Genomic DNA, 120,611 nt, shown 5'->3' with positions numbered 1-120,611 from the left:
TTTCTACTCTTGCCTATGTATGTCATTGTACCATTAAAAGCCATCTATGGTGATACTTTGGGGGCAGAAGGAGCTTCCAAGTGGCCAAACATCCTAACATCAAAATCCTTTCTGAAATCTCAGAGACCAAAAATATTAAGATTTGGGGAAAAAAAAGAAAGAAACTCCTCATTGACAGTGACAAAATAAATTCAACAACAAGACCTTTTAATTTCTTCCAGAAAAATAACTCTCATTTAAAGTCTCAGAATTATTTTAAAATAATTTTTTTGGGGGGGGGCTCATACAGCTCTTATCACAATCCATACATCCATTCATTGTGTCAAGCACATTTGTACATTTGTTGCCATCATCATTCTCAAAACATTTGCTTGCTACTTGGGCCCTCGGTATCAGCTGCCCACTCTTCCTCCCTTACAAACCCTTGGTACTTTATAAATTATTACTATTTTTTTCATGTCTAACACTGACCAATGTCTCCCTTCATCCACTTTTCTGTTGTCTGTCTCAGAATTCTTAAAGAAGGTTATTTTGTGCTTTTCCAAAGTAATTTCTTCAGGAATTTGTTTTCACAACCAAGATATGTCTGCAGGGAGCTTTCTACTGATTGTTCTTTTGCATTCACCGAAAATGCCTTCCTTGGCTTTTTTGTAAACTTCCATATATGACCAGCAGAGGGCACCCTGAGAGCAGCCAATAGCCTGTGTAGCTGCCCTGAGAGTGGCCATTTTGCCACATGTCCTTCTTGTTGATGGAGAGGAGGAACTAGAGGCACTCCCGGTTTATGGTGTATCGGATGATGAACTGCGCTTGCAATAGTTTGGGGGAATACGTCTTATCACAGGTAACATGTACTAGATACGATGTTGCATCATGTGATTTGCTGATGTTATTGTTCTCAGGCCAAACCCAAAGACAAATATAGGATCTATAAAAATATTAATAATAGAATGCAACAATAATGAAATTTTTAAGAGTTTAATGTTAAAACCTATTTACCTTGAAGACATCAGAATAAGGCCCTGTCGTATAATGAGGACTACCTGTTGATTCTGCCAGGAGTGGAGTTGAAAGGAACCTCAAACCAGCTTTCAGTTACTTGGGCACACTGCATGTGGCAAGGTGGTGAGAAAGGGAATGGTCAGCCTCAAGGAGGCTGAAGAAATGTAGCTTGATGAATTAGGACTTCGACGTCTTCCTTTCTAACTAAAACCTGAAAACCACTGCTGGATGGATCAAAGGAAGCTGGTTTGCTTGATATTTTGAATATTTAGTATTGTGCTGCAAATTAAAGTGACCTCGTGTGTTAACATAGGCACCCCTCCCCCTGCTGCCTTTTTACTAGTCCCGCCCTATATATTAAATATAGGAGCTCTGATGACGTAGAGGGTTACGGTTGTGCTGTTAACCGCACGGTTGAGTGTTTGATTCTACCGGCCGCTCCTCAGAAGGAAGAAGAGGTGCTGTACTCCCATCAAGAGGAGGGCAGTTCTACCCTGTCCTGTAGTGTTGTAGTCAATTCAATGGCAATGCTTTTTTTAAAAAAAAATCATTTTATGGGGGGCTCGTACAATTCTTATCACCATCCATATAAACATCCATCGTGTCAAGCACATTTGTACTTTTGTTGCCATCATCATTCTCAAAACAATTGCCTTCCACTTGAGCCTAGTATCAGCTCCTCATTTTCCCCTCCCTCCCTCATGAACCCTTCATAATTCATAAATTATTATAATGTTGTCATATCTTACACTGTCTGACGTCACCCCTCGTCCACTTCTCTGTTGTCCATCTCCCAGGGAGGAGGTTATATGTAAATACTTATAATTGGTTCCTCCTTTCCACCTCACATTCCCTCCACCCTCCAGGCATTGCCACTCTCACCACTGTCCTGGATTCCCTGTGTTTCCATTTGCTATCTGTATCTTCTGGTTTAGCCAGATTTGTAAGGTAGAATTGGGATCATGATAGTGGTGGTGGTGGTGGGCAGGAGGAAGCATTTTTTTTCAGAAGTAGCGTTTATTTATTTTAAAAAAATCATTTTATTGGGGCTCATACAACTCTTATCACAATCCATATATATATCAATTGTGTAATGCACACTTATACATTTGTTGCCCTCATCATTCTCAAAATTCACCTTCCACTTGGGTTCCTGGGATCAGCTCCTCTTTTCTTTTTTTCCCTCCCTCTCCCTTGCAGTTTCCCACTCCCTCATGAGCCCTTAATAATTTATAAATTACTGTTTTATCTTCTCTTACACTGCCTGGCATGTCCCCTCACCCACCTTCCCATTGCCCATCCCCCAGAGAGGAGGTTATATGTAGATCCCAGAGATCAGTTCCCCCTTCCCTCCCACTATCGCTACTCCCACCATTGGTCCTGAGGGGTTCATCTGTCCTAGATTCCCTGTGTTTCTAGATCCCATCTGTACCGCTGTGCATCCTCTGATCTAACCAGGTTTGCAAGGTAGAATTGGGATCATGATAGTTAGGGGGAGGAAGCATTTAAGAATTAGAGGAAGGTTGTGAGTTTCATTATTGCTACACTGAACCCTGAGTGACTCATCTCCTCCCCACTACCCCTCTGCAAAGGATGTCCACTTGTCTACAAATGAGCATTGGGTCCCCCATCACATGCTCCCCTCATTCACGATGATATGATTTTCCACCTTCCCCCCATCTTTGGTGCTTGAAACCTGGTCCCCTTGGCCCTCCATGATCACACATGTTGATGTGCTGCTTCCATGTGGGCTTTGTTGCTTCTGGGCTAGATGGCCGCTTGTTTACTTTCAAGCCTTTAAGTCCCCAGACGCTATATCTCTCAAAAGCCGGGCACCATCAGCCTTCTTCACCACACTTACTTATGCACATTCATCTTCAGCATTTATGTGGGGAAGGTGATCACACAATGATGGTTTTTGTTCTTTGGTGTCTGCTACTTGATCCCTTCAACACCTCGTGTTCACATAGGCTTGTGTATTTTGCTGCTTTTGAGCTAGATGGCCAATTGTTTGCCTTCAAGCCTTTAAGACCCTAGATGCTATATCTTTTGATAGCCGGGCACCATCAGCTTTCTTCACCATGTTTGCTTATGCACACATCTGTCTTCAGCGATCATGTCGGGAAGGTGGGTATCATGAAATGACCGTTTAGCTGAGCAAGGTGCTCTTGTATTGAGGGAATGCGTGCAAGGAGGCCCAATGTCCACCTGCTACCCTACTATTAAACCTATAAATATATGCACCTAGGTCTATTTCCCCCATTATCATAAATATATTTACATATGTACATGTCTGTATTTAGGCTTCTCTATATGCCCTATGCCTTCTACTCCTTTCCTCTATTTCCTTACACTTTCCTCCTGTCCCACTACCATGTTCAGCCTTCATTCTGGTTTCAGTAATTCAGTTACCTTGCCCTTGGTTACTGCCTACCAGTCCTCCCATCCCCTCCCTCCACTGGTTTTGAATGACTTGTTGTTCCCTTGGCCAACACGTACTCCCTTCCCCTACCTCCCACGCTCTCATGTCCCTCCGGAACAGTTGGTCCGGTTATTTGCTCTCACATTGTTTGTCCAGCCTATCTTATCTAGGCGGACCTGCAGATATAGTAATATGTGCATAAAAATGCAGACGGCTTTGACAGCACCAAAGTGGCACATAAGAACATGGCTTCTACGGCAGCAACACCGACAAGTTCTCAAACAAAAAAGCCACTGACATACAAAATTTAAAAGAAGAGGAAAAAAAGAAAAAAGCAAACAAAAAGACAGCAAAACAAAACAAAAACCTGTTAGTAGTTCAAGGTCTGTTTGTTGACTTTTAGGAGTGTTTTCCAGATGAGTCTGATGTCACGTCCTGGCCCCAAAGTCCATCCTTTATACTCTATCAGGACCTCCTTGCTCTGCTTCCCTCGCTGCTCCATTGCACACCCCCAGTGTTTTGCCTCAGTGTGGTGGGGTCAGCTCAGTTGCACATCCCCCACTGTGTCTCTGGTGCTGTCCAGTGTAGGGACGAGTCAGTGCGTGATGTTGCATCTCGCTTTGGGGCTGGCTATATGGTCCTCTCTGTACATTGGGCCCTCTGAGCCAGGCTATCGTCCTCTGAGCTTGGTGGGCCCAGCTGTGCTTCACTCTGTTCTTCTTCCTTCTTTTTCTTCAGCTTCCTTCTGGGTGTGGTGTGGTGAGTCAGTTCCTTTCCCACACCAGACGATCTATTTTCATTTTCTGTGGTACTCCCTTCAATGGTGGGGGTCGGGCTAATTCTGGTTGGGGCCGGCGTATGGTCCAGTCTCTTTGTGTATTCTTCTGCGCTTTACGTTGCCTTCCTGGTTTGGCGGTCATGGTGGGGTCCATATGCATGTTCCAGTTCTGTGGGGACACAACCAATACTCTCCCCCTGGGTGGGTCAGTGCCCCGTTCTCCCCGTGCCATCAACTTCATTTCTCCCAACCCCGCTGGTAGGAAGCATTTAAGAACTAGAGGAAAGTTATATGTTTCATTGTTGCTACCCTGCACCCTGACTGGCTCATCTCCTCTCCACAACCCTTCAGTAAGGGGATGTCCAGTTGCCTACCGATGGGCTTTGAGTCTACACTCTGCACTCCCCCTCATTCACAATGATATTATTTTTTGTTCTTTGATACCTGATACCGGATCCCTTCGACATCTTGTGGTCACACAGGCTAGTGTGTTTCTTCCATGTGGGCTTTGTTGCTTCTGAGCTAGATGGCTACTTGTTTATCTTCAAGCCTTTAAGACCCCAGATGCTATATCTTTTGATAGCTGGCCACCATCAGTTTTCTTCACCACATTGGCAATGCATTTTTTTTTTAATGGGAAAATGGCAAAGACATGTCACCAATTTCAATATCATTAGTTTATTCTCAGCATGATCACTTCAATTTGCAAAGCTCGGTCGATTTGTATTCTCTGTGAATTGATATGTGCTTTGGCACACATTTTGGGGAATGGGCTTTCTGAAGTGTTAGCTTGTTTCAGGAGCACTGCCATGGTCACGTTTGGAAAGCAGAGGGTGCCCATCCAGCTGTCCTCTCTGTAACTAGATACTGAAGCTCACGGAAAGGAAAGCATATGTCTCCAGGGTGAAGCCAGGTAATCCTAAGCCATTCCTGGACTAGGAAAGATCATCTGTGCTGTCTGGGCCTCACCTCCACCCTGCTGGAGACTGTCATCCTAAGACCCGAGCCTTGTTTCACAATGTGTGATCCTGGACCGGCCACATCCACATTCACCTGTGCTTGTGCTTGTTAGGAATGCAGAATCTCAGACTACACATGCTGACTCAGAATCTGCATTAAAAAAACAGAGTTTCATACTTTATTTTCTTTAAAAAAATCATTTTAATGGGTGCTCATACAACTCGTCACAATCCGTACATACATCCATTGTGTCAAGCACATTTATACATTCATTGCCCCCATCATTCTTAAAACATTTCCTTTCAATGTAAGCCCTTGGTATCAGCTCCTCATTTTCCCCTTCCCTACCCGCTCCCCAGTCCCTCATGAATCCTTGATAATTTATAAATTATTATTTTGTCATGTCTTACACTGTCCGAGGTCTCCCTTCACCCACTTTTCTGTTGTCCATCTCCCAGGGAGGAGGTTCTATGTAGATCCTTATAATCGGTTCCCCCTTCTCTACCCACCCTCCCTCCACCCTACTAGTATCGCCCCTCTCACCACAGGTCCTGAAGGGGTCATCTGTCCTGGATTCCCTATGTTTCCAGTTCCTATCTGCACCAGTGTACATTGTCTGGTCTAGCCGGAATTGTAAGGTAGAATTGGGATCATGATAGTGGGGAAGAGGAAGCATTTAGGAATGAGAAGAAAGTTGTATGCTTCATCGTTGCTACACTGCACCCTGACTGACTAATCTCCTCCCTGCGACCCTTCTGTGAGGGAATGTCCCATTACCTACAGATGAGCTTTGAGTTCCCAATCTGCACTCCCCCTCATTTACAATGATATGATTTTTTGTTCTTTGATGCCTGATAGCTGATTCTTTCGACACCTCGTGGTCACACAGGCTGGTGTGCTTCTTCCATGTGGGCTTTGTTGCGTTTGAGCTAGATGGCTGCTTGTTGATCTTCAAGCTTCTGCATTTGGCCAGGGCCTGCGGTAACTGGAGAAGCAAACTTGTGCTGTTGTTTCAGACCCCATTTTGAATAGCTAATGTACTTGTGTGACTCCGGGTTGACTAGAGAAATGAATTTATAGACACTCAGATATGTATAAGAAAGCTTTACATCCAAGTGCAATTGAATACGGAGAGAACAACCCAGTCCAGATAAAGTCCATAAGTCCAATATTAGCCCATATGTCCAATACCAATCTATAAAGTCCTCTTCAGACTCATGCAACACATGCAATGATCCCAAATGCAGGAAGATCACAGGCCAGTGGGTGGAAGGTTTTATGGATCCAGTGGCAGTGTAAGCATCTCAGTGCTGGCAGGGGTCTCCACGTGGCTCCTCTGGCTCCCAAGCTCTAGCATAGCTCCACATGTCTTGTCAACGGAAATGTCTCACAGGGAATAAGCATGTGTCCCACCTCCAATGAGCTATTTATCTCCTTAGTGCCTCCAAATGAGGTTATTAAGCTGTGACCTGATTGTCAGGCTAAACTTCACCCCTTCGCTCTTAACTCTCAAATTGACAGCAGATTATATAACTACGCAGTTCTTAACCTGAGATTCACAGAATTTAGACTGGGAAAGAATACATCTTGGCTTTCTCTGACCCCCTACTAAAATGTCATACATTGCTCAATTTGAATGTAGACAAGAACACATTAATATTATATGTTAATAAAATCACTATGCCTATGACTTTATTACTCTGATAAAAGTCACAGATATTTTAATTTTTCAGGAAAGTTCTTTTTATCCCGCCCAGTACACTACCAGGGGCTGTCAAGTCAGTTCCAATTCATGGCGTTTCATAATAGAACTGTGTTCCACTGGGCTTCATTCTATCGGTGGACTTGAATTGCCAGCCTTTCCATTATTCCAGATACTGAGACACATAAAAACGTAGTTTTTGCTATTTAATATGTTCATAAATGCACATATTTTCATTATAGCCCATAATGTAACTTGCTGTGATAATTGGCTAACTGGCTTTATAATTATATGCATTAAAGTACCCTGAGAAGGAGGCTAACTATCTCCAACCTGACAAATGAATCCACGGTACCAGAAAGAGTCAGTCCATTTTGCCCCCTTAGCAGGAACACTTTCGGTCCCTACAGAACTAGAGCTGAGGCCGGGGTCACCTGCGGCCGCAGCAAAGGCCTCGCCCTTTACCCTGACAGCTAGTCCACGAAAAGGCAGGTAGCCGTGTGAAGACCTCCTTGGAAGCAGAGTGAGCAAAACTATAAAAAGGAAATACCTAGAAACAATCTGAAGGGTATACAGCAAATGAAATATTTATTCTAGAAAATCTCCTAAAACTCAGTAATAGCAGTGAGCATGGCATTTGAGCTGTTATTTCCTACTGCCCCGAAACTCAGCTTTATAAAGAGTTGTAACCAAGAAGATGGGGGCGGGGGCTCCTACTCCCCTCCACTTCCAAGGAAAGGTGACTGCCTCCCACCAGGAGAGGAAAGCTGCCAACATTTCCCCCCTCTGAGCTGGGGAAATGAAATTCCTGATGAGTGCAACTGACAGGCTGGGCCTCTCTACTGCCACCTAGCCCTGGCCCATGGAACAGACACGACATGAGTCTGGCAGGCTGAGCATCCTGGATTCCCAACTACCCTCGCCCCAGCCTGCTTGTGGGAAGAAGTTCCATGCTAACGAGGGAGACAGAAGCTGAGGAGAGCAGAGGCTGTCATCCAAGGCCCAGCGCAGCGGCTCAAAGATTTTCCCAAGTGCCCAGGCAAAGAGGTAATCCATAAAAAAAAAAAAAAGAACTGACTTTATTTGAAACAAAGTGCCAGAAACTTCCAGCATAATGGCAGTCTTGAATCCAACACCCCAATCCCACTGCCCGTCACATCGCTTCTGACTCACAGTGACACTATAGGACAGAGCAGACCTGTCTCACAGGGTTTCCAAGGTGTCCAATCTTTACAGAAGCAGATTGCTGTATTTTCCCCCATGTAGAGCAGCTGGTGGGTTTGAATCACTAACCTTTTAGTCCCTCACTAACCCACCACGGTGCAACCATTGCACCGTCAGCATTCCTTCTTGAAAACAAAACTGCTCTTATTTAAGATCAGCAAATTGTGCAGTAGGCCACCTAGTCCACTAGAGAGCACTAGGGAAAGAGACAGCCAAGAATAGTTCTTCTGGAATCAGAACAAGCCCCGAGACTGGCCTCCATAACTATTGCTTTGACTGCCCCAGAGCATTGTGAAAATCAACAATACAGCAATCCACCAGTACATCCTGGGGTCTAATTGGGATGGATTGGAAAGAAAGGCTTCGCAACCTAGTTCTAAGAATCAGCCAATGAAAACCCTGATTCCAATGGTCCAATCCACAACTGGCCATGCTGACGATGCAGGACCCTACCGTGCGCTTTTATATCGTACATGGGGTACATGCTGACTCAATGGCAGCAAACAATGGGTGTCATACCAGGGTAAGCAGACTACTCAAAAGGAAGATTGGAAGAGGGTCAAAGAAATCCCAGCTAAAACTCCTTTCATCAAACATGGTTGGTGCACATGCGCAAGCCTGTTCTTTCTATGCTTCTTACTGTGGGGGAAATAGACGTCACTAAAATAGTCTAGCCAAGTCACTACACAAATAAACAAGCAAACCACCCAAACAAGCCCTGGACTGTTTATTTTCAACAAAAAGCCAAAGACATGAAATTAAAAGTTTTCACACACACACACACACACACACACACACACCTTTAATTCTAGCCCTAATGTAAGAACAATTCTTCTTGTGACATGGCCCTGCCCGATGCTCACCCTCTTGAAGAGATTACAGAAGATAAGGGTGCTACAGCAAAATGTGGTGAAGAAAGCAGATGGTGTCTGGCCTGGCAAAAAGAATAGCATCTGGGATTTTAGAGGCTTTTATTCAAACAAGCAGCCATCTAAGTGAGGTGTCAACTAAGTCCACATGTGTCAGGGTTAATCTGCCCCTAACACATCATCACAGGTCCGGTAGGCGCAATTGCACAGTGATAATAAGTAAAGATTATAGGAAAGTCATAGAGATCATGAGAGATAGAAGAGAGACTGAAATAATGGATTCAGACACATTTCATGGTAGCAATGCTCACCTCAGCCTCACTTGGTGGTTCATGTGGAGTGCACGTGCGCACGAAAGAGAGAGAGAGAGAGAGAGAGAGAGAGAGAGAGAGAGAGAGAGAGAGAGAGAGAACGCTTTATTGCTAACCAAGGTTTTTATATTCTCTGGGGATATGTAAGCCCCCTAATTACAGGTGAGAACATATGTCACAGGAAAGGGTTGTGCTATAGGTAATACAGAAATTGGAGGGGGTGATCAAGGGGTATAATAGGAAGAGGAGGGATTGGGGGTATACATACGACAAGATGGGCGGATCCTAGATTCAGGATGGTGGCCTAACTTTGGATGTCACTGAGCAGGTTTGACCTGTTCTCGGACTCACTATAGAAACCGTTATCAGTAGGGTGCAAACCCCACCTAGTACCAGACTAATGGTCGCAAGCCTTTAGGGAGAAATAGCCCATTGTCCTTAACAATGGGGAGTGGGCCCTATTTGTGGTGGGACCAGACAACTGACTGCCTTCATGGAGGTAACTTGGCAATTGCTTACCATTAGCTGCAAGCAGTGTCCTAACTTTAACATGACTTGGGAGAAATCTTTGTTTCCCACACATATGGAAGAAGCACACCAGCCTCTGTGGTCCAAGGATTAGAAATAATAAAATCCAAATCTCAAGGAGGAAATGGCATCAGAGTTTAAATTGTGAACACCTAGCTTGCAGATGGCTACGGATGACATTGGAAGCTAAATAACCATTTGTAGGGTCCCCATGGGGATTAAGTCTCCAGTGTGTCACCACTGACCATAATCAAGGGATGTGAACAACTTTGCTATCAGACCGAGAATATTGGAAACTCAGTTATGGTAGATGTAATTATGTTTAAAATGTAATACCTTAGCATTTGACCTCCCTTTTGATCCATGTAAAATTTGTTCTCATTTTTAATATTTCGTGCTTTTTCTCAATCAAGGGTTTTCCCCTCTGGTTTGTTTTAATATTGTTGTTGGTATTTTTCTTTCTTTTTAATATATTTGCTGTTTTTTATTAATGTTTTCATGTATATGAAGTCTAGGATATGCAAATATGTAGAGACAGTACCTAGTGCAATGGCTTATTGGGAGTATGAACTAGGGTGAGGAGGTTGGAGGAAAACGGGAGGCATGTAATAAATAAAGGAAGGAAGAGAATGTTCTAGAATGGATTGTAGTGATGGTTGCTCGCTCTCCTCAGTGCCATCGAGTCAATGCTGACTCATAGTGACCCCATAGAGCAGTCCCTGTGAGTTTCTAAAACCGTAACTATTAAAGGAGAGTAGAAATTCCCGTCTTTTTCCTGAGGCGTAGCTGGTGGTCTTGAACTGCTATTCTTGAGGATCACAACCCAACTTGTAATTACCGAGCCACCAGGGCTGTAGTGATGTTTCTACAGCTCTTCTAAATATGATTGAACGATGGAAGTATATATGAATTATATCCCAATAGAATTATTTTTTAAGCTGTTGAGCAACTATCAAGGGGGCAAATATTGATCTCTTTCCAGCTAGAAACAAGAAGAATGATGAAAATCTACAGGCACCTGTAGTCTATTGGAAATGATCCAATAGACGAGCATGCATCAGTCTCCATAACTCCAAGGCCAGAAGAACTAGATGGGCAACTGCACTACCAACTGTTCTGAAAAGGGTCATGTTATAAGGTCCTGAGTACAGTGGGAGTAAAGAGACTGGTGGAACCCTCAACACAAAGACCCTTAGTCACCCTCAGGCTGGGAACGGAAGTCACCTCTACGTTAGAGAAATTGGCCATTTAAGATGAAAAGTCCAGCATTTACCCAAGTTCAGAGGCTTAGGAAAGAAGGAAGGATGGGAACAGGAAGCGCAGGGAGGAAATCTGAAAGGAGTGATGCATTGGGATTGAAATGGATGAGGTGAAACCAAATGTATATGGATCTGCTTTGTCAACTTTGACCTAAGTCACACACAATTTTAAAAAATAAATAAAGTAAATATTACAGTCAAAAAAGAAAGGGAAAACGTGACCCTCAAACAGAGGAGGGGAAACCAGACAGCAGATGTTGTCTGAGAAAGGGACTATATACTAACAGTTCAAAATAGATCACATTGTCTTAATCTTAGCGCTAAGATTAAGACAAACACCACAAAGTGGCTTGAACGAACATAAATCAATTTTCTCATAGTTCTGGCAGCTGGAGGCCTAAAATCAAGACGTCAGCAGGGCCACTTACCGCTTAAGACACTAGGGAAGAACGTGCCTCCTCTAGAGTCTGATGGTGACAAGTGTGCTTGGTGTTCCTTGACTTTGGGAAGCACAACTTCAGTCTCAGTCTTTGTCTTCACAGGGCATTCTCCCTGTACATAGCTGTGTCCAAATTTCCCATTCTTAAAAAGGCACCAGTCATTGGCCGTAGGGACCACTCTAACCCAATATAGCTTCATCATTAATTTATTACATCTTGCAAAGACCCTACTTTGTAGTGAGGTCCCTTTCACAGGTACTGGGAATTAGAACTTCACCATATCTTTTTCAATCCACAACACAAACCCAACCCCAGGAAACCATCAATCTATTTTCTATATACTGCATTTCAAAACCCCTTATAACAGGTGGATCTACTACCACTAAGGCACGAAAGAAGATGTCGGTTTTATTGCATCCTCAGCGGTATTCAAACAGGTTAAAGTTTGATTATCAATTTATGTGTGTACTTTGTTTTTTCTTCTCTATGAAGTTAAAAATGACTCTATGCATTTGCATATGAGTTATATATCCTTTCTTTGAATTGGTGAATTAGGTTCTAAATTTGGGGACCCCTTTGATGAAAACAGTTAATCTGCTTACCTATTCAAAAGGTGGGTGGTTAGAATCCACCCAGAAGTGCCAAGGAAGAAATGTCTGGCAATCTATTTCTGAAGAATCAGGCAGTAAATGCCCCATAGAGCACAGTTCTATTCTGGCACATGAGGGGTTACTATGAGTTGGAGTTGAATTGCTGGAAATGAGGCTTTTTGTTTGCTTGTTTGGTGTCTATGTCCAGATTAGATCTTACCTGATTTAATGTCGGTTCTGTTTTCAGTGCTCCCAGTTCTTCTGCATTCTAGATCCTCCTCCTCTTGCTGCCAATATTCACAAGGTTTTCTAAAGGGACAGTTAATAAGGGGAAGACACTCAAGGAGGTAGATTGACACAGTGACTGCCACAATGGCCTCAAACGACAATTGTGAGGATGGTGCAGGAGTGGGCAGTGTTTCATGCTGTTGTGCATAGAGTTGCTACAAGTTGGGACAGACGTGACAGCATTTAGCAACAACAACCGTCTGCTTTCTCCTACTTCCACCAGCACTAGAGATGAGAAGAGGGCACTCAGTGTAGTTGGCTATTGAATTTTGCTCACTGCTTCCTTACAGTGCCCAAATCTTCTGTCCCATTACCACTTTATGAGCACACATTCTACAATTAGCAAAATTAAATCATCTCTCTAACTTGAGGTTTTAAAATTGTAGTTCAGGGGCCAATTTTGGCCCACTTAAAAATAAAACTCACAGCCACTGAATCGATTCCAATATATAGAGCCCTATAGGTCAGAGTAGAACTGCCTATTGAGTTTCTGAGACTACAAATATTTATGGGAGCAGACAGGCTCATTGTTACCCTGTGAATCAGCTGGTGGATGTGAACTGCTATCCCTGTGGTAAACAGCCATAACCCACTATGGCACGAGGGCTCCTATGCACCTAATTTATTTATACTGTGTTGATGTTGGTTTTGAATTTATTGTTTTATATTCTGGCTCTGCGATTTCTTTTTTTTCAAATTAATTAATTAAATTTTTATTGGGGGCTCATACAGCCCTTATCACAATCCATCCATCCATCCATTGTGTCAAGCACATTTGTAAATGTGCTGCCATCATCATTTTCAAAGCATTTTCTTTCTACTTGAGCCCTTAGTATCATCTCCTCATTTTTCTCTCCTTTCCCCACCCTCCTTCCCTTACGAGACCTTTATAATTTATAAATTATTATTATTTTTCTTTTTAAAAACCATTTTATTGGGGCTAAATTATTAATATTTTTCATGTCTTACATTGACCAATGTCTCCCTTCATCCACTTTTCTGTTGTCTATCCCCCTGGGGGGAGGTTATATATAGATCCTTGTGATCAGTTCCCCCTTTCTTCCCCCACATTCCCCTTACCTTCCTGGTATCACTATTCTCAATATTGGCCCTGTCCTAGATTTCCTGTGTTTCCAGCCTGTATCTGTACTTGTGTACATGCTCTGGTCTAGCTGGATTTGTAAGGTAGAATTGGGGTCATGATACTGGTGGGGCGGGGGGTTGGGCGTGGTATGGAAGAAGTATTAAAGAACTAGAGGAAAGTTGTATGTTTCAACAGAGCTATACTTAACTCTGACTGGGTCGTCTCTTCCTTGTGCCCCTTCTGTAAGGGGGTGTCCAACTGTCTACAGATGGGCTTTGGGTCTCCACTCCATCCTCCCCCTCATTCGCATCTATATGACTGCTTATTCTGGGTCTTTGATACCTGATCCCATGGACACCTCATAATCACATAGGCTGATTTGCTTCTTCCATGTAGACTTTGTGGTTCTCAGCTAGATGGAAACTTGTTTATCTTCAAGCCTTTAAGATCTCAGACACTGTATATTTTGATAGCCGGGCACTACCAGCTTTCTTCACCACATTTGGTTATGCATCCATTTAGTCTTCAGCGATTGGTCGGGAAGGTGAGCATCATGGAATGCCAGGTTATTAGAACAAAGTGTTCTTGCATTGTGAGAGTACTTGAGTAGAGGCCCAATGTCCATCTGCTACCTTAAAACTAAACCTATAAATATATGTACATAGATCTATTTCTCTGTCATTATAAATAAATATATTTACATATGTACAAACCTGTATTTAGACCTCTATAAATGCCCTTTGCCTCCCAATTCTTTCCTCTATTTTCTTTTACTTTCCTCTTGTCTACTATAATGTTTGATCTTCATTTGGGTTTCAGTAATTTCCTTCAGTTACATTGCCCTTGATCAAGCCCTACTAGGCATTCTACACCCTTCTCTTCATGGATTTTGGATCACTTGTTGTTCCCTTGTCCCTCGGTTTAACACCCACTTCCTTTTCTCTGCCTTCCCCTCTCCCATGTCCCCCCAGAACCATCGTTGTTTTCTCCTCTGGATTGTTTATCCCACCTATCTTATCTAGATAGACATGCAGAGGCAATAATAAGCACAAAAACAAAACAAAGCAACAAAAGAACAAAAATAACAACGAAAAAAGAAAAACCTATGGAGTGTGTTCTGGTCGAGTCTGATGGGCTGCCATACCCTTGCCCTAAAGTCTATTTTTGGTATTCCCGGGTATTTTGGTATTGCTTTGCTCCCCCTGCTGCTCTGTTGCACACCCTTGGCATTTTCCCCTGGTGTGGTGGGGTCAGATTGGGTATAATTCCCACATTGTGCCTACAATGTTGTCCCTCAGAGTGGTATGGGTCAGTGAAGGATGTCTTGTCTTGTGGTGGGGCTGGCCCTAAGGTCCTCTCTGTGCATTGGCTGCTCTGAGCAGGAATATCATCCTCGGGGCTTGGTGGGCCAGGATTTATTCCACTCTCTCTCCTTCACTCTTCATTGCTGCTGTGTGCTCTGAACAGATGTGCCCCTCTCCCTGAGCTGAGCTGTAACTTCAGTGCTGTCCTCTGAAGGGAATTCTTTTGTGGGGAGGGATGTGTGTGTCCACATAGTTGGGATTGGGGCCAGCCCTGCATGGCTCTGCTATTTCTATCACATTAATTTAAAAATTGGGAAATTTAAATTAGAAATCACTTGAAAAAAACCACAATATTCTGAGTGAGCCTTATTTCCACATTTGTTGTGGTTTTCACTGTTTTCATTTAAATCATCATTGTATATACATTGTTGTTATTACCCACCACCACCACGTCCATTCCCATTAAAAAAGAGTGTACAGCAAAGAGCAAGAAATGGTAAGTCCATCTTAATTGGTAAGTCCATATTTATTGAAACCACATGGTAAGGTTAAGAATGGATCAAACTGATACTTTTCCAAGGGACTCAATCCTTGCTTTTCACATAGTATCACACAATGGATGTATATATGGATTGTTATAAGAGTTGTAAGAGCCTCCAATAAAATGATTTTTAAAACTTGACAAGGGTATGAATGCAATGAAGTATGCTCACCTTTCCGACACAATCACTGAAGACAGAGTGGGTGCATAAGCAAATGTGGTGCAGAAAGCTGATGGTGCCCGGCTATCAAAAGATATAGTGTCTGGGGTCTTAAAGGCTTGAAGGCAAACGAGTGGCGATCTATCGGAGAACAACAAAGCTCACATGGAACTCTCTTTCTCTGATCCTCTGTCTTCCTGCCTGCTGGAACTCTTGATATATAAATACTTCTTGATATATGAGGGGGTTCTCCCTTTGTTAGTCTGGGTAGACTAGAGAAACAAATCCACAGAAACTCATATGTATATAAGAGAGCATTTCATATAAAGGGTAAGTGTACATTAAGAAAGTGTCCCAACACAGTGCTGGCCTAGCCCATAAGTCCAACATTAGCCCATATGTCCAACACCACGCTACAAAGTCCACCTCAATTTCACAAAACACATGCAATGACGCTGACTACAGGAGGAAAGTCAAATCAGTGAACTTGTAAGTATCTCAGCACTGGCAGGGATCTCTACACGGGTGCTCCAGCATCCAGGGCTGCATCAGGGTAGGTCCATGTGGCTTCTCCTTAGGGATATCTCTCAGGAAGTGAGCCTTGCAAGCTGAAGCAGGGAACTGGCTGAGGTAGCTGCACCCTGGTCCAACCATCAGAGAACAAGAGAACCGAGAACTAGAAAGGCGAGGCTTACCAAGCCATTTATCTCTCCACCCTTCAATAATCCCCCATGTATTTACTGGCCAAGTTGGCACAATAAACCTTAACTATCACATCCCCAAACTGGAAAAAACTCAGCTGGGCGGAGCTTTTGTAGTACACATATTTCCTGCTAGGTGAGAATTAAGCAACTCGCTCTGAGTTAGTGTACCCAGTGGCATTGCCTGGGAAGGTTCTCTTTGGCCAGAATGAAGTTTTTAGTAAAAGCATTTTCACTTGAATCTTGCTTTTTGTGATGGCCAGTTTAAGAGAATAGCGTGTGGCTGTAAAATTTTGTTTCCTGCTGGTGAAAAATGCTGCAGAAACTGTTGGGATGTTGAGCACAGCTTACCAGGACAGCCCTATGGGGGAAAATCAAGTGTACAAGTATTTTTCTCATTTCAGAAAAGGTGAAATGTCAACTGATGACACACCTCATTGTGGATGAACAGATGAAAATGTTGACAAAATTCATGCACTTGTGCTTGAAGACTAACAATAGACCATTGTAGAGATGGGAAAGTTATCTGCACTATCTTGGAGCTCATTTCAGTGAATTTTAATGGAAGATTTTGGAATGAGAATGGTCACTATGAAATTTGTGCCTCAGGTTCTGACTGACCAGGAAAAAGAGTATGGAGTGAAAACATGCCATGCTTTGAAAGAACAGCTCTAAAGTGACCCAGACATTTTTCCCCCAGCTCTAAAGTGACACGAGACATTCTTACAACCCGGAAAGCAAGCATCAATCAAGCCAGTGAAAGACACTATCATCACCTGGCCCCCAAAAATCTCATCAAGTGAAATCAAAGATTAAGATGACGTTCATTTGTTTTTTTGATGTGAGGTGAGGGGGCTAGTGCATTTGGGATTCCTTCCACTAGATCAGATTGTTAATCAAGCTTTCTATTTAGAGGTTCTGAAAAGATTGCGTAATAGGGTGCAACAAAAAGGCTTCATTTGTGGCAGACTGGGCGCTGGTTTTGCCACCATGACAGTGTACCTGCTCACACAGCCATATCAGTGAGCCAATTTTTGGCAAAAAAAAAACATGCCTCTCTGTCCCACACACCTTACTCACTGACTCGTTCCATGTGACTTCTTTTTGTTTCCACGAATGAAGAGGGACATGGAAGGAAAGCGATGTAGTGACATAGAAGAGGTGAAGAAAAAAATGAGGGCAGAGCTGTCAACCATCTAAACAGAAGAGTTTGAAAAATGTTTCCAAGCATGGAATCGCAGATTTGACAAATGTATTAAGTGTGATGGAGAGTACTTTGAAGGTGATCAGGATGTTTTGTAAAGTAAAAAACACAATTAAATACATAACTTTGAAAAAACGTTCCTTTTGGGGGTGGATTATACTCTCATAAAACCCTTTGTTACATATATGAGTATCACTGACTTTGTTTCTCTAGACAGTTTGGCTTAACATGGAAATGGAATTAAAAGCTAATTAACATAGCCTAAAAGGGCTATTTTCCTGAGAATCCTTACTTGCCAAATGGACACACATAATGTTCCTTCTCACCCATAACCTTTAAAAATTCTAAGAATGTTTTTATTTGGGGAGGTGGGTAATGAGTGTTGCACAGGGCTTTCTTATACGTAAATTGGAAATCTCCTAATAACTTTTTTCTCTTGTGGAAAAATCTCCACTTCTCCTGATTATTCATAATCAATTAGAGGTAAATCAAACTCACCGCTGTTGTATCAATTCTGCTTCACAGCAGCCAAATGTGTAACCTACAACAGCTCACTGGCTCCTAGTTAGAGGTAAGATCCCTATTTATAGAGTTGACTATGGAGTAGGGTCTGGGGAGCCAGGTCTCTGACTTCCATTGTCCCAATGCAACACTCTGGTCAATCCAGGAAGCCCGACTGCTTCCACATTCAGGGTCTGTTGTGACAGCGCATAGATTGGGGCCTTATGTATGATTGATTGACTCAATGAATATGCATGATTGACTGACTCAGGTCCTCTTTCTTCCTAAAGTTAGTTGCCAGGTGGCTTATATAGCCTCCATTCATTTGAACTAGTTAAATGTGACCTGGCTGCTTTTGAAAAAGAGATACCTTTGTTGTTTAAGGGCCTTGATTCCAAGGAAAATGGAAGAAGGTGAGTATATTTGTTTGTGGAAGTGAAGATTATAGTGACTTCAAAAAGTTTGTAGAAAATAAAATTAAAATATAATGGGAGTTTCTCGTGAACTTTTTGAAGCCCCCTTGTACGTACGTGTGTTGAAGAAATACAGATTAAGACGCTTTGCCATTTCATGTTATTTGCCTGCCATGAATGTGGGCATTTGAGCTATGCTTCTAGTTCTGGAGGCTCAGTTCTTAATCTGAGTTCTTTGCCTCCACATTCTACAGAGTTGTTAAATGTGTGGCAAGCAAATTTTTGTTGTCCCTACAGGGGACAACATGGGAGACACAGTGTGGGAATTGCGCACGATCTTATCCCACCACACTGAGGCAAAACACTAAGGGCGTGCAACAGAACAGCAAGGGGAACAGAGCAACAAAGACCCCAGGGAATACCAAAAATTGACTTTGGGGTCAGGGTGTGCCATTCCATCAGACTCCACCAGAAAACACTCTTAAAGGCCAACAAACAGTCCTTGAATTAACTGCAGGCTTTTCTTTGTTGCTTTGTCATTGGCTTTTTGTTGTTGTTTTGTTTTCTTGTGTTACTTGGTGTTGCTCTGTCTTGTTTTTTGCATGTTATTATCTCCGAAGGTCTGTCTAAATAAGATAGACTGGATGAACAATCTGGAGGAGAAAACAAGAGGACCAACATTTCCGGGGGGACATGGGAGAGAGAGAGGTGGGGGGAAAGGAAGTGGTGTTAACAAACCCAGGGACAAGGGAACAACAAGCGATCCAAATCAGTGTTGAGGAGGGTGTAGGAAGTCTGGTAGGGTGTGATCAAGGGTAATGTAACCAAGAAGAATTACTGAAACCCAAATGAAGGCTGAGCATGATAGTGGGACAAGAGGAAAGTAAAAGGAAATGGAGGAAAGAACTAAGAAGCAAAGGACAGTTATAGAGGTCTAAATAAAGGGCTGTATATATGTAAATATAGTTATATATGAGGATGGGGAAATAGATCTATGTGCATATATTTATAAGTTTAGCATTAAAGTAGCAGATGGATTTTGGGCCTCCACTCAAGTACTCCCTCAATGCAAGAATACTTTGTTCTATTAAACTGGCATTCCATGATGTTCATCTTCCCGACAGGATCGCTGAAGACGACTGGGTGCATAAGCAAATGTTGTGAAGGAAGCTGATGGAGCCCAGCTATAAAAAGATATAGCTGGTGTCTTAAATACTTGAAGGTAAACAAGCAGCCATCTAGCTGAGAAACAACAAAGGCCACATGGAAGAAGCACACCAGTCTGTGTGATCACGAGGTGTCAAAGGGATCAGGCATCAGGCATCAAAGAACAAGAAATCATATCATTGTGAAAAAGGGGGAATGAGGAGTGGGGACCCAAAGCCCACCTGTAGGCAACTGAACACCCTACAGAAGGGTCACGGGGAGAAGAAGAGCAAGTCAGGGTGCAGAGTAGCAATGATGAAACATACAAATTTCCTATAGTTCCTAAATGCTTCCTCCCCACCCACTATCATGACCCCTATTCTAAGTTACAAATCTGGCTAGACCAGAGGATGTACACTGTTACAGATAGGAACTGGAAACACAGGGAATCCAGAACAGATGAACCCTTCAGGACCAGTGGTGAGAGTGGTGATACCTGGAGGGTGGAGAGAGGGTGGGTGGAAAGGGGGAACCGATTACAAGGATCTACATATAACCTCATCCCTGGGGGATGGACAACAGAAAAGTGAGTGAAGGGAGACATCAGACAGTATAAGTAAGATATGACAAAATAATAATAATTTATAAATTATCAAGGGTTTATGAGGGGGGAAGGGAGGGGAAAAATGAGGAGGTGGTATCAAGGGCTCAAGTAGAAAGCAAATGTTTTGAGAATGGTGATTGCAACAAATGTACAAATGTGTTTGACACAATGGATGTATGTATGGATTGTGATAAGAGTTGTATGAGCCCCCAATAAAATGATTAAATTTTAAAAAGTTAACTACAATATACTAGCAATGTGAAAATGAAATTAAGAAAGAGTGCTATTCATACAGACGCATTAATAATAAAATCTATAGAAATTAATTTAATGAAAAAAATAGAAAATGTATAATCTAAAATCTACACACATCATTGAGAACATTTTTTTTAACAATTTCTTGGGGCTCATACAATTCTTTTCACAGTTCATACATATACATACATCAATTGCATAAAGCACATCTGTACAGTCTTTGCCCTAATCATTTTTTTCTCTTTTCTTCTTTTACATTTTATTAGGGACTCATACAACTCTTACCACAATCCATACATATACATACATCAATTGTATAAAGCACATCCATACATTCCCTGCCCCAATCATTCTCAAGGCATTTGCTCTCCACTTAAGCCCCTTGCATCAGGTCCTATTTTTCCCCCCCCTCCCTCCCCATTCCCCCCTCCCTCATATGCCCTTGGTAATTTATACATCGTTATTTTGTCATATCTTGCCCTATCCGGAGTCTCCCTTCCCCCTTTCTCTGCTGTCCCTCTCCCAGGGAAGAGGTCACATGTGGATCCTTGTAATCAGTTCCCCCTTTCCAACCCACTCACCCTCCACTCTCCGAGCATCGTCCCTCACACCCTTGGTCCTGAAGGTATCATCCACCCTGGATTCCCTGTACCTCCAACCCTCATATGCACCAGTGTACAGCCTCTGTCCTATCCAGCCCTGCAAGGTAGAATTCGGATCATGGTAGTTGGGGGGAGGAAGCATCCAGGATCTGGGGGAAAGCTGTGTTCTTCATCGGTACTACCTCACACCCTAATTAACCCATCTCCTCTCCTAAATGCCTCTATGAGGGGATCTCCATTGGCCGACACTTGGGCCTTGGGTCTCCACTCTGCACTTCCCCCTTCATTTAATATGATATATATATATATATATATACATATACACATATATACACATACATACACACACTTATATCTTTTTTTTTTTGCATGATGCCTTATACCTGGTCCCTTGGGCACCTCGTGATCGCACTGGCCGGTGTGCTTCTTCCATGTGGGCTTATTTGCTTCTGAGCTAGATGGCCGCTTGTTCACCTTCAAGCCTTTAAGACCCCAGACACTATCTCTTTTGATAGCCGGGCACCATCAGCTTTCTTCACCACATTTGCTTATGCACCCATTTGTCTTCAGCGATCCTATCATGGAGGTGTGCAGTCAATGATAAGATTTTTTGTTCTTTGATGCCTGGTAACTGATCCTTTTGGGACCACTCGATCACACAGGCTGGTGTGTTCTTCCATGTGGACTTTGTTGCTTCTGAGCTAGATGGCCGCTTGTTTATCTTCAAGCCTTTAAGACCCCAGTCACTATCTCTTTTGATAGCCGGGCACCATCAGCTTTCTTCACCACATTTACTTGTTCACCCACTTTGGCTCTAGCCGTTGTGTTGGGAGAGTGAGCATCATAGAGTTCCAATTTAATAAAAGAAGGTATTCATGCATTGAGGGAGTGTTTGAGTAGAGGCCCAAGGTCCTTCCGCCACCTTAATACTTGACCTATAAATATAGACACATAGATCTATTTCCCCATCCTCCTATATATATTTGCATGTACATGTCTTTGTCTAGACCTCCATGAATGCCCTTTGACTCCTAGCTCTTTCCTCCATCTCCCTTGACTTTCCTCCTGCCCTATTACCATGCTTCATCGCCACCTGGGCTAGAGTATACCTCTTCTCTAAGCAACCTTACCCTTGATCATTTCCCACCAGAGAACATTTTTTTTTTATAAATCACTTTATTGGGGATCATACAACTCTTATCACAATCCATACATACACCAATTGAGCAAAGCACCCTTATACACTCGTTGCCCTCATCATTCTCAAAATTCGCCTTCCACTTGGGTTCCTGGAATCAGCTCATTTCCCTTTTTCCCCTCCCCCTCCCTCCCTGCTCCCCCCTCCCTCACGAACCCTTAATAACTGATAAATTATCACTCTATCCTAGTAAAGCATTCCATGTTCAGCCCTTAGAAGGGAGTTTTTTACTACAAAAATAATTCATCTAGAAATTTAATATACTCTCTCCTCTCAGAATCCCAGCTAGTCTATTTATAGAAATGAACAGACTGATCCAAAAATTTCTATTAATTGGTGTGTGACAGATCTGCATCTTCATTTTGGTCACCCTGCTAAGCACAAAAGGCCTATTCCCTTTGAATTTTTTGAGGCTTCCTTATTCATATTTGCGTACGTGTATAAACACACATGTGTATATGCACACACATATGTGTGTATACATGCACGTGTGTGTACATGTACATACAGATGTACATATATGCCCACATATTTTCCATTTTAGCCATTTTGAAGTGCAGAATTCAATGACAATAACTACATTTATTATGCTGTGCTACCACCACCATTTTCCATTTCCAAAAGTAATAACCCCTAATTTTCTTCTCTTAGCCCCTGGTTCCCACTAATAAACTGGATTCTGCATTGGCTAAGGCTTGTCAGCGCCTTAAGCAGCAACCACTAACCTTCCACAGTGGTACTGTTCAAACAAACTCCTGTCCACCTGCGTCAATGATCAAAGTCAAGAAAGTTCTGTGGAACAATTCTACTCTGCAAAAAGTGTAGTTGCACGAGTTAGACTGGACCGAATGGCTACTCACAACCGACTAGTTCTTGTATGTCACTGGGAAACGCAGGACTTGTGATTTTGTGTCTGACTTTTCACCTGAGTGATCTTTTAAACACTTAACTCATATGACAGGACTGCATTACCTACAGCTCTTCAATGGTTCCTTGTTGCTCCCTGACGTTTAACTCTTTACAAAGAAGGTCTGGCTCTTCTCTGTCCATCTGACTTTATCTCATCGTCTCTATCAATGTAGAGATCATTTTATTGGGGGCTCTCACAGCTCTGATAACAATCCATGCATCAATTGACCAAGCATGTTTGCATATCTGCTGCCATCATCATTTTCTAAACATTTACTTTCTATTTGAGCACTTGGTATCAGTTCCTTTTTTCCCGCCCTCCCCCATCTCACCCTCATGATCCCTTGATAAATTATAACTTATTATTTTCATATGTTACACCGACTGCTGTTTCCCTTCCCCAGTGGTTTCTGTTGTTCATCTCCCCAGGGGTGGGGAGGCAGTTATGTGTCGATCATTGTGATCAGTTCCCGCTTCTTCCCCTCTTCTCCCCGCCTTACCCCTACCCTCCTAGAATCGCTACTCCCAATTCTGTTCCTGGATTCCATGTGTCAACAGCTCTTATCTCGTATTTGTACCTGTGTACATGCTGCAGTCTAGCCCGCAGTGAAAGGCAGGACTGGGGTCATGAGAGTGGGTGGTGAGGAAGCCTCAAGGAACCAGAGGAATAGTGTGTGTTTCATCAGTGCTATACTGTGCCCTGGTTGACTCATCCCTTTCTTGTGACCCTTCTGTGAGGGGATGTCCCATTGTCTATAGGTGGGTTTGGTCTCTGCTCCGACATTTCTCAACAAAATGTTTTTTTTTGGGGGGGTTTAATTTGGATCCTCTCTCTACAGACTTTTCATTCAGTTTCCAGATCAAAATGCTATCCTTTCAAAGAAACCATTCCTGATACTTGCTAACTAGTCATCAAAACAAATCACTCAGCAGTTCTGTTCTTCAGAGCATCTTTATCTGACACTACTTATGGTTTATTACTTCCTGTCTTTTCTGTACCACTATCTCTGCTAGTGCAATGGGATCCTCTTTGCTTCCTATGAGATGCTCAATCCCACCAATGCTCTTCAGTAAGTGCTCAATAAACATTAAGTGAATGAATCAATGCCATGGATTTGGGGTCCTTTGCAATTTCTATCTTCTGAGAAAGGGCAGTTGGGCTTTTTTTGGAGAGGGTTCAGGTTTTGCTTATCTTTTTCATTTTTGCCTTTTACTCTTTTGGTAGCTCCTCCACAGTGACAATATCTCCAACTGTCTTAAAAATTATTATAAGGAGTATTAGAAAGAACGCTTTCTTCACAAGTCTGTGAATCAAAGGATTGTATAAAGAAGTTATTTTAATCTGCATAGCTGTAATGTGCCCAGTGACTTGAGAGCAATGATTAGATAGGTCGCAGAGCAGCCAGGACCTCAGAGGCCGGTGAGAGGAGGCCTGGGCTCCGTGGCAAGGAGCCTCTCTGCGGCAGTCAGGCATGGAGGTTCTGGAGCAGGTCTTCGTTTTTGTTGGGGTGCTGGTGTGCCTGAGCTACCTGGTGAAATGTGTGAGATTCGCCCAGTATGTTTTCCTGCACTTTTGGAAAGCTTCCCCAAGGTCCTACTTGCAGTCAATGGGAGAGTGGGCAGGTAAAGAAAGGTTTCCGTTTCTTGTTGTTTATGTCTGGCTTGTTGTTTCATTGAGAGTAAAGATTTTGGTTTCTTGGAGGATTTTAGTTGGAAGGACTAGAGAGCACGAGGAAAAGTCGAACGGTGAAGGAAACAAGCCGTGGGGCACAAGGAGAACAACTTGGCTCAAATGTCTCCTACGCACTTGTCTTCTAACCCATACTAGCAGGCTTCTCCCCTCTGATGATGCAGGAAAAAAGGAGTGCAGGAATTTCTGCAACTTTACAAAACGCCAGGGTGTTGTCTTTCTTTCTTTCTTTCTTTCTTTCTTTCTTTCTTTCTTTCTTTCTTTCTTTCTTTCTTTCTTTCTTCCTTCCTTCCTTCCTTCCTTCCTTCCTTCCTTCCTTCCTTCCGTCAGTGCGGCTGTCTTTCAGTGCTCCCGGTGGCTCTGGGCCCTCCCACTAGACACTCTTTCCTCAGCATCCTGGAGCTTGTTAGGGGAGGTCCTGGTGCCCGGAGGAGACCTGTGCCAAGGGTGAAGACACAGGGCAGCTGGTCTTTTGTGGGTTGTGGTCTGTCCCCTTGCAGAGAGGTTTGGGGGGCTTTGCTCCGGGGGCTGTTGAATCATTGGGGTTAAGGTGTTCTCTGGACACCAGGGTGGGTCCCATTTTGGGTTTTGGTATTTCAAAATTCTCAAATATAAATAATTTTATTTATTTTAAGTTAACTTTGTTTTTCCAAAGTACACTTCAAATTCTGTTATATAGCGAAAGAAGGCAACAAAGATGAACTTGGAATCATGACTAGACCTGCAGTGAGAGGGTGAGGGTTTGGGAATCTTCGTGACTGATGTCCTGTGGTCCCTGTCGGGGCTAATGCTTGCAGGTTAGATGCCAAAAAATCCAATGTTTAAATAATAATAATAATAATAATTTAAGCTACTTTAGAAATAGGAGAGATTATATACAATCTTATGGAAAGCCTGATAAAATATGAAAAGACTTCAAAGAGTTCATGGAAAAATAAAATGATAAGATAATGGAATTTTCCCATGAACTTTTTGGAGACGCTTGCATAAGACTTTAAAACCAATATCCAAAACTTGTTATCAAGCTGCTTCTGCCTCATGGTAACAGAATTTAGTGGAACAGCACCGTGGGGCTCTCCAGGCCCATCTATCATGGTATGACTGGGTGAGTTCAAACCACCAACTGCTAGGTGAGTGCTGTTTGTGCCATTGAGTTCCTTCTGACTCATAGAGACACATAATAGTTGAGTGCAAATCATTTGCACCACTCAGGGACCTCCAAATTCCAACTAACAACAAATAAATTCTAATATGCCATATCTAATACGTCATATCTCATATGGGACACAGGTTAGAAATATTTGTTTATCTGAAATGAAAATTGAACTTGGCATCTTATCTCTTATATGGACCATGTTTTGCAGTTGTTTCTAAAAGTCATTGTCAAACCCAAGGCTGCCTAGATTTTCTCCTATGTTGTCTTCTGGAGGCGGATTCATTTTGTATTTAGGTTTAGGTCTATATTGCAGTCTGAGTTAATTTTTGTGAATGATGTAAGACCCAGTCTCGTTTCTGGTTTTTTTTTTTTCATTTTGTTTTTGCAGGTGGATGTCTAATTGTTCTAGCATCATTTGTTGAAGACCCTCCTTTCTCTGTGAGGTGATTTGCTGTCTGTCAAAGATCATTTCATATATTTGTGTGGTTTTGTTTTGAATCACTATGACTTGATGGCAGGGAGCTAGGCATTTTGTTCTTTTATTTGTGAAGTTCACTTGATTCTTACAAACCTAGAAAAGGGACATAAACATACACACACATATATAATCATAAGATAATTATTTGAAATAAAAATGAAACTTAACTGTGGGTTGTTATATTTACATTTGTATATGCATGTGTGTGTGTTTATGTATACAGACACTCCCAGGTTAATAATGTTTAACTTATATGCAACCTATACTCTGAAAAATTTTGGTTCACAATCAGAGTTCTAGCTCTTGAAAATGGCACTTATGGTAAACACTAAAATTTCACCCCACTTTAAATTCACGTTTTTTTCCCAATAACCTTTCAAGAGTATCTCAGAGGAATAGTTTCAGGGTTTCAGCTAGTCTGCATGGCTTGAGAAAGTATGAAGTCTATGAAAACCCTAAATTCTGTTCTGCATTTTCCCCCTTTTGATGGAGATTCTTCTATGGAATTGTTGATCAAAATGTTCATTAATAGTAGCTTGGCACCAGCTTTCTGATATCATGACAAAGAAGACAGGTTTTCCTGGGGTTAATTGACAACACATTCCATATCTTCCACCTAGTTCTGATTCTCCTTCTTGTGTTATTCCAGGTAAACAGAGACCCCTGTTGTATTGTGTATGGTTGCTTGCAAGCTTGTAAGGCTCCAGGTTCTATCTATCAAATTAGAAGGTAAAATGGAACAGTCCGAAACATGTCCTTAGGTCTATTAACTGGAATGTACTTTGAAATTGCTCTGCGTCTAAATGGACTTGATGGTGGTGGCCTTGGCTTTGGCTTTGGACCTTGAAACCAGGACACTAGACTGTTTGTTCTGACTCACAGTGACCCACAGGACAGGGTATAAGTGCTTCGTACACTTTCTGAGGTTATAAATCTTTCCAGAAGCAGACCGCCTCATCTCTCTCTCAGAGGTGGCTGGTGAACTCAAACGGCCGATCTCTCAGTTAGCCGTCCAATGCTGCTATAATAGAAACTCCACAAATGGGTGGATTTAAGTAACAAAAATCGAGTTTTTCGCAGTTAGGAGGACAGAAGAAGTCAGAGTGGCAGCTCCCAGGGAAGGCGTTCTCTCTGTTGGCTCTGAAGGAAGGCCTTTTCGCATCACCCTCTAGTCTTTGACCCCTCGGTGATATTTATTTATGTGGCACCGTGTGTGTCTTTACACATCTCTCTGCTCTGCTGCTTGCTGATTTAATTTCTCTTAAATCTCAAAAGATGCTGATTTAAGACACAACCCCATACTAACCCTATCTCATTGACGTGACAAAACTTAGTCCCAAATAGGATTTTAACCACAGGTTTAGGGGTTAGTATTTACACTTCATATTTTGGAGGACTGCAGTGAATCCATCACTAGCACTGGCCCATACAGAGTGACTTTGAAGATTGCCCATGATGGAGGGGAAGGTGAACTGGAAGATCCACCTGAGCATACTCCCTCAGCCATCCGGAACAGAGACATTAACCAGATGCCGGCATCCGCTTTCGTTATAATGGGGCTCCTCTGCCACACTTCTGCTTGGAACACGCACTGCTTTGGCCACACTCTCTCAAATAAACCGAATACCTCTTTTGTTCACACTTTCAAAAGCATACGCTTGAGTTGTTGGTGCAAAGGTACGTAGCGCTGTAAGTTGGTGCAGTACATGTGTAGTGAATTGTAATGGAGTGTGAAGTCCGTTGGTGGGATAATCGTTCAGCCCTCGTCGACTAGCTCGAAGTTTGATGGGCTGGAGGCCTCGTCAAGTAGGCTCGGCCGTTTGCTTCCGAGCCGTCGTGGGCGCTAAACTCCCCGGAGCACAGCCTGACTGCACAGCAGGTCACTGTGAGTTGCAACCAGCCCAATGGCAATCGACAACAACAGTGAATTTTGAAAATGCCCAGCTCACACGTATGAGATTTATTCTAGAGATCAATCATTAAATATGTGTGCAACATTGGATATTAAAGGGCTAGAAGACCGCTCTGACTGATACACATTCAGAGCTATTGAGCATCATTCTCCACATTCCTTCATTTTCCTGTGTTTCTGATTTGCGTCCCTCAATTTTCCTCTGAGCTAAGCTCTCCCCCCTCCCATAGGCGATGTTTGCTGCGGATCTGCCGCCATAGCAGTGGCAAGTGAGGGGGAGGGTTGTCTTTTAGGAGGAACCTAGGAAGAAACCACGACAGGGTGGGCAGGGACAGAGATAATTGGGTACACTGCCTGCCCTTGAGAGTTGCAACTGTCTGAATTCTTTCAGCGTCTGAATAAGATGTTCCTTGTAAGAAGTTTGCTTCTTTTGGGAGTATCTTTTCCACTGATGCACCAAAGCAAGAAACACGCCTTAGATCCATTGCTGTGGAGCAGCTTCTGATTCTTGAGGAGGCCATGATCATCAAGCCAAAGTGGGTGCAAATCGCCCCACTTTTCATTCACAATCCAGCTCAAATGGATTGCGCCACCCAGCGGCCTTCCTGGCCTCCCTCCCCACTGCATCCCCAAATGCTTCCTTTTAAAACGTAAGTGAGAGTGAGTCCAGTCCTGGTAACTCCACTCTTCATTTGAATGAAGCAGGAGCGCAGAAGGGTGATGCTTTGAGACACTTAATGTCCAAGGGTCTAACGCTTGTAACCAGTGGGAAAGAACAGTTGAAAGAGTCATTCTGAAAACCCCTTTTGATCTTTGCAGTTATCACGGGAGCAGGAGACGGCATTGGCAAAGAGTACTCATTTGAGGTAAGTTGTCTTCTTAGACTTGCAAGTCTCTTTGAACTGGCCACACCAGCCATTGGATCAGTCAACCCCCAAATGAGGTTTCTGATCAGAAAAGTAATGTACATTCATTTTATCTATTTACATGACGTTTTCAGTGGTGAATGAAGTGGGAAGGGTTCACATTTCAGGCCATTAGCTCCGCTTTCAAATGATGCATTACTCCTGCCCGCTGCCTCTGATTCCGCTCACCCGCCCTCGTGTGCTTCTTCTTCTGCATTTGCGGAACTCCATTGTCCCTTTCAGTCCGTAGATACCTGTCAGCCTTCATCTTCCCACCCTTACCCTTGGGTACACAAGCCTTTGTCATGGTTGTTATCCTTAGTACCTTAATACCGTGCAATATTTGAACTCTTGCCATTGACTCGCCGTGAGGTGTTCTGTGGCTTCATCACTGTGTTTTTAGTAATAGTAATTCCATTGTGTATGTACCCAATTAGCATAGTAATTCCATTGTGTATGTACCCAATTTGTGTTATCCATTCTTCTACTGATGGGTAGTTGGGCTGTTTCCAATGTCTTGTTATTTATATATTCATATTAAGGAGGAAATATTTTCTGTTAAAAAAGAAAATCATAATCTTATCTTCAATACACCACTTTTTTTTTTTTGGCAGGCTCAATTCACTTGATTACATTTTGTATAAAATTGACTATGTGGTAGCCACAGCTGGAGCCTGGGTCCTCTGCATGGAGACTCTGGTGTGGGTCTTCACAAGATGGTCAGTGCATTCCTGGTAGAGAGACTTGGTGAACACGGTCTCTTTCCAGAGGTCAGGGGTCAGATAGCTGTAGGTCTTGGAGATGGCATCAAAGGTGGCTTTGGCGAAGTTGCCCAGGGTGGCTGTGCAGCCCCTAGCCAACGTGTAGCAGTCATCAATCCCTGCCATCATCAGCAGTTTCTTGGGCACAGGGGCTGAGACGATGCCAGTGCCCCTGGGGGCAGGGATGAGTCGCACCAGCACAGACCCACAGCGGCCGGTCACCTTGCAGGGGACCGTGTGGGGCTTGCCAATCTTGTTGCCCCAGTAGCCTCGCCGCACCGGGACAATGGACAGCTTGGCCAGGATGATGGCCCCTCGGATGGCGGTGGCGACTTCCTTGGAGCACTTGACACCCAGGCCAACGTGCCCATTGTAGTCCCCGATGGCAACGAAGGCCTTGAGCCTGGTGTGCTGGCCGGCTCAGGTCTGCTTCTGCACAGGCAGGATCTTTAGGACCTCGTCCTTGAGAGCCATCCCAGGAAGAAGTCAATGATCTCAGACTCCTTGATGGGCAGGGAGAACAGACAGATCTCCTCCAGGGACTTGATCTTCATGTCCTTGACCAGACGACCCAGCTTGGTGACAGGGAGCCACTCCTTGTCTTCGGCTTTGCCCCCGCGAGCTCCGCGGCCTCCTCCACTGCCCCGACCCCGGCCGCGACCCCGTCCTAGCAAGCAGCTGCCGAAGCCTCCGCGGAAGCCGCCGCGAGCTGCGGCTCCCGGGCCCCCGGGGCCTGCAGGCCGTCCCGCTGCACCGGCGTCATCCGCCATTTGGTGTTTTCTCTGAGAAGAAGCAATACACCACTTTTTAAAACAGTAATATTCATTTTTATTTAAAAAAATAAATAAATAAATAAATAAAAATAAAACAGTAATATTCAAAGAAGGGCATCATGCTGTAGGGCTTTTTAGGAACTTGTAGGGGAATTGTTTTCTAATGTACTTATGTTATCAGCAATATACTGAAACCTAATCTGTAAATGTGTAAATTACTTATCTTTGATTTCCCCTTACATTAGAAATAAGGACATATTAATTAAAATGTTATTTGCATATGCAGGACATATTATCTATGCCTTTCCTTTCAAGAAGATCAATGAAAATTACTAAATATTACATAAACAGCATTTGGTGGACTGATAGCTACTGAATTTGTTTAGTGTCTCTGACCTTTCCTCTCATGCTGTTTCTCTACGTATGTTGTCGATAGGGCCGACAGAATTGGTTTCAACTCATAGCAACCCTATTTGCAACAGAACAAAACACAGTCCAGTCTCATCCCATCCTTACCATTTGTATGAGACCACTGTGGCAAACCTTGTGTCAATCAATGTCATTGAGAGTCTTCCTCTTTCTTCCTCTCTCCTCTTCACTAAGAATTATGCCCTTCTCCAGGAACTGAGAGCATACTCAAAGTGCTGAAGATGAAGTCGCACAACCGCCCTTCTAAGTAGCATTCTGACTGGACCTCACCCACGACAGACTGGTGCTTTTCTTCTGGTGGTCCACAACATATTGATTTATTTTAAGAATCATATTTGTGTATTTGCTGCCATCATCACTTTCAAAACATTTTCTTTCTACTTGAGCTCTTGATATCAGCTCGCTTTCCCCCCTCCCTCCCTCATGAACATTTGATCATTTATAAATTATCACTATTTTTTCATGTCTTACATTGACCGATGTCTCCTTTCACCCACTTTGCTGTTGTCCATCTCCCAGGGAGGGCGTTATATGTGATCCTTGTGATCTGTTCCGCCTTTCTCCCCCTGCCTTCCCCTTACTCTCCTAGTATTGCTACTCTCGTTATTGGTCCTGAGGGATTTATCTGTCCTGGAGTCCCTGTGTTTCCAGCTTTTATCTGTGCCTGTCTACATTCTTTGGTCTAGCTGGATTTGTAAGGTAAAATTGGGATCAGGATAATGGTGGGGAGGAAGCATGAAAGAACCAGAGGAGAGTTGTATCTTTCATTGGTGCTATATTGAACCCTGACTGGCTCAGCTCAACACATTTTAAGATTATTTACCAGCAGCATAAAGTCACCAATTCTTTGATCTTCCTTATTCATTGCCCAGCTTTTTATATTCATTTGAGGCAGTTGAAAGTGCATTGGTTAAGGTGCACATTAGTCTTCAAATTTAAATTAAAAATTTTAATGCGATGTTCCTAATACTAGATATTCTTTGATTTTTTTTCTTTGGAGTGGGGGGCAACTTTTATTGTGAATTGGGTGAAGTTTGTAGAGCAAATTAGTTTTCAATTGAGAAATTCACTTGTCCACTGCCACCCTATGTAATTGATTGCAACCCCTACAATTTAACAATTTTCATCCCACTTCTACACTATATTTCTCAATCCATCTTTCTTTCTTAACCCTTCCAGATTTCTGAAATTTGTCCTTGGGTAAATGCTGCCCATTCGATCAAGATTGGTTCATTGTCCTAAGCAGTGTGCACATCCCTAGTGCTATTGTTTACTTAGAGATCGGCCTATATTTCGACTAAACTTTAATTCCACATTCCATAGCCTCCTCCTAACTCTGACGCTCTTTTTGCTTCCATTGCTCCAGGTGACAAGAGGGTAATTATTGGGCCTTGAATGGCTGCTTGCAAGAATTTTAAGACTCTAGCCATCCCTCCCTCAACTGAGAGGCAGAACAGAAAGAAGCATACATGTAGTTTTAGGCCCATTTTATGTTCCAACGGCCCCACGAATCAAATCTCATGAGCTGTTGGGTTATATACAAACATCCTTAGACGCCACTATTTTTTATGTAATTATGGTTAGTTGGTTAATATATCAATTATATTACTTTTGCTAATTCAACTTTTTACAGTTGAGGAGAGAACTACAATTTACTAACAATAACAATGAGAAACTGCACAATCCTACTCTTAATTCAATATGAATTTTACATTACCATTAATCTCCTTTCCCCATCCCACCTCAAAGCCTGGGAATCATTTATAAGCTATGGTCTCTATACAGTTGCCTTTCTTGCCTTTTTATATAAGTCATACAATATTTGTCCTCTAGTGACTGGTTTTGCTCAGCATAATGTCTTTAAGTATGGGTGGAGTGTTTTGTGTATGTCTAAGGTTTAGTTAATTAATTGCATTATTTGTTTTTTCTGGTATTTTTCCCCCCAGTTAATCTGGCCTTCATTTAAAGTGGTATCTTGAAGTCTCTGACAATTATTATAGTATTGTCTAGTTCTCTCTTCAACTCTATAAAGGTTTGATTAATGTATTTTGAAATCTTTTCATTATGCACATAGATATTAATTATGATTATGTCATCTTGTTCAATTGTGGCTTTAATCTTTAAACAATGTTTCTCATGATGACCTTCATTTTGGAGTCTATTGTATCAGAAAATATAATTTTCCCTCCTGCTTTTTAACAAAACTATTTTATTGGCTTATAATTGACAAACCATACAACTCAATAGTTCAATTAGATTTAAAAGACTTGTACAATTATCACCACAGCCAAGTTTAGAACATTTTCTTACTTCTTGTACTTGTTATTTTAACTCCCCATTTCCTTCATGCTCCCCTGCCTTACCCTCAATGAGCCAATAATGCCATTATTGTCCCTATAGATTCACCTATGTTGGATTTCATAAAGAGAAAAACATTATAACCAAACAAAACTAACACAACAACAAACACAAATAGAGAAAAATCTCAATTGAAAAAAGAGGAAAATAGTAAAAGCTAGAACGAGCTATCGGTAGCTTGATCCAGTTCCCCAGTTCGTTGACTTGCAGTCTATGTTTTAACCTGCCTTTGTGTCTAAGGGCGTTTCTCTCCATTGACTCGAGAGCAGCAAGTTTGGTTTTGGTTTTCTTATCTAATCTGTTAACCTCTGTCTCTTGATTGGTGGGTTTAATGCATTTGCTTTCAATGCTATTTTTGAAAGGTATGATTTTATTGCTGTCATTTTGCTTTGTATTTTTTTGTGGTGTTATTTGGTTATCATAATTTTCTGTGCTGAGTTAACTTTGTGGATTTTGTCATTTTTTCTTTGTTTTTATTTTGCTGTTTACTAGTTTTTTTGTGATTTTCCTCTTTTTTTATTTTGATGAGGTTTTCCCATTTTCTATGAGGTCAGCTTTTTAAATTATTTTATTTCTAAATGTAAGACAGTTTGTTCTCGCTTGTGAACCACTTGACTTCTCTGATCGATTGTTTTATATCTACTGTATTTCCTCTATTATTGTGTTGTCTTCATTGAGGAACTTTTTCTCTGGTTCCCTATTTTCAGTCTCCTAAGTCTGTTTTACTTTGTATACTGCTGGAATGGGTTGGCTTCTTGATGGTGGTGTCATGTACAGTTTACTGTTGTTGGTTCTTTGTCCAAAGAAACCCCTGTAGTATTTTTTGGTAAGGTTTTGCTTTTACAAATTTCTTTAATTTTTCCTTGCCTGAAATGTCCGTATTTCTCCTTTGTATTTGAAAGCTAGTTTTTCTGAGTACAAGATTCTTTGTTGGCATTCCCCCCCCCAACCTCCTTCAGAGTTTTGCATATGTCATTATCTTACTTCTTTCCCTGCAAGTTTCTGTTGGAAAATCAGAACTTATTCTTACTGGTTCCCCTTTATAGGTAAGTTTTGTTTGTTTTTCCCAAAGTTGCTCTCAGTATTCTGTCATTTTCTTTTGGAAAATTTGACTAAGATATTTATTTATTAGTTTCTCTTTTAGGGTCGATCCTATTTGGGTTTCGGTCCAACCCTGGAATGGTTATTTTTCTCCTCTGTCATGGTGTTTGGAAATATTTTTTCTGGCATTTCTTAGACTATGTTCTCTATGATTTCTTCTTCTTCTTAATGTCTTCTTCTTCTGGAATGTTTATCAAATATAAGGTGTTCCTCTTGATAATTATTATTCATAATTATCAGACTTTCTTGATTTCTAGATCCTTTTTACAAGCTGTTGCTCTCATAGCTATGCTTCAGAAATGTGTCTTCAAGCTTACTAATTTGCACTTCTTTATTTAAATTCCACTGCTTCAAATATGTTTTCTAGTTCTAATAGTTTGGGATTAATCTTTTGTATAGTTTCTAATTTTTCATTTGTTTTGTCAGAATGCTCTGTAGTGTTTTCCCAAGTTCTTCTATTTTTCCCTGTAGCTCTCTCAATCTTTCCCTCCAGCCATTGATAGCACCCGAACATCATTCTTTTGAACTCCTGCATCGGCGGTTCCAAGGGTTTTTCCTTCTTGTTTTATATGTACTGAGATTGTCTGATATTTCCAAGACATAGTGTTTTTATATTTCTGTTGATCAAATGGTTTTGAAATGGGTAATTTCTTGCCCACTAGGTTTAGCTATTGGAGGTTCAGGAGTGATTAGGTCATGTGGAGACAGGAGACTCTGAGAAAGGATTGATGACAAACAAAACAAAAAGAAGAACACAGAGATACACACAAATAACAGAACCAAACAACTTCACCTCACCCCATAATAGGTTAATGAAACCCACACAGACACACACAATGAAACCAAAACCAAACCAAAAAAATACTTAGAAAAACACCAAGTCAGGGTTGACTGCTGCCGTTTGTCAAGGCCTCAGTCCTAAAATTGTTTTACATGATGGATAGGGAATGTGGGCCATTGTTTGAAGTAGTTATTTATTTTTTCATTTTTTAAATTAAATTATTTTATTGGGGGCTTGTACAACTCTTTTCACAATCCATACATACATCCAAAGATATAGCGTCTGGGGTCTTAAAGGCCTGAAGGTAAACAAGTGACCATCTGGCTGAGAAGCAACAAAGCTCACATGGAAGAAGCACACCCGCCTGTCCCAACGTAATCACTGAAGACAAATCAGGTGCATAAGCAAATGTGGCGAAGAAAGCTGATGGTGAAGTAGTTGTTTTTGAGTAGCCTGACTGACATGCAGAAGGCATTGGAAAGCGGATTCTTGCAGATGCAGTTAGGTCAAAATTTAGCACCCTATCATTGTATCTCCCTTATGATCCATTTAAATTTGTTCTAGTTTTTAATATCGTCTGCTTTCTTTTAGATTGTTGAGGTGTTTATCCATTTTACTTTGTTATATTTGTTATTTTATTTTAATATTCTTCTGCAAATGAAATCTAAGATAGGTAAAATCTATAGAAACAGTAATTGATTGAATTGTTCCTTTGGGGTATAGCAGAGGAGGTTAGGGGGAAATGGAGAGCTAATAGCAATAAGTATAAGAATGAAGAAAATGTTTTCAAACAGACACAACAACCCCAAACGAAGAAGAAAACAAATGCCAGCACACTCTAGCCTATTCTTCTACTCCAAAGCATCTTTGCCCTAAAGCAGGGCCTGCATCCTTTCTTGGGCTGAGGGCGAGAGCCCAGTTGAGTGTCAAATTACAGCATCAGTTACCACCAGCAAATGAATGTGTGAGCCTGGCCTCTTCTGTGGATGGGTTATGGGGAAGCCTGTGGAGCTCAGCTTCCGATTAGTTTCCTTCCCACAGCTCTGCCAGGTCCAGTCTTCCTCAGCCTACATTTTCCGTCCCAGGTATATGGAGGGAGGGTGCTATGGTTCTCTCTGGGACTGTATTGGGTCCTTGTGTTTCTCCATTCACCCAATAGGCCTGGGTCTCTTTCTCTCCTAGTCTGGTGACCAAGAGACACTTTGTGCATGGGAAGCCTTGATTGATGAGTGGATGGCCCACTGAGAAGTTTCTGCCTTTCCTACTGCTTTCATGAAAGTTCTGCTTGTTAATCTTGCCAGATGATGTTTGACTCACTCCTCTTTCCTAACTGGTAGATTCAGAACTTTAGGATTTTGCGTCTTTTCCACTTAGTCAGGATCTTTCCTACAGAGAGTGGATACAGAGCATTTAAATAGGCTGATTTTTTTTAAACCAAAAGGCCATCTAAATAATCCTGGTATTATTGTCTGTTTATTCTTTTATCATTGAAATAGAGAGCTTCCTGTACTTTGGCAAGATGAGTGATTTTCAATTGAATTGTGAACATTTTTGGTTTTATATTATGAGACTCTGTGTTTAAAATCAATGTGTTAGTCTGGGTACTTCAGAGAAATAAATCCACAGAAACTCATGTATAAGACAGAGTTTTATATAAATCTTAAGTGCGCATCAAGAAAACATCCCAACCCAGTGCTGCCCAAGCCCACAAGTCCAACATTAACCCATATGTCCAACACCAATCCACAAAGTCCTCCTCCATCTCACAAAACACACACAATGACACCGACTGCAGGAGGAAAGCCGAGTCAGTGAATGTGTAAGCACCTTAGCACTGGCAGGGGTCTCCACACGGCTGCTACAGCACCCAGGGCTGCATCAGGGTAGGTCCATGTGGCTTCTCCTTGGGGATGTCTTGCAGGAAGTCAACCTTGCCAGCTGAAGCAGGGGACTGTCTAAGGCAGCTGCACCCTGGTGTGATCATCACAAAGCAAGAGACGGGGAACTACTAAGGTGAGGCTCACTGAGCCTTTTATCCCTCAGCCCTTCAATTAACCCCACTTGTGTTTATTGGCCAGGTTGGCACAACAAACGACCTCAATCAGTTACGCTAGTAGGTCTGTTCAAACATCACTTTGTTAGGGAAAGGGAGGCGCTATCTTGTTTCTGTCAGATGGAATGTAAATCCAGGTTCCCTAAGCAGCCTTCGTTGTTATTGAATGGGGGTGGGGATTCTGGATCCCTCACATGTCTTTAAGGGGTTCTGGTGGTACTGTTGGGGTGTCTGCCAGGTGAGTGGTTCAAACCTACCAGTCACACTACATGAGAAAGGTGAGATGATCTGCCTCCCTCAAAGTGTATATATAGTCTTGGGAACCTTAAATACGGCTGTTAGGAGGAAGAATCAGCTTGATGGCGGTGGGTGTTTAAAAACAATGATTTAATACGCCTCTGCTGAGATCCGGCTGGCTGGCGTGGGGAACAGGAGTGAAGCCTTCAGGGATTCCTAGTCCTGATGGGGCATGGCTTTCTCACTGCTGTGTGGTGGTGAATGTCCTGAGCCTCCAATAAGTCTCCTTTGTCATTGTCCCAGGGAACTGGTGTGGGAAAAGTGGGCTGGGGGCAGGCGGACAGAGGAGCTTGTCACTGTGAGGGGAACAATGGGTAGAATTCCAGGTGTCTACAGACCTGGGGTGTGTCCCTCTTCTGTCTTCTCTGATCCACCCAGGTAGGGACATTGGAGATCCTTGTTATAGCACAGCCGCTGAATGTACAAGTGTGTTACATGCAGAGAAAGACAGGGGTGAGGGTCACAGTTTACTCCAGGTGTTTGGCTGGAGTAGGGAACCATTCTCTAAGACTTTTCTGTCATGGTGGAGTACCCTTTTCCTGATTCTTTGATGAGAGAAAGTAGACACTGCTAGGAATTTTATCTGCAGCTACAGTTGTCTCTGGCTTTTTGTAGCAACAAATCTAGGATATATGAAGCAAAAAGAAAACTCAAGCAACTCACTATTGTATTATTTCTTGGGTCTTAAAGTCCCTATGTGGTCAATCTTCCCTTCTTTGCCTTCTTAAGTTTTTCATTTTTTGTATAATATCCAAGCTTTTTAGATGCGTTACCTCTACTTTTCCATCTTTATGATATTTGAATCTATACTTCAATTTTAAACTTGACCTCATACTTAGAGTGGCACGAGAGACTTTCCTTCAGTTACTGGCACCTCAAACATTACTTGAAGCACGTGGGAAAATGTGGAGTTGGGGTTGGGGGGCAGAGGGAGGAAACACAAGGTTGTCTCTGTACCTCTGAAGCCACTGCTCAAACCTAGCCCTGTTTTCATTCTCATTCCACTCCTGTGGCACCTGAATTTAAGCTCTTTCTTTTATTCACAGCCACACAGAGGAAACATTGTCTTCCTGTGTGTTCCCACCACCCATTAGAGATTAGCAGCTATAAGCACCTTCCTTCCCCAGGCCCTAAACACAGGAGAAGAATAAACAGGACCCTTTCATTAGAGCCTTGCCATTCTTCTACAAGGTGTCCAGCAGAGAGTTCTGGGAAAGTGAGTGCTTCTGGGGCTTAACTCTCTGAAAACGGGCTCAGGAAAGCTGGATGAGGAGCCTGTCAGCCTGGACTTTCTGAAAATTAACTTGAGACCTGCTTCCGCAGACAAAGGGAACAACGCCTGCCTGATACTCAAATAACCCCTCCCCCCCTTCCTCCAGTCCCAGACCCTTCACATGTGCCCTGACTGCTGGAAGAAAATGTCACAAAGAAACAGAAGAAGATGGAGGCATTCTTTATGCGGAAAATGCTAATTGCTTTCCACTTAGTGGGCATTCTCTTGTCCGGGAGTCTGATGGAGTGGATCCTTAGACAAAGGTGCTCACTTCTTTAGCCATGCTTCTGAAGGACGCCAGCGGCTTAAAAATGAGTGCGGGCCTGGGGTTGTGAAGTTTTCCATTCTGGGAGAGAGATGTTTGGGGCACATAATTGGAGGGATCAGGATTGAGATTAGTAGAGGGAGGTGAGAGAGTTAGCTTGCTATTAATTGAAGCACTAGAAATATAACATAGCTTAAGATTTAGTTGGAAATCCCAAAAATAACATCCTTGAATAAAACTTATTTTTAAGCTTGATTAGTGTGGATGTTTTAACTGAAGAAGGCTGTAAGCAGGGCCATTAATTACCTAGGCACAAAAGCATCTCCCATTTAGACAAACAAGGGAACATGACACTGCAGGGGTGGAAGTCTGATCTTTCTTGGAGAAATGTAGGTATGACTTGCTTCATGTGATCATTGCAAAATCTACTTTTTTGTTACATGGTTTGGGATGTACCTCTTGCTTTATTTTCATAGGATTTTTGAGATCAGTTGGAGGTCACACATCATAAGCTTTCCTTCTTCCTAGGGCTTGCAAAATAACATTTTGCTCCTATCAAGCTGGTCTCTGTCTCTGGCTGAAATAGGGACACGCTATCCCTGACCCTCGTTCAAGGCAACAAGATGAGTCCTTGCTTCAGGGTTTTTTTGTTTTTGTTTGTTTTTATGGTGGTTGTTTTTCAGTAGAAAATGTGAGACGTCCTTCTTGCCATTTCCCTTGTTTTCCAGGCTGGCCAGAAGTTTGCTCCGATTCAGGGAGACCCCAGGTGTGTCCGTAGATCTGGGTTTCCTTTTGTTCTCAAAGGCTGATTTAAAAAAAAAAATAGATCAATCAGGCTTTCTCCCAAGGCAACTCTGAGTGAGTTCAAACAGTCAACCTTTTGGTTAGCAACTGAATTTGTTAACCATTTGCACTACCAAGGTTTAGGCTTCTGGATTGGGTTATCTCAGTGCTTTACAGTGCTGAAAGAATTCATGCAGCAGAAGCACAGAGAAGGGAAAGTTTCAGGTATTGCAGTCCCAAAGGGGTACGTGCTGTTTCTAGAAGGTGGCCCAGGGTGCATGGGAGCTGCGTTGAAACTCAGGTCGAACTAAAAAAAATAATAAATAAAACCACATGGAAAGAATACAGGTACAGGGAGGATGAAACCCCCACGTGTGAACTGGGGAATCCCCAAAGGCCAAGAGTGGGTAAAGGGTCCCAGAGTGTCCCCAGTGGAGCAGGTGAGAGAGGCTCCCACACTCCACCTGCAGCATGCACCTGAGTAAGAGCAGTGTAAAAGAAAACAGGCTGGCTTGTTGCTGGTGTCTTTAACCCCTCAGGAGGCATGGCTGAAGGTATTGGCTGATCTTCCTAGTACTGTTTAAGCATACCTGTGTGATGTCATGGGGCTAGGTTTGCTTTCACCTGCACCTAGGGGGGTTAGTTTGCACATTGTTGCTCACTTTCAGGTTTTCCCATAGTGCCTAATTAGTGTGCCTGATCTCTTTCCAGCCCCATTATTGTGGCTTGGACAGCTAATTTTCATTTAGCACAGGCTTTAGAGAAAACAGCTCCCTTTGTCCTTTATCTAGTCACCTAATACAAGGACTCCTTAACCAAACTGTGGTTGGTCGCCAGGAAGTCATCTGTGAATCATGGTGATCCCAGAGTAGACCTGTGACCTTTAGAACCAGATCTCTAGACCTGGCTCCTGCGGTGCTTCTATTGAGGTTGGAATCACAAATCTTTTGGTTAGCCGATGAGCTCTTTTCTGTTTGTGCCAGCCAGGAACTCCACACAGGGTCAGTCAAAGCCAACAATAAGTCTGTGAACGATTTTCTGCGACTTTCCTTGTATTTTTGTATAAATTCATAGCTGAGTGTCTGTCAAACTTTTTGTCACATGAGGTTTTAATACACTAGAAAAGGTACCTGGAAGCTGTTTGAAGAAGATGCAGACTCTTGTCCTCCTTAATTATCTTTTTCATGTGTCTGGATATTCATGGACTATCTCTTTATAAAGTGTAGGTTCCAGGTCCAAGGTGATAATTGTCACACTCTCACAGTCCTTTGGTGCCACTAGCTTCTGTGGTCCACCCTTATAGCTGAAGATGGACTGATAGAGTGGAAGTCACTTCAGTGCAGGATCATTCCCTGATCTCTCAGCTCACAAGGGCCTCACTTGGCTCCCTTAGGACAGGTTTCTCCTGGCCCTGGCCTTGATCCTATAAAGCTTCATTCCACTCAATATGCCTGGAGGCATCCTCTTCTGGCAGCAAGCCTCCTGTGGGAAGGCTCTCAGTTCTCTGGCTCTGTGGGCCAGGATCCTCATTCAATATAGCTCCTGCACTCCATGAGCCTGGACTCCCACTGTGCCATCTCATGCCGGGGGTCCTGGCTCTGCTGCTTCTATTTATTTTGCCTGTTAGCAGCCAAGTCAATTTACTCACTCCAAGATATAGGAAGAAACAAGCTTATTAGAAGGTACCCGGAAGGAGTACCTTAATGGTGTCTTGTTTGAAATCAGCATACAAAGATAACATACCTTTTACTTTGGAATTGACATGTTGGGGAGCAACGTTGAGATGTTTTACATTAACTCAGGGTTCAGGGTAACCTCAGGGAAACAACTGTTGACAATGAGCAAGCAGAGAACAGTTAGGTTCGTTTAACTTCTTAGGCCAGTCTCAGGATATCTTTGTTGACTAGCTAGATAACAAGGTCTAGGTCTGAATCATTAACAGTCGGGTAAATCAGAGAAGACTCTCAGTGTTATCTGGCCCCTTTACATGAGATCTGCATCCAACCTGCTGTAGCCTTTGAACAATTTACAAATATTCCACAGCGACTGCATTAGGTAAATACTGCATTTAGTGAAGGGAATTTTATCTCAAAAGACATGAAGTAAAATACTTAGATTATAATCTCTCTGCTGCTACTTTCCACAATCTTATGCCTTCCCCAGTGTGAGAGCTCTCTCTGGCTCTCATGCTTAAGAGGTTTCTCAGTGCAGATCCCTGAGTTCAAAATATGTGCTCTGATATCCTGGCTCCTTTTACAGCTCTGAAAACAGCAACAACAAAAACAAAATAAACACCAAACTCACTGTCTTGTAGTGGATTCCAACTCATAGTGACCCTCTAGGATAAAGTAGAACTGCCTCTGTGAGTTTCTGAAGCTGTAAATCTTTCCAAGAGCAGATAACCTCATCTTTCTCCCGTGAATAAGCTGCTGGGTTTGAACTACTGACCTTGTGAGTAACTGTCCTTTATAACCCACTGCCCCACCATAATCTTTCCTTTAAGACTAAAATGTGCGCAAAACTGACCAATCTCTTTGTTAATATTGCATACACCTAATTTGCATGGTCTCGTGATTACAAGGGTTCCTTGCACCTTATTGGCAGACTCTCTAATCCTCTTGGTGAGCCGTAAGTATCTTGCAGGCTTAGTCCCACCCAGTCCTTCTGTAAGAGTCATAGAAAATCATTAAAAGGATTAGATCAAATTATTCAGTAAAATTCAAGCTATTTTGATAGTTGCATATTGACATGTATTGTGGGTTTAATTTACATTAAGCATAGCGTCTGAACATTATCAGCTATGAAGTCCTAGTGAATAGAAGCAGAGCAGTGTCAGAGATAGTTCCAGAAGATGAGTCCTTTAGGTCAGAAGTCACTCACCATATAACTGAGGAAGAGCTGCTTTCTCAAAGTAAAGTCAAACATAAGGATGTGGATGGAGTAATGTGCGTGGGAGCTAAACCTTCAGGACCTTCATTTGCTGATGTGGCACCACTCAAAATGAGATGAAGCAGCTGCAAACTCTACCAATGATTGGAACTTGGAGTGTGCAAAGTATGAACCTAGGAAAACTGGAAGTCATCAAAAATGAAATGGAATGCATAAAGATTGATATCCTAGGTGTTAGTGAGCTGAAATGGACTAGTATTGGCTATTTTGAATAATAAAATCATAGGGTTTAGTATTCTGGTAATGACACAACCAAGAAGAATGGCTTTGCAGTCACCCTCAATAAAGATGTTTCATGATCTATCTTGAAGTACAATCCCATCTGTGATAGGATTATATATATCTGCATTCATGGAAATACAATCAATGAAACTACTATTCAGATATATGCACTCATTACAAAAAAATGGAAGAATTTTACTGAAATCCTCAGTCTGAAATTGATAAAACATGCCATTGATATGCACTAATAATTATTATTGTTTGGAATGCAAAAGTTGGAAACAAAGAAAAAGGAACAGTAGTTAGAAAATGTGGCCGTGGTGACAGAAACAAAACTGAAAATCAGATGATAGAATTTTGAAGACGAATTACTTTTCATAGCAAACACCTTTTCAACAAAACAAATGGCAACTATGCACATGAATGTGCCTAGATAAAATATGCCGAAAAGAAAGGACTACCTCTGTGGGAAGAGAAGATGGAGAAGCTCAATGTCAGCAGCTAAAATCAGGCCAGGGGCTGACTATGGAACAGATCACCACTTACTAACATATAAGTTTAGGTTGAAGTTGAAGAAATTCAAACAAATCCTTGAGAGCCAAAATACAACTTTGGGTCCATCACACCGAAATTTGAAGGACATCTCAAGAACAAGTTTGACACCTTGAGCACTAATGACGGAGGACCAGATGGGCTGTGGGCAGACATCAAGAACATCATTCATGAAGAAAGTGAAAAGTCATTTAAAAGACCACAAGGAAAGAGAAGATCCAAGTGAGATCAGAAGAGACTCTGAAACTTGTTCTTAAAATGTAGCTGAGGAAAATGAAAGACGTTGATGACATGGAAGAGCCGAATAGAAATTTTCAAAGGGAAAGTTGAGCAAAGACAAATGTTATAAAGAAATGTGCAAAGACCTAAAATTAGAAAACCAAAAAGGAAGAACATTCTGAGCATGTCTTAAACTGAAAGAAATAAAGAAAAAAATTCAAACCTCAAGTTGAAAGATTCTTTGGACAAAATATTGCATGATGCAAGAAACATCAGAGGAAGATGGAAAGAATACACGGACTTACTGTACCAAAAAGCTAGTCACCATTTCACCATTTCAGGAGATACATAGCATATGAGCAAGAACCAGCAGTACTGAAGGAAGAAGTTCAAACTGCACTGAAGACGTTAGCCAAAAAGAAGGCTCCAGAAATTGATGGAATACCAATTGAAATGTTTTAACAAGCTGATGAAAACACTGGAAGCACCCGCTTGTCTATTCCAGGAAATTTGGAAGAAGCTACTTGACCAACTGACTGGAAGAGATCCATATTTGTACCCATTCCAAAGAAAGATGATCCAAGAAATTGCTCAAACTATAGGTCAATATCATTAATACCACATGCGGGAAAAATTTCACTGAAGATCATCCAGCAATGATTCCTGCCAGAAGTTCAGACTGGATTGAGAAGAGGACATGAGAAAAAGAGTATCAATGATAATTTCAGATGGTAAGACTTCATCTCACGTGCTTAGGGCATGTTTTCAAGAAAGACTAGTCACTGAAGAAGGACATCCTGCTTCACAGAAAAAAAAAGGGTGGCCCTTAATGAGATAGATTGACACAGTGGCTACGACAATGAGCCCAAACTAGTGATGGGGTTAAAATAACTTAAATGATTTGCTGCCCTAATGACCGTTTTAAGTATTAAAAAACAATATCCCAAAAGGTAGCTTATGATTGCATACAGCGATTCTAAAATTAGAACAATAAAAGAGGTAGACAGAACTAGATTATGTTATAAGAGCTTTAACATATTAATAAAATATTAAATAATACCTGAGAAGAACAATACAACCATTATTTAAGATATGTGCACATTGCTTCTTGTTTGGCATCCTCACTTGCAACATTCTTTGCTTTTACCTGAGCATTCTCAGCTGTGCGACTTACCCTTAACCATCCTTTACACTGGGTGCACAGGACCCCATTCCTTTAGAAGTAGGCCACTTAGACAATAGTCATTGTGTTTGATATATTAGAAACAGTTTGGGACTTCTCGTCTCTGACCACCTTATGTTCATGTCTGAACAAACCCTTTCACTCCTGCTGAACTTAGAGCAATAGCTCTGGCAAGGTTTTTAGCTCTTTTTTTTTTAAGGCATACAACTTACTTTTAGGAGACAATATAATTTGATTCCAGATCCAAAAAAAAATTATAAAATGGAAAAAATACAGGCTAGTTTCTTTTATAAACATAGTCATAAGAAATATATATGAAATACTATCAAATTCAATCTAGCATTATATAAGAATACACTAAAAAATAAGACCACGTATGGTTTATTTGAGGAATTCTTTTAAACCAAAGCACTGCAGGAGAAAATACTAGAGACACAGCGCGAGAATTGTGCACAATCTGATCCCATCACACTGGGGTGAAACACTAAGGGCATGGAACTGAGCAGCAAGGGGAGCAAAGTGATGAAATCCCTGGGGAATACCAAAAATAGACTTTCGAGACAGAGTGTGGAACCCCATCAGACTCGACTGGAAAACACTGGTAAAGGCCAATAAACAGACCTTGAACTGTTTATAGGCTTTTCCGTTTTTGTCAGTGGCTTTCTTTTTGTTGTTTTTATTTTTTGTTGGTCTTGACTTCCTTTGTTGTTTTATTTGGCTTTGCTGGATTTTTGTGCTTATTAATGTATCTTAATGTCTATCTAGATAAGATAGGTGGGATAAATAATTTGGAGATGAAAAGAATGGGACCACTGGTTCTAGGAGGGTGGGATACAGGAGAAGGGGAGGTGGAAGAAAGGAAAGGGGAGGGAACCAACCCAGGGAAAAGGGAACAACATGTGAACTAAAATCAATGGAAGGAAGGGTGTAGGATGCCTAGTAGGGCTCATTGAAGGACTGCAAGGAATTACTAAAGCCAAATGAAGGCCGAACATGATGGTGGGACAAGAGGAAAGGAAATAGAGGAAAGAACCAGAAGGCAAAGGACATTTATAGAAGTCTAAATACAGGCATGTACACATGTAAAAAATGAGAGGTGAATAGAACTATGTACTCATATCTATATGTTAAAAATTAAGGTTGTAGATGGACGTTGGGCCTCGAGGGAAGTATCCCTCAACATAAGAACACTTTATTCTAACAATCTGGCATTCTGTGATGCTCATCTGCCAGACACGATCGCTGAAAACAAAATGGGTACATAAGTAAATGCGGTGAAAAAAACTCATGGTGCCCAGCTATCGAAAGATATAGTCTGGGATTTTAAAGGCTTGAAGATAACCAAGCGGCTATCTAGCTCAGAAACAACAAAGCCCACATGGAAGAAGCACACAGACTATGTGATCATGAGGTGTCGACGGGATCAGGTACCAGACTTCTAAGAGCCAGAACAAAATCATACCCAAGGTGAATGGGGGTGGGGTCATGGAGTGCAGCCCCAATGCCCATCTGTAGCCAATTGGACAACCCCCTACAGAGGGGTCACAGGGATTAAGTGAGCCAGTCTGTGTGCAGTATAGCACCAATGAAACACACAACTTTCCTCTAGTTCTTTCATGCTTCCTTCCCCCCACTATCATGGCCTTAATTCTACCTTATAAATCGGATTAGATCAGATATGCACACTGCTACAGACAAGAATCCTCAACTCAGGGAATCCAGGCTAGAAACCCCACCTCCTACCCTGGGCCAACAATGAGAGTAGAGATACCAGGAGGATTAGAGGAGGGTGGGGGGAGAAAGGGAGAATCCATCACAAGGATCAGCCTATAACTCCCTCTCAGGGGGACAAACAATTGAAAAGTGCATGAGGGGTGAGGGAGGATGAAGTAAGATATGAAAATAATAATCTATGACTTATCAAGAGTTTGTGAGGGAGGGCGGGTGGGGAGAGAGGAGGAAGAAATGTGGAGTTGGTATTAGGGGCTCAAGTGGGAAGAGTGCTTTGAAAATGATGATGGCAGCATATGTGCAAATGTGCTTGACACACTGGAGGAATGTGTGGATTGTGATAAGAGATGTAAGGGCCCTCAATAAAAGTATTTATTAAAAAATAAAAGGTTTATAAGGCAAATAAATTTTTAGCTTTTTTAATCCTTTCAGAATTGCATAATTCAGTCATAATATCTTGTGGGAATTTGAGGTGTAACACAAAACTGAAATGAATGCCGTCAAATCACCCTCTGGTTTGACGTATTTTCTCCTTATGTTACATGTTTGTCTACTGAAGTAACAAATACAAGGGCATAAAAATGTAGTATTTCATCAAAAGTATAATGAGTACCGATGAAGAACACAGCTTTCCCCCAGATCCTGGATGCTTCCTCCCCCCAACTACCATGATCCGAATTCTACCTTGCAGGGCTGGATAGGGCAGAGGTTGTACACTGGTACATATGAGGGCTAGAGGCACAGGGAATCCAGGGCGGATGATACCTTCAGGACCAAGGGTGTGAGGGGCGATGCTGGGAGGGTGTAGGGTGAGTGGGTTGGAAAGGGGGAGCTGATTACAAGGATCCACATGTGACCTCCTCCCTGGGAGAGGGACGGCAGAGAAGGGGGGGAAAGGGAGATTCCGGATAGGGCAAGATATGACAAAATAACGATGTATAAATTACCAAGGGCACATGAGGGAGGGGGGAGTGGGAAGGCAGGGGGAAAAAAAGAAAAAAAAAAGAGGACCTGATGCAAAGGGCTTAAGTGGAGAGCAAATGCTTTGAGAATGATTGGGGCAGGGAATGTGCTTTATACAATTGATGTATGTATATGTATGGATTGTGATAAGAGTTGTATGAGCCCCTAATAAAACGTTTTAAAAAAAGTATAATGAGTTTTATGAAATGAATAAATAAACATTGCAAGCATAGTTCAGTCTAATTTGTTTACTGATACCCATGGATATGATGAACATTAGGTGCAGTTAGGATACACTGTTATTCAGAGGAGCATTAAAAAGAGTAAAGAATGTAAATTTATGATCCCCACTAGATAGTCACCCACTTTAGAGAGAACCCTGATTACAAGTACCATTTTAACAACCAGTTCCCTGAACTCAAGAAACATATAGCTATCAGTTCTGCTGAATCTACCACTGGGTCAAACATAAGGACAATTAACTGTGAGGACTGCAAAGAATGGGGAAGTATTTCATCCCGTTGTACATAGGGGTGCTATGATTCAGAACTGAGTGTATGGCATCTAATAACCACCACAACATTTATTTTTTAATTCAGAGATATATAAAGAAGAACAAAACAAAATTATCAATACGTCAGTCCAGATAATTCCTGTTAAAGGTAAACTAATGCAAGTAGAAGGCTGTAGTGCTTACAGCCCAATGTAAAACCACTATGAGAAATAAAGCAATGTATTTATTGGGCAAATCTACAGCAAAAGACCTCTTTAAAGTACTAAAAAGGAAAGCTATCCCTTTGAGGACTGAAGTGTACCTGACTCATCCATAGTATTGTCAGGTGCCGCCTAGGAAGCAAGCACGGTGAAACTTCGTTTCTTGTACTTTGTACCTGTGATCAGGAGAGACCCGTTCCTGGAAAAGGACATCACGCTTGGTAAAGCAGAGGACTAGTGAGACAGGGCAGGACCGACACAGTGACTGCAACAATGGGCTCAAGCACAGTAGTTCTGAGGATTGAAATAACCAAGCAGTGTTTGTTTTGCTGTACACAGGACGACAGAACTGGGTGGATGGCGCCTAACAACATCACTGTTAGAAAATTTAACAGTACAGAAAGACACAAGAAAAGGGGGGGGGAAGGCCTTTCAACAGACCTACTCTCATTTATGGAGCTCTGGTGGTATAGTGGTTAAGTGTTGGGCTGCAATTCCCAAGGTTAGCAGTTCAAAACCACCAGCAGCTCCTTAGGAGAAAACCTGGGCTTCCTTCTCCTGTAACAGTTACAGTTTCTGAGACCCACAGGGACCACTATGATTCAGTATTGACTCCATAACAATGTGTGAGTGAGCGACTCATTTTACCCATCTCTGTAAAGGGAAACAATGCTAAGCATGCCTTGATATTCCCCTCAGAAAATATAAAGTCATTGGCAGTATTCATACACACACATGTGCTGATATAGAAGTGCTAATATTAGCAAACTATATTGCAGTAATAAAGATGTGGTCACCTCTTGAACTTATGGTGACCCCTATACACAATGCAATAAAAATCTGCCTAGTCTTTCCCTCACTATCATGGCCCAGTGCTGCTTCTTACTTCAGACCAGACCAAAACATGCACACAGGTATAGATAAGAGATGGGAGCTCATGACACACGGAATCCAGGAACAAGAGTGGGAATAGCGATATCAGAAGGGTAGGGGAAAGTGGGGGAGAGGACGGGAGAAAGGGGGAACTGATCGCAATGATGAACACATAACCACACACCCCTCTCCAGGGGGAAGAACAACAGAAACCATGGGGGACGGGAGACAGTGGTTAGTGTAGGATATGGAAATAATAATAATTTATAATCTATCAAGGGGTCATGAGTGTGGGGGTGGGGAAGTGAAAAAAGGAGGAGCTGGTTCAATAGAAAGTAAATGTCTAGAAAAGAATGAAGGCAACATGTACAAACATACCTGATGTAATCGATCTATGGATAGTAATAAGAGTTGTTAAGAGCCCCAATAAAATGACCTTTTAACAATAAAAAAGAGATCTGCCTAGTCTTGTGCTGTTCCCATGTTCAGTGGGGTTGGCTTGTGATCCACTGGGCTCTTTGTGGTTGATTTTCAGAAGCAGGTCTCTAGGTATTTATTGTTAGTCTGTCTTAGTCTGCAAGCTTTACGAAGTTTGTTCAGCATCCACTGACAGCTGGGTGGTGGCCATGAATGTGGTACATTGACTGGGAATTGAACTTGGGTCTCCCGCACGGAGTATGAGGATTCTACCACTGAACCACCAATGCCTCTGTTTTATAGCAACAGAGATCATGGACGATCGCCTGCTTTGTGGTTGACTCTACCCACCTTCCCCTTGTACTGTTTCTGTCCCGTCACCTGGGTCTTCACTCCCTTCATAGTTGAAGCTGGGCCACAAGCATGTTTGTGTTCTGATGGCAAGAAAGGGAAGAGGACACAGAGAGTATGGCTCACTCAGGATGGTCTGATGTGGGTCACTGACCATACACTCGACAGAACTTAGTGCTCAGGTCAAGCCAGGGGCAAGGAAGGCTGGGCAATGTTGTGCCAGGAGGAGGAGAGAATGGGCATTAGTGGCCCAGTAGTAGTATCACTGTTTACACCTACATGTTTGGATTTTGCCCACTTAAGCATGCATTTGACCTTACTGTACACAACCACAAGCCCTATTATAAACTTTGCTTTCTTTATTTAATCAGACAGCATAGGGATCTTGCCACCGAAGGGCCTATAGATGACCTTCCTTCTTTCCAATGGTTCTAGGGTATCCCATCCCTGGATGAACTATATCTATTTTATCAGCTCCTCAGGATAAGAGTCCTGGGTCTACAAATGATTAATGTGTTCAGCAGCTAACGGAAAGACGAGGTTTGGATCCAACCAGAGGTGCTTCAGAAGAAGGCTCCGGTGATCTACTTCTAAGTAGTCAGCCACCGAAGAAGACCCTGGAAAGCGCGGTTTTATTCGGACACATGGGGTGTCCCTGAATTCACACCAACTCCTTGGCAACTAGTTCCCCACATCAAGTACAGTTGATTTTCTCTTTTAAATACAAATGTTGTAAACTGTGGGATATAAAAAGATTTTTACTCCGCGTTGTCTCCCCCTAAATATGCCTAACCTAAGAGGCATATGGTGGGAGGTCAGATGCTTAGAGATATTCTCCCTGAAGGCATTATGATTCAAGATGGACCAGCGTATGCACGCCTCTACTTCACCTGTTCTTTCTGGAGTGCCCATTACTCGTATGCTGAGTAATAGTATTTCTGGAAGTTCTGTTGTTCAGATCTTTGGATCAACTTGTATTCTTTTATAGTTTTTCTTTATCTCTATGCCATCCTGTCTGTGAAAGGAATTTGTGTGTGTGTGTGTGTTTTAAGGATTTTATAAATTTTATACTTCAACCCACATTCCCGTTTTGAAGTTTTTATTTTCACTCTTTTCTTTTTTAACTTATAATTTTTTAATTTAAAATTATTTTAAAATTAAATTTATTTAAAATTTAAGTTCTTTTGTAGTCTCTATATGGATTTTTAAAAATAGAGCAAATTGTTACTTTCTCTTATACATAGTAACTTGTTTCATCTACTTGAGAACATTATTTTTTATAAATGATTTTTGTTGACATATAATCACAAACCATATAATCCAATGGTTTGAGTGTATTAAAAACAGTTGTGCAGTCATTACCACAATCAGTTTTAGAATACTTTATTCATTCTTTTATAACTTACTGTATTAGTCTGGATACTTTAGAGAAACAAATAGACAGAAACTCATGTATAAGTAAGAGTTTTATATAAAGGTTAAGTGCGCATCAAGAAAACATCCCAACTCAGTGTTGCCCAAGCCACAAGTCCAACATTAACCCATTAACCCATATGTCCAACACCAATCCACAAAGTCCTCCTCCATCTCACAAAACACACACTCTGATGCTGACTGCAGGAGGAAAGCCGAATCAGTGAACATGTAAGAATCTCAGCACTGGCAGGGGTCTCCACATGGCTGCTCCAGCACCCAGGGCTGCATCAGGATAGGTCCATGTGGGATGTCTTGCAGGAAGTCAGCCTTGCAAGCTGAAGCAGGGAACGGCTAAGGCAGCTGCACCCTGCTCCAACCATCACAAAGCAAGAGACCCGAGAACTAGAAAGGCGAGGCTCACTAGGCCACATATCCGTCTGCCCTTCAATTAACACCATATGTGTTTATTGGCCAGGTTGGCACAATAAACTAACTACCTCACTTACCTACCTTGGATTTCACATAAAGAAAAGTCAACACCTCCTCCCCCCCCCAAAAAAAACCCCACCAAACAAACAATAACAAAAGTAAACATAGAAAAACTTCAATCCAAAAGAGCAGAAAATATTAATAAACAGAAGGAATTAAAAATGGATAGGCTCAAAAGCAAGAGTTTTGAACTGAAGCCCAGTGATTTCCTTGGGGTAAGCATTCCCATGCTTTTCTCATTTGGGTGTTATAACTTTAAATCTGAAGGATCTATCAATTCCTTTAATCTGCAACAGGTGCGTTTAATGTAAAGTCTGGTTCCTTCAGTTGGTTTTCCAATACAGATCAGAAGGATACTCCATAGTATGTTGTACACCTTGAGAAGACGGGAACCTTACTTTTTAAATGTCTCTTCTTTTTGTCGTCGTTGTTGTGAGGTACCATTTAAAGGCACCACATCTCTGGTATTCCTTGTTCCTTGTCCGGCTTTGCATGTACGTGAAGTGATTGAAAATACCATGGCTGCGTCACGTGCCCTTTTATTCTCAGTGACATCTCAGCTCATTAAAAATTAAAAGAAGTCTTTTTAGGAGGAACTGATACCAAGGACTCAAGTCGAAAGAAAATGTTTTGGAAATGATGATGACAACAAATGTACAAATGTGCTTGATACAATGAATTGTGATAAGAGCTCTATGAGCCCCCAATAAAATGATTTTAAAAAGAGGTCTTTATATAACAAATTTACCAATGCAGTATGTTGTGTGATTTGTTGGCTGCTGTTTCCATAGACACCAAGTAAACTGAAATCCCTGAGAAGTTCAATGTTCTCTCTGTTTATCAGGATTGTTCCTTATTGGTCAGTCAAGTTGTGAGGATAAAAAAAGGTTGAGGTAATATAATCCACAGTGTTGGCTGTGGTTGTTTTGTTTTTTTAAATTTTCATGAATAAGTGCTTCAAGTCCTTTTCACTTTCAGCAAGTAAGGTTGTACCAGTTAAATATTGAAGAAAATTGTCCAGTCAAAACCCTATGAATAGCCTTCTTCTTATCCAGTTTCTATTATTCCAAATTTTTCTTATCCCTCTTTCCATGACATTAATGAAATGAGTTCACCATATTGTGCAACACTTCCTGATTTTTCCCTTCCCATTTCCAGAATTTTCATCATGCTTAACCCAAATGTTCTCCCTCCCATGCAGTACCCTTTACTCCATTTTCTCCTCCCAACGGCTCCTGAGAACCTTGAGTTTGAGGCTCTATCCATTTGACTTTTCTAGAGAGCTCATGTAGGTGGGATCACCCACCGTACACTGTTTGCCCTATGGTTTATTACTTATTCCACTCAGCATGATGCTTTTAAGCTTCAACCATTGCCTGGAATTTATCAGAACTCCATTTCTCTTAACTACAGGACAATATATTTCATTGCACATATATAAGGGTGCAAAAGTATTGCAAATGCATTGTTGCAAGATCATAGAAGCCATTGTTCAGTAAAAAGATCAAAATGTGAATTTAATGTTTTTCAACATATTCTCCTTCAGAAGCCACTGTTTTGATTGGACCAATGTTTTTGAAGGCACTGCATTGAGACTAAACCAAAAGTATTACTGAGTTTACTTGTTTACAGTCAACTGCTGATTGAAGAGGCATGCTTAAACACATTTTGTTTGGAATAACCCCATACATGCATGGGCCAGAATGCTGGAAGCAATGCTTTTAGCTTATACTACATTTTGTGTCTTCATTCATCTGTTGATGGACACATCCATCTTTGGGCTATTATGAAATTGGTATCTAAGTATCTGAGTTCCTGCTTTCAAATCTTTTGTGTGTAAATCTTGGAGTAGAATTGCTGAGGCATATGGTAATGCTATCTTTAACTTTTTGAAGAACTGGCAAACTGTTTTCCACAGCACAGGTTTACATTCCACCTGGTAATGGATGTTGATGTTATGTTCTATTGAGTGGGTTCTGACTCACAACAGCCCTGTGTGCAACGGAGTGAAACTCTGCCTGGTCCTGCACCATCTTCATGATTGTTAATATATTAAAGCCCATCGTGGCAGCTGATGTGTAAATACACAGGTTTCAATTGACTAACACCCCCAATTTATTTTTAAAAGCAAGCTTCCCTCTTTGGTTACCATCTTGGTTTTCATTTGTCCTTTACCTCATCCCCAGCTAGCAAAACATGGACTCAATGTCGTACTTATCAGCCGGACACTGGAAAAGCTACAAGCAATTGCCATGGAAATTGGTGAGTGCTCCCAAGAAGTAAGGGTAATCTTAGTGGACTCCATCAGCCAAAACAGCTGTTTCTGTCTTCTACCTGTTGACATACTGGTCAACATCCCTTCCTCTACTCTCTCGGTCCCAGGGCACCAACCCTCCTGTGGGAGTCAAGGCTACAAAGCTAAGGACAGAACCTCGCGCAGTGGCTTTAATTCACCAGTGATTCTTTGGGTTGCATGAAGCAGGGTAGACTCACAAATGCGTGTACTTTCTCCTTGACTCTTGCATCAGCCCCTTCCAGAGGGCCTAGATGCTCGGTTGCTTCTGTCACTTCTTTAAAAACAGGATCTATGTTTGGGAATTCTCTCTCCAACTCTTCTCCTTGCAGAAAACTTTTTGATCTAGGGCAGTCAGGTACACAGTGCAGCGCAAGCAGATATAATTTATATCATATTTTTGTTGCTGCTTTGGCTCTGATTCATGACAAGCTTTTTATAAGAGAATGAAACACTTCCAAGTTCTAGGCCATCTTCATATTAATTTATATCACTATACATTATATTTATTATGATGACCCACTCTGAAGTGCAATTAGTTCATAATGATTATACAATTTCTAGTTGGATTTTGGAATTTTAATAAATTTCAATACCTGAAATTCAGGGACTGGTTTATGAAGACTCATTAAATTGGTGAGTTTGTCTGAAGACTTGGTTTCTCAGGAGAATATCTGGGATGGGAAGTGGATGTGAGTGGTGCAAGGCCACCATTTGATCACACTAGGAAAGCTTAGTGCCTTGGACTGATGAGTTTCTCTTTGTTCTAGGTGTGGATATTAGATGGAACTCTGACCAGGGATAGCACATTCTTCAAAGTGCCCTTTATCATTCTCTTGAAAAGCAAGGACTGTTTCCAGAGTGGACTGAAAGCAACCTTACCTCCCAAGTTAAATTTTAGGATAATGACCCAAAAATATTGGGCATAATTCCCAAAGTTAAGTAGGCAGCAATTAGTGAAATGTGCCCATAGATTATATATTTGCCTGAAAACAGTTAAAAAAGACAGGCTAGTTATTGAACTTAGAAGAGTAGACCTGGTGCCAATCCTACATATATGTGCCCTTGGTCAAGTCAGTTAACTTCTCAGAGTCTAACTTTTCCCTCTGAAAAAAGGGGATATCAATATTTGCCTTAGAAGGTCATAAAAGCCAAACCAAACCCACTACCACTGAGTTGATTCCCACTCATAGCGGCTCTACATGGGGTCTCTGAGACTAAATCCTATGGGAGCAAAAAAGATCCTCCAGAGGATCTACTGGTGGGTTTCAAATGACAACCTTGTAGTTGGCATGCCAGTGTTTAACTCATACACTGCCAGTGGTCCTTAGAGGGTTTTGAGGATGATTGAAAAAAATATTTTGTTTATGAAAATGATTTCTAATTCTAAAATATTATATAAATAGTTTTTCAAGGAACCTGACGCTTGAACAGAGGCAGCATCAAGACTTCATCTTTTACATCAGTTAGCGCAGGGATCTCACAGTTGGCCGTGCATAGGCATCTCGTCGAGGGGGTACACCTCAGATTTCGGATACAGTAGGTGGAGCCCAGCTCGGAGAATTTGCGCTTTGATTGAGTTTCCCAGTGATCTTGCTGCTGCTGGCCTGTGACTCACAGTTGTCGAACCACTGCACAAAGCCCTTGTCATGCACACACTTGTCACCATGAGAGCTCTTAGAAATACTTAGAAACTATCCTTCACGATCTCCTTGCTCCACCTAATACTTACAGAAGGCTATTATTTCTCATTGGCGTCACAAGTTGGTCCTCTCCAGTATCTTCTCAGACAGTCCAGGAGTATCAGAGGAGATCTGCAGGCAGGAGGGCACTCAATCCCTTTGGATATTGAAAATAACTGATGTCTTAAATGCAGAGCGGACTACCGGGAGTAATGTGAAGATTATACAAGCAGATTTTACCAAAGATGACATCTATAAGAATATTAAAGAAAACCTCAAGGGCTTGGAAATTGGAATTTTAGGTAAGTAAATTGTGATTTGTGAGTAAATTATGAGCGAAGCTTGTTGTATACACCAGTGAAATAGAAGACAATTATATCATGGTAATTTAAACTTAACTCATGGTTGTATTTTAAATGATAGTATTAAATTAAATACTAAAGCTTAATATTTCAAGAGTATTGCTGAATTTATATAGATATATATCGCTTTGGAATATATCTAACTTAACGTATTTGGACTTTGGGGCCATATTTTCTAATATTAAAATCAATTTTCAATTTAACTGATATCATAAAAACATTGGCCCAAAAGAATTAAGTTAGTCTGAAAGCATCACTAGGGTTGATCTGGGAATAAGTTTGGTTATTTCAAAATACAATCCCTTATTTAAAAGACAATATAGTCTTATTCTCTGTGATGGTTTATAGATAGATAAGATGTTTTATAACAAAATACACAGTGTGATATTTGTAATTATATACAGAAGGAAGATTCATGTATTATATTCAAGCATATCATTGTAGAATATTGAAAATAATAGATGCACATATGAAAGGAATATAAATTTCTTAAAATCTCAAATTCTGGGATATAATTTTGTTACATATTCTTCTATGCATGAAATGTAGTGAATTATCTAATATGGCTCTTCTTGCCATAGCCTTTATTACTCCCACCAACTGACTTTTCCCTGATCAGTCTGGTAAAAAGATGGGGGAAGGTACTGATTGTGTTATACAATTCAGCTGTGAGTGATTGCCATCCTGCTGGGTATGAAGTGAGCCATCTCAGCAGCAGGAGGAGGTAATTTCATCACCAGCAAGAGACAGGAATGGAGCATGTCTTCTGGACCCCGGATCTGCACAGTGAGCCTCCCGGACATAGGATGACAAGCTTTGACACTAGAAAAGTAATAGAGGAGCAGCGGCTATAGAAACAGAAACCAGAGCATGAGGCAAAGTAGTGGGCTGCTCAGCCTGTAGAGCAAGTACAGCTGAAAGCACTGGGGCAGGTGACTCCCTCTGGGCACTTAATTCAGGGAGCTGAGTTTGCTGATCTGTGGAGCTCGAGCTGGGTGCCTCAGGGTGGAGGCTTGCAGTTGAGTGTCATGCCCTTTGGCATTTTATTAGCAGCTCTAAAAGGACTTTGGGAGATGTCCTGTCTAAACAACTGTATCCTGAATATTTCTCATCTGAATTGTAAACTGCTGTTTTGGAAATTGTTTGTGACTTCTGTGTGGCAATGACTTGTAGAACCTAGCTGAAAAGTAGAGTGCTCTGAAAGACAGAATAAAGAATAAAATAAAATTTCTGTCAAAATTGGAAATAGTTCTATATTGCTTTGTAACATTTTCCTTAAACTCACATCACTATTTTCCCCCTTGTCTATAAAATTCGGAGCAGCAATATTTTGTAATGACTGGATTGTGTTCCACTCCTTTAATCTTTCTAATCATTTTTTTATTAGACAACAATTTTCCCTCCAAGTTCCCCAGTTATCAAATCATGTTTCAATGCAAAACCATGTATATAAAGTTTAATGAAAGAGAAGACTTTCTAAGTTTAATATGAACATTTTAAAGACTTTTAAGAAGAATTAGGCAGCTGGTTATCTGACACATTTTTGTTTTTTCTCTCTCTCAGTCAACAATGTTGGAATGCTTCCAAACCTTCTCCCGGGCTATTTCCTTAATGCGCCAGATGACATCCAGGTGGACTTGAGCTCTTATATGTATGATATCCTCCTAGTCAAGTACTGGCTCCCTGGCCGGATAGTCACCCGGGTCTGGGTATGAGGGCAATAGAGTGTATGCTGGCCAAACTTCTGTACTGAATGTTGGATATTGTGAGGTATCGCTGTCATTTCACCTTAGTACTTGATGAAAAACCAATGGTTCCACTTTTCATGGCCATATCTAGTATTAAGACAGCTTTCCTCTTCTTCACACATGGTAACTTACCTTCTCACTGGCTCATTGATGTATGGCCAAATTCTACATGGCAAATTTATAGCCAACCCTTGGTTCTCTTTGTCATCCCAGATAATAATTGTGTAAGACTGGGTTGACTAGAGAAACAAATCCAGAGATACTCGTGTGTGTAAGAGGGAGCTTTCTTTTTATGTTTCAGAAAGTTTATAGCATAAATGGTATGAATGGATAATAGAAAAAGAGAGCTTTATATCAAAGAGTAATTGTATATTAAGAAAATATCCCAGCCCAGTCCAGATCATAAGTCTGATATTAGCCATATATCTGATACCAGTCTATAAATTCCTCTTCAGACTCACACAAGACATGCAATGATGCTGAATGCAGGAATATCACAGGCCAGTGGGTGAAAACTCTTGTGGATCCTGTGGTGGTTGAAACATCTCAGCGCTGGCATAGGTCTCCACATGGCACCTCTAGCTCCAGGGTTCTGACTGTCTTCAGCATTGCTCCATGTGGCTTGTCAACAGGAAGCATAGACAGATTGTAGTCTTCCTCCCAGGAAAAAAGAGGAAGTTCCCAGAATCTTCCTGGGAGGTGTTCCCTTGTTTCCTGATTGACAGGCTAGCCTCTACCCATACATCCTATTTATCAAGTTGACATGAAATTATATAACTACCACCATAATATTTGTCCAGCTTTTAATATCAGGAAAACATATGATACAGAAGCTATGATTGAAGTATTGTAAGTTCAGTAAGCTTGATTCAGACCCATGTCTGCCACTGTTGGTCATGACAGAATTGCATGTCTTGAACAGTTCTTCAAGTTCCTATTTGTTGACCCTTTCACAGGTCTTGACCTTTGAGGTGATTGGGTTATTATGTCTATTCCAGACAGACAGTTGTTCTATTCTTCAATACCTGGTCAAGTACCACCTGCAAGTATGAATAGACTACACTGGCATATAATGCAAATTGCTGGCATGGCCTTGCTGCACTCCCCTTTTGACCACCCATTTACCCTCATATCTTCTTTAGCAATCCCTATTTATGGCACAATCTGTGTCTCTCCACTAATGTATCATTGATACTCCATTCTTGCTTCATTTCCTCTATTTATGCTTACTTGTGTGTTCATATTCTAACCTCTCATCCTTCACCTGGAAATTGAACATTTCTCTTGGAAAAACTCTTCGTAATCCTGTTATTTTCAAGGAGACTCACACTGACTTTGATTTAAGATCGCATACTTAGAGACTCATAGAATGGATGTCAGATGTTACCCAAATTCAGTCTATACTTGAACATCCAATAAAGACTGAATTTGCAGGCTGGGTGAGTGATACCACACCTTAGTCCCACACTTCTGCTCCCTGCATGATTCATTAGTACTGACTGCTCCCCTAGAGACTTTCTCAAATGACTGGGCTGATTCATTGTTGTTATTATTTATTACAGAGTCTCATCCATTGTAACATCACCTCAGTCGTCAAGGTATGTGATAAATGTGTGCCAAACATATGAAATGCAAGGCCTTTTGGAATCTGGAAACTCAGGAGAATACTTCCTTCTACAGTCGAAGCAGAGTTCTTTGACGTTTAACTGCTCTTGATTGGGAGGCCATCTACTGGTCCTTCCAGTGTGTTATTTTTATTTCGTCAAGAAAACACACTGAGGAAGTTATTCTCCTTAGTATCTAAACTCTATTCTTGTGTTCAGTTTTGTCACATATTAGAATGCATTATGTCTAACTGTTAGGTTCCTGGATTGGGGTTCCTCTGTTCTTGCTTCTCAGCACTGAAAGGATTCCCGTGGCAGAAGTACATTTGTAATCCAAGTGACTTTTAGGAGGAAAAAGGGAAGTTCCAGGTTTTTACAGTCTTCCAAAGCACATGCTGTTTTAGGAACGTGTACAAGTCTGCGTGGAAACCGCAGAGGGATTCACGGCTGAAAAACCACGTGGAAAAACCACAGGAACAAGAGCACGAACCCCGCTTGCAGCATCAGGGGATCCCAGGGGCCAAAAGAGAGGCCTAAAAGGGAGCTTGGCCCCCACATGGGAAAGTTTCCCACCCTTTGCCTGCCCAGCACCCCTGAAATAGGGAGATGTCCTGCCTGTTGACTGCTCTTACCCCCACTGGCTGGGAAGGTGTCCTTGAGCATAGTGGCCGATTCTATGAGCTGAGTTTAAGCTCACCTGTGTGATGTCATGTGGCTGAGCCTAGTCTGTGCATCCAGGTGGACCTGGGCCCAGGGGGCTAGTGTTGGAGCATGCTTAGTTTGGATCAGGTGTCCTCAAACTATGGCCCGCGGGCCACATGCAGCTTGCTGAAGACATTTATCCGGTCCGCCAGGTGTTTTTGCCCCGTTTTGTTTTTTTACTTCAAAATAAGGTATTTGCAGTGTGCATAGGAATTTCTTCATAGATTAAAAAAACAACAACACTGTAGTCCGGCCCTCTAACGGGTCTGAGCGACAGTGAACTGGCTGCCTGTTTGAAAAGTTTGAGGACCCCTGATTGGATCTTTTAATAGGTATCTAATGGGTGCCTGATTTCTTTCCAACACTTTGTCCTGGCCTTATGCAGACTCTGGGGAGACAACCCCCTTTGTTCCTATTCTGCCTACCTAACATAACAATGCTGACACTTAGTCAGGATTCCTAGGCAATTTGAAAAATGGAATCCTTTCCTCGAATTTTAATCATCTAAAAATCATTTTGTTGGGGGTTCATACAGCTATTATGAAAATACATACATACATACATCAATTTTAAGTTTATATTGAGGAAAGCTCGCTCTATTTGGAAAAATGACATAGCATATGTCTTGGAATTTCTGGACTTTTGTTCAATGAATATTTGCTAAAGTTCTAGTTCACCTATATTCTAATCCAGTTTAGGTACCAATTAGTTGGTTAGCATTGGGCAAGTTATTTAACTCATTTGTATTTCAGATTCTTCATCTCTTATTAAAATGAGGTTCTAACTTTTCAAAACTCAAATTCTCTGGTTAGAATCCACTGCATTTATAGCGTTTTATGCTATTTGTTAATAAGAAAAATGTGCTTCCTCTGGGCAATTTGGAAAAAGTGCTGCTTACATGTGGATGCAGACACTGGGTGGTGCCGATGGCGAATGCAACCAGAGGCTACCTGAAAGGCCTGGGGATCGCCTTTAAAACTCTCAGGATGAACATTCTTCGCAACACAGTTCTACTCTGACACACTGGCAGTTGCCCTGAGTTGGCAACTTAATGGCAACCGTTTATTTTAAATGTGGACACAGCCTGATGCTGGTGACCTGCTGAGTGGATGATGCTTTTCTGATCATTGCAATGGATTATCAAAAACTAAAGAATAATTTAAATGTAAAAAAGTAATTTTATTTTCATGTGAATAAGGCAGGTTGACAACAATTATTTCCACTGATGATTATTTCTTGCATAAGCATGTTGGCATTTTATAATACCCTGCCTGGTTATTATAAAATAATAACCAATAATAATATAATAACAAAATACTTATTTTGTGTGCTAAGCAGTCAGTGATTTTAAAAGCCCTAACAGATGAAATTTTAAGTCATCTATGTCCAATTGCTTGATAATTCATTGCAATGGCCATACTCATGATTATAAAGCCTGCTAGGGAAACTAGCAGGTTACAAACTGTTAAGGACGCTCTTTTTCCATCTGCAACGCCTCTTTTCAGTAATGCCCCCAGCTTCTTCTGGTGTCTGCACTCGCTCTTTTGTCAGTGTGTAACTTCTGTCTTCTCTGGTAGATGACTCAGCTGATTCTGAAACAAATGGAGTCGAGGTAAGTCCTTCCTTTGAAAAAAGCATAGAGCCAGTTAGCCTCCCTGGGTGGGTAGAGAGCTGGCCTGGAGTGTGCGACAGGAAGTTCACTCTGCTGCTGCTTTAAGAACTGATAGGAGCTATGATGAAAGAAAATGAAGATTAATGAAGGAAAACATAACCCCCCCCAGGCTGGCTTTGCAAACAATAAGCATATGGGCAGCCTCCAGGGAGGAGCAGCTTCGGCACAGAACAGATGATAAATAGTTCGCTCATGCTGCACGTAAGAGGAATCCCAGCAGTTGCCTGGAGACCAGGACCCACTCAATGTGATATACATTTCAGCTTCTGTCAGAGCAAATTCAATTTAGTGTCAAAAGTCGCCACCTTATTAAGCTCTCCATTCATCCCATGTTTATATCTTCCTCACCACTGGCCTACTGGAGAGGCTGTTTTCACGTGGGAGACCCAGATTTAATCCTGACCAGTGTATCTCGTGCATGGGCCTCCTAGCCTTAAGTGGGACTTCAATAGAGTTGGGAGAAAGATCTTTTCTGAAAATCAGCCAGGGATTCATTAAAAACATATGGCGGAGAGTCTTCTCTTTCCTAGAAGAAAATGGGACTTGGTCATATATTTTAATTATAGGTTAATTACCACCACTACCACCACCAATTCCATTCACCACCCCTGCCAATTCCATTCATCTTCATTGGAAGAATGGTGTCGTAGTGGGCTATGTGTTGAGCTGCGACCCCAAAGTCAGCAAGCAGTTTGAAATGACCAGCTGCTGCACAGGAGAAAGAAGAGACTTTCGACTTCAGAAAGGGGTTACAGTTTTGGAAACACACAGGAGCAGTTTACCCAGCCCTATAGGGTTGCTACGAGTCAGAAACAAGTCAGTGGCAGTGAGGGTTTGTTTTTTTTTATGTTTGCTTTTTTTAATGGGAAGAATTAAAGACTTTGAACTTCAAAAGTCCTGAAGACTTTCTATAAGAATGCCTGCATGAGCAAATGAGAGATCACAGCTGGGTTCTACCATCGATTGGCTGTGCTGTCGTGAGTTATCTTATGAATCAGGAGGAGTATTCAAGCCCATAAAGTTGTAGCTGAGAGAGACTTCCTCCTAAGTCTTGTTCAGGCTAAGTTGGCTATCTGTTTTTGGGTGAGGAAAGCTTTGTTGTAGAGGGGTCTCTCTTTCTAGTAAGAAACCCTTACTATGCAAAGGAATACCAAGAGTGACATCATCATGAAGATGTCATTATCCCACCCATGATGTCATCTAGCCTATTGCATTGTCTAACTGCTCACCCAGGGAAAGTTCCACTCACAGTTTGGGATGCAGAGAGAGCACTCTGCATGCTCCGTGATTTGGACAGAAAGAGTTTGCATGGAGTTCACACGCGCATCTGTGCTGTCTGTCTACACAAGGTGGGAATCTGCAGCAAACCAATGGAATGTTTACTTGTTTGTACCTTTAGGCGCAAAGGATTCATTTTGAACATTTCTTCTGGAGCAGCGCTCTTTCCTTGGCCTCTGTACTCCATGTACTCAGCTTCCAAGGTGGGTGACAGCATGAAATCCAAGTCCCCTCCTTTTTCCTCGTTGGTATTCCTAGTTGCCATTCCCCTTTAGGGTATCTGGCAAATTTATGCGAAGATTTGCCTGGAGATACTCTTACACGGGCATGTCCCAGAGTTATTGAGAATTCTGTTTCAGATCATCTTAATAAAGGAAGCAGCATAACAAAGCGAGTCACATCTATTTGTTCTTCCCAGTGCATAGAAAAGTTATGTTTACATTATACTACCAGAGGTTAAGGCGCCCTGGTGATGCTAGCAGGTATGCACTAGACTGCTAACCATGAGATGCAAACCTACCAGGCGCTCCACAGAGGAACGACGAGCTATCTGCTCCTGTAAAGATTTCCAGCTAGAAATCCTTCTATAGCACTGATCCCCAACCTTCCTCATGCGGCGGCCCTTCAATACAGCTCCTCCTGGGCTGGTGACCCCCCCCCCCCAAACCATACAATTATTTTCGTTGCTACTTCATAACTGTAATGTTGCTACTGTTATGAATCGGGCGATCCCTGTGAAAGGGTCGTTTGAAACTCCAAGGGTCGCGACCCACAGGTTGAGAACCGCTGCTCTATAGGATCCCTATGAATCATAATGGTCTCTTTTGTAGTGGATTTTGATAGTCAATATTAAGTGTGCAATAACATTGTCAAAGAGTTTGAGATGTTAGGAGAATTCCCAAAATGTGACCCAGAGACACAGGTGAGCGAGCACACGCCCTTTTGGAAAAAGGGCGCTGACAAACTGGCTTCGGGCAGAGTTGAAGCAAACCTTCCGTTTGTAAAAAGTGTGACGTTTGTGAAGTACAATAAAGTGAAGTTCAAGAAATGACGCTCAATGAAACAAGGCAGAGGAGCCAGGAGGCTCTCGGGTAATTTAGGAAAGACGCCCCCTCTGGGCAGCCGAAGCCCTGCAGTAGTGCTGCATAGCAAGCTCAGCCTCTTAGGGACCCCAGACCCGTTCACCTCCTGGAAAGGAAACGCTTCGTGTTTTTCCGCTAACGAGTGCAATCGTAGCTTCCTTTCGGTCCGGGAGGCCTCATCTGCTGCCTCCGTGCCTACTTATGAAAAGAAACTCTAGTGGAGGGGGAATCAGGAAGAGCAGATGTGCTGAGACCAGAGAGAGCTTCCGCTGGGTAGGCTCATTTGTATGTAGTGTCCCCGTTGTTGCTATGCCCTGCCACCCATGGTGACCTGTTGTGTTACAGAGGTTTTTCTCAGCTCCCTATAGTGGCTCTAGATGTGCATTACTACAAAATATATGTCCTCATTCACCGAGAGAACCCTTTTAGACAAAGGCAGGGAAATACCTTGGTAGAAATGAAGTACTGGCTCCCATTCAGCCAAATGACTGCGCTTGAAGGTGGGGCAGGTAAGCCGAGTGAAGTCGCTCTGAGCGGAGCAAGCAAGCCTTTGTTTCTCAGGTATCGCTCTCTTCTTTACCCAGGCGTTTGTGTGCACGTTTTCCAAGGCACTCCGAGCAGAATATGAAGGAAAAGGAATCCTTATACAGGTGAGGTCACTGCTTCTGGAGTTCTTGGGAAGAGGAATTAGATTCTGTGGACCTGGGGCCCCTGCCTCCTGCAGGCCTGGCAGGTGGGTGAGTGGGGAGTCGTACCGTGTGAGTCCCTGTGGCTGACAAGGTGGCACATGCAGCCCCTGCAGTCGTGGCTGTGGCCATTGCTCAGCCTTGCTGTGGATGCTGATGAGGAAATGGGCCAGGTGAGGGAGTACTCAGAGATGCCCTTGATGCCCAGAATCCCTGATCCTGCCTGAGCAGTGAAAGTGGGGTCTTAGCTCATCATCCTCTATCTTTGACCTCAGTATAGGGGGTCAGTCTAGCTTTTGTGGGAAGTGGTTTGGAGCAGGGGAAAAAGAAAACTGTTGAAAAGAGGAGAAGGGCCTCTAACTAGATGCATATATGTGTGTGTGCCTTTGGGAGTGTGGGCCCCCACACTCTGGTTCTTGCATGATAAGGAACGAGAGCTCCCCTTGCTCTTTGTACGTATGGGAGCAGAGAACTGCCATGAAGATCACCTTGTCCTCACTGTAATGGCCTGTCCCTGCCACCCGTGGGTTGAGCAATATGATGTCTCTGAGTGCCAATGATTTGCATGGGCTTGATTTAATAGCAGAGTTAAAGAGTTAAGTGATATTTGGAGCCTAGAACATGCAATTTAGACAAAGCCTTTTGTTTTGTTATTTTGGAAGAAGTTTCAAGACAGGCTGTTAGAAATAAAAAGGGCCCCCTGAAGTTATACTTAAAAGTTTTTTATTGCACATACTGGTTTTCTTAACTAATGACATAGTGTGACATAACTGTTACTGAATTATACATGTAAAGGCATTTGAAAAGGCAGACAAACAAGGTTATATATTTACCACACACAAAACATGCTTAGGTGAGAGTATCTTAGGCAGCTGTTCCTTTAACCAAAAAGAGATTAACTTTATTAAATAGGCAAGTATTAGTAACTGAAATTTGGCAAATACCAATCTTGAGTGATGTAATGGTGATACCATTCACTATCTAAAGGTTCTTTCTTGCTTAACCAAAATTTCACCTATCAGGGATTTCTCCCTCCTTTGGTTCCAACACATTGGAGGGTTGCCGGTAGAGGGAGGAGTCTCCTTCCACAAACACTGGCAGCTGCGGAAGCCCTCTGGAGGGTTGGTCACTGAGGAAGAATGGGCTCATTGGCAGTGGGTTTGGTTTTCACTTGATCCAACGTCACCCATCCTCGATTGCCAGCTGAAGATGGCTTCCTTTTGCACTAGTGTTAGTTTGAATTGGCTTAGTTTGTTGCAGTAATGAACAATCCTACACTTCCCAGGGACTTGAGACAACGAGATCATATTTCTCTTTCATCCTGCCATTTCACTGTGAGTCGGCAGAGGGGCTACTTTATTACAGTGATGCAGAAACTATATTCCATCATCTTGGATATTGTGAATTAATATGGTAGAGGAAAAGGAGGGATTCTATGGACAATTGACAATTAAGTGCTCTGGGCCAGAAATGATGTTTGTCACTTCGGCCCATAATTCCTTACTAGTTCTGATCATGTGTTTGTACCACAGGGCTCAGGAAGTACAGATCTGTTATGGTGAACCCCAGTGCCTACTTCCTATTCATATACTACTCTTATCACGGTCTTGAATTCAGTAAATGTGAACGGAAGATGCCATAGTTGCCATGCTGAGGGTGCAACAGGGTTGAGAGGAGATGAGACGTAGGGAACGGGAAAGGCTCTTTCCTTGATGTAGACGCTTTGAAGCTGCTCTCGAAGCAGCTATGAGAAGGCTGTAAAATACTCTGAACTTAAAAAACAACAACCCAAACACTGGATACTTCTAAACACACCCATAATTGTTTTTCAGTAAGCATTTGTTAAATTAATGAGGAAGGATGTACTAAGGTTTGATTTTCAAATTCCTACTGTTCCATTTATCATCTGAGTGATCCTGGATAGACGACTTAAACATGGTTAGCCTCAGTTTCCCTGAACCCTTGCTGCAGATTGTAAAAAGGATCTATAAGACAGAACGATGCTGGTAGTATGAAAGATCTAATAGTCAGATTGTAATAACCTTAGGTATTGGTATATATTATAGATATGTATTTTTCTTGGGAGTGCATTGGATTTGAACTCCTTATGATAGATGATGTCATAAATTATTTTCTAAGGCAGAATCTACCTATGTAGGTCCTAAAATGGCCCTGGACGGAATAATTTGAAGAAACCCCAAGCAAGGAATGTTGACATATGCCATTAGTATGTCCATACTTCTACATTTAATTGGAGATTAGAACAGAATGACTAAAAGGAGATGTGACAGTCTTCAAGTTCTGATGTGATTAATGGCTACTAGACAATACAGTCAATCAAAGTCATAGCCTTCTTATTACTATGTGAGGATCTCTTGAAATCTAATTTTATATTGCCTGAATGGTGGTGGAGTAGCCTAGGTGTTTTTTAAAAGGGTTATCTTGAAGATATAAGCTTGGGAGGAACTATTGATGGGCAGCAGAATGAAAGACAACATGTGAAGTTCCTTAAATTGAATTGATTAACACTTAATGATAATAATTCCGTGAATTAAAAGATTATACCGTGGGGAAAAAAGTGCAGAAAAACCCCATGCAGCACAGCTCTGCTCTTACACACATGGAGTGACCTCAGTGTTTAATAAAACTGTTAAATGAAAAAATAAGCAGACAAATTTAACCAATATTATTCAGTCCCTGTTTTGCACATATTGACTGAATTAGAATTAGAATGTCTCAACAATGTAGCATGGAAGGCACTTACTGGTCTATCCTAAGAAATTTGGAAAATTGCCACCAGGCCAACAGACTGGAAGGTATTCAGGTTTGTGCCCATTCCAAAAGCATGTGGAAATTGTCAAGCAATGGGATCAATGTCACCTGCAACTAAATTTTTGTTTAAGATAATTAAAAAGTGGCTGTAGCTGTATATTGACAGGGAGCTGCCAGAAGTGCAAGCTGTTTTTGAAGAGGACATGGAGAGAGGAATATGCTGATGTCAGATCTTTGCTGAAAGCAGAGAATACCAGAAAAATGTATTTTATTGATTGTAACCATATTCAACAATGTGCATCATAACAAACTATGGGTATGGTAGTTATATAATTATTTGTCAATTTGAAGATTAAGAGTGAAGGGGTGGAGCCTAGTCTGTCAATCAGATCATAGCCAATGAGGCCTCTGTGTGGGCATGGCTTTCTCCTGAGAATTCTGGGAAATCTGGATTTTCCTCCATGGAGATGGTAGACACTTTGTTGCTCTGCTGACTCCCTGCAAGGCATCGCTGAGGAGAGGTCACATGGACCTACCCTGATGCAGTTCTGGAACCCGGAGAAGCCACATGGAAACCCCTGTCAGTGATGAGATGCTGACAAACACCGCTGGATCCAAAGGTTTTCTACCCACTGGCCTGTGATCGTCCTGCATTTGGTGTCATTGTATGTGTTTTGTGAGCCTGATGAGGACTTTATAGATTGGCATTGGATATATGGGCTAATATTGGGCTTATGGACTTGATCTGGACTGGGCTGGGATATTTTCTCAATATTCAATTACTCATATAGAAACCTTATATAAATATGCATGCTTATGAATTTGTTTCTCTGGTTTACCTGGACTAACACAATGGGAAATATTTGGAAGAACAGGAATTCTAGAACACCCGAAGGATCATTGGGGGAATAGTGGGTAACATCAAGGTCAGCGTTCCGGATCCATCAACTACTCTGAAGTAGAAAGATGAGTCTGCCGGCGGCTTCCATAAAGGTCTGCCACCTTGCAAACCCAAAGGAACAGTCTACTCTGTCCTGTAGGGTTCTTGAGTTTGGTTTGGTTTACTTGAGCTCATGTGAAACTTGTAAATAGACCAAGAGGCAGCTGTCTGAACAAAATAAGGGGATACCAGGTGGTTTGAAATCAAGAAAGGTGTGCGTCAGAGTTGTATCCTTTCATAGTACTTTGTCAGTCTCTATGTTGAACAAATAATTTGAGCATCTGGGCCATATGAAAAAGAATACAGCATCAGGATTGGAGGAAGGTTTATTAACAACCTGTAATATGCAGGTGATACAACTTTGTTTGTTGGAAGCAAGGAGAACTTGAAGTACCAGTACCTGCTGATGAAAATCAAAGACTGCATAGAGCCTTCAGTATCAATTGCAACTCAGTGTAAAGTAAATCCTCGCCACTGGACCAATAGACAACAGAATGACAAGTGCAGAGAAACTTGAAGTTCTCGAGGATTTCATTTTATTTGGATCCACAATCAACACTCATGGAAGCAACAGTGAAGAAATCTAGTGACTTATTGCACTGGGAAAATCTGCACAAAACCTCTTTAAAGTATTAATCAGAAAACATGTCCCTTTGAGGACTAAGTTCTGTGCCACTCGTAAGCATGTGAAAACTGGATAGTGAGTAAGGAGGGGTCAAACTCCACGGCCATGGAGTGAATGACAACCATACAGGGACCTGGTAAGGTTTCTGAGGCTGTAACCTTCATGGAGCAGATGGCGTCCACCTCCTCCTGCACATCAGCTGGTGGCTTTGAACTGTCACTCTGACGTTAGCATTCCGGCACTTAAGTGACAGAGCCTTTAGGGAACACTAGAGAAGGATGCATTTGAATTATTACTTGGTAAGGACTGTTGAAAGGTCTGTGGACTGCCAGAAAAACAAATACAAATGTCTTAGAAGAAGTACAAGCAGAATTGTCCTCAGAAGTGAGGATATGAGATTTCATATCGCATATTTTGTATATGTTATCAGGAAAGGCTAGCCCCTGGAAAAGGATATCATAATTTGTTAGTGAAGAAGAGCAAGACCCTTGATGACATGGATGATACAGTGACTGTAACAATGGACTCAAATATGACAACAATACTGAAGATGGCGAAGGACAAGCTACCATTTTGTTCTATTGTGCATAGGATGGCTATGAGTTATCGACTCTGTGGCACCTAACAACACCTGCAGCAGCAACATGTTGTACATCAAGATATTCTGTCAACCAAAGTATACTATAGAACTAAAAATAATAATTCCTTTCCCCCTTTCTGGAGTTTAGAGGAGCACTGATGGTGTAGCGGTGATGGTTATGTGTTGAGCTGCTAATCTCAAATCAGCAGCTTGAAACTACCAGCTTCTTCATGAGATATAGTTGGGGCTCTTTAATCCTATAAAGATTTTCAGTCTTGGAAGCCAGCAAAGACAGTTGTGCACTGTTCTATTGGGTCACTCTGAGTCAGAATTGACTCACTGGTAGAGAGCAGTATAGTATATGGAGGCTGGGGTTGAGCATTCATGTTCTTTACACATAAAACAACAACACGTTGACATCTGTTAAAGACAGTTGTCATGAAACTTAATAAGAATATACATTTTTCTTATAAAATTTTTTCTTATTCTTATTAATTTTCATAAGAAAGGGAGAGGTCAGTCTCAAGATGGTGTCAGGGTAGACTCACCTGTCCAGTGCTCCTATTGTTAGATCAGGACATTAAGATGTCAGGGGCCAGGTGCTAGAAATAGAATCCCAGTGTATTAGGGTTTGTGGTTCAGACCTCTCCTTGCAGTTTTCTCCCAGGGAGTGATTCGAGGGCTTGCTGCAACACTCTAAGTTCACCAGGTCTGCCTGTGGGATTGCCACATCCCTTGCTACTCCATCCTGTGCCTGAGATCCAAAACCCTCCAGTGTGCAGTAGTTTCCCCAGACTGCTGAGGGTGATCATAATCCCTCAGGCTGATGGAAAGTGCCTGAAAACTAGCCATAAGAGTTCACATTGGTGATCTCTTATCTGTTCCCCTCTCCACTCATTTATTCCTGGCTCTGTACATCGGCCACCCTCTTTTCCCTTCTCCCAAGCTCTGTGAGTGGCCTGCCAGCATGGGTAATGGTAGATTATTATACGCTAGTTTGCTGCCCATGGCAGATTGCCAATCTCTGGAGCACACCCTGTATAGCCCAGCAGGAGTGAGCCGATTGAATCAGGAGAGCAGCTGGGAGAACTAAGACCTAGTGATCCCCAAACCCACTCAGTAAATCTAATCCCCCTTTCCCAAGGTAAAGTGTGGCACAGCACTGATATCAGGACACCCTATAAGCTCCTAAACAAACAAACAAACAAAAAACACTTAAAAATGAGGTTATTCTGAGGCCTTGTTCCTTTTTGTAGCTTTGAATCTAAGCCACCTCACACCTGGTTCATTAACAAAGCTTTAACATAACCAAACAGGAAAAGCTACCAGGAGCTAAAATCTGAGGCCTCAGTCAAAAACAAGTTTTGCCAGTTTGGGTTTGACAAAGAGTTTTTGAAAGACTGTTCAAAGACCACCCAAAAGTAAATCAGAAAAACAAGCCTTCAACTTAAGACACCAGCCTGCTGAGTAAGACATTGCTAGACTCCACCTCCCTATGCTTCTTAGGTTGATGACAGCAATAGACCTCATCCCCCACCTCATTTGGCCACCTCTACCATCCCCTCTGACCTGATTCACCAGGAGGACATTCTCTGAATATAGTTAACTCAATCACCAGAATACAGCTCTTTCAGCTCTACCAGACACCAAATCATCCCCCTAGTCTGAATCTTACCCCCTCTCTGACACCCTACAATACCTCAAGGCAGAAAAAACATCATACCACCAAACAATATGTAAGGTCAACAGGGACCCTGGTGGATTCACTATACTCCTTCCTTCTTTACCCCAACCATGATAACCTCTGGAACTTGTTCCCTTCAAGTCAGCAACACATCACTTCCTTTAAACTCACCAAGTAAAGTTACAGTTTTCTAGGGAGAGAACTGGCCCCCAGGGAGACAGAGACACAACTTGAACTTGCGGCATAGCTGGCTCCAGATAGTTGTTAGACCTGTTCACATTCGTTTCTAAGAATGAAAACACAGGGCTCCTTTCCCACCACAGGAATTGGGACTCATCATGACAGGGTTACTTGGTGACCTTCCCCACCCTTGGCAAGGTAGCCAGTGAACACGGGGTCCCATTGACCCTACCCAGCCCACCTTCTGAACCAAAGCCCCACCTCACAGGGGCACCCATTGTATGTAAGGAGAGGAGAACTCGGAGTTCATCAGCAACCTACTATAAAGGGGCCTTCTGTTATAAAGAAATAATTAAAAGTCTGCCCTCTACCTTGCACAATTTACAGGGTCAATAAGAGACTCTGGTAGATTTAACATATCCATCACAGACTCTAACCACTACAACATCTAGAACCTACTTCCTACATTTTGACCATATCTATTCTACACAAACTTACCAACTAAATACGTATCCACAACCCATAACCCTCTGTGCCCAGGTCCCAGTGAATGCCAGTCTGCCTGAATGTGATCAGCCTGTGCTACCCTTGCTGCTCACAACAGACCCGGAACTGCTGCTAGCTATCATAGGCTGGGATCAGTCTGTATACAGATCCCTTGAATAGCTCCCTCCCCTGCTATGGCCCATGAGCCTGTGCTCCCTTAGATCAGCCTGCCCACCATTTCTGAGAACCACCCACATCGCTTTATAAATAGATAGCTCCGGCTGTCTGAGGAGAGAGTCAACCTCAGTAAGATAGAGTTGCAGCTCAAACCCACAGTGTAGTTGGCTGCAGGTAGTCCTTAGAATCATTCCTTCTAGCCTTTGAGAAGGAAATCAACAGGACTCCTGGCTCCCAGGAAAATGGCCCTAAGCTCCACCAAAAGGCCACACAGACAACCCACATCAGCAGTCACTATAAGAAAACAAGAGAAGCAAAACACAATTGGAGGAGTCTAGCCTGAATCTAGTGACATACATAGAAGAGGCAGACTTTGAACCTGCACAGAAAGAAATCTCAGTATACTGCTTATAGCTATACAGGATATGAGGGAAACTGCAGAAAAAGGATGAAAAAAGAGAGAGGATACATTTTACATACAGAAATACAAAAGTTAAGGCAAAACACAGCAGAAGCAAAGCAGATGGTAAAAGACCTTACCAACAGGATGGAAGAGACAGAAAGTTATATCAGTGATCTCAAAGGTAGCTAAGTATAATTCAACAAGTGTGAAAGACAATCAAACAAGATAATCAAAGAAGCTGAAGAAAACCCAAGAACCATGAGCAATGCTCTGAAGAGAATAACTGGGATACCAGAGAAAGACATAACAAAAAAATCAACAGCCAAGATAGCGAAGGAATTCCTGGAAGAAAACTTCCCCACCTTAATTATGGAGAATCAGACATTTATCCAGGAAGCTGAGAAGACACCAATTAGATTGACCCCCAAGAAGAGCACACCAAGGCATATTGTAGTTACATTACCCAACTTTGAGGAAATGGAGAAAATCCTCAAAGCAGCTAGAGATAAAAATGCAGTCACTTAGAAGGGAGAAAATGAAGTAGCATCTTCCAAAAGTTGAAGCAGAATAATGGTAACCCAAGAATTCTCTATCCTACCAAACTCTCCATCAAAATAGATGGAAAGGTAAAGGTTTTCCCAGATCAAAAATAATCAGAGCGTTTATTTGCCACTCTTGGTTGCTAACTAGAGCATGAAAGTGGGAATCCAAAGTTTTTTTAATTGCTTTCATCTTGGTTATAGATGTTAGAAATAAACTTCTGAGATAAGATTGACAAATAAAATACAGAAATTCCAGTTAAATTTGAATTTCATATAAATAATGAATAACTTTTATTTCAGCAAAAATATATCCAATCCAATACGTGGGACATACTTACATTTAACAAGTATTTGTGGTTAATCTGAAATTCAAATTTAACCGAGTGCACGATATTTTTATTTGCTGAATATGGGCACCGCATGATGAGAGATGCTCACATCCTTGCAGTCACCTGTGTGCTTGCTGGGGGAGTGCTGTTGGGTCACCTTGATGTGAGGTTATGTCCTCATAACAAAGTCAAAATTTGAAACCAAGCTTTTGGATTCCAAGCTCTGTGGCAGCCCTGTACCTTTTCATTGCTTTGTAATCATTTAGAATTGTGAGTGTTTTGACAGGGAGGAAAAAGCTGGAAAGGGGGGGTATTGCTGCTCATAGTCTTCCTCAGTAATGGAGTGCTGCTAAGTAACCGTTTTTGTTTATCATTGTAGGTGCTGACCCCATATGCGATATCGACCTTGATGACAAAGCATCTAAATCCTAACATAATAACCAAGACTGCCAATGAGTTTGTTAAAGAATCACTGAATTATGTTACGACTGGAGATGAAAACTGTGGGTGCCTTGCCCATGAGATCTTGGTAATTTACAAACTCATTCTTTAAATAATGGTCAAGTGTGCAGGTAGCCCTGGTAGGGCTCAATTATCTCTTATTTGCTATTGAAATCCTCAAGATGAGGATGGTGATGTCAGAGGGCATGCTACTGAACAGTATAGCCAGGGCTAAAGACTACGTATGAGAAATGTATAAGACTATCTATGGAAAATGACCACTTAGGGAGTACAAAAGGTAACGTGCTGGGCTACTGACTGAAAGGTTAAAGGTCATGTCTGTACAAAAGAACCTTGGGGCACAGTTTAATTCTTACACACATGAGGGCAACATGAGTCAGAAGTGAATATATTGTTTCATAGGTCATCTATTGTTTCGTGTGTCAGAACTTTTCCCTACCTTCATGGCTGAATGATATGCCATTTTATATATATGCCCCATTTATTTATCCATTCATCTATTGATGAACCCTTGATTTTCCACTTTTTTACTATTTTGGATAATGCTGCAGTGAACATTGGTGCACAAATATTGCTTGACATGGTTTTTATTCTTTTAGGTATCTGCTCATGTTTCGAATTGCTAGATCATATGTTAAAAAATAATGTTAACTTTTAGAGGAACTGCCAAACTGTTTTCTATAAGTGGCTGCACCATTGTACATTTCCTTCAGCAATGAATGAGGATTCCATTTTGTTTACATATCCTCACTAACACTTCTTTTCTCTTTCTCTATTAATAGTCATCCTAGTAGATATGAAGTAGTATTTAATTTTGGTTTTGATTTGTTTTTCCTTAATGACTACTGATTTTGATCATCTTTTCATGTGCTTTTGGTCATTTTCATATCTTCTTAGAGAATTGGTTATGTAAGTCCTTTGCTCATTTAAAAAATTGAGTTGTTTGTCTTTTAAAAAATCATTTTATTGGGGATCATACAACTCTTATCACAATCCATACATCCATCCATTGTGTCAAGCACATTTGTACATTTGTTGCCCTCATCATTCTCAAAACATTTGCTTTCTACTTGAGCCCTTGATATCAACTGCTCATTTTCCCCCTCCCTCCCCATTCCCCACTCCCTCATGAACCCTTGATAATTTATAAAGTGTTATTATTTTGTCATCGCTTACACTGTCCGATGTCTCCTTTCACCCACTTTTCTGTTGTCCATCCCCCAGGGTGGAGGTTACATATATATCCTTGTAATTGGTTCCCTCTTTCTAACCCACCTTCCCTCCACCCTCTGGTATCACCACTATCACCATTGGTCCTGAAGGGATGATCTGTGCTGGATTCCCTGTGTTTCCAGTTCCTATCTGTACCAATGTACATCCTCTGGTCTAGCCATATTTGTAAGATAGAATTGGGATCATGATAATGGGGAGAGGAAGCATTTAAGAACTAGAGGAAAGTTGTATGTTTCATTGTTGCTATCCTGCACCCTGACTGACTCATCTCCTCCCCGCGACCCTTCTGTAAGGGAATGTCCCATTAACTACAGATGGGCTTTGAGTCCCCAATCTGCACTCCCCCTCATTTACAATGATATGATTTTTTGTTCTTTGATGCCTGATACCTAATCCCTTCAACACCTTGTGGTCATACAGACTGGTGTGCTTCTTCCGCGTGGGCTTTGATGCTTCTCAGCTAGATGGCTGCTTGTTTACCTTCAAAGCCTTTAAGACCCTAGATACAGTATCTTTTGATAGCCGGAAACCATCAGCTTTCTTCACCACATATGCTTATGCACACCTTTGTCTTCAGTGATCATATCGGGAAGGTGGGAAACCATTGATATGATTTTTTTTGTTCTTTGATGTCTGATACCTGGTCCCTTCTACACCTCGTAGTCACACACTCTGGTGTGCTTCTTCCATGTGGACTTCGTTGCTTCTGAGCTAGATGGCTGTCTTTTTGTATCTGCAAGCCTTTAAGCCCTCAGACGCTATATCTTTTGATAGCTGGGCACCATCAGCTTTCTTCACCTCATTTGCTTATGCACACCTTTGTCTTCAGTGTTGGAAAGGTGTGCATCATGGAATGCCAATTTGATAGAACAAAGTGTTCTTGCATTGAGTAAGTACTTGAGTGGAGGTCCAATGTCCATCTACTGCCTTGATACTAATCCTATAAATACATGCATGTAGATCTATTTCCCCACCATCCTATATAAATATATGTACATGTGTACATGCCTGTATTCAGACCTCTATAAATGCCCTTTGCCTCCTAGTTCTTTCCTCTAGTTCTTTTTTTTTAAACATTGTATTAGGGGCTCATACAACTCTTATCATAATCCATAGATATACATACATCAATTGTATAAAGCACATCTGTACATTCTTTGCCCTAATCATTTTCTTCTTCTTTTTTTACATTTTATTAGAGGCCTCTATTTCTTTTACTTTCCACTTTTACTGTCCCACTATCATGTTCAGCCTTCATTTGGGTTTCAGTAATTTCTCTCGGTTAAATTGCCCTTGCTGAATCCCTACCAGGCCTCTCACACCCTTCTTGTCACTAATTTTGGATCATTTGTTGCTCCCTTGTCTCTGGGTTGGTCAACCCCACCTCCTTCCCCCCCCCCCCTCTCCCATGTCCCCCTGGGGAACATTGGTCCTGTTGTTTTCTCCTCCAGACTGTTTATCTAGCCCATCTTATCTAGATAGATCTACAGAGATAATAATATGCATCAAAAAACAAAGAATAGCAAGACAAAGAGAACACAACAATGACAACAAAAAAGAAAACCAATGGCCCAGAAAATAATTAATTAAAAAAGAAAAAAAAATTTTAAATGTGGTTGAAGGGAGGGGCCAGCCCCACCACTAATCTTGGGGTTGATAAGCACAATTGTATGGTTGAGACATGTAAGTATTATATTAAAGTCATCAAGAGCATGAGAGATGGAAATAATGCAGTTAGACACATTTCATGGTAGCAATGCTCACCTCAGCCCTGCTTGGTGGTCCATGTGGAGAGAGAGGGAAGGGAAGGAGGACAAGGGGGAAAGGAAACAGGGGAGTGAGGATGGGAGAGGAGAGTGGAGAGTTGATGAGAGGTCCAGGGGAGGAGCTGAGCGAGAGAGCTCTCTATTGCTAACCCAGGCTTTGGGGGCATGCAAGCTCACCAATTACAGGTAAAGACATATGCCACAGGAAGGGGTTGTATTATATGTTACACAGCAATGAGAGAGGGACAATCTAGGGACATAAATGCAATAAGAAGAGGAGGGGTTAGGGGTATACATGTGGGAAGATGGGTGGAACCTAGATTCAGGATGGCAGCTTAACTTCGGATGTCCTGGAGCTGGTTTGATCTGTTCTCTGGATCTCTGTAACAACCATTGTCAGTAGGTGTGAACCCCACCTACAGGAACCAAGCTATTGGTCTCAAGCCTTAGCCCATTGGCCCCAGCAGCAGGGAGCAGGCCCATCTCATGGTCTGGTGATTGACTGTCTTCAGGGAGGATGTCTGGAAGCATCTGACCTCCCCCCAAAAAATTTTTTAAAAGAAAGAAAAACCCTGTAAATAGATCAAGATCTGATTTTTGACCTCTAGGTGTGTCCTTCAGTCAAGTCCTTCAATAAATGGTGCTGGGAAAAATGGATATCTACCTGCAGAAAAATGAAGCAAGCAAGACCCTTCCTCGCTTCATGCACAGGAATAAACTCAAGGTGGATCACAGACCTTGGCGTAAAACCCCAAACAATTAGGGCCATTAATGAGGGAATTGGAACAAACCTGAGAACCTTGGCACAGGGACTACATAGGCTATTGGAAAGAGGGAAGGATACAAATACAGAGGAGTTAAAAATAGACAAGCGGGTTATACTGAAGATAAGACACCTGTGTACATCGAAATAATTCACCAAGAGAGTAATAAGAGAGCCCACCGACCGAGAAAACATCTTTAGCAATGACACATCAGACAAAGGCCTTATTACTAAAATCTACAATACTTTGCAAGCTTACAATAAGAGAAAAACTAACTGCCCACTGAGGAGGTGGGCAAATGACCTAAACAGAAGTTTCACAGAGTCTGAAATCCGAATGGCCAATAAACATATGAGAAAATGTTCCCGATCATTAGCCATAAGAGAAATGCAAATTAAAACAACAACGAGATACCACCTAACACCCTTAAAGGTAGCCCGATTAAAAAAAATCAGAAAGCAACAAGTGTTGGAGGGGCTGTTGGGGGACAGGAACTCTCATCCACTGCTGGTGAACCTGTAGGTTTGTACAGCCACTATGGAAATCGATTTGGCGATTTCTGAAACAGATGGAAATTTTTGTTGTTTTTGAGAGGCGTTCTTTATGTGTTTTGGATAGTAAAACCCTAATTAGATATAGGGCTCCCAAAAGTTTTCTCCAAATCTGTAGGTTATTCCTTTACTTTTTCCCCCTTAGTAACAGTTTTATTGACATAATTCACATATCTTATAATAAATAATTCAATAATATTGAAAAGTTATGCAATTATCACCACAATCAGTTTTAGAATGATTCCTCTTTCTCGTACTCATTGTTATTACTTCCCATTTGCTCCCAATGTCACTCCCTATACCTGTAAGAAACTATCAATCGAGCTAGTGTCATTTTAGGTTTATCTATCCTAGATTTCATATACAGAAAAACATAAAAAACACAAAGAAAAACTAAAAAACACAGCAACAATAATAAAATAAAATCAAGAAAACCCCCAATTAAAAATAAGCAGAAAATACTAAAACTAGAACAAATTCAATATGGGCCATAAGGATATCAAATGATTCAATGTTAAATTCTAACCTAACTACATCTTCACTAGTCCACATTCATTGCACTCTGTCTATGTCGAGGCTATTCACGTCCCTGGTCTACAGTCAGAGGGTTCATCTACACAGGGCACTGCTAATAGATTGGGGGCTTTCACTGTCATCCACGACCTTTTGAAAACCGGATGCTCAGAATTTACACTCTAATTCTGTTTCATCCTCTGGTTTTAGATTTTATTATTTACGATCTTTAGATCACACAGAGTGCTGTGCTTCTTCTATGTGGACTCAGGTGATACCTCACTAGGATGGCTGCTTGTTTTAAGATAAGCCTTAACAATTCCAGATGCTAGTCTTTCTGATAGCTGGCTACCATGTGATTTCTTTACCAAATTTTACTATGGCATCCATCTCTTCAGTGATTTCTTCATGAGGGCAAGTATCAAGTAGGGCCATGTCATAAGAACCAATTGTTCTTAGTGTTAGATAATTTAACCCCCACTTGTCAGTCATTTCTCATATTGTGTTGGCCTGTGTGTTGCGTGATGCTAAAAGTTATGCCAATAAGTTTCAAACATCAATAGGTTCACCAAAGGCTAAAACTTGGAGTTTCCAGACAAAGAACAGACTGCAAAGAAGTAATACACTCTCCACTTCTGAGTAATTTTCCACTGAATGAACCTAATGAACAGATTGGAAACACTGTCAGATACTGAAAACCTCATGACCAGAAGCAGCACAGTGTCACAGGTAGCACTGGAAGATGAACTCCTCGGGAAAGAAGGCGCTCAAAATATGACTGAAAAATATGAGTCAAAGTAGAGTCGACCATAATAGCATGAATGGAGGAAAGCTTGTGGGAGTAAAGCCTCTGGGGCTTTCATTTGCTGATAGAGCACAACTCCGAAAGAGAAAAACAGCTGCCAAAAGCGACTGCTAACAGGAACTTTGTATGAAGTATGAATCTAGGAAGACTGGAAGTTGTAAAAAGTGAAATGGAACCCCTCAAAATTGACATTCTGGGCATGAGTGGAATGAAATGGATTGGTATGGCCACTTTGAATCAGAAAATCATATGATTTATTATGCTTGGAATGACACAATCAGGAAGAATGGTGTTGCATTCATTGGCAAAAAGGACATTCTACAATAGAGCTTGAAATACAATGCTGTCTGTGATAGGATTTATATATCTGTATTCAAGGAAATCCAATCAATACAACGATTATTCATATTTATGTACAAACCACCAGAGATAGAATGCTACCCAATCTTTAGTTTGCATTAATCATTATTGGTGTTTGGAATGCAAAAGTTGGACGCAAGGAGGAAGGAACAGTACTTGGAAAATATAGTCTTGGTAATGAAAACAAAGATGGAGGTCACATGATAGAACCTTGCAAGACCAACAGTTTGTTCATTGAAAATACTCTTATCAACAACAAATGGTGACTATACATATAACTTCTCCATAGGGAATACATGGAAATCAAATTGACTATCCGTGGAAGGAGACAATGGAGAAGCTCAATAATCAGCAGCTAAAACGAGACCAGGGGTGACTATGGAACAGACCATCAATTGCTTCTACGTAATTTCAGGTTAAAGCTGAAGAAAATTCAAAAGTACATAAGAGCCAAAATCTGCTCTCGCGTCTATGCCACCTGAATTTCAAGAACATCTCAAGAACAGAGGGCATCAAAATCATCATTCAGGAAGAAAGCAAAGAAAACCCCCCAAATAAAACAAAAAACGGTGATTAAGAAAACGGGAAAGAAAAAATCAGCGTGGATGTCAGAAGACACTGGGTATCTTGCTCTTAAACGTAGAGTAGCTAAGTCATATGAAAGAAAAAATGAAATCAAAACGCAAACCAGGGGAAGGAGAGTACATAGAAATGATTCTGGCAGCTGGTCAATGATACAGGGGCGTCAATAATAATCAGCAGGCATTGCAGAGCTTCAGCCTTAAGAAACCATGGTATTCATACCTTTGTTTTTCCTGATGCCAGGGAGCGCAAATCTTCACTGAGTGAGGAGATCTTCTTGTACTTGTTACCTGCTGAACATATTCCCCTAGGCTTCCTCTTCTCTTTCTTGAGAAAATCCTTTGATGCACAAAATTTTCTAATTTTGATGAAGTCAAATTTATCCTTCTGTTTTTGTTGTTTCTTTACTTATGGAACAAATCTATTAAGTCCTGAAGTTTTGCTCCTATGTTTCTTCAAGAATTTTATGGTTTTATTTCTTTTTTAAGATCACTGATTATCTAGTAATTTTGGTATATGGTGTGAGGAATGAGTTCAAGGCTTCCCTTTCTTTTTGAAGGCAAATTCTCCATGTTATTAATTTATACGAGTCTGTAACTAGTGTAATTATTCTGGAAAAATCCATTCATGCATTCAGAGATTACTGAGTACCTATTACTGACTGAGTACCTACTACTGGCCAGGCATTGAGCTAAGTGTGGGACAGCATTTCAGTTCTCTCCTTGGTTCTCATTTTAATAGAAACTTAATACAGAGAACATGAAGACACTGGAAAATGAAGGTGAGGCAAGAAAGCTTCAGGCATGAAAATGGTTCCGAGAGAATGACGGGAAACTGGCCCTTGAGATCTCCAGGGTCGGCAACTCTAGGAATAGTAGTGAATTTAAAAGAGTGTAAAGTGACTGATTTTGGTTCCCAAGAATTCCTTGCTTGCTAGAAAATTGTAATAAGACCTTCAAAATTTAGCCACTACTTAAAGGTGAAAAATGGTAAAGGTTGTTATTATAAACTGAAGTGTTATGGCTATAATTTCTTTTCTCCCTACACTCATGTTTTTATCTTGAATGTTTGAAGGCATGTTTCCTGCACCTCATCCCATCGTGGGCATTCTACAGCAGGACCTTTCAAACGTTCCTCCTGACTCAGTACACGGATTACCTACGGCAGAATGTCAACATAAAGCAAAACATCTGCAAGTAGTTTGGGGCACGGGGTGGTGTGTTAGTCTGGGCGCTTTAGAGAAACAAATCCAGAGAAACTCGTGTATATGAGAGAATTTTAACTTAAAGGTTAAGTGTACATCAAGAAAACATCCCAACCCAGTGCTGCCCAAACCCACAAGTCCAACATTAACCCATTAACCCATATGTCCAACACCAATCCACAAAGTCCTCCTCCATCTCACAAAACAGACGCAATATGCCGACTGTGGGAGGAAAGCCAAGTTAGTGAAAGTGTAAGCATCTCAGAGCTAGCAGCGGTCTCCACATGGCTGCTCCAGCACCCAGGGCTGTATCAGGATAGGTCCATGCGGCTTCTCCTCAGGGATGTCTCACAGGAAGTGAGCCTTGCCAGCTACAGCAGGGAACTGGCTAAGGAAGTTGTACCCTGCTCCGGCCATCAGAAAGCAAGAGACCAGAGAACTAGAAAGGTGAGGTTCACTGAGCCATTTATCTCTCCGCCCTTCAATTAACCCCATATGTGTTTATCGGCCAGGTTGGCACAGTTAACTAACTACCTCAGGTAGCGTGAGTACTCAAACACAGTATTTTTTTTCCATCACTAAGTTAATTTCTAATGAGGAGAAGTGAAGGAGAGGCTAATCCTCTCAGTCACATCTCCTCAAATCTGAAAACTGTGGTGTAAACACATGTTGTGCAAGCAGACAGAGTATAATGGCTCCATGGGGTTTCCAAGCTGTAAATCTTCATGGAGGCAGAAAGCTGCTTTCTCTTTCATTTTGCTGCTGAGCGCTTTAACCATGGTACCACTAGGGTTCAAGAATTATCATCCCCAAACAAACAACAACAACAAACTCACTGCCACTGAGTTGATACTGATTCATAGTGACCCCATAGGACAGTAAAACTTCCCCTGTGGGTTTCTGAGACTGTAACTCTATGGGATTAGAAAGTCTCATCTTTGTTTTGAGGAGTAGCTGGTGGGTTTAAACTGCTGGCCTTGTGGTTAGCAGGCCAAGGTATAGTCCGCTACACCTCCAATGTTCCTTTAATTACCATATGATTTGGCTATTCCACTTCTAGGGATACACCTAAAAGCTTTGAAAGCAGCGACTCAAGCAGGTACTGTGCACCAATGTTAATTGGAGAGTTATTCACACTAGCCAAAATGTAGAAACAACCCATTGTTCATCAACAGAAATATGGATAAACAAAATGGTATATCCACACAACGGATGCTTATTCCGCTACCAAGATATATGAAGCCCCGATACATGCCATGTCATGAATAAACCTTGAAAACACGAAAGAGTGAAAGATGCAGTCACAAAAGAACAAATATTGGATGACCCCATTTACTCAAAATGGTCCCATACATAGAGACCAAAGTTTGTGAGTGTTTAGTAGGGCCTCCAGGGGGAGAGAGGTGTAGGGAGTTATTGTTCCAGGGCATTACTGAGTTTCTGTTTGGGATAATAAAAGTGTGTAGGAATTGATAGTGAAGGAAACTGAGGACTGGGAAGAGAGTGCATGCAGACGCATTCTTTATTCTCATCATTAGAAAGCCTGGGAGACCAGAACTCTGAATGGCGGGAAGCCTTCACATTAGTGAGCTGGAGATGAATCCCAGTCACATTCTCATAATTAAGATTAATCACCGCAATATCCTCCCATCATAGCGCTACCTTAAAGTTACCTCCTACAAGCACATGGCTGATTGCTATCTGGTAGACAGCTTTATGTATGGAAGAAGATATGTTACATTTATTCTCCCTGCTCAAGGGACAGTCACTCCTTACCTTCCCCCAGCACTGCCGTTAGGATACTTCCCCAAAGAACTCAGAGCTCTCTCGGTTTAAGACACTGCCCACTTGGTTAAGTATGTGGTTACCTATAATTAGGGCAGCTTGCAAGCCCCAAGACTATATAAGTTGTTGTTAGAATACATTCTCTCTCTCTCCTGCCTGACTTGGTTCCTGATGCTATGGAAGAAGTAAACACCCCAAAAACTTTTGTCTGTCTCTTACTTTCTCCCTTCAATTACACAACCATTCCGTAGGACTCATCCGGATTTGGGTTGGATCCCGCATGATAGTAGCAATGGTTGTGCAACAGGGTGAATATAATAAATATCACTGGATTGTACACTTAAAATGATTAAAACAGCAAAGGTTTTGTTATATATGCTTTACCACAATAATAAAATGATAAGGAAATATGTGTTATAGGGCTTTGTGTGAGAAGATGAGGGTTATATGAATAAAATTTGAGAAAGCCTATCATACACTTATTTCAGAAACGTGGTCAAAAGAAAGCCTCTCCTTCCCTGAGGGAGCAGCCTAAAGGAAACCAGAAGGAAGATGTGTGACCTGACATGACTTAGTCTTATTTACAAGCCCTCCTGAGTTCAATGGGAGAGAACACAAATTCCATCTTTCAATGAGGGAAGGAGGGAATGCAATGGAAGATACTGTTGTGGAAAAAGTAATGTGCCATAATAATTCATCTTTGTGTAGTGCTTATCCTGGCATATGTAAATTTTGGTGAATTATTTAATATTTCAACTATTTAATAAGCCAAAAACTTACAGAAAATTAGCCACTACATTTCTAGAAAACTTCACATCCAAACACCATCATTGGGCTGCTGACTATGAGGTTAGCAGTTCAAAACCACCGGCTGCTTCTCTGGGGAAAGATGAGGCTTTCTATGTGCGTAAAGAGCGATACTCCCAGAAATCCCCAAGGGAAATTCAACCCTGCCATATAGTGTTGCTGTGAGTTGGAATAAACTTGAAGGCAGTGAACTTGAGCATCTCTTTCCAGAATTTCTAGGCTAAAACACTGTAATTCAGTCATACCTGCCTGGGGTAAGGTTGTTTATCACCTGGAACTCTGTATTCCCCCTTTCTCTCACAGAGATGAGCAGAGGGATCAGGCTCCTGCAATCAGGCCCTCACGTTTCCGTTTCAGTAGTGACCACTTTTCACATTCGCCATTCTTTGGGAATCATTTATGTACAATGAGGTTTACCAAAGTTTCACTGAGCTTTTGTTCCTGATAATGACCACTGGCCTTTTGTTTCTTGCCTGGTTTTTTATCTTTGTTGGAAAGCCTCGAACCCTTCGGAATAGCAAGGAAGCTGGTCATTTTGAAAGTAGCACCTACCTTCTACTCTTTTCTCAGTACTACCATGCAGGATGCCAAAGTTTGGAGTATCTCTCCCACAGAGGAGGGATGATGAGGTGATTATGGGCTGCTACTTGGAAAGAATTCAAAACTATTCCCTGGGGTATCTTCCATTCTTACTCATGTGGGATGCGAACCAGAGTCCCACTTCAAAGCATCCTTCAGCCAATGCTTGCCAGAGAAATCTGGTGAAGTCAGCCCAAGGCCAACATGATTTTAATCATGTTTGTCTGCTTCTGATGCCAACAGACTGATTATCCTTATTGCAGTCTATCCAATGTGCTCTGGATTCAGGCCAACTTGAGTCGCTACTGCCCTCTAATGGTTGAGAAAGCGACTGTTGGGACTTTTCAGCCTATTCCTAGGAAGCAGAGTCCAGCCCCCCCTCTCCCCTCGCTCCCCCCTCCCCCAGGCTAAGGGTGGGGACAAAAACAAGGAGAGAAGATGACTAACAGGGAACTGCCTCTTTGGCTTTTAGTTTCCTCATCAGTAAAACTGGAAGCTCTGATTGCAAGAGCAGTAATTTCTACTTGGCATATGTAGATTATAAGTTCCAAATCCATTTTGAAAAATTAAGTTGTGTTTCTATTTCAATCTTTAAAAGGTAAATATTTTTATTGTCACTATCTATCTGTAGGGAAACACTGCCCTGTTCTCCGGGGGAGGGTTACTTGAGTGCAAAGAGTTGGATTAAACCTTGAATGCACGACTGTTCGAATGTGCCAGGAGCTTGGCACCAATCCCAAATGCTGCGTGAAAAGGAGACTCCTTGCTGCAAACAAAAGGAAATCCTCCCTCAGGTCGAATGTGTTTACGAATGCACTTACGTGCCAGAATGTTTTGAAAGTCTGTGAACATCCTCAGCCTGAAGTTGTTGCGTCCTAATGCGCTTCCCACATGTGAAGCTGTGCAAGCATCCTCCTTTGGCATGTGAATAAAACTCATGACTCAATCTTGTGTCTTGGGTAGTTATTTCTTGCATGCTTCTCGGCTAGCTCTCACTGGTTGGAGTGCTACAAACGGCGATCCCTTGAAATGATTCCACAGAATCTGAGCGCCCAGAGAAAACGAAAGGCTATTCATCCCAGGGAATTCTGGTTAAGGAACAGTCCTCACGGAATTTTTGAGACAAGGGCTAATGCTTATAGGCTGAGGAAGGGAATTCTAGCCCGGGCCAAGAATTAACAAAGCCTCAAAGGGTTTACTTACAGACCCTCCAGCAGCTTGTTAGAGCTGCCCAGTGTGCAGGGCGTGCAAAGCCACTTTAACAGTTGCTTCTGACTGTTCCGCAGCATTGTCCTTGGTTTTACGGTTTGAAAGTAGCCCTTGAAAAGGTTCAAGCACAAAAACAATGGTCTTATTTGATTTATATCCTTGGAACTTGCTCTATCCAACCCCTCAGAATAAAAAAATTGATATATTATATCCACTTAGTTTAAATTCCTTATATAAGTTGTTGATTGGTCCTTTAGTTGGACTCACTACTGGACAATAATCCAATCTGTTTCAAGCATTAAATGAAGATACAGATCTCATGTCTCAGCAGTTATTTCCCCTGGCCCTACCGAAATTGCAATTAGTTGAAAAGACTTGCCAACCACACTGAGTGTGTTAGACAGGGTTCTCTAGAGAAACAAAACCATGACATATATATCTCACAAAGGAATATAACGGCTAATTAGTACACACAGCAATTAGTACAGAGGGCTTAGTTCAACTCACTTCCGTGAAACAGTTAATATACTGGAATTCCTTTAACTCAAAGGGCATCTGGGTTCAAGGTCAAGGAAGCAGATAGCTGAGTCTTGTGTAGAGAAATACAGGCAGTCCAGCCACAGGCAGCAAACAGCAGGGCAGGTAATCAATAGTCAGCCAGATGACAGGATCCAACAGTTCTCAGCTCAAGCGATGTATACACAAGCAGTGTGGTAAAGCAGGTCTTGAAAGAACCTCAAGCTGTAGCCTCTAGCGACAGGATCCATGGGTTTGGTGTCCCACAGGTAGTGTAGCTTGCAAGTTGAGGCAGAGAACTAGCTAAGGCAGCCACATGCTGGTCTGATCAACAGAGAGCAAGCGAGAGAAAGGTGGGGCTCACCGAGCCATTTATCTCTTTGCCCTCCAATCAAACTACAACCTTATTCATCCCACATGTTTTTATCGGCCAGGTTGGCACAAGAAAAAGAAACCTACCTACCCCGTTTCCCCAAAAGAAGACATCCTCCCAAAATAAAACCTACTTATAGTTTTGCCTCTCACTGAAATATAAGGCATCTCCCCGAAAATAAGGCCCCCCAGAAGCTACCGTAACTCTGGACTCTGGGCTGTAGTGGTGGGCGCCACTGAGCAGCTCACTGTTGGCCGCAGCTCAGCCAGAGCAGACAGGAAGTGCGAGGTCTCTTTTAATAAAACAATAAACAATAAATGTGTACCATATTCTTCTTCATGGAAAAATAAAACATCCCCTGAAAATAACACCTAGCGCATCTTTGGGAGCAAAAATTAATATAAGACACTGTCTTATTTTAGGGAAAACAGGGTATCACACTGAATTTTTCTTAAATCACTCTGTTATTCTTGTCATTTTAATGCATCACTTAGGCCCATTGAGGAACCTCACTTTTTGAAGTGGTTATTTCTTAGTTGTCCTTTTTTCTTAAACTTTTACTTAAACTCTTGATTTAATTGCAATATTGAAAATCAAGGATATGTAAAGATGCATTCAATTGTGTTTGGCTTTGACCTCCAACAAATTTACCATGTCCTAGAGATGACTTTTGTACACTATTGCAAAATCGCTTACATTATAGCGAATTTTATACATGACACCCAATTTCATCATCCTTCCAAACTTTTCAACTTTCTCAAGTTCCCTGTCCTGAGTCACTAAAGTTTTAAAAATGCTCATCGCACAAGCTTAAATATTTTTACAGAGGGCTCAGGAAAACCAGGCACGGCCACCATTTCTTGGAAGGCTGCTACAGTTTGGAAATGTTTAAGCCAGGCAGGTACGGTCATTGCTTAACAAGCAGAATTTGGAGCACTTACTACGAACATTCCCTGATTCTCCTGTAAACATGGTTTCTGATTTGCATTATATAATTCATACCAGGCTTCCTACAGACACATTATTTATATAAACAATAAAAAACAATTTACAGCAACTTTTAACATTTCAATCTTTGCTTGACCACCAGCGAGAGTCATTTCTGATTCCACATATTAACTCTCACACTGCTTATGTTAGACAGGGTTCTCTAGAGAAACAAAACCAAAATGCTAATATTTTTATATATATTTACATAGATAGATAATATAAGAAATAAACAGTTAATTAAATTATAAAGCAGTACAAATGGCTCAGTGCAACTCACTCCCGTGAGACAGTTGTGAGATACTGTCAGTCCTTCAAGTCTTGAGGGCTGCCAGGTAGTCCTCTGTAGAGAGAGCTAGGCTATCCCTGCACAGGCAGCAAACAGCAAGGCAGGTCACCAACAGTCAGCCAGATGACGGGGTCCGACAGTCCCCAGGTCAAGAGATGTAAATGCCAATGGTGTGGTGAAGCAGGTCTTGAAGGAACCTCAAATTACAGTGACACAGTCCACGGGTTAGGTGTCCCACCGGTAGTGTAGCTTGCAAATTGAGGCACAGAACAAGCAAGGCAGCCACACACTGGTCTGATGATCAAAGATCAAGGGAAACGAGAGGCGAGGCTCGCCGAGCCACTTATCTCTCAGCCCTGCAATTAATTCCACATATGTTCATTGGCCATGTTGGCATGATAAATGTTAACGATCTCAACCCACCCCTTGCCAACTTGGCACTTGTACACAATTCTTTAGCCATATATAATTTCCAGACATTAATGAAATCACACTTGTACTTAACATCAAGCATCTATCATACATATAAATGAAAACACACCGAGCCCAATTGTATCTGATATATCATACATGAACAAATGAAATATATTCAATAAGTACATATAAAGAAAATACACTGACAATTACAAACCTCGCTTTTGTAATTGATCACGTGGTTATAACTGATAGGTAGAACTATCTTCTACTGCTACCCATTCTGTATTACCTTTGCCCTCAGCAAGCACTTCAGCTGGCTGTGGTTTCTTGCCTGGTGGGGTGACCCAGACCTTCATTCCTGAGGGGTCTGGGTCATTAGAGGAACTGTCAAGATTGGGTTGCTGTAACTTACCATTTACTTTAATCGCAGGGCATGGTAACACTAAGAGTCGGCCTATGAGATCTCCTGGATTCCAGACATATTTTTCTTTACCTCCATTATGTAGCACCAGTCCAATTTTTACTTGGTAATCAGGATCAATCACACCACTTAGTACCGTGACACCCTTCCTGACCTGTTGATCCAAAGGCGTGAGAAGCCCAAAGTGGCCAGGGGGCGTTCTCAGATGCCGGTTCAGTGGAATCCATCCTGTGTTTCCGGGTAGGAGACTTCCTTCCTTTGGGACCATGACCTCTAGGCTTGAAGTGCATATGGTCGCTGGGACAGGAAGCAAAAATATTGCAAGTGGATCACTAGGAGTAATAGTGAGTGGTGTCACTCTAACTTCCACCCCTTGGTTCCTGGACCCATGAATTCTGGTTATTGGAGACACAGCATGATATATTGGCTGCTGGTTTAGAGCGTATACAGCTTCCTGGCGAACACTGCTCCAGCCCCGCAAGTTGTTGCCACCTAGTTGGTGCCGTAATTGTGTCTTTAGGAGCCCATTCCATCGTTCTATGAAGCCAGCAGCTTCAGGATGATGAGGAACATGAAATGACCAGTGGATTCCATGGGCATGGGTCCATTGCCGCACTGGATTTGCTGTGAAATGAGTTCCTTGATCTGAAGCAATGCTATGTGGGATGCCATGCTGATGGATGAGGCATTCTGTAAGTTCACAAATGGTAGTTTTGGCAGAAGCCTTGTGTGTATGGAAGGCAAATCCATATCCAGAGCAGGTGTCTATTCCAGTAAGAACAAAACGCTGTCCCCTCCATGATGGAAGTGGTCCTATGTAATCAACCTGCCGCCAAGCTGCCGGTTAATCTCCCAAAGGAATGGTTCCATCTTGGACTTAATGTTGGTTTCTGCTGCTGGCAAATGGGGCACTCATGAGTGGCAGTGGCCAAGTCAGCCTTGGTGAGTGGAAGTCCATGCTGCTGTGCCCATGCATAACCTCCATCCCTGCCGCCATGTCCACTTTGTTCATGTGCCCATTGGGCAATAACAGGAGTGGCAGAGGAAAGAGGGTCAGTATCCACAATGCGTGTGATCTTATCCACTTGATTATTAAAGTCCTCCTCTTCAGAGGTAACCCTTTAGTAAACGTTCATGTGAGATACAACTACCTTTACTTTCTTGACCAATTCAGAGAGGTCTATCCACATACCTCTTCCCCACACCTCCTTGTCGCCAATTTTCCAATCATGGTCCTTCCAATTCCCTGACCATCCAGCCAAGACATTAGCCATAGCCCATGAATCAGTACACAGTCTCACATCTGGACATTTTGCCTTATATGCAAACTGAATGGCCAGGTGCACTGCTCGAAGTACTGCCCATTGGGAAGATTTCCCTTCACCACTGTCCTTTAGGAAGATCCCAGAAAGGGGCTGTAGTGCTGCTGCTGTCCACTTACGAGTGGCACCTGCATATCGTGCAGAACCATTTGTAAACCAAGCATGCTTTTTTTTTCTTTAGTTAAATTATGATAAGTAACTACCCAGGAAGTCATAAGTGCAGACTGGGAAAAAGAAGATAATGTGACAGGAGTGGAGACTGTGGGCATTTGGGCCACTTCTTCATGCAGCTTACTTGTACCTTCAGGTCCAGTCTTGGCCTAATCTCATATATACCACTTTCATTTAACAATGAAGTGTTGCTGCACACATCCAACTTTATGATTCTGTGAGTCAGACAATACCCAGTTCATGATGGGTAGTTCAGGCCTCATGGTGACTTTGTGCCCCACATTCAGTCTCCACCAAGGCCCAGTAACAGGCCAACAGATATTTTTCAAAGGGGGAGTAGTTGTCTGCAGAGGATGGCAGAACTTTACTCCAAAATCCCAGTGGTCTATACTGTGATTCACCAATAGGGGTCTGCCAAAGACTCCACACTGCATCTCTATCTACAGCTGACACCTCTAGCACTATCAGGTCAGCTGGATCATATGCTTCCAGTGGCAAAGCAGCTTGCACGGCAGCCTGAACCTGTTTAAGAGCCTTTTCTTGTTCTGGGTCCTACTCAAAATTGGAGGCTTTTCATGTCACTTGATAAATAGGTCAATGTAGAACACCCAAGTAAGGGATTTTTTGCCTCCAAATTCCGAAGATGCCCACTAGGCGTTGTGTCTCCTTTTTCATTGTTGGGGTGGGAGGGGGGGTGTCAAATGTAACAGCTTATTCTTCACTTTAGTAGGAATATCTCGACATGCCCCACACCACTGGACCCCTAGAAATTTTACTGAGGAGGAGGGTCCCTAAATCTTCATTGGGTTAATTTCCCAACCTCTTGTACGCAGATGTACCAATGCATCTAGAGCAGGGTCTTCAAACTTTTTAAACAGGGGCCCAGTTCACTGTCCCTCAGACCATTGGAGGGCTGGACTATAGTTTAATAACTATGAAAAAAATTCCTATGCACACTGCACATATCTTATTTTGAAGTAAAAAACCAAAATGGGAACAAATACAGTATTTAAAATGAAGAACAAGTAAAGTTAAATCAACAAACTTACCAGTATTTCAATGGGAACTATGGGCCTGCTTTTTTCTAATGAGATGGTCAGTGTCTGGTTCCATATTTGTCACTGCTAGTCATAACAAGTGATGCAAGTGTGCATTAGTTAGTCTAGATCAGGTTGGAGATTTCAGATGTTTCCTTCTGGAAAAAGTTTGTTCACAGACATAAGTGCTGCCAAAGATGGCTGCCGTTTTGAGTGCACAGTTGCTGAGATGAGGACATGTCTCAGAGGGAGAGATGCATAGAAATAGGAAGGCTGCTTGACTTGACTGTGTCCTTCAGAGAGTCACAATTCTGCAGTTCAGCCAGTTCCATTTGGTAAATCGCATCCACATTTTCAATGTCAATAGAAAACAGGTTACAGAAAAGCTGTATGTCCTGTTTGTGGAGATGAAGCTCTTTAAATCTAAATTGGAACTCCTTTTGCCACTTTTCCAGTGAATCCACACCTGTTTTGTTTGGGAATGCAACCAATGGTTTTTCCGCTAACAGATTTTGAGTTGTGGGGAGATGGCAGACATTTTCCTCCTTCGCTTGTTTGATGAGGAGGCCCAATTTTACTTCAAATGCTTTCTCATGTGATTGCATATAACGGATGAGCTTCCCCTTTCCTTGAAGTTGCACATTGAAACTGTTGAGTAGCTTTGTTACATCTGTCAGAAAGGCAAGGTGCCATTTCCATTCTGCACCACTGAGTTCTGGTACTGCTTTGTTTTTCGAAAGCACAAAAGCTGTAATCTGTGGAAGTAAGTCATAGAAATGTTTAAAACTCTCCCTCAACTCAGCCATTTTACTTCTGTGTGGTATAGAACATCTTTATAGGCAACATTTAGCTCAGACAGACATTCCTGAAATTGTATGTGGTTTAGTGCATTAACTTTAATGAAGTTAACACAAGTTACCATAATTTTCATAACAGAGTACCACTTCAGTGACTTATGACACAGCGCTTGTTGGTGGATGAGGCAGTGTATGGCTATTGGATGAGAATGGTTATGTTTGTCCATCTCTTGGTTAATGTGAGAAATTACTTCTTTCTTAGACCCCACCATGCTAGGAGCATCATCAGTTGTCACACTGGCTAGTTCAGCCCAGTCCAGCTCCAGACCATTCACAGTTTGGCAAACCTTTTCATAGACATCCTCTCCTCTAGCTGTTCCTCTGATGCTTTGCAGTGCAGCAAGCTCTTCTGTGACTTCAAAATAGTCATTCGTCCCACAAATAAAAATTAGAAGTTGTGCAGAATCACAAACATCATTACTTTCATAGAGTGCCAAGGAAAAATACGAAAGTTTTTTGCAGAGTTTTGCAAATGCTGATGCAAATTGTCTCCCATTTCTTCAATCCTTTGTGTAATTGTAGGTCCTGAAAGACTCACTGTACTAAGTAAATCAGTCTTCTCTGGTCACATCTCTTTGGCAACAGAAAGAAGGCATTCTTTAACAAATTCTACCTCCAAAAATGGTCTGCCAGTGCATGCTATTAGCTTGGCAACTTGAAAACTTGCTCGTAGTGATGAAATATTTAGCTGCTCCTGCTTCACAAAAGTATTTTGCTGAGTTGTCAATGTATTTTTCCATTTTAATATTTTATCTTTTCTCACTTTTCCGACCAAACAATCATATTTATCTTTATGTTGAGTTTGATAGTGTCTACGTAAATTGTATTCTTTGAACACAGACACTATATTCTGGCATGTTAAACACATAGCTCGTTCTTGTACCGTGTGAAAAAGTAATCATCAGTCCACTGTTCATTGAACATCCTACACTCCGAGTCAATTTTTCTCTTTTTGATGTCATTGTTTCCTAGGGATTCCAAATTGCTATTAGTCAAATACATACATATACACACACACACACACAGTGCTACAAAAACAATATACCAGCAATAACTTTGCCCACACAGAGACATATAGACTACACTGCCCATGAATACAGTCTGATCAGTGCCCATCAATGCAGTCTGATCAGTGTCCACCAATGCAGCCTTGCCAGTCCACATCATTTCAGCCTCACCAGTGCCCATATTGGTGGAACTCTGTTTTTACCTCAGGCTCACACTGGTGCAGTGAAGGAACTGGCATGATTACAGAGCTGGATCCCCCACCACCTTTCCAGCTCACGCTACCCTGTGTGAACTACACTGCGATCTGTGAACTTGCACAAGGATCTGATCACATGGGTGAGAAGACCCATGCGATCAGATTCCACTGAAGGAAAAAGAAGGCGCGTATGCCTTTTCTCTCCCGAATCTAATGCAAGTTGGCTGAACTCGCACTGCTCAGAGATCGCAACAGTGTGAACCGGGGCTTACACAGCACACAACATACCACGTCATACACGACTGAATAGCAATCAGAATGTAAATGCACTCACTGTCAATTAAATTGGGTTTCCTACTCCTTGCCTGTCTGCAGAACTGGATTAAGTTCCCATGGGTCCCTAGGGCGATTACAGTTTGGCGTCCCCATAGGATAACACTGAGCACTGATCATTTGCATTAACACTGACTGCTGACAGTTTGCATTAATACTGAGTGCTGACCTTTTGCATTAACACTGAACACTTACAATTATCATTACAACTGAGCACTGACTATTTGCATTACCTCTGAGCACTGACAATTTGCATTAGCACTGAGCGCTGACTATTTGCGTTATCACTGTGATGCAACCCCCCTAGAAACCACCCCGAATCAACTAACCAACTTTAAAAATGACTTCCTAACTTCAGAAAAAAAGATCCCCTTTAAAAAAAAGCCCTACTAACTGCAAATAAAATAAAATTAAATAGACCTTCTAACTTCAAAAAAAAAAAAAATCCTAACTTGTTCTTACCTTGGTCCTCAGGCAGCAGCAGGCTCTGCACAGACAATTTCATGACTAGGAAATCTTGTGACTTGTCCCACCTGAGACTGAGAGGAGGATTTGAGAGACAGAGAGAAGGAGATGAGTCAGAGAGTGCAGCGTACACTCCACACATGCTCACTGCAGGCCCAGGACAAGTCAGCTGCTAAGCAGGACAGGCAGCGGTGGCAAAAACACCTGGCAGCCTCGGAGGGTCACATGTGGGCTGCGGGCTGTAGTTTGAGGAACCCCTGATCTAGAGTCTTTGATATTTCCTCCTTAGAGAGTCCCATCAGCATAATGTCATCAATATAATGGACCGGTGTGACATTTTGTGGAATAGACAGGCAATCATGGTCCCTTTGAACTAAATTATGGCACAGGGCAGAAGAGTTGGTGTACCCCTGGGGGAGGGTTGTGAAAGTGTATTGCTGCCCCTGCCAGCTGAAGGCTAACTGCTCTGGTGGTCCTCTGAGACTGGTATTGAGAAGAAGGTATCAGACAGATCAATAGCTGCATTCCAAGTACTAAGAGAAATATTAATTTGCTCAAGCAGTGAAATCACATCTGGAACAGCAGCTGCAATTGGAATCACCACATGGTTAGTTCATGATAATCCACTGTCATTCTCCAGGATCTATCTGTTTTCTTTTTTTCCTTTTTTTTCTTTTTTTACATTTTATTAGGGGCTCATACAACTCTTATCACAATCCACACATACACATACATCAATTGTATAAAGCACATCCATACATTCTTTTCTTTACATGCCAAATAGATGAGCTAAATGGGGATGTGGTAGGAATCACCACCCCTGAATCCTTCAAGTCTTTGATGGTGGCACTGATCTCTGCAATCCCTTCAGGAAGGCGGTACTGCTTTTGGTTTATTCTTTTCCTAGTCAATGGCAGTTCTAATGGTGTCCACTTGGCCTTTCCTACCATGATAGCCCTTATTCCACATTTCAGGGATCCAATATGGGTGTTCTGCCAGTTACTAAGTATGTCTATTCCAATGATGCATTCTGGAACTGAGGAAATAGCCACAGGATGGATTCATGGGCCCGCTGGACCCACAGTGAGGCGTCCCTGAGCTAAAACTCCATTGATAACTTGACCTCCATTAGCCCCCATTCTGCCTGGTGGGCTTTTGAAACACTTTGGGTCTCCTGGAATTCGTGTCAATTCAGAGCCAGTGTCCAGTAATCCCCAAAGAGTTTGATTATTTCCTTTTACCCAATGAACAGCCACTCTTGTGAAAGGCTGCAGGTCCCTTTGGGGAAGGCTAGAAGAAAGACTAACAGTATAAATCTTCAGTGATGTAGCAGGGTCCTCCTTCAAAGGAACCTGGTCTTCCCCTCATTCAAGGGGTTGTGGGTCTGTAAACTGGCTCAGGTCTGGGAATGTATGGAGCGATTGTGACTCTCTAATCTGCTGTTCACCTGATTTAGCATTCTTCTGCCTATATAGAGCATGTAAATATTAATAGTTTCCCATCTATTTCACTCCTAGGGACACCGTGGCTAAGTAGCCAATGCCGTAATTCCACACAAGACAGGTTGCTTTGATTACTATGGAAACCTTGTTGTCTATTATAACCACGCCCACCCTGTCTCTGTTGATTCAGTGCTGACACCTGCTCTCTACCATCACGGGGACCAAACAAACCCATTGTGGGCAAATGTTGGAGTTCCCACTGTTAATCCAGGTGCACATAAAATAGCAATTACAGGAATGAGTTAGTTAGTTTATTGTGCCAACCTGGCCGATAAACACATGTGGGATTAATTGAAGGGTAGAGGGATAAATGTCTCAGTGAGTCTCATCTTTGGAGTTCTTGGGTCTCTTGCTTTGTGATGGTGGCACCAGGGTGAAGCTGCCTTAGCAGTTCCCTGCTACAGCTTGCAAGACTGACTTCCTGCAAGACATCCCCAATGAGACGCCACATGCAGCCCTGGGTGCTGGAGCAGCTGTGTGGAGACCCCTGTCAGCGCTGAGATGCTTACATGTTCACTGACTCAGCTTTCCTCCTGCAGTCGGCATCATTATGTCTGTTTTGTGAGATGGAGGAGGATTTTGTGGGTTGGTGTTGGACATATGGGTTAATGGATTAATGTTGGACTTGTCGGCTTGGGCAGCACTGGGTTGGGATATTTTCTTGATGCACATTTAACCCTTATATAAAACTCTCTCTTATACATGAGTTATTGTGGATTTGTTTCTCTAAAGTACCCAGACTAATACATTAATTTCAGCCTGCTCACATTACCTTCTTTCTCCCAGTCTGCACCTATGGCCTCCTGGGGAATTCCTTACCATACTTTTAACTGAAGACCAAAACAATCATGCTTGGTTTACAGATGGTTCTGCATGATATGCAGGTGCCACTCATAAGTGGACAGCAGCAGCACTACAGCCCCTTTCTGGGATCTTCCTAAAGAACAGTGGTGAAGGGAAATCATACCAATGGGCAGAACCTTGAGCAGTGCACCTGGCCATTCAGTTTGCATGTAAGGAAAGTATGTATGTAAGTTTGCATGTCCAGATGTGAGACTATGCTGATTCATGGGCTGTGGCTAATGACTTGGCTATGGTCAGGGAATCAGAAGGACCATGATTGGAAAATTGGTGACAAGGAGGTGGGGGAAGAGGTATGTGGATAGGCCTCTCTGAATTGGCCAAGAAAGTAAAGGTAGTTGTATCTCACATGGACGTTTATCAAGGGGTTACCTCTGAAGAGGAGGACTTTAATAATCAAGTGGATAAAATGACATGCACTGTAGAGACTGGTCCTTCTCTTTCCTCTGCCACTCCTGTTATTGCCCAATGGGCACATGAAAAAAGTGGACATGGTGGCAGGGATGGAGGTTATGCGTGGACACAGCAACATGGACGTAGAAGCCACATGGATCTACCCCGATGCAGCCCTGGGTGCTGGAACACCTGTGTGGGAACCCCTGCCAGCACTGAGAGAGGCTTACACATTCACTGACTCAGCTTTCTTTCTGCAGTTGGCATCATTGTGTGTATTTTGTGAGATGGAGAAAAACTTTGTGGATTGGTGTCAGACATATGGGCTAATGTGGGACTTGTGGGCTTGGGCAGCACTAGGTTGGGATGTCATTTTGATGTGCACTTACCCTTTATATAAAACTCTGTTATGCATGTGAGTGTCTGTGGATTTGTTTCTCTAATGTACCCAGACTAACACACTGCTCTTCCTGGTCCCTTCACAGAAGGGAATACACAGGCTGACAAAACTGTGGTAGACATGACATTAGCATTTGATAATGCCCAGGTTTTACATCAATTACATCATCAAAATACTTGTACTTTGAAATATACTTTTTGGTCAGCTTATCAGCAAGCACAATCAATTTTATATGCTTGCCTCGATTGTCAATTAAATTTTGGTGCTCCTCTTGCCCATGGTGCTAACCCACATGGCTTCACTACAAACCATATTTGGCAAACTTGTTACCCATGAACTTTTCTTTGCTTGACCAATGTACTTACTTATCACCATTGATACTTTCTCAGGGATGATCCATGCTACTGCAGCTAATAAGGAATCTTCTGAAAGTGCAATTTCACACCTTCTCAATGCATCGCAGTGTTAGGATTTCAGTTTTTATTTGCTGAGTCAGTGCACCCAGTGGCATTTCCTGGGAAGGTTCTCTCTGGTCATAGTGAATTTTTTTTGTAAAAGCAGACTCTCTCAAAGCTTGTTTTTTGTAGTGGTCAAGAACAGTGTGTTACTGTGAAATTTTGTTTTCCGCTTGGGAAAAATGCTGCAGAAACTTCTGTGATGTTGAACACAGCTCACAAGAACAGTGCTGTGTATGAGTGGTTTTCTCATTTCAAAAAAGGTGAAATGTCGATTGATGACAAACCTTGTCCTGGATGTCCATCAACTTCCCAAATGGACAAAAATGTAGACTCATAGTACATTTGGAGTTTGTTCCACCAGTTCAGACTGTTAATCAAGCTTTCTCTTTTGAGATTCTGAAAAAAAATGTGTAACAATGTGTGACAAAAAAGGCCTGATTTGTGGCAGATGGAGGATTGTCACCACGACAATCCACCTGTTCAGAAAGCCATCTCAGTGTGCCAGTTTTGGGCCAGAAGCAGCATGCCTTTCTTGTCTCATGCATTTTACTAACCTGACCTTGCTCTGTTTGAATCCTTTCTGGTTCTGCAAATGATGAGGGACATGAAAGAACAGCTGTTTGACAAAGTAGAAGAGGTGAAGAAAAAAAATGAGGGAGCCATCCAAACAGATGAGTTTGAAAAATGTTTCTAAGGATGGAATCACAGATTTGACAAATGTATTAAGTGTAGCGGAGAGTACTTTGAAGGTGAAAAGATTGTTTCGTTAAAAAAATGTAAATACATATCTTTTGGGGAAAAATTCTGGTTTTGGGGGGTATGTTCTCATACACCCCCAATTTAATACCGAGGATGCAGAATTTGAGCTGGCTGAAGAAGTTTCCTTACCTCACACTCAACAAGCAACAGGGGGCACCTGGGGACAACTGAAAAAACTAGATCAACAAAGGGTAAGAGTACTAAGAAATATTACCGAGCTTGCCCAGACTTGGGTCCCTGCTAATCTTACAAGCCTATGGGTGGATTCATCTACTCATTAGTCTTTACTAACCACTTCAGCATTGGTGCCCGAAGCGCTTCTTATTGACCCCACTAGCGAGACTTATCCCAGCCATTGTAGTCTTAACCACAGCAATGACTGCTGCCGTTTCCTGTCCTGAATCAATGCACACGTGTTCTACTATAGACAAGGTTATGACTAACATTTCTCAGGGATTAATAGGACAAAGAGCTCTTGATAAAGGAATTGTATCTCAATTGTAAGACCTCGAAGCAACTTTGCAATGGATAGGAGAACAACAGAAGTGCAAGCTTTAAGACAAAACTTAAAATGTGATTGAGGACATCAACATCCTTACCTTGTAATGTAAATTTACACCTTGAGGAATTAGTGAAAAGAAATTTAATTTTTTTTCCCACTAACCTGTTTCCAACTTGGAATTTGCCCTCAGAAAACAATTTGTTTTACTATTCAGCAAGAAACTCAAATTTCTACCTTTCAAACTTTGCAAAATTTTTTCTCCCTCCCCCCACCCTATGTGGAAATAATCTGGAACTTTTATACATTGGACAAGAACAGAGTAAGCAAGCCAACTCCACATCAGCATTACGGGAACCATCCCTTCACCAGTGTCAGATGTACATGTTACCTGAAAAAGAGCTCATCTTACTCAAAATGTAGAAGGACCGCTGCCATCCTGCCAACCACCCCTAGTCCTTCCACAATACAGGTGAGGTCACAAGTTTGATAATCGAAATCAATCTCTTTCAGAAGAAATAAAGCACTTAAAAGGACAAATCAATATGCCTCAAGTTGCCATTTATGTATCTCATTTGCATCAATTTAATGACTTGTATTTGTTTCTGCTTGATAAGCCTTAATTGTGCTTAAGCTAGTGATAAATCTTTCATACATTATCTTTTTACCCAACCAATTAAAAGAAACAAAATCAAAATGTTTAGTAATGAAAAATAGAGGCATTAACACACCCTTTTGCCTAGGTATTATTAAGATTTAAAAAGTATCTAAAGAAAGTTTGTACTTCCTAAAAGGAAAAGTGGTCTGAGTGAGTATCTTAATGAAAAACAACTGTAAGATGTCCAGCGGCACTGGGGTCGCCGGGTGAGGGTGCTCTTCGCATCACCCAGCTTTCTTGATGAAAAGGTGGGAGGTACGCTGGCTTGTATTATTGCGACATCCAAGACATGCTCTAACTTGCCTTTCCTTAGGGAAGGGCTTTATTTGTCAAACAGCACTATGCTTGACTTCCAAATTTGGCTGAAAATTTACTGATGATATTCATAATCTTAGGGTTACTCTGATATTTTGACATATTTGCTGGGTTCTTGGCCACATCTTGGAACGCCACCTGAACCTCTTGCTTCCTAAGAATCTCATTGAACCCAGGTATTCCTGCCGTTCCAGTCTTATCAGCTCCCACTCCTGGCATTCCTCCAGGAAAATTACCAGGCATCCCCCCAGGAAAGCCACCTGGAAAGGAGCCATGTTGAGGTCACGATTGTCCTCTAGCTTCTTCCTCTCTCTGGGCGTGTTCATGTTCTTCCCGAGCTTGCGTAACTCTATGCTTTCTTTGATCTCTCGCTCTTCACATTTTCGCTCCTACTTTCTCAAATGTTCTGCAACTTTCTGGGCCCTCGGCTGAACTCCTTTGAGCATTCCACTAGCGTCTTCATCATAGTCCAGTTTGCAAGCAGGGCAAGGCCATGCGCACCTTCTTCCCAAAGTCTGTGTGCTTTCCCTCTCCACTTGTAAGGCTGAGCTGCATCGTGACTAATTTCAATGGCTCTGTCTCAGTCTCAGATGGCAGCATTTGGCTTCTGTAATGTGACGAAGACACTGGCTCTCTTGGCATCAGTGAATAGACTGATAGCTTTCTGTAGTTCACCATCATTTAGGGCATTGATGGCAGCCGCTTTCTTGTCATCTGCCTGATCCATCATCTCTTCAGTTATCTCTACAGCTTCATCTCCCATTTCCTGAGGGGCATCTGCATCTGGTTCAATCACACCTTCATTGTCAATCTCTAGGTCACTCTCCTCACTCGACGGTTCCTCGGCCTTTATGTTTTCCTCCGTCTTCCTATTATCTGTCTTCCTTCTTGTTTTCATCTGATTTGACTCTATGAGTAGCAGGTGGCATTTTGCCACGCATGCTCTCCACCCACTCCCTCAGGAAGTGCATCTCTTTGGTGTGCAGAACGCTCAGGTCCTGCTTACACACTTTCCTGAAGGCCCACAGCTCCCTCCCTTTGTGGGGGTCCATAGTGGGCAGGGGAGGGAAGTGGAGGGCGCGGCTCAGGAGGCTGTGGCCCGATTCCAGGTCCAGGGGCTGGATCAACCTGCAGAATATTTTTCAGTGATCAAATCCTAATATTTTATTTTATGGAATTCATTCACAAATGTGAGGAATTGCAGATATATATATATTCTCATAGTAGTCTTACTTCTTAAATGTTTACGGAGCTTTACTGACCAGTTCCGTGTGCAGCAAAAGATGATTGGTGTATATGGGGCCACAGGGACAATATTACCATCTGCTTTAAATAAGAAATGGGGAGATATAGGGAAACGTTGTTCTTTTTCCCCTGGGAGGGTTACCTGGGTGCAAAGACTTTGATTAAACTTTGAATGTGTGACTATTTGAATGTGCCAGGAACTTGGCACGAGTGCCAAGTGGAGATTCCTTGTTGTGAACAATAGGGAATCCTCCCTTTGGTCAGAATATGTTTATGTGCCAGTATGCTTTGATAGTTTGTAAACATCATGAGTCTGAAGTTTTTGTGCCTTACCATATTTACCATGCTTGAAACTTTGTAAACATGCTCCTTTGGCAAGCAGCGAAGCTGGAGAAGGGTCTTCTCTCTTGAACCTCTCTCGCTGTCCCTCATGACTCACTCTTTCGTATTCAGTAGTTATTCCATGCGTCTCCGCTGACTAGAGTGCTACATCTATTCAGTGTAGGAAATATAGAAGCTATAGGAAGACAATAAGAAAATAACCACTCATTATCCTATAACACAGAACTAACCTCTGGTCACGAGTGGTAGGTTTCCTTTTATAAGATTTCTGTGTGTTTATCTGTCTCTGTGTCTCACTGCCATTGAATCAATTCTGATTCAGAGTGACCCTCTAGGATAGAGTAGAATTGCCTTTGTAGGTGATTTCTTAGACTAGATCATATTCCATGGAATGGATTTGTGTGTCTAAATACAGATTTTATATTTTTCTTTTTCATTTAAGATCACAACATGCAATTTCTCTGTGTAAAAAAATTAAATAAAATGATGACTTACAATGGCTGAATAATACTTGTTATTTTGACTGAACTTATTTTATCATGTCTTTTTGTTTCACCATTTAGGTGCTCTTTGACTTTTAAAAATATTATAACAATAATGACCAGGCTTCTTTTGAGGTTGATATATATTTATCATTTTCTTAGAAACTCATACAACTCTTATCACAATCCATAAATACATCAATTGTGTCAAGTACCTTTGTACATATGCTGCCATCATCATTCTCAAAACACCTGCTTTCTACTTGAGCCCTTGATATCAACTCCTCATTTTCCCCCTCCCTCCCCACTCCCCCTCCTCTCAATCCCTTGATAATTTATTTTTATATAATAATAATAATAAATTATTATTTTGTCATATCTTACACCATCCAACGTCTCCCCTCACCCACGTCTCTGCTGTCTGTCCCCAAGAGAGGAGGTTATATGTAGACCTTGTAGTATGTTCCCCCTTTCTCCCTCACCTTTCCTCCACCCTCCTGATATATAGCCACTCTCACCACTGGTCCTGAGTGGTTCATTTGTCCTGGATTCCCTGTATTTCCAGTTCCTATCTGTGCCAGTGTACAAGGGCCAGACTAAACTCAGGGATACATATAGAATACATATGGTAGCCCATTAAAAAGGAGGGGGGAAATAGGTATGGGTAGCTGGGGGAACAGGGCACTAACCCAGACAGGGGGAGGGTGTTGATTGTGTCTCCACAGGGAAAAAGGGACCATACTTCAACCTGGAGCTCCAAGACAAGAACGGAACACACTGACATGAAGCAAGGAACCGATAGAGAGGTCTGAGGGGCCGGCCCCATTACCAACTAAGTGAAGTTGATATTTAACTATTCAAATTTCTTATTTTATATGCCATATATTTCAACATTTAAAAATATATCCACAAAGCATTGCATACATCACCATAATCAATTTTAGAACATGTTCATCACCCCTCCCGAAAAAACTCAATACCCCATGAAACCAAACTCTGCCTTAAAGTTGGTTCTGATTCTTCGCAACTCTTTAGGACAGAGTACAACTGCCCCAGAGTATTTCCAAGGTTATAAATCTTCACAGAAGCAGATTGCTGCATTTCCCTCCCAAGGGTTTGAACTGCCAACCTTTTCATTAGTCACTATTTTAATCGCTGCACCACCAGCAGTTCTTAAAACAAAGCTCCATAATCATTAGCAATCACTCCTCTTTTCCCTTTATATTCCCACTCCTAAGTAAAGACCTGATCTACTTTCTGTTTCCATGAGTTTTCCTATTCTGCACATTTTATATAAGTGGATGCATATCGGTCTTCTATTAGTGGCTTAATTCACTGAACATAATGTTTTGGAGGTTTACTCATATTGAAATAGGCATTAGTATTCATCCCTTTCCTGTGTAATATTCATGGATGGATGTATCACATTTTATTTCCCCATTCATCAGTTGATTTGGGTTGTTATCTCTTTTTGGATATAATGAATAAAGCTACTATGAAATTCACATAAAAATATTTTTAGTGTATAGATGCTATTTTTCCTGGGAACGTACAGTGGAGTAGAACTCCCTGATTATATGATGGAAACTCTATGTTTAGTTGTCTGTTTTGTTGGTATATAATTCACACATCATATAATTCAACAGTTCAGTAATATAAAGAAAGGTTGTTCTCTCTTGTTTTTGTGCATGTTATTATCTTCACAGGTATGTCTAAATAAGATAGGCTGGATGAACAATCTAGAGGAGAAAACAATGGGACCGATGGTTCTGGGGGGACATGGGATAGGGAGAGTGGGGGAAAGGAAGTGGTATTAACAAACCCAGGGACAAGGGAGCAACAAGTGATCCAAATTGGTGGTGAGGAGGGTTTAGGAGGCCTGGTAGGGCATGATCAAGGGTCATGTAACCGAGAAGAATTACTGTAACCCAAATAAGGCTGATCATGATGATGGGATAAGAGGAAAGTCCAAGGAAATACAGGAAAGAGCTAGGAGGCAAAGGGCATTTATAGAGGTCTAAATAAAAGCATGGACATATGTAAATATATTTATATATGAGGATGGGGAAATAGATCTATGTGTGTGTATATATATATATATATATAGGTTTAGTATTAAGGTAGAAGATGGACATTGGACCTCCACTCAAGTACTTCCTCAATGCAAGAATACTTTGTTCTTTGAAACGGAAATTCCATGATGCTCACCTTCCCAATACAATCACTGAAGACAAAGCGGGTGCATAAGCAAATGTGGTGAAGAAAGCTGATGGCACCCGGTTATCAAAAGATATAACATCTAGGGTCTTAAAGGATTGAAGGTGAACAAGCAGCCATCTAGCGCAGAAGCAACACAGCCCACATGGAAGAAGTACACCAGCCTGTGTGATCACGAGGTGCCGAAGGGATCAGCTATCAGGAATCAAAGGACAATAAAATCATATCATTGTGTGCTCACTTCCCTGATACAATTGCTGAAGACAAATAGGTGGAAAAGAAAATGTGGTGAAAAAAGCTGATGGAGCCCAGCTATCAAAAGATATAACATCTCGCGTTTTAAAGGCTTGAAGTCAACTAATGGCCATCTAGCTCAGAAGCAGCAAAGCCCACATGGAAGAAGCACACTGGTCTGTGTGATCACAAGGTGTCAAAGGGATGAGGTAACAGGCATCAAAGAACAAAAAATCAAATCACTGTGAATGAGGGGGAGTGCAGTGGAGACCCAAAGCCAATCTGTAGGCATCTGGGCATCCCTCTGCAGAGGGGTCACGGGGAGGAGATACAATCAGGGTGCAGTGTAGCAACAATGAAACATACAACTTCCTTCTAGTTCCTAAATGCTTACACACACACACACACACACACACACACACACACACACACTATCATGATCCCAATTCTACCTAACAAATCTGGTTATAAGAACTGGAAACACAGGGATTCCAGGATGGATGATCCCTTCAGGACCAGTGAGTGGTGAGAGTGCCAATACCAGGAGGGTGGAGGGAGGGTGGGGTGGAAAGGGGGAACCGATTACAAGGATCTACATATAAACTCCTCCCTGGGATATGGACAACAGGAAAGTGGGTGAATGGAGACTTTGGACAGTGTAAGATATGACAAAATAATAATTTATAAGTTTCAAGGGTTCATAAGGGATAGGGGAGCGGGGAGGTAAAATGAGGAACTGATGCCAGGGGCTTACGTGGAGAGCAAATGTTTTGAGAATGATGAGGATAAGGAATGTACAGATACGCTTTACACAATTGATGTATGTATGGATTGTGACAAGAGTTGTATGAGCCTCCAATAAAATGATTTTAAAAATTTACAACCTTGGACATTTTGAGGTAGTGCTACTCTGTTTTATAGGCTTGAAGTCAAAGAGAATATAATGTGCGGTCCTCTTGCACATTTAGGGTATTTCTTTTGATTTTGCTACTCTGAACAATCATTCTGTGAAGTTCCTTGCACACATTCTAATGTCCACACTCTCTTCTGTCCTCTTTTTACTACAGGTGAAGAGTGCTTGGTCTTATCCAAGGGCACGGGTTTTCTGATTCCCATCTCCATTCTTTGTTCATCAACTTTTCACCCACCTGTGCTTCACTCCCATTATCATTCACACAAGCTCCTGAAAGTGCCATGAAAAACAGTAGTCTGTCCTGTCCCAGTTTCACCTTCTAGTGCTGTTTCCCCTCTCTGTTGCCATTCGTGGAGCTTTTTGACTTGGTTTCCCTTTGTTACTGTCTCTACTGCCTCACTTTATGTTTTCTCCTCAGTCCACTCTAATAAAGCTCTATTTTCATTTTCCTACTGAGAGTTGGCTTGTCAAGATCAGCAGTGAGCTTTACATTGCCAATACAGTAATCCCTTTTTAGTTCTTCTTTTGCTATTGTTATAAATTAAACTGTGTCTCTCCAAAGTATGTGTTTAGGATTCCTGTGTTAGATTTCCTGTTTGGCAATAGGGTTTATTTATTATGTTAAAGAGGCCATAAATGTAGAACGTGCCCTAAACCTAATCACTTCAGTTATAAAAGAGCAAACTGGGCACAGATGCCAGCACATACAGGTGGAGACACATCCCGCGGGAGGGTGATCTACAATCCAAGAACGAAGAAACGCCTGGGGACTGGCAGCAAGAAAGAAATCCATGTCCTCATCTGGACTCAGCCTCCAGATCTGCGAAAAAGCAAACTGCTCTTTTTTAAAGTCACCCACTTGTGGTATTTGTGTGATAGCGGCACCAGTAAACTAAGGCATTTGTCTGCCATTTGTTAATCATGTGCCTTCATGACATCACACTTTATTTTTCTCCTACTTCTTTGATTGTGTTAGGAGGAAAAAGTCGATAATGTATATGTTCTTCACATGTCTAATCAGAATTATTCTAGTTTAGAGAAACAGACGTCAAAGTTTTCCATTTGTTTCAATTCTACAGACCAGTTTAGAGAGCAAACACATTTTCAATTCTTTGAAAGTTTGAAAGAACTTATTTTCCAACTGCCCAGCCAGCAGAGTCTGGGATGCTGGTTTTTACTTAAGAGAGTCAGTTTACTTCACAATTTTATTATCTCAACCTGTGCCACGTTAGCTTTCAGTTCATCAGTGTTGATAGGGTTTAATTTAAAAGTATACTCTCCTGCTAACCAAAAGCTATTAACTCATCAATAGTTTTCTCTTTTTCATTTGTCCATTTCCTCTTGGTTTATTGGATAGTGACTTGACACGTGAACTTCTAACATAAGTTTTTAAAAACTTAAAAAAATTTATTGGACCTTATTCTATCAGTTCAACTTTGTCTATTTCAGTTAGGCCTAGAGGGTGCTCTATACGGAGAATAAACACATTTGCAATTAGTCAGTAAGTCTGTCTGACATAGGTGATAGGACAGAGCCTTTGAGCAATAACCCAGTATGGTAGTTAAATGGTTTCATGTCAACTTGAGGATGTATTCAAGTGTTGGGGTGAAATCTTATCTGTTAATCAGGTCACAACCTGTTTATGCCTCCTTGGGGGTGTGGCCTTCTTATAACCAGGGAAGCTGGGGACCTCCATCTCTCTCTGTCTCTTTGCCTTCCTGACTGCCAGGACTCTGCCACTGACACCGAGACCTGCTAGTGCCTTGCCTGCCACATTTCTACCAACCCGAATCCACATGATTCTACACCCACTGGCCTGTGATCTTCCTGCTTTCGGCACCATTGTATGTGGCTACATTAATTTAAGAGGGACTTATGAACTAGTATTGGACTCATGGATTTGAGGCTGGGATGCCTTCTTGATATATATGATTGCTTCTTGATATAAAGCTCTTCTTCTTCTTCTCCGGCTGTTTCTCATACATAGATGTGTGCCCCTGGATTGGTTTCTCTAGGCAACTTGGCTGAACACACCCAGTAACCAGAGGATATTAGCCCTGAGCCTAAGCCCAGTTTTTGAATCATTAAAGCTGCAAACCATTTTTGATGGCTGAAGTTCAATAGAAAACTGATTTCTTTTTAAAATAAATAAAACGATAGGCTCAAACACCAATGTGGTCCTAAATCATAATTTAAACCGTTGGGTTTGAAATTACAAAGTTCTGGAAAGATGGAACATCTGTTGTTAGAAATTATTCAAGAGAAAGAAATTGTCAGAATTCTTTGAAGGGTAATTTTTTAGGGTGATATGTGGGAAGAATCTCACTTCATCCCGTTCTCACTTTATTCTAGATCAGAGGGAATGTTTATTGACTCTCCACCCTCTTGGAAGACTAAGGAGGGTATTAACTTGCCCTTTCTGTACATAATCCACTTTGCCGCTGTGTTTCCTTGCTGTGGTAGTTAAGGATTATGCCAACTAGAGATTCTTGATGAGGATTGGAGTCAAATCTGTCCACCAATTCACAGCCTAATGGCACCTCCTTGATGTCATAAACCTTTTGTATAAGAACAAGATGAACAGAGATGATCTTTCTCTCTACAACTTTGCCTTCCTGCATCCTGGGTCTCTGCTGCTTACCCTGAGCTCTGTCAGCTCCCTGCCATGGTTCCACTCACGTTGGATCCACAGGACTCTGCACCCACTGGCTTGTGATCTTCTTGCTTTCCAGTTCACCAGCCTGTACTATGTGAGTCCGAAGAGGGTCTTATGGACTTGAACTTATAGACTTGAGTTGCACTGGGCTGGGCTGCCTTCTTTTTATATAAGATTACTTTTACATACACGAGTGTCACTCATTTTTTTATACATAACCCAGACTAAAACACTTGTCTATAAGCAGTCACACCGACAATGAATTTGTCCACATTTATTGCAAGTAGGGAAATTCCCCGTTGAGAAGACTGATTGTGAATATTTCCTAGGGCTTTCAGGGAACCTAAATATCACTGACCTGTGCACAGGGGCAGAACACATACCTTTCCCCATTGGGGCCACCTTTATGTCCTTGGTCCTACATGAGTTAATGCACCTAAAGGGTTCAGGGAAGTGACTAGTTAGTTCTCAATAATAGCTTGTTGGTTAGTACTTACACCTAGAGGCACCTTGGAAGACACAGCTAGTGATATGCATGTGAAATAGCTCTTCTCTGCACACACGGTGACTGTGAGTTGGAATTGACTCAATGGCAACAACAACCACAACAAATCTTGTGCAATTTCCTGTGGAAAACAAAGAAAACAAAAGAAATCCTTACAAGACTAAAGAGGGAGACGCTATAAAGAAGGTAACAGGGGATAGAGTTACCATTTTACTTAGCGTGTATATTTGCTGGAGTGCCTTTGAGGGTGGGAAGATGGCATTTTTGAAGCATTGACTTTCCCATACTACCATCTGGTGTTCCTATTGCTTGGTGTTGTAGTTGGGGCCCATGGTAGCATGTTTCCAGGATGCTATACTGTGGAGGACAGCGCCACCTAAATCATTGTTTTTCAAGACTGATTATGCCTCAAATCATTAAGGAAAAACTTAAAAAATAGATTTGCATGGTCTACTCCAGACCTCCTGAATTAGAGGTCCAAAGACTCTATAGTCCAGGGATCTGAGTTTTTATTGATAAACAAAAACAAACAGAAAAACAAAACCCAGCTCTATTGAGATATGGAGCACTGATAGTTTAGTGGTAGAACTCTCGATTTTTTATCTTTTGTGTAGACTTGGGTTTGGTTTTCTGGTCAATGGGCCCCCTGTGCAGCCACCACTCCTTTGCAAGGGAAGTCTGCATGCTGCTGTGATGCTGAGCGGGTTTCTGCAAAGCTTCAAAGCAGAGGTGAACTACGAAGAAAGACCTGGAGATCTGCTTCCAAAAACTAGCCAGTCAAAGCGCTATCGGTCATACTGGTCCTACCCGCAACCAATTGTGAGGGTCAGTAACATCTCACCCCACTGTGCATGGGGTCGCCATGAGTGAGGAGTGCTCTGCGTGTGAGCTAACAACAACAGTGAAGCATAATTGATGGACAATAAATTGTGCATAATAAGTTTTGAAATCTTCATCACAATTAAGATAATCAAATACTGATCACCTCCACATACACACAAAAACCCTCAGGTCCCTAACTCTAAAACCTATATTCTTTCTAACCTATAATCATGTTTAAAAATGTGCCAGATAATAGAGTTCAGAGGGAGAAGTGGGGTAGAATTTGATATAAGCCTTTATTTGGGGGTTTCTATACAAGTGTTTGGGATATTCTAGGAGAAGCGAAGATCAGGATCTAGTTCTAAGGATGCTGGGTGCGCATCAGGCACTGAAACACCTCCACCAGAGTAACCACGTTTCATGCCCAAGGCCTTCCCCGCCCACCCGTTGGTCAGGGTCCCTGCCAGCTTTGTCCAGATCCTTGGTGGCCAAAGACCAGTCTCCAGACTCGTCCAGCACCCATGGCTTCAAAACCACCAGAGAAGCTAATTAAAAGCTCAAGTTCTGTGAAAAACTGGAACATTCATACATTACTAGTGGAGATAAAGCATGGTTCAACTACTTTGGAAGCATTTTGGTAATTTCCTTAAACAGAAAACATTCACACATCATATGACCCAGCCATTTCATTCCTAGGTCTCTAACCAAGAAAATGGCAATAGAGGCTCCAGGGTTGCTGTAACTCATTCAGGTAGGAAAAGCAGACGGGGCCTGGCACACGACACACACCAAACATAGCTCATCTCCCTCTCCTCTCATTCTGCTCTGTAAGGGAAACATTTATATACATGGCTTCTACCCCTTCAAGGGCACGAGGTGATCTCACACTGTTACCTTTCCTTAGTGTCCTAGAGGTGCCATGACACCATACCACAAAGTGGGTGGTTTTAAATAATAGAATTTATGACTGCACAGTTCTGGAGGCTGGAAGTTCAAACCAGAGTCTCAGCCATGTCAGTTTCTGCAGGTTGTTTCCTTGATTCTGGTGGCTGCCAGTAGCCTTTGGAGGTCCTAAGAGGCTCCCTGATGCATCTGCCTAGGTTATCAGGTGCCATCTGCTCGCTCTCGCTCTCTCTCTCACTCTCTCTCTCTCTCTCTCTCTCTCTCTCTCTCTCTCTCTCTCTCTCTCTCTCTCTCCCTCACTCTCGCTCTCTCTCTCTCTCTCTCTCTCTCTCTCTCTCTCTCTCTCTCTCTCTCTCTCTCTCTCTCTCTCTCCCCCCCCACTCTCGCTCTCGCTTTGTAAGACATCTCCCAGAAGGAATCAAGTAGATTCAAATCTACCCCACTGTGATATACCCCCACCAACCTAATGGGTAAAGTTCCCCATTTCCAAACAGGGCTACAATCACAAATACAGGGATTAAGATGTTAACGCATATTTGTGAAGGACAGTAGTTCAATGTATAAAAAAACACCATTTAGGGTTTACATTAAATTTTACGTGAAGAATTTCATGTTTGTCTTTGGTTCCTGAGAGCTCACGTTAGACACCTGGAATTTCCTGGGTAATCAAGGCTCCCTTGTTATCTAAAAGGCTAGCAATTCAAACACACCAGCCTCATTTTTGGAGAAAGATGACACTGTCTGCTCCCATAAATATTTAATCTTGGAAAACCCATGTAGGGTCGTTAAGAATTGGAATGGAATGAATGACAGTGGGTTTGGATTGGACTTTGGTTTGTTATCTATAGGCCACTAGATCACACCTGACAGCTTTTGCTAATGATATGAGTCTTGGGTAGATGCTGGCCAGGCTAAAAAGACCTCTACTTGGTGTGATATTAGCTGATTTCCAGGAGGCTGACTAAGTCTACCAGTCATGTCTTTGCAATGCAGCGTGGGCCCATGAAAGGTTCTGGACACAGGAGTTTACTGGATTTCCTACTTAGCAAAAGACATTCATGTACATGGGGATGGGGTAACTGGTGTGGGGGTGGGGCTGGTTAGAGAAGGTATAATTTGTCCTTTGCGACATGGAAATTCAGCATTGGGAGCCATCTCAGACTTGACTCTACCTATCTCTTTAAGCATAAGCATAGCCTTGTTTGTGTGTGTGTGTGTGTGTGTGTGTGTGTGTATGTGTTTTCTATGCATTGTTCTACTGGTCATCAAACCTGAAAGAGTAACAGGAGCCCATCAGTCAGAAGTGAGGAGTCCTCTTCGCTCACAGCTGTCTCCTGGGGGGTAGAAGGAACTTTGAATTTGCAGCCCGCAGCTCAGAAGGGAAGATGTCCTGGGGGTTCCCAAGTTGGTGTCTGAAGCCTTGAGCTGACCTGACAACCTGGGGGACACTGAGCTCAGACCCAGCTCCAGGTGGGTGGGGTCAGAGGAAGAAGCATTGTCTGGGTTGCTGGTGTTGAAATAGAAGTGGCAGAGAGGTGAAAGGCATGGGTCTGTTTTATGACCTGGGCACAGGTGAGTGGACATCCAACTGAAGTGTGATATATTCACAAGTGTGGTTTTAAAAGATGAGCAGGTCCAAGATTTATCTTACAGGACATGGGGAGTAGAAGAGACTGAGGCAGGGGCAGTGTGTATGAATGTGTGGTAGAGACAGACGCTTAAGTTGGGGTGTGGCTTCTGTAGTAACCCAACTTAACATAAGGAACTTCATTTTGTTTCACACTGCCTTTAAACCCTGCTAGCAGTGAGCCCCGCCCCCGTCTCCTCTCCCCTCTCCTGGCTCTCCAAACAAGACCTGACTCTTCTGCAATGTCTCCACATTCTGCCTGACCAATTAGCAAAAACTGTACATTATCTGGTAAGACCTTGAATTAGCACCTGCAGCTGTGCTGTTTTCCTCAAGCCGTTACCCTGCCAACCTGATAAGACTGTAACTCCTAGAATATCCCTCCTCTTGAGCCAGACCCGACTTTGAACTATAAAAAAATCACAGAATTTCTTTTTTTTGGATCAAGAGGTTTCCAGGTGCTAGCTTACTCTCAGTCCAGCTGTTTAATAAAGGCTTTAATTATTAAGCTAGTGGTGTGGTGGATCTTGCCCGTTTACAACAGCTGCTCCAAACCAACAATCACTAACACACCACAGTGACAAGCAATGGGAGCTGGTCATGAACGTCATGTAAGGAAAACCACTGCTACTGATAACAATGAGGCACAAGCCCACAGGGAAGGGAGCACCATAGGTAATAGGCCTCCTCTGTAGATCAAGTGCATTCTTGGATTCCAGCCAACTCTCCACTGTGGAGTTGCAATATATCTCTTCCCAGTCCATGAGTTGTGGATCGGTGTTTAATCACTTCCTCTCCCCCCACTGGCGGGGTTCTCGACACCTAACACTGTACAGATGCGTCTGACAGCAGTTTGATTAGTTATACAGACTCATAGCCCAGGACACAAGGACACTTCATGGCACCTGGGCAATAGGAGTTGTCTTGGGAGGATATTGTGCAAACAAGTCAAGTGCGGTGCATTTGTTTGAATAATTCCACAGACTAGCAGGGGCTGGAGCTCGCTATCCAGAGCTATCTGGCGCCCTGCCTGGTCTCTGTGATAAGGGGGGTTGCTTGCTTAGGGGACCCTATCTTGAGGAACACAATGTTGAGAAACGTATAGTTAGGCCCTTGAGGCACTCCTGATTTTCCCAGATACCAAGTCAGCACTTATTGCTGAATCTTAATTTCAGATCTTACACCATGGTGGGGGTTGAGGGTGGGGGGTGGGAGGGCGGGCAGTAGAATATCTTTATTTCTTCCATCCCAAAGACCCCGCGCGGATGCCATCTAAGAGATGGCTTGGGATGTGTTTGAGAGCAGTAGAGGGACTGCGTTTTGCATCAAATAACTTTGAAACAGAACAGTTACTATGTTGTTCTCTTCACCACCCTCCCTGTGTACTTGTGTGTGTGTGCTTGTGAGTGTGTGGGTGCGCGCGATATCTCATGAAATCTGTGATGCAAAAAACACAGAGTTTGCTTATTTTTTCCACTTTGCAGAACAGGACAGAGAATTGCAGCAACTTTCCCAGACTTCCAGAGTCAGAACTTAAACCTCAGACTTTTCACTTCAGATTTGGAGCGTTCTCCTTTCCAGCCTCTTATCAAACAGAGGCTCGTTTCCCAATACTTAGTCAAGACAACAATAATGGTAGTTTAGCTTTCCCGCCCTTTAGGAGGCAGAGGGGCAGCAGTGAGGCTCTGGGAGGAACGGATATTCTGAGCAGTGAGAGTGACTTGCTGTGAGAACCACCACACGGGGGCAATGTGGCTCCACGCTAACATTTGTCAGTTGGCTCCCCTTGGAAATCTGCCCCCAATACAGACATCTTTTGCCTTGGAATTTTTTCTCAATTTTTCGTTTTCTGTATGCCTGTGAAGTGTTGGAATAGGTTGGACTCACTGGTACATGGTTAGAATGGGGGGGGGGTGTAAGAAAAGAAGAGTGATGAGGGACAGCTTGGTGTGTATATTGTAATGTGGGCCTTTGTTTTCATTGAACCAGCCCCAGGCTGTCTGTCTCATGGCCTTATGGTGCAACCTGTGCCAGTTACCATCAGTTGACTCTGAATCATGGCAAGCCCGTATACATGAGAGTAGAGCTATACTCCATAGAGTTTCAATGGCTGCATTCTAGAAATAACTTTATTGGCATATACTTTGCATATTATACAATTTAATCATTCAATCATATCATAATCATTTCATCCCCACAATCAATCTCAGAACATTTTCTCCTTGTATTCACTGTTAGCTTCCCATTTCTCCCATCCTCTCCTGCCATGCCCCTAGGCAATTATTAATCCCGTTATTCTCTCTATAGCTCTACCTATCACGGATATCATATGCAGGAAATCATAGAAAACACAAACAAGAAGTAAACAAACAATCGAAACAACACCAACAATAACGAAATCAAACACAAAACATCACTAGAAAAGAAAGCAGAAAACAGTAAAACTCAAACAACCTTAAAATGAGTCAAAAGGGAGATCAAGTGGTCGGTATTAAATACATTGTAACATGACTGTTGTTGTTAGGAGCCATCGAGTCGGCTCTGACCATAGCGACCCCGGGCACAGCAGATGATGCAGATGGTCCTGCGCCGTTCTCACCATTTTTCCTCTACCTGAGTCCATTGATGCAGCCACTGTGTCAAACCATCTTGTCCAGGGTCTTCCTCTTTTGGGCCGCCCCTTCACTTTACAAAACATGATGTCTTTCTCCAGGGACTGATCTTTTCTGACAATATGTCCAAAGTATGTAGGACAAAGTCTTGCCATCCTTGACTCTAAGAAATACTCTGGTCTTATTTTTATCAATACAAATTGGTTTTTAGCAGTCCATGGTACTTTTGAGACTCTTCTCCAGCACCACAATTCAAATGCATTTGACGTAACTACATCTGCCATAATTGACTTCATAATGCTCTCTGTCTGATAGCAAGGCTCTACATATCGTACATACTCATGGATAAGTCAAGTTTCTCAGCACATTTTTAATGCAGTTTTTGTGGTAAAATTAGGTGTATCGGCTGATATTTGGGTCGGCTTATATGAGAGTATATTCAGGAATCCTTCAATTATGGTCAGAAGGTTTAATCCATGAGGGGACCCTGCAAATGGATTTTGGCTCTTCCACTGTCATCCATAGCCTTCTGCAAACCAGGTATTCACAGTTTAAACTCTGATACCATTCCCCCTTTGGATTTTATTATTTACAATCCTTAGATCATACAGGCTGGTGTCCTTCTTCTCTGTGGACTTAGTCGATGCCTTACTCAGATGGCTGCTTGTTTGAAGCCAATCCTTTGAGACTCCAGATGCTATTCTTTCTGATAACTGGGCACCATCTGATTTCTCACCACATTCGCCAGAGCACCTATAGCTTCAGTGATCACTTCATGAGGGAGAGCAGCAGCCCCCAAAGCTGAACTATTTCATTGGCTTTGCTTCTCTGGAGAACTTAGTATGAAACAAAGGCATGACAATTGATGCAACATGTGACTCAGAAAAGGACATTAATAAGACAATGAGAAATATGAATAAAATCTGTGGATTTGATAGTAGAACTATATCAATGTCCATTTTCTGATCTGATAATAAGACTTGTGGTTAGGGTTTCAGAAAATACACACTGAAAATATCAGAAGCAAATGGAAATCATGTTTGCAAATGTTATTATTAAGGAGTTCTGGGTGAAGATTTGGAAACTTTTCATATATATTTTTTGCATCTTCTAAAATAACATTTGTAACATTGAATAGGTTAAAATGTGTAAACATTATTTGTACAGTCTTATTTAGAAGGAAAATGTCTATTTAAAGTAGACTAGGGTATGGATCCAGGGGCACATTTTTGCTCTTAGCAAAGCTCCCAACAGCAGGGCAAGAACCAGCAAAGGCAGAGGGCTACCCTGACCTCCCAGCAGTCAGAGTCCCAGACACAAAGCTCAGCCTTGAAGAGGCTTTACCAGAGAGAACCGATGATAAGGCCTGCAGGTTGTCCTTCTCAGCCGGCAGGCTTCCCCAGTGAGGTGAGAGCCTGGGCCGGCGACACGGGAGTTCAGGCAGACATAAACCAGAGCCAAGTACACAGTCCTACACCGTCTGCACCATTGCTGCTATATTGGAGCCCAGTTCTTGTAGCCTCCGTGTCGATCCAGCCTTACTCATAGTGACCCTAGACTGCAACGCTTTAGGGGAGTGGACAGACTAAGCTACTTCTTGAGGAGCAGCTGCTGTGGTTGAGTTACTGTGAGCCGTCCAAGGCTTATCCATGATGTGATGTAAGAACAGGCTCCAGATTCTTTCAACGAAACCCCTGCACTTCATTTTTTCTGGTCCTCACTTGTGTCCCTTGTTCTTAGAGTCGTTGGTTTTGTTGCTCTTTGTCCCTAGAAGTTCTCTGAGGTCTGAAGTGGAGAAGCTTTCTTTAGAGAGTGTGTGCGTTATCTTCACACCCTGAAGCCACTCTCCATGTCTGAGGTGCAAGCACCTATGAGAGGTGGCTTGTGGATACAACTTTTTAGGGCTGTTTCCCCCCTCCCCCACCCTGTCCTAGGCCAAGGTAACTTTTCTTTCATGTCCCCTGGGTCGGGTAGGCTGATGATTAAAACCTCATCTTGGACTTCCACTGTGGGTGGTCCCTAGATGTCATCTTTCTTCCCTATGCTCTGCGAGCACATAAAAATGGACGCTCACATGTGCCAAGTTCAGCAAACACCCTCAGGGCATGTAATCTTCAAAACACAGCCATCTCTTTAGGTGCCTGGCTTCATTTTCATTCAGCCTGATAGTTATCAGCTCTTTGATGCTTTTAAAGGATAAACCCCAAGAATTTTTAAGTGAGCAATTTTGGTTGTTTTTAATGAGAGTGTTGGTTTAAATCCTAACCAGGCATAGTTGCAGAAACAGAAGTCTCAGCAACTTTGCACAGACAGGTCACCTTTGACCCCAGGTCTTTGCAGAAGCTGCCATCTGCACTGTCAGTTTCCTGGGTGTTGGTTAAGAAGCAATATTTTTGTTGTCTCAAGTGGATTTTGCCTTCTTCCTTCAGTCTCTTACTTCCCATAGTGACCCGTCAGCTGGATAATTTCTATACTTCCAACAGTAGAGGTGAGCGATGGGGCAAAACCAAATAAAACTCACTGCTCAGGAGTCGATTCTGCCTACTAGTAACTCTGTCTGGGGTTTCCAAGACTCCCAGCCAGGCTCAGATCAGCTCATGGGACTCCTTGGGAACAGCAGGTAGGAAGGACTGCCCCCTTGTGGTGAGCAGTCCAGGGCCTACCCCAAAGTGCCTCCAAGGGAATGGTGGCCGTCAGGGCAACGCAGAGCTGTTCTTTAACTTCCATAGCCCTACTCTTTCACATGGCTTGTTTGAGTGCAGAAGGGTTTCTGCTCTAGGGATTTGAGACGATGCTCAAGAAAGGCACTAAACAGACTTGAAACAAAGGGTTTTGGACTTCACGGTTAAAGAAAAAATCCTATAAACCTGGCTTTAAGCCAAATTATCTTGTGCAAAAGAACTTACCCAGTTCATCCCCAGAAAGAAGGATCTCATTTTATTATTATTATTGTTATGTGTCTGTCATGATTATTCTCAGAGCTTTTTATTATGAGTCCTTTATATTTTGTGTGTTGCAGATATTGGTGGACTCAGAATTTTTCTGTGCATCAGTTTTACCATAGTCTGTGGCTAGACAAATTCTGTATACTGTGGTAAATGTTGAACATGACTTAGGACTCAAACTCACTCAACACCTAATGAGTGATTTCTCTAAAATTTAGGTGAAATTCACATAGAATAAATTCAGCTGCAAATGCTTTGAGAATGATTGGGGCAGGGAATGTGCAGATGTGCTTTATACAATTGATGTATGTATATGTATGGATTGTGATAAGAGTTGTATGAGCCCCTAATAAAATGTAAAAAAAGAAAAGGAAAAAAAAAAGAAAATGATTAGGGCAAATAATGTACAGATGTGCTTTATACAGTTGATGTATGTATATGTATGGATTGTGATAAGAGTTGTATGAGCCCCTAATAAAATGTTTTTTAACAAAAAGAAAATAAATTCAGCTGTTTAAATCAAGCAATTCGACAGCATTTAACAAATGTATGATGTGTAATTATCACCTCTATCTGGTTTCAAAATACTCCATTACCCCCAAATAAAACATCTTATCCTTTAAAAAGGTACTCCCCATTCCCCCACACGCTCTATCAGCCCTGGCAACTACCGATCTGTTTTCTGTCCCTGTAGATTTACCTACTCTTTTTTTCCCCTCTATAAGTGGAATCAAGCAATCTGCCATCTGTTGAGTCTGAGTTCTTCCATTAATCATGATGTTTTGGAGGTTCATCTACTGTTGGAATATCAGAACTTCAATCTTTTTCATGGCTAAAATGTATATGCCTATAATATATTTTGTTTGTCCATTAAACATTTGAACTGTTTCCACCTCTTAGCTCTTGTAAGTGGTGCTGTGATGGATTTTCCCATATAAATATTTGTCGGAGCATCTGCTTTCAATTGATTTGAGTGAGTACCTAGACATGGAATTGAAGTGTTGTATGGTGATTACGAAGTAACCAGCAATTTCATTCTAAGTGTGTTCATGGAGGCAATAGTCAAGAAAGCCAACCTGTAAAACAAGGAGGTTCACAGTCACAGATACTCCTTAGGCATGATCAAACACTTCCCAGGATTTGGTTGTCAGAATCTGAAGACTTAAAAGCACAGTCTTGTGAGAGAACTCGGTGAATTGACATAGTACAAGTATAGTTCACAAAGATTGTGTTTTACACCCTAGCTTAGCGAGTAGTAAGTATCTGAGTTCTTAAAACTTTCAAGTGAAAATCTGAGCTACAACTATTGGCTGATACTCATTTAGAATGAAAGAAGGGAACCAGAGTCTCAGTGAAGAAATTAGCTTACAGGAAAAACAGTGCCTCATCTGTCCTGAGTCCAGAGAGCTAGATGGTAGCCAGCTATCACTACCAAACAGTTCTGATGAGGGCCACAATAAATGGGTCCTGATAGAACAGGAGAAACATGTGGAACAGAACTAAAATGTTTAAAAATTCAAGATTTAGTGGACCAGTTGAGATCCCTGAGGCTATCACCCTGAAATATTCTTTACACTTTTAATCCAAACTATCCCTTAGTCAAATTTTAGCAAAATAATAGTTTGGATCATAAAATAAAGACTATCACCCATAATTAGCATGCTTTAAAATTTTTTAAATCATTTCTATGAGGCCAGATGGTCAAGAACGACTCTAAAATAAAAATGAATAAGGAGACAGGGAAGATATATTAATGGAAATGAAACAGACAGAATGGAGATGAGAATGCTGACACATTTGAAAAATGTCCTCATTGACACTCAGCAGTTTGTGTAGCAATTGATTAAAAAAATGTCGTGTAAAATTTCTCTGAAAATGCAATAAATACTATTTTAAAAATCAAACAATATATTTATTGGGCAAATACCTTATAAAAGAACTCTTTTAAGTTTTAAAAAGTTAAAATGTCACATTGACGAATAAAGTGTGTCTGAGCCAAGCCCTAGTTCTTCCAATCACCTTATATGTCTAAGAAAGTTAGATAATGTAAAAGAAAGCAGTAGAAAAAGTATTCCGTTCGAACTGTTTTCTTGGTGAATAATATTGAATATATTATGGACTGCGGAAATAATTTTTTTAATAGTTTATTTAAAAGAATTTAGAAGGAATACAAGCAGAATGTTGCTTAGTAGAGAGGATAGTGAGTCTTGTACCGGCCTAGTTTGGGTACTTCATTAGGAAAAATCAATTGCTAGAAGAGGGTATCATGTATGGTAAAGAGTCAGGGGGTAATAAAAGAGAAAAGAGAAAGCCTCAGTAAGATAGACTGACATAT

The 120,611-nt window shown here is 41.9% G+C and overlaps 1 protein-coding gene and 2 pseudogenes across 1 annotated transcript; 1 reads left to right on the top strand and 2 right to left on the bottom strand.

Moving 5' to 3' along the window:
• Positions 1-24,467: 24,467 nt before the first annotated feature.
• Positions 24,468-82,152, top strand: HSD17B3 (hydroxysteroid 17-beta dehydrogenase 3). The gene is made up of 11 exons (XM_075550866.1): positions 24,468-24,618; positions 29,051-29,097; positions 54,276-54,351; positions 56,259-56,366; positions 57,990-58,057; positions 59,737-59,772; positions 62,058-62,092; positions 63,552-63,633; positions 65,097-65,162; positions 74,296-74,445; positions 82,027-82,152. The coding sequence occupies exons 1-11, from the start codon at positions 24,468-24,470 to the stop codon at positions 82,150-82,152; spliced, it is 945 nt and encodes a 314-aa protein (XP_075406981.1).
• On the bottom strand, positions 29,745-30,674 carry LOC142448884 (small ribosomal subunit protein uS5 pseudogene; annotated as a pseudogene).
• Positions 82,153-100,797: 18,645 nt separating the features above from the next.
• LOC142448883 (hsc70-interacting protein pseudogene) lies at positions 100,798-101,825 on the bottom strand (annotated as a pseudogene).
• Between the last annotated feature and the right edge of the window lie 18,786 nt (positions 101,826-120,611).

Source organism: Tenrec ecaudatus, chromosome 5 (assembly GCF_050624435.1).
Source record: "Tenrec ecaudatus isolate mTenEca1 chromosome 5, mTenEca1.hap1, whole genome shotgun sequence".
Taxonomy (NCBI): domain Eukaryota; kingdom Metazoa; phylum Chordata; class Mammalia; order Afrosoricida; family Tenrecidae; genus Tenrec; species Tenrec ecaudatus.
This window is presented reverse-complemented; position numbering and strand designations above follow the sequence as displayed.

What these genes read in the sequence shown, in the direction of transcription:
- HSD17B3 (XM_075550866.1), top strand. Translation starts at nt 24,468, where the DNA reads ATGGAGGTTCTGGAGCAGGTCTTCGTTTTTGTTGGGGTGCTGGTGTGC. An exon ending in AGCAATTGCCATGGAAATTG is followed by an intron (nt 54,352 to 56,258) that starts GTGAGTGCTCCC and finishes TCTTAAATGCAG; the next exon opens with AGCGGACTACCGGGAGTAAT. An exon ending in CCATGTACTCAGCTTCCAAG is followed by an intron (nt 63,634 to 65,096) that starts GTGGGTGACAGC and finishes TTCTTTACCCAG; the next exon opens with GCGTTTGTGTGCACGTTTTC.